Genomic DNA, 144,179 nt, shown 5'->3' with positions numbered 1-144,179 from the left:
CTATGCTCATTTTCGTCATATTCGAGTTAACATTCAAAACCTGGTGCATAAAATCTTGGTAGATGTTTATGCGATCTTGCGTATGCATCTTAGTGATCTTCCACTCCCTCCTGCTGATGCTACCTATCCTTTGTCGCAATCTGGGCAAGCGGCTCTGGCATGAACCCATTTTATCTGTCTAATGTTTTTTTCTCTTGTGCTTTCTTTATTTGTTTTGGCTTTTGTTCTTGTTCAGTTCATGGGTTCAACATTTTGTTGATCTTCATGAGTGGTAATGTTGAATTACTTTCGGCTCTCTCTCTCTCTCTCTTTCTCTCTCTCCTATGCCTTAACCAATGCATCTTGCTATTCTGTTAGCCGTGCAATCTAAAAAATGGGCTACTAAGCACCACAATACTCCAAAACATCCTCTATTCAGTAATTGCTCATTTTACGGTGCTAAGGTTTAGCCGCTTAAGCAACTAATTGCGTCCATCTAAGCCCTCGGAGTTTTACGCTGACATGGATAGAGACCGTAAGTATGGCAGGCTGAGCCAGGGCGGTTAAATCTTTGCACCTGAAGCAGTTTCTCCGAGTAAAAAAAAATCACATTGTGGTGGTTATTTTTGCTTATTTTTCTTAGATTATGATGTAGTCAAAGTGGGTTTAATTTAGGCTCCATGATTGAGGAGTTGAATCTAACCGATCAATTATTGTAGCATCTCGAATCTCACTATCAAAATTCTAGGTCTCCTATTTATTAACATGCAATCTATTAATCAACCAACTTGCTAATAAGAATTAATGGCATGGACCCCAAATAATCTAAAACTCGAATCTCAAACCCAACCCAAGATTGGAAAAAAAAAATTCTTGTAACCAATAAACTGGTTTAACCTAGCTAACCTGCTCTAGTGCTCAGCTGCGTCATAATATTGTTTAGCTCAAGAGACCTCATGCACTTCTAATGAAGCTAATTCGAGTTGGGTGGATGCTCCGCTTACTTGCAGCTTTTGACCCAGACAAGCTTGGTCTCGACTCTTGGGTTTATGACTAGTACCAAAAACTCAGCAGGGTCTAAGTCTGAGAAACGAGACGAGACGCTTGTGGTTCAGCTATAGTGCATGCTCAGCTTGTAAAGAGCTCATTCAAACTCGTAAACTAGCCTCGACATGTTGAACACAAACAATGTGATCAGTTAGGTCAGCTCGTACAGGTGTGTTAAACAGGTTTAGAATTCAAATCCTATTATTTTTCAGCTTTGAAGCAATGCATTTCCTCTTCTAAACGAGTCAGTTTAAGCTTTGCTCAATAGATCCAGAGTTCAAATCCTATTACTACTGCTTTTGAGGCAATGCATTTTGCTTCATATACGAGCCATGTCGAGCTTTTTGCTCATCCAACTTGGCACGATCGAGAACGAGCCCAGCCAGCTTGAGCTTCACTCAATAGATCCAGAGTTCAATTCCTATTAGTTAAAGCTTTGATCAAACAATGCATTTGTTAGCTTGAGCTCCGCTCGCACGACTCGAAACAAGAAGGAGATTACCAAGAAATTTCCTAGAAAGCCACCACTGGAGATTATTGTCCAGGATCCCATGGCTGTTTTTACTATTTCAAAACGTTCTTATTGGCTAGCACAAGCAAACGCTCTCCACATTTGGAGCCTCACCAAATTTAGGACATTGGCCAACCTAGCACAAGCTAGCACTTGGAAAGTTGTTGGGGGGGAGACCCAGGATAGGGTTTGGACACTTGACTATTTTGGGATTTCCATTATGGCTTGGAACCTAGCTAGCCAGTCAATCAAGAACTTGCCCAATTCACAAACAATGTTCATGTAAACTCTGTGAGGATCCACGCCAGTTTCCAGTGTGAAACATGACCAGTTTTGTGAACTTCGACCCCTTTACCTATGGTAGTTACTTCTAAGAAGGTGATTTAGTATCCCAGCTTTAGCTTTAAAGGTTAGACATATATGGTTTTAGTATTGGACGCTTAGCAACTAAGTGTTTTGGGTTTTGAACTCCTGACTAGAAGGCCGGCTCGTGTGTCTCGAGTTGAAGAGACGACACAAGTTTGACATCTACGGGGTATGACCATTGCCACAAGGCCGAAGCTAAGAGCTTGATGCAGGAGGAGAGCTTCTAGCAATCTGTGCCCGAGAGATTCATTTGGATCTAGTTTTTAGTTTAAGTTTTATTTAGATTTGGATCCTAATTACCTAATGGATCTATTTCAAAGCTAATTTAAGATTAGAGTCTTATGTTACCTATAAATGCTGATTATAGGGATTTTGTAGGAGAGATTTGATGTGATTCTTTCATAAAATCCTTCTCTTTCCCTTTTTGCTATTTTCACATTATTTTTGTTACTGTTATTTTCTTTTAGTTAATTGAATTTCCAATTTCATAGCACAATCTCAGTAAATCTGGTGATGGATTTGCATCGGAGCTCCGACCGATGAGCAAGGCGCTAGGGTTTTATGCTTTTCGTTGTTGAGAAATAAGGCTCGGTAAATCATACCCTCTTCCTACTTTAAAAAAAATGAATTTTATATCAAAGCACATTTTTTATAATGAATCATGGTAGTCAAGTCTTAACAAACTACGTGGGTCGGGTTTAGCAGTCTATATTCTCCCCTCACTAATTGAATGACAGATCTTGAGGGGGGGGCATGTCAAAGAACTTTTATGGTGGGGCCTGATTAGACCCGATTTTACCAGGTATGATACCGGTCTGGTTCATTCGGGTATGGTTTATCTTATGGTGGGCCCGATAAGACTCATCATCTCAAATCAATTGTGGGTCTGGTTTCACCTGAATTCTAACCAAACCCGATCGGATGACACCCCAACCAACAAGGCGACAAAGAGGTGTTGCATTAGTCAAAAGCTTATGTGAGCGTAGCCCCTCTTATCAATTGAGCCATTTTATAATGACCAAGAAAAGCTTTGTCAAGTTGTCATTTCAAGTGAACCGTGGTCCCGTCCAAATTCTTGAAACTCAGCCACTCATGTTAGGTTGGCCCAGCGCGTAAGAAGACCAACTTTGATGTGCACACCACTAGGTCTTCTTCCCAACCTTACCTCTTCTACCATCGATTTCCAAGATCAACAGCAGAGAGGAAGAAAGACTTTTGGTGAGATAGGAGTGGTTACCGACATGGGCTGCAACCAAACAGGCCGGGTTTTTAAGACAAGCTCATCTTTTCAATGGGTCCAATAAGTGCATGTGGGGGACCCTCATTTGAATGAGGTGAGTAGGTCTGTAGCCGGTTTGCATCTCCTATGGTTGGAAGTATTATAAAATGAGACGGCTCAAAGAGATGCTGCATTTGGCCAAGACCAACCAAAACCGAATTACTCTTGTCTCATTTGTAGGAGGCATGGGCCACACATGGAGAGAGAGAGAGAGAGAGAGAGAGAGAGAGAGAGAGAGAGAGAGTCCTAGTCTATGGTGGAAAGAAAATAAAAATACCAAATGTTTTAAATAGTTCAAATGTAACCGAAATGCCTTTCAAATACTTAACTGAGAGAATTAAATTGCCCTATGAAACAGTTGTAGATTCCTCTCTCTACAAAAAACTCATTCAAGCGTGCAAGTATCAATACCAACCGCCCCACCAAAAATCCTCTCTCTCATCTTTTTCTTTTAATGAATTCTTTTATTTGAAGCTCATAGGTTCTTTTATCTTCCACATGCTAGGGCCTACAGTGAGAGTAAAGAAGCAGGTTGATTGAACCTAACTCCCTTACTGACCTCAATTTTATTGATTTCATACTAAAAGATTTAGGACTACATTCTTATTTACCAGCACACAGTATCACTTCTTCTTGGGCTTTCCTTTTTGTAGAGACCCATTACCACTTTGTAAACACGCAAACGATGTCTACATTCCTAGTGATAATGAACTGTTTGGCACTGCCAATCCCAGCTAAAAAAAGAACAGAAGTTGTAGAAGAAACCTAGTCTGCTGAACAACCACAATTCATGTGGAAAGCTAGAAAGAACACAAACTTAGTGATTAGTATATATATATATATATATTTGGGAATTTAAAAGAATGGAGTGAAAGTGGTTAGAAAGTCAAATAATTAGTAAAGAGGATGTTGCTTTCAAGGGTCACAAGAAGCAGTCAGCACAGTTAAAGCTCCCCTTCTTCTATGCTTAAATTAAATTCATTTAGTATTAGTCAGTACAACCAAATCAAACACAGGAAGCTCACCAAACATTAGAAAAACAAGGAATCACACAGATAAATAAGCCAAAAAAAAGTTGAGAGAACAAACTTATTAAATTATCAACAGTAGTTTGCAATAAAACAAATCCAAAACAGCTAACTGATCCTTGGCTACTTTTTCAACAGACCTTTTGATTGTTATCTTGGGTTTGGGTCACAGTGATGCAGTATTTTACTGAAAAGTTCTGCATTTCGCTCCTTGTAAAAACTTAATTAATTAAATAGAATTCTGCAAAAATCAGGACTTCTCTCGATTTTTTTTTGGGGGGGTGGCTCCGATTGAAAGAAATGGGATGAGAAGCTTATAAATGCAATGCAGAACATGACAAATAAGTGAATCAGTCAACAAGGAAAAGTAGCACTTCAAAAGAAGAGTAAAAACCCGAAAACTAACATTGGTAGGCCCATGAAATTCAATACAGAATACTTAACAGTATTTACCAATAAAGCCTGCAAGTCCTGGGAATAAGAACTAACAACTGTACAGTAAAAAAAAGGCGTTTACAGTGACTTTCAGGATCAGAAAACAAATTGTTATCCTTCATACCTATGCTTTGCTGCAGCAGAGAAAACGAAAAGAACTAAACATTAAAAGAAAAGAAAAAAGAAGAAAAAAAAAAACAGTGAGGGAAACACCAACATTTCCTCTGTTTTCTCCTGCTTCAAGCTCAAGCCATCTCCAGGCACCCCAAAATTGCTTTACTCTGTTAGAAGAAAGAAACCAGACACCAAAATCCGAGCTCCCCAGGTCTGGACCGATTCATATTCAGTAGATTTGTGCACCGGAAACACTGTAAAAACTCAAGCAGATGTATCATGAATCAGAAACGCGGCATTGTCAGTCGCAGCATCGACTCCCAGCAGCTTTGCAGCTGCAGGAACCACATCGATCATACTGTATAGAGCATCAAGATCAGCTTCTTCCAGTGGTGCCACCTCATTGAGGTCAAAACCCGGCAAGATCGGAATTCTCTTCTGTTCAGTACTGATGGTGGCCATGGACGAGCAGTCGGCAGCCTCCAACATGATGGCTGAGGCAGCCCTGTCCTCGTTCCAATGGCACCTCTTGTGCCCACCGAGCGCCTGTCCAGATGAGAAGGACTTGTGACAGATCTTACACTGGTGGGCCGGCAGCTGGTCGGCGTCGAATTCCGGCGAGGGGAGCTGATAGAGAGGTTCAGCGACCTCCTTCTCCGCAGCTTCTGCATTGAGGAGCTCTTCTTTGGTCTTCCTGTGGCTGGTTCTGTGGCCCCCAAGAGCTTGGTGGGAAGAGAACACCTTGTGGCAAGTATTGCATCGGTACTTCTCGGATCGATCCATGAGAGCCCTGATCTTCTTCTTCTTCCTCATCTTCTTTGAAGGCCTGGAATCCGGCACGTTTTCTTCCTGGAGCTCTGCTGCTCGGCTTCGCCTAGCCGGAAAATCCATGGCCGCCGGATTCTTGGCGTTCTTGAGCATCATCAGGTCATAAGCGGCATCGAAAATGGGATCGTCGGCTCCGATACCATCGTTCTCAGGTCGCAGCAGCCCCGCCTCCGCCATGCTCCTCTTTCGCCGCCTCGGCCACGAGGCGATCCCAGCTTTGGTTTTCTCCAATGCAGGGGAGTTCGGCTCGGAGTCGGAGACAGTGGAAGAAGGGGAGCTCTGGAGCTTCTCTGGTGGCTGAATTCCCCTCCAGTCCCGATCGGGGTGGCACCTCATGTGACCAAACAGTGATTTCATGGATGGGAACTGCTTCTTGCAGAGAACACAGGCGGTGGTGGGCTTCCTCTTGAGCTCTGAATCAGCTTCAGCTGAATCATCGGTGGCCGTGTTGTCCTCGTCGATGGGGTGGGGTTGATGATTCTGCAGCTGGTGGTGGTGTTCAGGGGAACCACTGGTGGCGAACCACTCAGCGGCGGTGCCACCATGAACTCTCATGTGGCCTCCGAGGCCTCTTCCCGAGCTGAACGACTTGTTGCAGACCTTGCAGACATGCTCAATCGATCCGTCGTCGCCGGTGCTGTAGCCGGAGACAGTCGCCGATTCCGGCGGGGAGCCGGCCTCACCTTCGGTGGGTTCCCTGCTCCTCATCTTTATCTTCAGCTTGATTCCGGTCTCTGTGGGCTTCTCCGGCCCGGTAACGGAGCCTTGAGCTTCCATGCAAGCTGATTCAGTGAGGGGTTCAGCTCTCTGTCTCTCTCTCTCTCTCTTTCTATCTAGAGATTCTAGGTAGATGGTTTGCTTCAATACCACTTACTCCATGAGATCTCAAGAAAACAAAAAAGAAGAGGAGAAGGAAGAAAAATACTTTATACCTACTTCAAGTCTCTCTTTCTATTCACCTTCCCTCTCTCTCTCTTGACTATCACGTTTCCTTTTTTTCTCTAATCTCCTCTTTATTTTTCTTTGTTGGGTTTTTCTTTCCTCTCTCTCTCTCTCTCTTCTTTTGGGTGATTGCTCTCATTACAAAATACCTCACGTCGCCAACCACTTCGAAATAAAATAAAAAATTTCCTTTTAAAGGATTTTGGATGCGTACTCCCTTCTCCCCTTTCCCTTCACCCTCTCCCTCTCTCCCTGTGAGAAAGGCAAGGCTTGTAGTTTCCAAGAATTTAACCGATATCTTGGTGCCAAATCTTTGATTCTGTGCAGGGAGAGTCAATCCGAATTCAATGAGGGGAGGATAAATTTTAGAAGGAAATCAAAGGCCTTCAATCCCCCGTAATCCGTTTTTTAACTTTAAAGCTTCCCCACCCCCCCATTCAAAATCCTTGGTATCTATCCGTTTCCTTTTACACCTCATTCCCCGCCGGCATACAGCTTTTATCGCCGGGAAACCTCTTATGCTGCTGCCTTCCTCAGTCGGTAAACCATTGACCCAACCCAACGTGGAATTTGATACCTATTTGATTACAAAGACCACATGGTTCGTGACCTCCTCCTCCTCCTCTTTCCCTTTTCCACTGTTTGTTTTTTAATAAACGAGGCGTCAGCTGGCCACGATGCAGCTGATTTTGTGGCAATCGGATGTACCCTTTTGGAGTTTGGACTCTTCACGGGCGGTTCTTCTTCTTCTCAGGTGGGCGGCGGAGATAAGGGGAAGTGGGGATTACGTGGTTTCTGCACATTTGGTGGCCTGGTGGAACACTTGGGACGGGTCTTTCTTTGTGAAATTACTATGATATCCCTGGCTTGTGGAGAGAGTCGAAGGAAATGATGACACCAGCGATATTCTTGGCACAATCGTTGCGCTTGGAATTTTAACCGACTAATACAAGCAGTACCCACAATAAAGGCCTAGTAACAGTAAATTAGTTGGATATATATATATATATATATATATATATATATATATATATATATATATATATATATATATAGTTGAAATTTCATTTTGGAACCTAGAGCTGTGCTAGAGGGATAGTGAAGCTCAACTATGGTGTTGGTTACTGAACCTGATTTTTTTTTTTTTGAGACTGTTGCTGATATGTCCCACCAACCAACAGTAGGGAAAGCCCCATTATCTCAAGGATGGAGGGTGCTCATTCTGCAATTCCTTTGATGATTCACCATTTCACCATCCATCTTGAAGATGGATGGTTGTGGGGCTCTATTTGGTTTAGCACACACTCTTTGTACATGGTCATGTGACCTCCTTGTGACAATGCCATATACAATAAACAACATTTAGTGTCATGGTCCAAATGACCTTGTTTCTAAGATGTGATGTATTTTTTCTTATAGAAGATCCATCATTCATGCCATCAAAAACCTATCAAGCACCATCATCATCATCATCAAAGCATAAATATTGATTGTGGTCAACGTGGGAGGGTGTCTTGTAGTACTGGGTGGGCTGTACACACATGACACAAACACAATCATCCTTCTTTTGGAGCACCTTCTATGCTATTTCTAAAATATGCTTGATCCCTTTTGCCTAAATGCACACAATGACCCATCATTGATATCAATTTCAGTTTCGATTTTCTTTTTGAAGCAGTGGCCTAAGCTTGTAGTTTCATCTCTTGACCTCAACCATCCTTTGTGCGACTGTGAGAGCTCAGTTGTTACAAGTACAATCAAGGAGGTGGGTCCATGAAAGTAGCAACCCAAGTTAGGTAACAATTTTTTTTTTCTTTTTTTGCCAAAAGGACCATGACCAACATGAGCTGGTGGTGCATTTATGCCAACCTGCCAATGCATATAATCATTTTTAATTGGGCATGGTACAAGGTCACACCTTGTATATGAAGTGAGCTATTTGCTCTCTGATGAAACTACCCAACCCTAGCTCAGTCAGTAATGTAACAGGCGCAGTAACCATGGGACAGTGACGGTATGAAAGGTTTGGGAGGGGGGGGGATACTGATGTCATTAGTTTGGGGAATGGAGGGCATTTGTGGTCCTAGGACGATCAAAGAATCATGCGGATCGTGGGAGGGGATCTGAGACCCCCTTCTCGCGTGCACCGTGAAAATCTCAAAGGAAATCATGAGCCCGTGTGGGGCCATCTTCGAAACGGCTTTCCAACCGTCCCGTGGGTCCCACTCACCCCCCTCTCCCTTTTCACACACGGCCTCAAAAAGTCGGATGGGGCCCGCCCAAACTCTTTCTTGGCCACTCCCAGGGGTGTCAACGGGTCGGGTTTGGTTCTGACCCATGTGGAACCAGAGCCAAACCTAATTTGAGATGATGATACCGGGTCTGGACCTAGGTCTCATCGGACTCACCATAAGAGAAATCATACCAGGATTCTATAAGAATTACATGAATCAGACCGGGACCATACCCAGTAAAATAGTATTTTTTTCATTTTTACATTGTAAAATTGTGTCTTAATAGAAACCTGGGTTGGGCCCGGGTCTGGTATGAAATTTCACAAATCATACCAGGCTCAATATATTAATTGGACCCTTCGACTCTGACCCGGATTCTAATCAGGTCTTCTTACGTTTGGTACGGGTCGAGTCCCGGTCAAACCCAACCCATTGACACCCTTACTCCCAGCGAATTCCTAACGTGGGATTTTTTTTTAGGGCTTAACTCATGATTAAGCACTCCCTAATCGTAGTTAAATTCGCATTAATGATCATGGACACCCATTAATGTTATAATTCCAAGCTTGATTTACTTTTATAGAAGTATCTCATCGGAATCTAATGGAATGGGTCCCTTTTTTATTCCGATTCGCACTCCTTATAAAATCGGCCCATTCAGCCAATCGAGCTGATTCAACTTGAATCAGCATGTATGTATGTCTTTTTTTTTAACTGTATTAAATTCGATTTCATTTTTTTTTGGGGGGTGGGGGGACAATAGATTCGGTTCAAAACCTGATTCTAACAACATTGGTTCACAGCACCAATGGGTTGGGTCCCAATCGAGCTGGGTTCAGACATACTCATCCAAGAGCGAGGTTTGGCTTTCTTTATGTAGTTTTGTTTGGTAATTGGCTCAGCTTATTTGTGATGCTCTCTCTCTCTCTCTCTCTCTGGGATGGACCACTTTATGCATGGGTCCGAATCTTAACTCATTCCACCTCGATATCATATGTATGAGCCCGAACATGCGAGTTATGCAGGGGGTTTAGCACTTAAAAAAAAAACATGCTGGTCCTGGTTCACATCTGCAGACCTAGCTGATACCTGGATACTCAATTATTTGGAACTATAGGGATGCAAACAGTTCAGATCCAAAACAGCTAAATACATAGAGATTGTGATTGGATTCGATTGGGAGCAGCCAAAAATTGCAAAACTTTCATCTTGGATCCGACCCATTTGCATCCCTATTTAGAGCCAACAAGAAGTGCTAAATTCCTAACGATATCACGGTCCGCATCCTATTCAATTCCAGGTCAGGACGGGTATCCAGAACCTAATCAACGTCGAACATACCTTAAACGTAATCAACCCTTTCCTTCTCTCTCACTCATGGTTAAACCTAGCATGGCACAACCATGCAAAGCATAAAACTGATTCTTCGTTTTTTATCTACAATTGGCCAGAAGCTAAAAAAGCAAGTTATATAGACAAGAACATTTAAAGTGGGGTGACAGCCCTTGATAAGTATCAGTAATGATAGGGTTCTCCCGGAGCACCTACTGTCACCTAATGGAAGCTTCACATTTTTTAAATTTGAGTATTTTTTTTTGGTTGATCAGATCTTATAGATATTATCTAAAACAAGTTTTTTGATCATGTGATTATGGCATACATGTAGGTCAAAAATCAACCGCTCACTAATGTACCAAAATTTTGATTTGAAAAACTTATTTTGATCTCTAAAAAACATGATTTCTATCAAATAAACTGTGTTAAGTACCTCTATAAGGTCTGGTTGAGAAGATGCAACCTAAAACTATGATTTCTAGTAGCTAAAGAGGAGCACCACTTCAACAGTTTCCCCCCTCTTCCCAAGTTAATAAATAATCTCGAAATCATAAAACTTGGTAGGCCTCAAATCTCATGGAAGGTTGAATGTGCACTAGAGAAGAGAGAAGAGAGCATTGCAGTGCCCACAGAGAAAGGCAGCATCTAGAAAACACCCAACTTAAAAAAAAAAAAAAAATTGGCACTAGAGGTGTGGTGTGGTGACATAAAGCCTGCAAAATAATAGGTAAAAAACACAAGAGGACGGTGGAGGTGCATCACTTGAAGCATGCACTTCCAATTGAGCATGCATCAGCTCGCATGCATAAAACCATATCGTCACCCTTTACATGCAAGAAAGCAACACCCACACTGTCTCAGACTTAAATGCCTTTGTCTGCATATATGACCAAAAAGCAAACACCAGATTTTGCACGGGCACACACACACACACAAAAGCACCTCCTCACGCATCAAAAGATGGCAATGCCCTTGACTCTCTAACTTGCTTGATCACCAGAGTGACGAAAAGCTGTTTTGGCTGGGATAATGTTTTCATATATTTTAAAAAGCTGGGGATGTATTAACAATAAAATATACTATAAGTAATAAAAAAAATTATGGATAATATATTAAATTTTTAACACATTAAAACCATATAATGTATTAGTAGCTTTGATTACAATAAACAAGTAGATGCATACAACAAATATGTTAAGATAGTATCCTCATAATAACATGATAAATTCGATTTAATAATGACAACGTGACAAAATCCAATTTATTGAGATTTGATGTAATCAATTAAGCTTTGGTGATGAAAATTTGAAGCTAGAGACAGTTATTGCTGCCCTAAAGGGTTCGAGCGTAGTGGGATGGGGCATAGGCAGGTAGCCAGGCAGTCTAGGTTCAAATCCACATGGTGTCACTCCTTGCGCAAGCCTAAGCATGGTGACTGCCTTGGGGCAAAGGGTAGGCTCACTGAGTTTTAATTATGCTGCTAGGACAGTGATCTTTAAGGCAGGCAGATAGAGCCATCACAAATAAGTCTCTGATCCTAGGGGCCATGTAAATATAAACAAAACAAAAAAACAGTTATTGCTCTTGGTACACATGCATGCTTCTACTTCCAACTTTTGGGTTTTTGTTTTTTATCCTAACCACCGGTGCTTCTAAGCCCTACCGGAGAATACACAACCCCTAGCATGAACATGTACCGTACGTACGCCTCAGCTTCAACATATATCATCTAGGACAAATAAATCATCCCAACCGTAGGGCTGGGAAACAAGCTGAGCTACTTGTGGCTTGGCTCATGTTAGGCTCTTAAAGAGCTCATTTGAACTCATAAAATAGATATAATTAAAAGGTACTCAGCTTGGCTCGACTCGACTTATATAAGCTCGTCAGGTATTAGAAAATATATTTTAGATATTACATATATTTTTTTCAACTCTAAACAAATGTATTTTTTCTATAAACAAGCTAGCTTGAACCCGGCTTAATTGTTTAACTCGGGCTCATTATGAGCTCAAACTCGGCTTGGCTTGCCAAGCTTGAACACGTCAAGCTGGGCTCATTTATCAGCCCTTGGTAATTAGTGCAGGTATATAACGGATACAGCTCTAATGCAAAATACAAAGTAAAGATAAATAGAAAATTTTGAATGTGATAGAAGCGCTTTTGGCAGCTAATTAAGTATTCAGTTTCTTTCTTTGTGCTTTTAAGAAGGAAAGAAACCTTGGGCATATGGGATTAATGAAACGCAAAGAATCGTAATTAAAACAGGGCACCTCCATTAAGCACTATATATATATAGAGGGGTTGCAAATAAATCTTGGATGATAAGCCAAAACCACGAAGCTTACCCCTAGTAAGTTTTACGCTGTAAGTATGGCAGCGTGGCTACGTCTCTGATCCTCAGGCTGGTTTCTTCATGTAAATGTAAAAAAAAAATTGAAGTCGACCCCGGCCGCTTAGATTCCAAATTCCACTCTCCCTCCAAATGCATATCATTATCATCACACTCACCATTTTTCCTTGTATGACATCAGGAGTTTTATCTAAGAGCAGTTGCTCATTCCAATGAGTAGGAGCAGGTATGGTCAAACCAACGATTTGGAGGGATCCAAATCCGATCCCAATTCACATTCAGCCCATATTCTACCTATCCGGTGTGGGCAATGGAACAGGTTGGCCGCCAAGTGCAGCCCATGCCCGAAAACAATTGGCATGAGCTGGCTAAATTCATAAATGAGCCAGGCCTTTAAGCTCAGCTGCACCAGTCGGGCCTGGCCGATCCACCTAGAACAAGCACTGATAAGAATCAGGCCCGGCCCGAACTCAACAGTATTTGGGCCGGGCTTCGGATTGCCTGAATCTGGGTCATGCCAGCCGGGCCTTAGTGGGCCAACCTTAGGCCCACCGTCCATGGAAAAGGGAAAAGTGAAACGTCCTGTTCTGAGTACAACTTGTGATAAGGCATGATTTAAATTTACAATTAAAAAAGCAAAAAAGGTTTCCTTATAAGCATAGTCGTGGTGGGATCTGATGATGGCAAAGTACATACATCCTTTAGAAGCTAGGACGTGCCCCGCCCCCCCACTCCCACTCCCACCTGAATGGTGCTCAATTCATGTTTCATCCACTACAAAACTATGTCACATGGATACGGCCAAAATGACACGTGACACACCACTCTTGTGCAGTTTTCCATTTTTAAAAGGGCTTAAAATGATTCTATTTTTCAATGACACGTCATCTGATGGTTTAAAAAAAAACCGTGTAAACTTCATTTTTAAGTGAATGTATGCGGTTCCCAAAGAATAGAGTCATATACCGTACAAACTTCATCAGTTCTATGCCAGAGAAAGGTAAAAGAGACATTTCAATGCTTACGATTTTGAATACGAAGAAAATGTAACAAATTACAAGGTTTTTAAAAAAATACCTCAAATTACCAATACATTATGGCGTTAAAACAAACAGCTCACAATAACCTTGTTCACTGTTTTGATGGGTGTCAACATCCAAGGCACCTCTTACGCAATGTGTGTCTCTGACGTAACACTTCTCTTCACCTAAATCAACCCTCAACCCCTCTATAGAAGCAGTATGAACTCATTTTGATTAGAAAGCTGATTTTTTTTGCATTTATTTATTACGTGGATCTTACCACACATCTCACATATTTCTCATGGCCATGTTTGTCTCTCATCCCTTTTTAGGAAATAAAACCTATTTCGTATGAAAGAGAAACCTCTATAGTGGAAAGGCCCCCCTAAAAGACACAGCATTCACGATGCATGATGACAGAAGGCTAGATGAGGTATGCACCCATCAGGACTGACCATGATTATAATTTATAACCCCAAGACTTAATGATAGCATACATGTCACACTCGATGGCAAGTCACGATACAAAATAAACCCAGAAAAGGTCTCGACTTAAAACATGTAAGGATGTTCGTGATTGTTTTCGTTTAACCTTCCAAGTTACAAAAACACCGAACGAAAAAGGTTTTTCAGACTCTGCTCAGTTCATGGCGTACTTCTGAGTCCATGCCCTCGCAGTTTCCTCATAACGTGTTCTCTGGTTCTTGTACATGTGAGCGATCTCAGGGACGAGGGGGTCATCAGGATTGGGATCTGTGAGGAGAGAACAAATGGAGAGGAGCACCTTCGAAATGGTCAGAGCAGGGCTCCACTGTTCCTTTAGAATATCAAGGCAGATGCTGCCGTTTGAGTTGATGTTTGGGTGGTAAACCTGTTGGAAATCCAAGGCCCCGAAACAAGCTCAATCACCAAATTTACAGTCAAGAATGCATCATAAACATGTTCCAAGCAGTAAAAAAAGATATAAGTCTAGTTTTTTCCACCAAAATGGTTGTCAATTTGAAGATTTCCCAAGAGGGGCAGAAGAGTTGCTAGGACCTGTAAGACACACCGACCAACATGTTTCATTTTCACGTCTTGGCTCGCCTGTTTCAAGCCCAAGTTCAAGCTGAATGTCCGTACAGCAATCTCATGGACTCCTACAAGCACAGGTAGCCTGGACAGATACGATTCATCGATGGTGCTCATGTGGTACAACTTGGTAAAAAGGAATCCGGAGTCACTATGTCAGGGTCATGTCTAGCGCTGGAACCGAACATTGGTGTATAAGGGTAACGAGCATAAAAAGAAACACACATGCAGAGAGAGAGAGAGAGAGATGTTATTTGGAATAAGGACAAACATGTTCCTTTTCATTGGATGCGACAAACATGATTGGTGCCGGTTGCCGCAGACGACTCCCTCAACTCTCACAACTCACAAGACTTGGGCAGGTCAAGACTCCAACTGTCCAACCACACCTGATAATTACTTTTAAGTTGGTACCTACTGGCACTGGATCGAACAAGCAAAAGGAACACTGCTCAAGGGCGTACCCTGAAAGCTTCCAGTGACACAAAAGAAGCAAGAAAGCAAGACACTCCGGCACGAAACCAGTGGCAATAAAAAAAAATATTATAAGTCTGACAAGGATGTAGTAGAAACCAAATAGAAATAATACGAGCAAGAAGTAGCACAAGAAACAAAGGGGCAACTTATAAAAGGGGCAATAAAAAAAAGCTCATAAAACTTTTGGTACACCATCTCACATCACAACACTGCAGCTATATTCCTGCATTTTTCCTTCGCAAAGAGACGCATTTCAGTGTTCTTGACAAATTCTCATCGGAAGCACCATTCAAAAATTTTAAAATGTGATTTACGCTTTGGGAATTTAAACTTTTCAGAAAAATAAGGCAACAATCAAAACCCACATACCAGCAACTCAACATAAAAGGAAAACGAAAACAAGGTCGCTGCGTAGAAACTTTGCTGTACTTCCAATCTTGGTTTTAACTTGGCTTAGTTTCTCCCCCCAAAAAAGGTGCTTGCGTAAAGCACTGTTTGAACCCACTATTCAAGTTCCGAAAGCTCAAAACAAGGAGATCAATCTTGATAAGTAAATGAGCTAATCAAGCAACACGAGTTCCACTCATCTCGCAATGAGTGCAAGATTGAAAAATCAAACCAAAAGCAGGGTTAGCCAGGCTCAAGATGGCCTCAAGCTTTGTCAATTGAATAGCAAAACCTAAAAGACCGTTCCCTTCAGCCCTCCACTTGGGCAAAACTGGGCATGAACCAACCAAAATCAAGTCAAACAGGGCCTGTGGTCCCAAACCAAACACAACCCATCTACCAAAAGGCCCTAAAAATTAAGCCCGCCCTGCACCAAAATCAATCACAAGCTATATAGGCCCGACCATCAGGCTGTTACCTCAATTTGAACCATAGTTAAAGCGGAGGTTCAATATATTATAGAAATATGGGATTTGTGATATCCCAAATCGATGTAAAGTAATCAACACTAGTTGCTTACAATTAAAAGCAACCCAATGTAAAATTGTACAAGGTCAAATATGTGAAGCCTATAAAGTAAAGTGCATTACAAATTACAATGTGCTCTTATGGCTGCAAATCGAAACAGAGATACACATGTATGTAGGACTGTCGGTTCAGTCAGGTTTGGACTCGCCTCCCTTGTTTACATAAACGAGCCAAGAGCAAGCCTAACCTTAGGCTCATTTGCTTAAACAAGCCGAGCCCAAGCTGTGAACTTGGGCCCATTGAAACTCATTTTCTTTAGCATAACATTTTAATTTTATGTTGTATAATTCATTGATGGACATAATGCATCAGAAGTAGTGGTGCAATGCCGCAATGGCTAGGTCATTCCATTTTTACTGGGAGGTGACAAGCTGAAATAACATTCCCTCCACCTCTTGCTCCCTCTCAGCTCAAGGGAACCTCAAGCTCTGTCTGAGATTGAGGACAGTTCACCTAAACCAAGCAGAGCTCGAACACCCAGGGTTGGCTGGAGCTCAGCTTATGTGCAGCCCTGTGTGTGTGTGTGTGTGTAACTGTAAACAGATGTGTCAGTATTTAAACGCCACATCCTGTTGGTAAGTACATGATTATACATAAAAGTTAAGCAATTTAAAAACCAAGAATCTACTATTTATGTTATACATAAAATTTAACTAATAAATTTTTTTATTCTTCACTCATAAGATTAATATCCACAAAAATCAAAGCAAAGCAAGAACACAAATAAAGATGTTAAGAAAAAGAAAAACAGAGTGTACGATTTTTTTCCTAAAAGAGGCAATTAATACAACAGGGAAACAAAAAATGTGTACCCCAACAAAAACAAATTGAAGCTAACTAGGAAAAGGCGACACTAGCAAAATGCAACAAGAATCACCTTGGTAATGTTGGTAGCAAAAAAACTATTGAAGATAATGCAATAAAGGCGAAAAAACCAACCAGAATGGAAACCTCCAATCATAAAGCAGGCAGAAAAAGCTAATCCCATAGCTTTCTTGATCTTGACAAGGCAATCTGAGAGTAACTTATTGACAACAGTTAAGCAAATTTCACCTAACTTTAATTCCATCGCGTAGTCCCAAAAACTATGCCACCAGGAATGAGCTACTACTTTACTGATGGTCTACCCAACCAATGGAATGCAGTCTAGCTCATTCAAACAATTATTACCATGTCCACTAAATCCATAGGTTATGTGTCACAGGCACACAGACACATGCACGCCACGTATTTTGTGTAAAATCGATGTACTACTTAAAAATCAAAAGAGAATTTCTAGACCCTATAGAAACGTTCAACTAAATTATCTTCCATGGAGCAATAAAAGATACTATAGCAGAACTGCAATAGCTGCAATTGGTTCTTTACCTTTGTCTGGAAATTGACCTTGGGAGGCTTGAAAGGATAATCTGGAGGGAAATGGATCATCACAAAGAAAACCCCACCAGCATACGGACTGTCCGAGGGCCCCATGATTGTTGCCTGCCAATGGAAAAGGTCCTCTCCGACAGGTCCAGCACTGCAGGACACCGGAGGATCTCTCTGCAGATCCTGAAGTTCCTTCTGAATTCTCTTGCTAGCCATGCCTTAGAAAACAAAGAAGTACCAATAACAAAAACTTAGCGACAGCAATAGATACCAATTTCAGCCAAAAGGAGAAAAAAATAGAAAAAGAAATCCATATTTGTAAAATTATCAATGAATCCTGCAAATCAACATCGCAAGTGAATCCCAAACATAAACACGTACTGAGATGAACTTAGATTTAGATTTTTTCCCTGAATTATATGGCAAAGATAACTATTGTTGGATGCAAACAGATCCTTCCCAAGCTGTTGCCCGTCCAATTGAGCAGAGTAAAATGGACGGCTAACACTTTTTGTCCACCATAACCCAATTCCTAATGATTAGCACAAAAACTGTGACGAATTTAAAGTGAAGTAAAATAAAAGCCATGCTATTGTTCAAGAAAGTAATGATTGAGAAAATTATTAACAATTGAAGGACTCTGGATAACCACCACCACCACCATTACAAGGATAAAACAGATGGGAAATATAAATTCCTGTTTGATAATTCGAATATTTCAAAAGGAAAATAAAAACAGCAGAAACTACAAGAGGCCCAGTAGCAAAACCCCAAACTCCAACCCCAGCCCGAAGAAAGAAAAACCCATAAAAAAAAATCCAATATTTTCCTACCGATATACGAAACTTCAAACTTCTCGATATGTTAAAACATACAAAACAAGTAAAAACCCTATTCTTTTGGTCGTATCAGGTTTCCAACAAACAGAAAAGTAAAAGCTAAACTTTTCTGCGTATGTATCGCAAACCTAGAAGTCTTCAGACTACAATCGCGGAAGATCAAACATCAAATTACATCCACCACTAACACAGATGAGATCTTAGATTCTTATCCAAGAAGGAAAAGCGAAAGAGAGAAAAGGAAACACTTTCGGGAAAGGAAAAAACCTAACGAGGAAGACGCACGCAGCATCAAAAGATTACGTCAAAAAAATGGGGAAACCCCGAATTCCTCATAGAGAGAGAAAGAGATGAAACTCACTGGGGCAAAGGGGGAGAGACACAAGCGTAAAATCCGGAGTCGGCGATGGCTTTTGGGGGAAGACGACCTTCCGCGGGAAGTAGACAACGACGATGAAGGACTGAGGAGGGGTTTTTATCGGAGAATTAATTTACTAAAAAGCCCTTCTCCTTTTACAGAATGACCAGCGTGCCGCTTTTAAGTTCTTTTGCATCTCCAACCCTCGAGGGTTGAACCGACCCAGACGGTTAGGTTTCGGGCAACAATGGAGACTTATCTAATTGGAGCGGGCATCAGGATCTGGAATCAGGTTGGAATGAATAACCCCAAATGGTCCAGTTCTAGAATGTCCTAATCCAACTTAAACTATAAATGCAAGTCACATGCCAGATCCAGACCGCTCCAAGACGAGAACTAGTAATTGGACCCAATTAAATCACCAGGTACTTGATCCAATCACTGGATGCTAAGCATCAATTCATAGGCAATGGAAGGGGGTATCAATGAATGGATGTGTTCTGTTCACTAGGTCCCATTGCAAGGCTCCCAAACATAATATCTTAAAGCTATATGATTGTTAGTGAACTTTGGCTTTGAACATTTAAGAAAATGGCAAAAGAAGCATAATCCTTCTTATGGGTGCCCATGTATAACTTTGCTGATTATTGATCTTATTATTAATAAAGATTCATCAACTTTGAATCTCAAAGCTAGTCCGAGTCTTCGAGGGTATATTTGGAAAAGTGATTTTTTTTTTAAATTTTGTGATATTTCAAATTTTATAAGACCATGAGAAAAGTGAATCTTATTACGTTCTAAATCTTACTTTTGGGATTTGTGCCTACTTATTTTTATAAGCTTTCTTTTAAGGTTGTGAGTCAAAAAAAAATTTATTTTTATTGTTTTTGAGGTAACGTTAAAATGGTATTCACTTTTTAAATCACATGAGAGATGCAACCAAACGTACCCCCAACATACTAATACAAAATCCAAGAGATTGGAGGGTGGCCCACATTTTGTTCTTAAAGCGATTGCTGTTTGGATGAGGATGAGGAAGAGGAAATCTATCTCACTTGATCTTTTTACGCTTTCTAATGGAAGTTCAGCTCATCCGCTGGTTACATAGCGTTATCCGGTTGAGGGAAGTTGGCCCACAAGCACATATCCTTAGATTAAACATGTTGAGGTCATCTTTGTGAATCCCCCGTTCCATGCAAACACAGGACACGCAGATGCTGATTTGATGCATCCCGCTAACGTTTATTTGACGACCGACACTGTTTCTTGTCCTCCATGAAACAGTGGCGGACAGTCACCGACCCCAAAAAAATAATGATGCTTGGGTAGGATAGGATAGGATAGGATAGGACAGGACAACACATCTTGGAACATCTACTAACGTGACCAGATAACGCGCTGTCCCGTTCTCCACTGTCTACGATTCAAACGCACCCATAAAGTGGTTCAATTAGAGGACGCCATGAACACAGCCATGACTGAATGTTGATGGCACGTATTTTATAATGAGAACCCACGTTTCTAGTTGGATTTCATGTGGGTCCCACGATTTAGATTCCACACAGCCCATACGATGGGCGGCTTATCCGAGTTTGGATTAAACTAGCAAGGCTGCCCTCGATAGAAAATTTGTCCAAGTATTTATTAGTGTCAGGCTCAGGGTCGGGGATGTCCAAAGCTATTTTAAATATATATATAACGTAGGGCAGGGCAGGGCAGGGATTCAATGGAACAAAGTTTTGGCCCCCATCATCAGATCTCACACACGTTCATGTCTCAAGTTCTCAACAGCCCAAATAGTATTGTCAATTTTAAAATAAAAAAACATCAATAGCAGACAAGAATTTTAATTAGATGGATGGTGTCAATGATGAGAAATTTCTAACGTTCTTCATTCCATGGTGGTCATACTAAATGTGTTACTAGAGCAGATCCTGGTTGTTGGTTTCCGGTTTCCAAGGTTGATATGATAGGCTTTCTCACATGCATCTTTCTATATGAAAGGGACTAGAGGAAATTGAGTGATGATGGCTATATCTACAAAGAAAGAGAGAGATGAGAAGCAATAGGCCATGTAAATTAATTATGAATACATGCACCTCTTTGATCCAATAATGTTAGACACCGATTTCATATTTACATCGAGTTTAAACAAGTATGTAATGAAATATTTTTTAACAAACATAAAATTTTCTTGTTTTTTTCTCATGAACAACAAAACCTCAGTAGCGCTGCAATTGTAATTATACACAAGGTGAGTCTTAAGTTAGTAAAAAATATTTATAAGCAATAAATGATTTTAACTTTCAAGTGTAGTGAGCTCTAAAGTCCTAGTCTAAGTTTAGTTTTCGACACACAAGATTTTTATATTTTGAATTTCTTCCTTAACTCTCTCAATCAAAAACTCACTCACAACATACTATAACATTGATCTACTATATCGTCTATGGGTGTATCAACCTGCGTAGAATATCATAATTCTATATTGTTAGTCAGATTAAGAACCATACACTCTCAATAATCTTCGGATAACCAAGCACTGTAGTGAAACAACAAGGAGAACCTCACTGATAGCTAATCGGAAAGTCAGACTCAAACTTTGTATGATTCATGAGACATCCTAACCATAATGACTTTCAACCATCCATGGTTGTCTAGAGTCTCAGATATTGTGTGAATATAACCCTAAGTTATATTTTAAGTTCATTATATTGATCATTGCTCTTAACCGAGATGTCAGACCTTAATTTTTATACCCTTGATTTAACTAAAACCATTGAACAAAAAGATTCTTCTATACGATACGAGTCTAGTGCACCAAACTTCACTCAATTCTAAGTTTAAAGTGCAAAGTTATACTCATTTTACTTAATCGAATATTGGGTACACCCAAAGGTAATTTGGTCATTTCAACTCTTATGATTAAACCTAATTCCTAAGTCAAAAACATGTTTGGTCTAAGTTTAGAGTACTAGGTTTACTAAACCTACTCTTGAACCAACTGAGTTTGGTTTAAAAACTCAATTAGATTTTCAAAATTTATAATAAATCATCAACTGGATCCAGATCCAATTTTTATATGGATTCAGAATTGTAAGATTGGACCTAGACCCAGATCTGATCTAGATCCAAAACTAATTCATTCAACTATGGATTGGATCCAAATTCAACTACTTATTAGATCCAACACTTATCCGAATAATTTTAAATTGGATTCAGATACAGTTCTGATCTGAATCTAGATTTGTCAAACAGGATCCAAACCAAAAAAAATATTTTGGATCCAAAAATGGCCTATCTATTCTATACCAGATCCAGACCCAATTTTTATTGTTTGGATCCGGTTCAACTTGGATTGATCCAAATCGATTGGATCGAACTGAACCTAGATCAGGTCTAATCCAGATCCAAAGAAGGATCTGAGACATTGTCAGACCCGATTTGATCAGAACTAGTTCGGTCAACTGAATCAAGTTCGAAACAAATGATCAGACTTAGTCTAAACTGAATCAGACCGAGTAGGTCTTGGTTAGACTTGACTTGGTATTGGTTAGACCTAACCTGGTCTGGATTCACACCCAGACTGATTTGGTCCAATTTTGCCGGTTCAAATCAGTATGATTGAGTTAGACCGATTCAGTCTCGAACTGATTCAGTCATTTTTTTTTACTTGGTTTGATCTGAGTTGCACCCAAACTAACTGCAAGCTAAGTATAAGGCAGAAGGAGCACAACCCCTTCCTGACCTTTGTCCCTCTTTGCTATAAAGGTTGTCGGTCTCTCTCTCAGCAACAAGGCCAACAGTCATGACTGTTGGTTTTGTTGTCTCTTTTTTTTTACAACATGCAGGCAACCATGATTGTCGGCCTTCTAAACGAAAAAGGGCAAGATGAGAAGGATGAACAAGGCATACCTACGAATAGCTCCTCTCGGTGGTGTGCTCTGATAACCCTCTCCCACTCCGTCAACAACTCTTTTTCTCTTTTCTTAGAATGTATCTCTTTCATTTTTTTTTTTCTTTTCATACTCTCTCTGTATATAGAGGGGGTGGGGGAGGTAGGAGGGCACACACGGTGGGTGAGGATAACCCTCACCCTCCGCACGGCGATTGTTCGTGGGGGTGAGGTTTATCCTCTCCCCCTTCCACGGCGATTGAGAGAGACAGTTTGGGAACCGTCTTCCTCTTTCGTCGATACTTTTTTTTTCCCACCCAACAAATTAGTTGGGTGGTTTTACAAGGAGACAAGTCGCTCATGGCTCAGCTTTGTAAAAAAAGAGCTACTTTCAACTCGTGAAATAAAGTAAGGGGATGTTCAACTCATCTCAGTTTGAGTAAGCTCATTAGCCGGCAATCGATATATTTTATGTCAAAGTCTTGATGGTTGAAGCATTTGCTGGCAAGAAATAAGTTTTAACTTCAAAATCTTGTTGCTTACGTATTTGAAACAACCAGATCAAACCCCACTGGTGCACGGTAGCTTTAAGAGGTGGGCTACATAAGGCAGGGTGGTCGTAGCCCCACCTGGTGTTTTTCTCACTTCAGGGAGGATTCCTCGTCATAAAAAACAAAAAAAAAAAAAACAATTTGAAAACAATGTCCTTATTTTGTAATGAGCCAGTTTTAACTTGGCAAATTCTGTTATTTTCAGTTTTGAAAATTGTACCTTTTTTTTTAAAACGAGCCAGCTCGAGCTCGGCTCCTTTAACTCGGGCTTGTCATGAGCTTGTAACTCAACCCAGCTCACCACAAGAATGAGCCAAGCTTAAACACCACTTGTTCACTTCATTCAGCTGCCCTAAATGGAGGTTCGCAGGAATCCCCACCATATATATCTCTAATATTCTCCAAAAAGCTATTTCAAATTGAGCCGTAACACCATCTAAATGAGCCGTAACACCATCAAGCAATTGTCCCAACTCTACATGTTTTCACCAATGGCTTGATAGAAGAAGCATAAGTGAGTAGGAGGAAGGTAGAACGGACCATGGAAGTTGAGACTGATAGAGACCCCGGTGAGCAATAGAGATACGATAACGGATGGCTTCCCTTTATCCAGGCAGGACTTGCACAACCTGATCGACCCTCCTCGACTGTTGCTGCACCACCAGAGAATCGGGGAGAAATTGTTGTTGCTGCTGCTGCCCCCACCTCCTTCAAGTGGGCTACGGTTGTCAGTGAAGGAAGGAATAAGGCATTTAAAGCATGCTCTGAAAACCAGAAACCCAAAATACACATCCCTAGCAAGTGTTATGAGCAGTTGTTAGAGCCTATGAAATGAACCGTTATCGCTGGCTTCTCCAGTGAATTGGATGACAAATGGAATACAAATTTATGATGGAATCTCTCACCGCTCAATGGCCATCGAAGCCCGACCTCTCCTTCTTAACCCTCAGAGATGGGTTGTTTCTGATTTCAATCAACAACGAGGAGCATTTCAGAATGATAACCCGCACAGGAAAGTGGAGAGTCACGAAAAAGGCGCTCGTGACCAAACACTGGAAACCCGGAGCCCCCAATCGATTGCAAGTCTCGTCCACCACCCCCATATGGATTAGACTTCTGAACCTCTCCTTGGAACTGTAGTTAGAAGACGTTTTTGTGAGCATTGTTGACTCCATTGGAGGTGAATTTGTAGGGGTCGATGTTGGGTCGGTTTTCGGCAACGCCTCACCTGTGACAGAGAAAAACCAAAAACATTGTTATTAATCGCATAGGAGAGCCGCCATTGCTGAGCTGCGGTGGTCACCGAAAAATGGAGGTCACCGGAGATTCTCTGTTCAGTCGGGCTGCAGCCACCACAAGTGCAGGCTTCCTCAGGCAACCGGTGAGTAGACTTGTATTCCTCTTCCGCACACCAGGATCGCTCATGATACCCTATCTATATAAAGCATACGGTGGGTACGGTTTGCGTAACTGTTCCCCCTTATCGTATGCTCATTTATCAGATGGATCATCCCTGATGTGGGGATGTATCCACATCATGGATAACCACCACGTCAATCGTGGTGGTTAATCCAACATTCTTCCACTTGATCCAACGATAAATCTTTTAACCAGAAAACCTTATGGGAATAACTTGATGAATAGAATGGCATTTATAATCTATTCTATAGAGCCTTAGTTAAATCTTTAATCCTTATGAGATTAACAACAACCATAATGAGAATCAAGAACTGAAAGTGATCACTTTATTTATATGCATATGTCAAAAAGAGTTTAACAATCACATCCTCATTACATGTTCGGAATATAATCCTGGTGCTAGCCCTTTAGTAAGAGGATCAACGATCATCTCTTTGGTACCGATATTGACAATATACACTAAATGATTCTCCGTCCTTTCTTTAACAACAAAAAACTTCAATTCCATATGCTTACATGACGTAGTACTTTTGTTGTTGTTCGAAAAGGACACCGCAACTTCATTATCACAGTAGACCTTCAGTGACTTCCCAATGGAATCAACCGCCTTTAACTGTGAAATGAAGTTCTTTAACCATATAGCCTGCGAAGTAGTCTCGTACAATGCTATGAATTTTTCTTCCATGGTGTGGGCAACAGTGATCGTCTGCTTCACACTCCTCCAAGAGATTGCGCCCTAAGCAAGTAAGAAGACGTACCCAGTAGTAGACTTTCTACTATCAAGGCATCCTCCTAAATCCGCATCTGAGTAGCCAATGACCTCGAGGTGATCAACTTTAAGATACGTTAATATATAGTCTTTTGTCCCTTACAAGTACCGCAAGACTTTCTTGACAGCCTTCCAATGGGGTAAACCTGAATTAGACTGAAATCTGCCAAGTACCCCTACTGCAAAAGAAATATCCGGTCGAGAACATGTCTGCACGTACTGCAAGCTGCTAACAACTGATGCATATGGATAAACACTCATCTGTGCTTTGTCAATATCATTCTGTGGACAATCCTTTAGGCTCAACTTGTCGCCCTTTGATATAGGTGTAGAACTAGGAGAACAATTCTTCATCCCATATCGCTTTAACACCTTCTCTATATAGGATCTCTGAGAGAGACCTAGAATATCTTTTGCTCTATCTTGACAAATCTCAATGCCAAGAACATAAGCAGCCTCACCCATATCTTTCATATCAAAATGTGATGCAAGAAACTGTTTTGTCTCTCAAATCAACTTTATATCCTTGGTTGCAAGTAAGATGTCATCCACATACAACATCAATATAATGAACTTACTCCCACTTTCCTTAAGGTATATATACAGATCAATAATATTTTCTGTAAACCCGAAAGTCACAATGACTTGGGAAAATTTAATATACCACTGTCGGAAGGCCTGTTTAAGTCCATATATTGATTTGTTAAGCTTGCAAACCAAACAATCATTTTCAGATAAACCAAGAGGTTGTTCCATGTATACCTCTTCATTCAGATCCCCGTTGAGGAACATTGTTTTCACATCCATCTAATGTAGCTCTAAGTCATAATAAGCTACGAGGGCCAAAATTATCCTCATTAACTCCTTAGTTGAGACAGGAGAAAATGTCTCATTATAGTCAATGCCCTTCATCTGGGTGAATCCTTTAACAATCAATCTTGCTTTATGTCTCTCTATGTTACCTTTGGAGTCTTTCTTGGTCTTAAAGACTCATTTACACCCTATAGGCTTTACTCATTTAGGTAACGCGACAAGATCCCACACTTGATTTTTAGTCATAGAGTCTAATTCTTCTTTCATGGTTTCTATCCAGTGCGAAGATTGTTTGCTTTCAACAACTTCCATAAAAGTCAACGAGTCATCATCCATATCTATGAAATCACCAGGCTCCTGAAGGTACACCACATAATCATGATGTATGGCAGATCTCCTAATCCTTGTGGATCTCCAAATAGGTCGTTCCTCAGGCTCAGATTGAACCTGATCATCCTGTTTGTGCTCTTCCGCATTGTCCACAATAGGTTCACTTTGGATTTGTGCATTAACAATTGAATGATCAACCACACCATCATTAGGAATAACAATGCGGTATCTTTCGATGTTTTCCTTAACAGGTGACGAAACTGGACCTTGTACTTCCTTAAAATTAAGGCTTTGAAGTGCACTCAATCCTACTGAACCATCTTCTAGGAATTTTGCCTTATCTGTTTCAACAATCTGTGGTGAGTGAGATGGGCAATAAAACTTGTACCCTTTTGATCTTTCTAGACAACCAATGAAATATCCACTGGATGTTCTTGGATCAAAGGCTTTAATGTGGGGGTTATACAGTTTAGCCTCTGCAGGACATCCTCATATGTGCATATAAGACAGTGATGGTTTCCTACCTGTCCACAGCTCGTAAGGAGTTTTAAGCATAGATTCCGTAGGAACCTTATTCAAAATATGCACAGCAGTCCTTAAGGCTTCACCCCACAACTTTATGGAAAGTGTTGAATAATTCAACATAGCTCTGACCATTTCCTTAAGCGTACGATTTATTCTTTCAGCTACATCATTCTGATAGGCACTACCAAGCATGGTATATTGAGACACAATGTCTTTCTCTTTGAGAAATCGCGCTAATGGTCCTTCCCTTTGCCCCATCTTAGTAAATCTATCATAATATTCGCCACCTCTATCAGACCTAACTATCTTAATAACCTTATCAGTTTGTTTCTTTATTTCTTTTTTAAATTCCTTAAACATCTGAAAAACATCAAATTTTTCAAAGATCAAGTAGAGATACATATATCGAGAATAGTCATTAATAAATGTGACAAAATATTTTTTGCCTGTGTAACAAGGGGGAAAACGGTCCACATATATCCGTATGGACTATCTTCAATATCTCACTACTGCGTTTGACACCCTCTTTATATGTGTTTGTATGCTTAGCCTTTATGCAATCAACACATAGGTCATTGTCGGTAAAATCTAGAGATTTTAAGATTCCTTCATTTACGAGTCTCTTTGTTCTTTTTTCAGAGATATGACCCAACCTTCGATGTCAAAGCATGTAAGGTTTATCATTTATCAAAGTACGTTTATTTTCAACTAATGCGTATTCAGAAGTCAGAGACTCCGGAGTTTGGATGTTCACATTCAATCTATATAAACCATCATAAATTGATGCAGAACCAATTTCAATTGAATTTCTGAATATGAACAATTTAGAATTTTCAAACTTAAAACAATATCCAAATTTATCCAACTTTGAAATTGAAATTAAGTTTCTACTATACGATGGAATATAAAAGACATCATAAAGATCTAAAACTACGCTTGTATCCAGAGTAATCCTGCAGGTTCTAACACCCTTCACATGTGAACACATCTTGTTTCCCGAATAGATGTTTTTCTCATGCATTGTTGGTTCTCTTCTGCTCAGGAACAACTGTAGATAGTTGGAAATATGAACAGTAGCACCAGAATCAATCCACCAGCTATTTTCAGGAATTTGTAATAAATTACATTCATGAGAAACAAATGACAAATTACCTCTTTTTTCTAACCACTTTTTATACTTTATGCAATCTGCCTTTATGTGTCCTTTCTTCTTGCAAAAGAAGCACTTTATGGGAGCAGAGTTGGATTACTTGTCTTGGGATGACTTATCCCCAGTTGGCTTCTTCCTAGTATTTCTCTTAAATGCATTCTTCCTTGAACCTACCTTGGATGTATGAGAAGTCATATGTGCACTTTGCACCTTCTCCCCTTTCAATCTCTCTTCTTCTTCAACACACTTGGACATAAGTTCATTGAATGTCCATTCATCATTATGTGTGTTGTAAGAGATTTTGAAATGTCTGTATTCCAAAGGTAAGGACGTTAGAACTAAATGCACTAGGAAAGAATCAGAGATGGTGAGCTTCATGTCATTTAGCTGAGATGTTATATTCCTCATCTCCAAAATGTGTTGGTGAATGTTTTTCCCTCCAGCATATTTCACAGATATGAGTTTTGACATCAGGGTACTGGCTCTAGCCTTGTTTGAACTCACAAATTGTGCCTCAATGGCATTCAAAAATTCTCTCACTATTCTGCATTATGGGATAGCACTACGAATATTCTTAGCTACTTTAGATTGTAAAAGCAATAAGCTAAGCCTATTCGAGCGCTCCCACTTCTCAAAAGCAATCTTTTGATCAACAGTGCTCTGATCAGTGAGGGCAACAAGTTCATCTATCCTTAGGGTCAGATCTAAATCCATATACCCTAATATAAAAAGAACAGTTTCTTTCCAATCATTAAAATTAGATCCATCAAGAAAAGGTATAGAGATTGAGCCATCTAAAATCACAGAACTAGAAACTGCATGACAAAAGACACGTATCAAGAAGCATTCGTACGAGACTAAAAATTTAATGGGAAAAACAAAAGAATAAAGGTCCTTGATATGCTTATTTTCAGGCGAGTGAAGGGGGTCATCGGAGTCCTACTTTGGTAAGAGCTCCGACACGCGAAACCACTTCGCCTACCGACCATATTCGGTAAAACTAAGGTTCTTATGAAGCTAGACCAACACAAGGTACCTTTGGATACACATGTGTGATGTATCTCAACACATTTACCTTATTTTACCCTACTTAAATTCCAAACATGATAAAACTACATTTGGGTCGTTTATCGTTTCATGAATATAAGTACAATAGTAATATTGGCTAAAACCATATGATAGTACAACATTTTGACAACATACGTGTATTCAGTCACTTTGGTGACATGAATATAGTAAGTTATCTAACTATCCTTGATGCCAATATTATATACACATTTATACATGCATAATTACAAATAAATACATGAGCAATAACCCCAGCCAAACTTAAATGGGTAAAACATTGGGTCCTCAAGCAGGAACTGGTTTGAAAGCACTCTGAACCGGTCTGAAACAGCCCTGAACCGGTCATCCAAGGCTCCGAACCGGTTCTGAACCTTATGAACCGGGTCAAGTATGAACAAAAGTTCATAAAAACCTTATAACCGTATGCCAAAATCCATGTATTTTCTTATATTTGAGAAAACAGAGTCTTAGCATCTCGGAACCAGTGAGAAACTGGAAGGAACCGGTCAAAAACGGCTCTGAACCTGTCCCGAAAGGGAGCCGAATCAGTCCCTGATCCGGTTCAGGCCAAATAGTGTCTGGACCCTACTGGATCCGGGTCAGACCCGACTGGAACCGAATCCGGGTCGAACCCGATTGGAACCGAATCTGGGTCGGACCCGGTAATATCTGGATCCAGGTCAGACCTGGCTTAGACTGGATCCAGGTCGAACCCAGGGTTTAACTGGATCTGGGTCGGACCCGGTTTGTAACCAGATCCGGGTCAGACACGGTTTCAACCGAATCCGGGTCGGACCCGGTATTATCTGCATCTGGGTCGGACCCGGTATTATCTGCATCTGGGTCGGACCTGGTACTTACCGGATCCGAGTTAGACCAGAGCGGGTCCCCACCCGAATCCCGGATCTGATCTGAATCAACTTTATGGATTGGATTCGGGTGGGCAGGTTCGGTTCAAAAAATGAACCCGACCCGAAACGGTTTAAAAAAGAAACTTTATACGCGAAATAGGGTTTTTCAAACCCTATTTGCATTTTTCTTCTCCAGTCGCAGAGGGGAAAGGTTGTCGCCGGCCCCGGCGGTCCGGCAATCCCACGATTGTCGGTGATCCATAAGGTAACCGGTGGAGTTCCTCCACCATCAGTGACCCGACGGTCACTTTCTTTCGACGATGGGGAAAAAACCAACTAGTGATGTCGGTTGCTGAGCTCCGACGACTCGATAGTCGCCGACGGAAGTGAAATCGGCTTTGCAACACCCAGATGGAGAAGAAGGAGGCCACGAGCAGCCAGCGCACCCAACCCAATTGAAAACCCCCAAAATTTGAGGTAAGCCTCCTTTTTTTCTTTTCTTTTTGTTCTGTCACCCAACGACGACAGTCACCGGCTGCCAGCGACATTATGTCGCCCCACGACGACCTGCTATCGAAAGCCTGCAAGGTCGCCCCACGGCGATGCCTCTCTTCCGGAAAACCTCTGTCGCCTCATGGTGACAATCACCGGAAAACATTGTCGCCCAATGGCGACAGTTGCCAGAAAAAACCCAAAAACACCATCGAACCCTCGTAGCTGAGGGGTGGTGTGGGCCCATAACCCATTGTTGGGTCGGTTTCCAGCAACGCCTCCCCAGTGATAGGGAAAAACCAAAAACATTGTTATTTAAAACAGTTTAATCACACAAGAGAGGGTTGCGTACCTGATGCCGCCATTGCTGAGATGCGGTGGTCACCAGAAAAGGGAGGTCATCGGAGATTCTCTACTCAGTCGGGCTGCAGCCACCACAAGCGCAGGCTTCCTCAGGCAGCCGGTGAGTAGACCTTGTATTCCTCTTCCGCACACCAAGGTCGCTCATGATACCCTGTCTATATAAAGCATACAGTGGGTACGGTTTGCGTAACCGTTCTCCCTTATCGTATGCTCATTTATCGGATGGATCATCTCCATGTCGTGGATAACCACCACTTCAATTGCGGTGGTTAATCCAACAGTCGATGGTTACAACAAGTCCAGAGAACGATGGCAGTTTGTGAGAGTCAAGATAGAAGTTCCTCTCGACTTTTGACCCTCCCCCGAAATTAAAATATCAGTGGAGTCCACCATGCAGGAAATCATTTATGAAAATACCATCTGGTATTGGGCTGAATGCGGTTCCATCTCCCACACAAGAAACCCAAGGGTGAACATTGGTGAAAGTCTCCTGCCACACTTGTAGCAGGCCCCAGCAACCCAAGCCCTCTTCCTCCCATAATCGGTTTGGGGGGCTCCCGATGGAAGCGGAATCTGGTGACCCTGTGGCTCACACTGTTCGGCCGATCCAGGGATCTTACTGCTTGGACTCCCCCTCAGAAAATTGGCATCCCAGTAAGGGCCCACCTCCTACGCCTCAGCCAGCTCAACAAAAGGGACCTCACACCCGGCACTCTTCGATCTCCTCTAGCACGGCCGACCATGGCGTCCCTGCACCTCCACTCATCGTCGGTCCCTCCCTGGCCGAGCAACAATAGCTACCATCCAGTGAAGGGTCACATCGAGCCCCTCTCTTGAGTGAGAGACCCTGCCCTCTCCTTGCCCAGCAGATTCTGACATTCGGCACCCGGCTATGGCAACCAAAGAAGGAACCTGCAGCCACGTCTCCCAAAAAGTAACCCTTTCTCGTTTTCATGCCTTGGAGGTGGGGGGCTCTCGTTGGGAATAAACCCAAGGAGCCCCCAAGGTTTGCCATGCCTAACAGGATGCCCCCGTTTATGTTGTCTATAGGTCTGGTTTTGGATTCATGTCTGAATGGAACAGATCTCCCTGTCCCACCCAAGAAGAATTTAAAGGCCTCGCTAAAGGGAGCCCCGGAACGGAAAACCATGGTGTGGCTAAAGCCTTTACACGGCTCCTTCAAGAGGAAAGACATCCCTAAGCGTCGTATTCCACTCAAAGGTGGAAAGAATCCTCCAAGTCTTGATGGATTGCGATAAACTGAATACCACAGAGGTCTCCCCTGCCTCTCTATGGAGAACCAATTCTCAGAACATCCCTTCACTGACATTAACATTGAATCTCTAGAAGTCCCCTCCTCTCCTTCTCAATGATCCCATGAAGCTGATCACATGGAATGATAGAGGGGTCCTGTGTGTGTTAGAAAATTCGACGAATGAAGTTGCAACCAGGTGGAGGTGACTGTCCGTTTTGCTCCCTCCCAGTCCTGGGTGGCTCCTCGTCAACATTAGTAGCATTTTTCCAAGGATTCCGACACTTTGGATTCTCCATTAGAAACCATACAGGTACCTTTGAAGAAGCAGGCTTCTTCTCTCTTGCTGGGCTACTAAATGATGGTGAATGGAATGGGTGGGTCCAAGTACTCTCCCGGGTGGCTCCCAACTCAAAAGTTATCATCGAAAATGGTAGAGTGGGCCTGGTCTCTAAAGCTCGATGAGCTCTTGAAGGTAGAGGTTCAACATTGGACGTACCGCAGGATCTGAGATCAATTTTGTATACTTTTGAGCATTGTTTTGTACAAAAGTTGAGAGGAAACTCGAATTAGATTACCAAATAACTAACTTAGCCAGAGGGGGGAACTCACAAATCATGGAAAGATCGCCCCCCTGATTGGTTTCCTTGATGGGATGATACTTAATACACTGCAATTTTCTTTATTAATGAAATCTGGTAGGGGTTTGCCTAACCCCAACTTGCCTTTCAAAAAACAAAAAATGGCTTTTAGCATCGCACATGAAAGAAAAAGAATAGTTCAGTTTTGGACCTCTTCCCCCTCCCCTTTTTCCTGCGACAAATGAGCTTGCAAAAAATCCATGCTCACTAAGAGTCAACAGTTTGAGCCCAAGTGCCAGTCACCATCAAATAAATTGTCAGTTCAAGAAAATTTTAAGAAATTGTTGCTCACCTCTGTCCCATAAAAAAACCCTACGTATAACGGCTCCATGCAAATTTCCATCACATCTGTTTCAGTCAAACCATCATTCTCTACAAACAGATTCCAAAGTAAACAAAAAAGTTAAAACCATGAGATGCACCAAGGTCCAGGACCACCACTTGCATTGCAGTCTTTATGGAATGGTATACTACTGATTTGGCTGAGAATTTATGCTCTCCACCTTTGGGTCGCCAGATGTTCTTCTATATTCGACCATTTCACTCTTGTATCTTTCCTTGTCTAGCAATCCTTTTTCTTGATAAACCTGCATATCACAAACAATAGGTATCTTTTCTCATTCGTTGCTCAAAAATCAAGTAAACATTTATAGATCTCTCTCATAGATGCCTTTCCATTTTTTGGGACTTTTAAATAGGCAATCAAGTAAAAAAGTCATGAGATCTCTTGTATCTATAACTAATGGAAAAATCTCCAGATCTCACTTATAAAATGTCTTCTTTTTGTTGCTTCAAAACCTAAACAGGAAAAAAAATCAGACAGGATAAGATCACCAAGTATGCATCTCAAACTTCTAAATTTAAATGCACGTCTCTTTGGCCCAGTGTTTAACCTTTGAATAAACATTACATGGCCAAGCAACTTGGGGATAGGCTTGATTTTCAAATAATTACGTTGAAAATCATTGCACCAATCAGATTAGATATCCGTCAAGTAAAAGTAACTCGAACAATGCCCCTCGTGTCTTGCCCTTTTTTTTCATCAGATATGAAATCTCTATGGATTTTCTAGTTTCGTCAGAGTTTAAGCTACCACAACAACTGTTAGACTGTTATCTTTGTCAACAAAATCATGAATGTCTGCTCAAATTACAAAAATACCAGTTCAAAACAGTCTTAATATTTTATTCTGCAATTGATCTAAAGTAGAATAAGGTTTGGAACATGAGTTAAAACTAAAATCATGGTTTAAGTTGCCTCTAATGGGCTCATGCATAGCAACTATAACCAGCTTGGCCTGATTAGAGTTCCCCAACTCAAATGGCAAATGGCAAATGCATATATATATATATATATATATATATATATATATATATATATATATATATATATATATATATATATATATATATATATATAGGGTAAATATTGGCTACTAATGAAGGTATGGAACTAATGAGTAGAAATCACTTTTTTCTTCAAAAATTTCTGATTTTTTGTAGATCATATGTTACGGATGTGATCTACATGGTTTGTTTAGTAGGAAACTTGTTTTGAATCATGTGATTATGACAAGTAATTAGGTTTTTAAAGGAGTCCAAAATCAACAGCCCACAATGTGTAAAAATTTCATAACTCAAAAGATCACATTTTTACATCAGAAAAGCACAATACAAGACTATCCTTAGCAAACAAACCATGCTGAACACATATGTGTGGTTAGATTGAGTTGATACAACTTGCACCTATGATTTCTAGCTCATTACTTCCGTACCTTCATTAGTAGCCAATATTTACCCATATATATATATATATAACAAACCCATCTTTCTAAGCTAAGCTAGTGGGATACCCAATTCATTGGAATGAAGCAGAAGATGCAGAATTCCTAAGGACATGTTTTGTTTATTGAACACTGCCTATATAACAGAGGAAAGAATAAACAAAATAAAAGTGATGGATATGAAGAAATAAGAAAATGAAAAATGAAACATCTCATGAGGAAATGAAGTGAAAGATACAGCATTTCTAAAACATGTGGTGGTTGATAAGTGCTTAGAAGTAGAACAACAAAGGAAACCTCCAAGAATAAATCAAGCATCAAGATGAAAGAAATGAATGTGAAAAAAGACTGGCATATAAAAGAAGAAAAAGGGAAAAAAATGATTCACCCTAGGAAAGCATAAAAGAATTGGTGCCTTTGCTGTTCAGACATCTCAACAATCAGTCTCGAGCTTAAGTAGGAAGTTGATGTTGAAACAGTATAAGGTCATTAAAGTTCTCAAATGTCAGGTTTCTTTGAATCAATGTTACAAGTAAAGAATATTTATATTCTAAAAGCGCCATTAAATATACCGCTTTTTCATCTTCTGTAAGCTTGCTCCACAAAAGACCAATCTTTTTGCTGATAGCCCTATCTTTTAGAGAATATGAGGGCTTTAGTCTGGCATACTGCTCGGCAAAGAAGAAATTGTAACCACTCCTGTTAAGTTTTGGGCGTGAGGGATCTCTTGGCATCAACCTGTTTCTCTTCCTTCTATGATGACGGTCAATATGTGAAGTTGAAGCACCATTAGATTGCAATGCCTGAGCTGCCTGGGGATCAAGTGGTGTATGATATAGGATGCCCTTTAGCCTCTCTGACCCAATACTCACAGTAACTAAATACCCATATTCAAACTTCCCATCAATAATTCCCTTTACAGTACGATTTGCAGGCAATGGAGAACCTGCTGCAAAATCATTTGCATCATTTCAGTTATTGTTTATACCTCAATCACATTCATATCATACATACATACACACATACCCATGCATATATACCTACATAATACATCCACAAATGCATTAAGCTGCACATCACTACCACAGGGTAATTAGACAAAGTAGACAAGTTCTGGATTGGTGAACACTTCAGTTTTCTTTTTTTTCTAAATCCCAACTAGATCATATACATTTACCAGTTCTGTACTTTTTAGGTGATGTGCCTTGAACTTGTGATGCCCCAAGCAAAGCTGCTGGATTTTGTGCTGGAAAAGAAGCTAAAAAGTAAGACATGATTGTGACAGTTTATCACAAGCAAGAAATAAAAAGTCAGCAGCTTCTTGCAGAGTAAAAAGAATCAAGGTTGTTAAATGCGATGAGGCGAAGCGCAGGCTCAACGCCTCTGAGGCGTACGCCTCAGGTACTGAGGCGTACGCCTCTCACGACTGGACTGGAAGTGAAGCGGTGGGAGGGGAGGCAGTAGGAGAAGGACCACGCGCCCAGCTGGTACGGAAGCGAGGGGGGGCCGCGTCCGGTGGTCGGAGAAGACTGAGCAGCCAACGGCGAAGTTCGCCACCGGGGAATTTGTAACCGGGGAACTGTGATGAGGGGCAATTTGCGCATCACAGCAACGCCTCAGTACCTTGAGTGTGCGCCTCGCCTCTGAGGCGTACACTTCAGGTACTGAGGCGTACGCCTCTCACAACACTGAAAAGAATATTTAAGAGTGGGAAGAACCTGCACTTGCAACTGGACAGCCTTGGGCCCGAAAGAGGTAAACCTGCTCATAGTGGTGAAGCAGGGAAATGTAATATCTTCGCAAGACAAAAGATGCATTGGTAATAGTGCTAGGAAAATTGAATACAGCGATCACATCCCTCCACTTCCTATCCTTTATAACCTGGAAGTAAAATAAACTAAAAAACGTGAGTTGGAACTGCATACGGAAAACATAGTCATCATGATTGTCAACTTCTTGATGAGATTAGATTTTAGGAATAAAAGAAAAAGGACAAACGGAACACTCTTTTGGTAAATTTTGAATAATAAAACACAGAATAATTAAAAAAAAACTTCCATGATATTTCATATGACAGTATCACAATATATAGAATAATAATGTTTCTTTAGCATCATGATAGAATGCCATAATTTAATTTTTTATCAAAATCTTGTCGTAAATATTGCAACATTTTTGAAATATCAAAGATATTATGAGTATGGAGAACCGACCATTTTTCAGTACCAGTCAGCATTGATGGTAAAGAAAATATACTTCACTTATTATAAGTTATCCAATACCCTCCACGCGTATCCATGCTTATGACTTTAAATTTCACAAGTTCTGGAAAACAAAAATACAGAGGCAATAAAAATTAAGGACACTCCACATCTCAAAATAGTTACAATGCAAAAAATAATTCCAGATTCAATCCACTGCACAGTGAGAGAAAAAAGCAGAAATGACTTTATAGGTGGGCTTCAGATTTTAAAACATCAGAAATGGAGCTTTACAACCTAACTAACCTGCTCTTTTCTAGGAGGTGAAGGGATCACTAGGAGAATTCAAGAAAAATTAGTAAAAAATAGGCTCCTAGTATAGTCTCTTGCAAGAAATATCACTACATGTCAATGATGATGCGCATTTAAATCAAAGTTGATGTGATTTATCCATGGCAGCCCTCATCAATCATAAAGTAATAACAGAATTCCAAGTGAATCTTATAGTTATACATTAGAAAGAAAAGAAAGGATGCCTCCTCCAACATACAGTTCCAAGTCGAGTTTTGCACCATTTCATAGACTACCAGTCTCCCTGAAACATCTTGGCCTTCACCATGAATAGCAAGGTTCCCTTTGAAAAAACTGTGATGTTTCCATGCAGGTCAAACTTTTGACATCGATAACAAGATGTGCTAGGCATAAGACCTATTCTTTGTATGCACCATGCTACTTACCCCACCTGACCCACTTCAAGGTACAGATCAAACGACAAAAAGATGATGCATGCAGGAACCAAAAGTTTGTGAAGAAAAGTCTAAATGATCTCAAGAAGTCATTTGTGTTTTTAGGCACATCATATGCTTGAATAAACCATTCAATATTTTAACAAACAAGTGTTTTTGTGACATCTACAGACTAAATTCTTCATAGGAACATAATGGCGAGTTGAAAAACAGCAAGCAGAAGTAAGTTTCTCATGAAATCCTCAAAAGTTTTATGTCTTTTTTAATGGCATAATTTCAGGCAAAATAAATAAACTGAAACATAATGGAATATAAATTCAATAATTCAAAATACAGAAAAAAAATTTACTCAAGTGGCATTCACAAATAGCAAAACCCAGTAAAAGGTGCCATTACGTACACTTCAACAATTGGTTTAAAGGCAATGGAAAAGAGAGAGCAGGCTCAAGTACCTTTTTTATTTTTTTGCATAACTAGGGGAAACCACCTCACACACTCCCAAGCTCATTGATTAAAAAAACCCAGCTCTACCTTACCCCACAAGGGAGTGACGTTTTTTTTTATAACCAGTAATTACTGGACAGAGAGAGAGAGAGAGAGAGAGAGAGAGCAGGAATAGTGAAATATGCATGACTATAATCAAGGCCTGCAGGTTTTAAAGGACACTTGCTATATCAACACATGAGCAGTGGTTTCCACGTATACCGGATCAACAGCCTCTTAATTTTTCATCCTTGAGATAAAAATGTATTGTGACAACAGTGTGCTATTTATGTGTTCACAATATTTTATCAGTACTTCTGAGATTTGTGCCTTTCTTTTGGCAATTTCTTCTTTTTTGGCTTTGCAAGGAAAGTTTTGATTTGGAATGCTCAATTCCCACACTCTTGCAACCCACTTATGTTTGGTAATATTACAAATAAAAAATCATAAGTCGCGCTGCTTGGGAAATTCAGCTACAAATCCAGAAGTTTTATGCAACTTTCTTGCACCATTAATTTTGGAGGGCTCAGTAGCTCTTTCACTTGTAGCCGTAGGTGCCAGAATCCAGTTTCAACTGCAGTGGCAAACAGGGAGCCATGCCTTCACTGGACCCACCCAATCCGAAGCAGCAGCCACCCTGCAGGGTGCTTTTCATCTTCAAAACTTCAACAAAAGCATAGAATACTTCAAAAGTAATCAAATCACATGAGATTGTGAGGTAGTAAACTCATAACACACACACACACACCATGAGTTTGTGAACCACTAGTCTTGTATATGAAGACATGCATACAAAAGTCATGCTAAGTGCATAATAAATCTTCGACAAATAAAGCATGCACATCGCTCAATTTCTTTTGGATCTTCTATTTTAAGAACAAGATTGCAAAATGCTGACCTACCTCCATTTCCAGAGAGCAGAAAACAGGAAACAATGGCAATGCCACTAAGAAATTCCACATTTTGAAGAAAACATCAATTATGAGACTGCACTGGAATGAAAGACAACTCAATATCATTGACATAGGTGCGCAAACATATAAATCATCAAGTGACAAATACCTTCTCAAGGCCACCTCGGGATGTCACTTCCACAAAAAGTCGATGCAGATCTAAGGACTTTCCTCCCATAATAGGCACCCTAAGAGTGAAAAGTGTTTGTCAATCATACGATCACAATGTATGGGAACACAAAAAAGAAATAACAAGAAATTTCTGGAATACATTTGGAATCAAAATATCGTAGATTGTAACTGCAAGCAGCTATATTGGCCATAAGCTGTCATACTCGTTTGAGTGTTCGTGAAGAAACAAGACACGACATGGTCACAGAAAGAGAGAAGCAAAGAGGAAATGAGGACATAAGATTGGAAAAGAGGAAAAAATGGATACCAACATAAATTCCTGAAAGATAGAAAAGGTCGACTTAGTTGAATATGGCTCGAAATTTTTGGCAGAGCTAATTTTCATCAATTGCATATAAACAGCCTCTCTGTACAACATTCACTTTGCAAAGCAACATAAAAGTAGTTCAAAGTCGCATATCTCGCTGCTGTCTAAAAATGAAGAAGAAAAAAATCGATTTTCTGTCAATAAATCTCAAATCATAGAACAACCAAGACAATACAAATGCAGGACATGAATCCCAAGCCTATTTCCAGATGCAAGAGATAAAAAACTAGAGTTTTACAAAACCCGAGTCCAAAAAAGTGCATAATAAAGCACAAAGCAACAAGTTAAGAAAACTTTCACTCCGGAATAGGAAAATAAACCAAAAAATTAAATCAGATTTCCTACGAGAGAGAAAAAATGGCATTATATAAAAAAATAGAAAGAAAACAGAACGAGACGAAAAGGTCAAATTTCTAGAATGAAAACAATCAATTAGCAAAGCAGAGTAAAACCACAAAACCAAATCTCAACACATAAAAATGACAGTAGATAATAGATTGGCACCCAACTCCCCAAATAGGAGAGAGAGAGAGAGAGAGTAATCTACCACGAAGTCCTGCAAGAAATCCTCAATACAACCATTAAACAACATTCTTACACGAAAAAAAGGAAACCCACAAAATATTTTTAGCTAAACCTTCAATCCACACATATAACCGCACTACTACAGGGAAAACCTCAAGAAAAGCACAAGGAGAAACCAACAAAACAAACAGAAGATACAGAAAACCCAAGCAGAGTGATCCCCCAAAGAGAAGAAATGGAACCAAGAAGCTGGAAGCGAAGAAAAAACAGTGACCCCACTTACATGAACTTTGTTCCCATTTTGTTGTGGAGCTTCTCAAGTGTCTCCATGAAGAGGGCTCCATTTGCTGCAACTTCTGAATAGGTTACAGATGGTAGGGGGTAGAGTTTGACATGAGCAGTGGCTGAGGCTGTGTCGGTTGTAGCAGCCGGTGAAGCTAATGGGTTGCCTTGGTCAGGCATTATATATCTCCAAACGGTCTGGGCAAAAGAAAATTAACCCAATGTTGTTCAACTAACAGAAACAGAAACTAAGGTGGGGGAAGGAGATGATGCAATAAAACCGATGAGAACATCAGTTAAAGAAGATAAAGGAGGGTTACGAGTATGAGTAAAAGGGATTATCTTGTAATGATAAACATATTGTGATGGACATCATGGATTATGCATATAAAATACTTACCACATGGTTATATAAGATAAAAAGCTGAAGCGTCTTCAGGCTTAAGAAAATGAGATGAAATATTCACTTGCAAGTGGAATGATTTAGGGCGTTGGTTCCAAGACAAGAAGGTTTTACCAACTTGGTATTTACTCTATGGTCATAGGGACTAGGAAAGAAATTCCTTTTTTTTTAAGTTGTTTATGTTTTTCCTTCCTTTTAGTCTGAAAAGCTGATGTCCCTTGAGAACTGGAATATGCCAAATGGCCCATGTGGCATGAATTTGAGCCTTGTATGGTTTAGGTTCTTGTGAATAATTGGACAGTATTTATTTGTTAAACTAGTAAACCGGATTGAGATGCTTTTAAAAGTCCATACAATTCCTTATGCTTCTCCTATTTCATTTAACTTGTTGGCAATTTAAATAGGCCCACATGAAGCGGATAATCTTATGGATTTTGGTAAGGTGTAGTTTCAATCTCAGACACAATAGAGGTCCATGTTCATGATAGAATTTTGTTCAATTCACGGTATCCTTTTTATGGGATTTGGAATACTGGGACACCAATCTAGTTGCTTTTGTGCAGTAAACCTTGAAGTTGGAAAACAAGCAGGATAGGCTTTAGAAAAGAGGTATCCCATAAAGTATTGATTACTACATCGAGCTGTGGGCTAATGACATAATTGTAGTGGGGGTCATCCTGCATTCAAAACTAAAAATAGGCGATAACCAACTTGGTCTTTGGCTGATGTAATAAGAAGACGTGGGCATCCCAAGGGTCTACAGCTAAGGGTGATTTTTCTTTAAGTCGGTTAGGCGGCTGCATCACTTCGATGTTGAAATTCTTCTTCCATACAAGGATCATTGAATAAAGTTGGCTCCTTATCTGCGTTCCACCTCAAGTATTTCCCTTATAAACTGCTGCTGAAGTTGAGTGACGGGATAGTTCATATATGGCGTTCGTGAGCTAAGAGTATCTTATTACACTACTCAACCAAGAAATTGTTTTCACAACAAACGCTGGACAACTAATAGGACTTTTTCAATTTATTATATGGAGAAACCACGCCCTCAAGATCGGAGACCTAGTCGCCCTGGCTCAGCCTGCCGTACTTACAGTAGCATAAGTAAAAATCAGTGGGCTCACCCCTCACCCCCACTTGTTTAATATGTTCTAGCTATACCTTATTTTGTTATCTTTGAACCATTTGGTCTTCAAAATAGGCAACCTTGCGCAAACAATAGTACATCATGAATCTCACTGGATTCCTTTTATCCAACTATTTGGTTCAACAAAATATTTTCTGTACGAGTCCTCATGGAATTTTACTCGGTGGACACCAATACAGGACCACGGTTAATGTAGCACCTCTTGGCCCGTGTTGGGAAATCTAAACTGTGATATGTTGGTTTCTCATTCGTTATAAAAAAAATAAAAAATCCTGGTTTGTATCAGCACTATTATAAAAGAAATAACAGGCAAGTTGATGGTTTATCTATTTTGCTGCACAGACACAATCCTTAAAAAATGAGCATGTTCCCAATACCGATGGTAAGATGAATAACCAAACCAAACGCCATAGTTCTTAAAAAGGGCCATCCTTTCAAAAACAATTGATTCTTAGTGATGACCTTCATGACTTTATTATTAGTCATGTGGATACAGTGTGTTTTGAAACCGAGCCAGTGGTTTGTTTGTTTTTTTTTCATTTCTTAGTCTCTTAGCTCAATTATTCTCATATTTAATCCCCATTAGATGACGTCTTTGAGACATGAAAGGCACATTTCCATGTAAACACCCTATTTTAGCTTTTTATTTTACTTTGCATTATGGGTAACATGAAATGTGAGGGAGTAACTAATTCTCAGATTAGTTTAATCACAAGTTGTCAAAGGCTTCAAGTTGTAATGAATTCGCCTGGTATTTGCAGAATCAAGCATATAGCAGATATGTGGACGCATATGCAAGGTAAAGGATGATCAAAGAAAAAAAAAAAAAAAGAGGAAACAATTCATCAAGAGAAGATTTCTTCCATAATTTCAGGATCATCTTACCAACCATTGATACAGCTTCATGGGCCATGGCTTTAGAAAAAAAATAAAACCCTCAATTAAACGCCACTTTTGATCACTTTGATAAAATAACGTATGCAACAGCAGCAACAAAAACAAGAAAACCAACTTAACATAAAAGACTTTGCCCAACTGTACATAAATCTTGAAAAATCATGGCCGTCGATCCTATTCCACCCCCATCAACCACTCAGAAGAACTTTGGATCATAGCCGTTGCTTGAGGTTGCAAGGATGTAGTAGGCCACTATGTGGCCGATGGAACCCCAAGCCAACACATCCACGATGTTGAACCCAGCTGGGTCGTTAGATTTCAGGAGACTAACATACTCCTTGGCCCTGGTGTCACCTGCCTCAAAGTGGGTCACTCCATTTTGCTCAGGCAGGCCTTGCTTTGCAACATTCTCCCTCTGAAAATTCAAGAAAACAAACCTCCCCAAGAATAACGAGAGGCCGGTGCTTAGGCTGATTACAAGGGAAGGGTTCAGCTCAGCCTTCACCCCAACATACTTGGTGGGCCTGCTAAACTTGACATGGGCTCTGGTTGGGGTCTTGACGATGGGGTAGGAGTCTGTGGGCTTGAGTGGGCGCAGCCCCTGGAAAGAATGGCTTGTAGGTGAGTCCCTCTGTAGTGGGGTTGTGAGATTGAAGAAGGTGGTAGCCATGACTTGATCTGATGCAGTTGGGCTCGAGGGTTCAGCAAATTTGACAAGTGTGTAGGGATAGAAAAAGAAGAAGGATGGTGTGTGTGTGTGTGGTGGTGATGTGGAAGGATGCATGTGATTGGTGGGTTTTGGATAAGAGATCCTGTCCTCGAATTTTATGCTGGGTAATAGGGATATTTTCTCTCTTTCATATATTTTTTTTCATGATCAAAATTGTGGTGACCACCAGTTCATTCTTAGATTTGGAATGCGTTGTGTGTGGATGAAATTGGCTTCACCACAGAGATCTCTGGCGGACTGTGATACCAAGAGCGGATCATGTCTAGTGCATGTCAGGTCATATTGCATATAACCAACCATCAGTAATATTCAATCTCCACCCAAGAACGGATCATGTCTGATGCATCAGGTCATATTGTATATAACCAATCATCAGTAATATTCAATGTCCACCCAAGAAACGATCATGTCTGATGCATATCAGGTCAGATTGTATATAACCGACCAGCAGTAATATTTAATCTCCACTCAAGAGCAGATCATGTTTAGTGCATATCAGGTCATATTGTCAATAACCAAACAGCCGTAATATTTAATCTCTACCCAAGAGGGGATCTCGTTTAGTGCATATCAGGCCTATTATATGTGGTATATATTAGGGGTGGCAATCGGGTCGGGTCGGGTCGGGTCGGGTCGGAAGGTTGGTGGGTCAGAATACCTCAACACGAACATGACCCATTTATTAAACGGGTCGGATGTGGCAAACACGACCCATTTATTAAATGGGTAACCCAACACGACACGGTTAACCCATTTAATAAACAGGGCGGGTCGACACGACACGGTGACCCGTTTATTAAACGGGGCGACCCGATAACATAGACACGATAACCGCACAGGCGCACACCACCACTGGAGAGGAGAGGTCTCGGGCTCTTGGCTGCTGCTGGGTAGGAAGGAGTTAGGTGGATGACTAAAGTGTAAAGTTAGGAGTTAGGGTTAGATAAGTTTATATATATATATATATAGGTTGCGGGTTGACGGGTTCGTGTAAACGGGTTGGCGGGTTGGCATACCCCTAACACGAACACGGCCCGTTTAATAAACGGGTTAGGCGGGTCGACCCGTTTACAACACAAACCCGTTTAAGCCAAATCCTAACCCGGCTAAGAAGCGGGTTGGCAGGTCGGGTCAAATTTTGCCACCCCTAGTATATATGTAAGTGCAATCGATTAATCTATTTGGAATGTCACCATCCAAGTTGTTTTGACTCAATCTACCCTTATAGATGTGTTCAACATGGTTGATATAGCGAGAATAAACCCTTGGATCATGTTTTTTTTATGAAAAAACATGTTTTTTTAATTAAAAAATAAAAATCAATGCTTTTATAACCATTGATTTTTGCATCACCCAAAAACCTGCGCATAGGTTGAATTTGAGCCATTCAAGAGCCGGTTGTCAATAAGAAGAGGATGCAGATCACATTTCTAAGGTCAGTTACAAAAAAAAAGTAAAAAATAAAAGCTAAGTCTTTTGTATTGTAGCAAACCTTCACCCATTATATGTACAACCAATCTTTGGTAATATTCAATCTCCACCCAACATTTTACTTGAGAACTGCAAGAGCACGGCCAAAGTGCATATCCATCAAGTGAGTTGGTGGAGATTGAATATAACCAAAGAATTAATTAAATAAAATATGACCCAATCTGCTCAAAATCAAGTCAGGGGCACCCTAAGACTTCTAAAGCCCGTATTTGAGTTATCTATATTTTACCCTTAAAATGTCATCCATCTAGAATATGTACAGCAGTCTTGGTTTCATATTGTTTGATTCTGAATTAAGAAAATCATATTTCTTGATTCTTAAATTTGTTCATGCTAAATCATTGAAAAGATAAAAAATAAACAAATAAAACATAAAGCAAAAGCTTACTCGAATCCATTGTTGCAATGGAAGATCTTGATAGGTTAGATCTTTCAAAATCTCTATTGGTGGTATTTTCTTCTTCGCTAAACCTAATGAGAGAGGAACAATTTTCTTTCTTGATGAGGAGGAAAAAGAGAACAACCATTATATATAGTTTTGAGAATCATAACCTAATTGTAACCACCCTATTGTCTTCTTTTCAATTTAGCCCATCATAAAATAAGAAATTGACATACGAGGGTATATGAGGTATTTGCACATTATTATAACCATACTCTATAAGATGACATATAGCCCAAATATATCAGATCATTTTATATGGGTCTTTCCTTAGACAATTTATAACGTGTGATCAATTACATATGTAGGCACATACAAAATTGCTAACAATCTCTCCCTTGGGCCACATATGTTACCATATAATTATGCATTATACAATATCCTTATGAGCTCAAAAATACTATCTTTCTAGATGACATCTCTAACAATCTGGTATATCGATCATATCAACATAAAATCAAAGTGATCTTCATTACAATCATCGTAATTAGACTCATCAATGATCACGCATATTTACATAACCAACAACATAGATCAAGTATGAATGTGAAGCATGAAAATTACATGTAATGTGATCCAAACATGCCTATTTTCAATTGGTCCTGTCTTATTCTTTAGTAAAATCACCATAAATGAGTATAGAATGAAACTGAAATCTAAGCTTTATACTGAAGTAACAAACTGAAACTTTATTTTATCTCTAAACATCTGAATAGAAACTCTCACTAAACCAGCATATCATTAAATGATACAACACCCATTCGAGAGTATGCTCATAAAAGACCATAGGTGGTAAACCTTTCATAAGTGGATCCACAATCATGGAGTTTGTGCCAATATGTTCAATAGATATCTGACTATTATGTACTATTTCTTTAACAACAAGAAACTTAATGTCTATATGTTTCGACTTCAACGAGATATTGTTGCTGTTGAAATATAGTATTGCTGAATTATTGTCACAAAACAATTTTAACGGTCTTTCAACATTATCTAAAATTCACAGCTCATTGACAAAATTGCGTAACCATATTCCATGATTAGATGCCTGATAACAGGCTTCAAATTCTTCTGCCATAGTGAAAGATGCAATGAATGTCTACTTAACACTCCTCCAAGAGATAGCTCTCCTGGCCAACAGATAAATATAACCTAACGTGCATCTGCGACTATCTTGGCATCCAGTAAAGTCAGAATCAGAATACCCAATGATCTCTAACTAATTCGACTTCCTATATATAAGCATGTAATCCTTTGTTCTTTGTAAGTACTGTATAACCTGTTTGGCTGCTTTCCAATGATCCATACCTGGGTTATTGAGATATCTGCCTAACATCCCAATAATGTATGTTATATTCGAATGTGTACACACTTGAGCATACATAAGACTCTATACATCACATGCATAGAGAATCTTTTCTATATTCTTAAATTCAAACTGGTGTTTGAGACACTGAGCGAGACTAAACGTGTCTCCCATAGCAGCAGGGGTGTCACCTAGTTTACAATCCTTCATGCAAAATCTATCAAAAATCCTTTTGATATAGCTCTTTTGTGATAATTCAAGAATACCTTGAGAATGATCTCGATGTATCTAAATCTCTAATAGAAAAGAGATGTCACCAAGATCTTTCATTTCAAATTTCTTTGTCAGAAATTTCTTGGTTTCATGCAATAAGCCTATATCATTACTGACAAGTAGTATGTCATTAACATATAAAACCAGAAAAATGAATTTACCCCCACTGAATTTATGGTATATGCATTCATCAACCACATTCATCTCAACACCAAATGAGAGGACAACTTTATGAAATTTATGATACCATTGACGGGAAGCCTGCTTAACTTCATAGATGAATTTCTTTAAATTGTAAACCATTTTCTTTGCATCGCCTGAGACAAAATATTTTGATTACACCATATATATTGTCTCATTAATGTCACCATTAATGAATATAGTGTTTACATCCATCTAATGTAGCTCCAAATTAAAATAAGCCACAAGTGGCATCATAATTTTGAAAGAGTCTTTCGTAGAAACTTGATAGAAAGTCTTTGTATAATCAATGTCTACCCATTGAGTAAACCATTTTGCAATAAGACGTGTCTTATATATTTTCACATGATCCTTTGAATTCCTCTTGGTTTTAAATATCCATTTGCAACCAATAGGTTTCACACCTTTAGGTAATGGGACAAGATTTCATACATCATTGTCTTTCATGGATTTAAAATTTTCATGCATGACATCTATCCACTTTTGAGAAATAGAACTATATATAGCTTGCTAGAAGTTGATTGAATCATCTTCCTTTAAGCCAGTATCACCCTCATGTTCATTAAGAAAAATAATATAATCATTTGAAATTGCCCTTCTCCTATCTCTAGTGGATTTCCTTAATGACACTTGTTCTTGAGTTACTTAAGGTGTTTCTTGAGGTTGTTGATTTTGTACTTCAAAAGGAAAAACTTGATTTTAGATAAAGAGATCTTAAACATTGCCTTGTTATGAATTTGTTTGAACAATGTTAGAAATTGTAATCTGATTATTGTCAACAACAATTGTAAGAAGAGAAACATATTCTTCTTTAAAAGCAACGTCTTTTACCTTATCACCTCCCCCAAACTTGGTATCCTCAAAGAAACAAGTGTTTTCCATATCAAAAAATGACTTATTCATAGGGTCATAAAATTTATAACCCCTAGATCTTTCAAAATATCCAACAAAATAGTAGCTAACCGTTTTTTAGTCCAGTTTCTTTTCATGTGGCATATATGGCCTTGCCTCAGTTGGACATCTCCAAATAAGAAAATGCTTCATACTAAGCTTTTTGTTTGTCCACATTTTATATGGGGTTTGGTTACTGCTTTAATTGGTACTTTGTTCAGTATATAAGCTACAGTCTTTAGTGCTTCTCTCTAGAGGGATTTTGTTTAAGTAGAATGACAAATCATACTTCTTACCATATCTTTTAAGGTCATGTTTCGTCTCTCAGCAACACCATTCATACTAGAAGTGCCTGGCATGGTGTACTGGGGGACGATACCACATTCCTCTAAGAATTTAGCAAATGACCCTGGGCGTTGTTCACTTGATCCATCATATATACCATAGTACTCACCACCATGGTCAGATCTGACGACTTTAATCATTTTGCAAAGTTGGGTTTCAATTTCAGCCTTAAATGTTTCGAACATATCCAGTTATTGAGTTTTTTCATGAATCAAATATAGGTACCCATAACGTAAATAATCATCTATGAACGTAATAAAATATTGTTGATCATTCTAAAAAGCAGTAGGGAATGACACATAAATATCTGTATGAATAAGTTCTAAGATGTATGTTCTTTTGTCGGCACCTATCTTCCTTATGTTTGTTTGTTTCTTTTTTATACACTCAACACAAGCCTGAAAGTTAGTGAAATCAAGGAAATCAAGAATTTCACTTATTACAAGCATTTCAATTATTTGTTTAGAAATGTGACCTAAGCGTTTGTGCCAAAATATAACAGAATTCTCATTGGCTAATTTTCGTTTTATACCTCATGAACTTGCATGCAAGGTTTCATGATATGAGGCAACAGTATCAAGTAAATGTATGTTATCGACCACAGACAAAGAACCAGTTCCAATAAGATTTATATTGAGAAATAACTTAAATTGACTATTTCCAAATAAACAAGAATAACCAAATTTGTCTAAACCAAAAATATAAACAATTTTTTTCTAAATGATGGTACAATATATGTTTCTTTCAAATCTAAATAACAATCAGTTTTTAATAATAACCTAAAAGTCCCTATTGCCTCAACTTGAAATAATTTGTCATCGCTCACATGGATGAATCTTTAAGCATCAATTAGCATTCGACAACTTAGGCAACCCTGCATAGATACACTTATGAGTGGTAGCACCAGAATCCATCCACCAAGTGTACTTGGGTACAGAAGTTAAATTAACTTCAGAACAAACTGAATTAAGGAGGGTACCTTTTTTTCACGCCAAGCATAATATTTGGTACAATCCTTCTTCATGTAACCTTCGCTCTTGCAAAAGAAACAACAAAACTTTGCATCTTGATATTTTTTCTATTTCTTCTGTGATGGAGGGTTCACTGCAGTTTTTTTTATCTTTTTTTCTTTTCTTATATTTGTCTTTAGAGGTAACTACCAAGTAAGCACTTTTTGTTTTTTCTTGTTTAATTCTTTCTTCTTCTTGCACAAATTGTGAAATGAGCTTATTTAAAGTTTATTTTTCATTTTGACAGTTATAGCTGACCTTAAATTGACTGTATTGTGCAGGAAGAGGTATCAAAACTAAATGCACGAGTAGGTCCTCAAACAACTCTAACTTTAGTGCCTTTAGTTTTGAAGCAGGATGAGATATTTTCATAATGTACTTCCTTATGTTTTCTTTACCTTTATACCTCATTGAAACAAGAATTGAAAGGAGAGTGTCTGTCTCAACCTTTTCATTTTTAGCAAAATATTTTTTAATCTTCTTAAGAAACTTTTTGGCATTAACCTCTTCAGACATAGCGCTCAGAAGGTTTTCGGAATTGCATGTTTCATATACGACTCATGCGATTGGATCGATCCCACTTCTCATAGTTTCTTTTATCCTCAATGAAACTTCTATATGTGAGAGCAGTGTGCTGATCCTCTCAAAATGCAAGGTCCAAATCTATATACCCAAAAATAATCATAACATTCACTTTCCAGTTTTTAAAGTTTGAGTCATTCAAAATAGAGATTGAATTGATAGTTGCAGATATTGTAGAAGCAGAAGAATTAACTGAATCAAGAACAAAATAAATCATAACATGCTCACAATTGATATATATATATTCAGATGCATTAACATTAATTGACATATTTAAATTGTGATAAACTCTATCACAAGATATCCAACACAACATTGATATTTAGTCTTTGGACAAAAATTTCAATTTGTAAGTGATACAATTATTAGAATATTCAAACATGGACAATTAATTGTGCCAAACAACAAGCCTTTCATTGGACCGACTCATTGTTTATATGAAAAACTTGATAATCATCACATATTTATTACTAAAAGTATATTTGGCCTCGGCTAAATAGTAATATTTATTTGGGCCAATTGTTATTCGCATGAACCTCAAATATACAAACATCTTAATATTCCAAACAAGTCAATCTTCACAAGAGAAGTTACTTTGGTAATATGTTGTTTCAATTAACTCATATTAGAATATTAGACCCTTATTCTGAAAAGAATATCATAGTTCAAATTTAATATGTGATTACATGTATATGAACAAAAAGAAAACAAAGTCATAATCCAAATAGGGTAAAAAATATATCTTAAATCAACCCTCTAAAGGGACCTAAAATGCATACTTAATGGCCTAGACCCCTTTTTTTATTTATGTCCATAGCCATGCATTGAGGTATGGTCCATCGGGTCAGACCCGACTTGCAGGTCAGACCACAGTCGACCTGGGTCAGTCCCCGCAAACTGGATGGGGATCGAGCCCAGTCGGTCGTGCGTCGCACCCCGATCACCTGGTGGTCGCTGGGGCAAATCGAAAGCCCTAGCCACCGGTCACCAGGCGCCGGTCCCTGGTCACCTGGAGGTGGCTGGGGAAAACCGAAGGCCCAGCCCACCGTCGTCGGGCACCAGTTGACGTCTAGCGAGGGTGACCAGTTGAGGGGCTTGCTAGCATCCCCCCCCCCCCCCCCCCCCGGGTCTCCTGAAAATAATAGAACTGTTGATCGGCCCTTCCTCCAACCGAAACTGAAAAGGGGAGGGGCCAATTGGCCCCTCCTTCGACCGAATCCTGAGTGGGAGGGTCGGATCGACCCTCCCTCCATCCATCCAAGCGCAGTTGAATGACGTGAGGAGGGTAGTTTGGCCCTCCTCCGTATGCGCTCTGATGCCAAACGAAAAACAGGATGGGGTTCGGCCCTCATCGAACTAGCGAGAGATCGGGGAGGACCATTCAATCCTCCCCTCTTCCTCGTTAGTTGTGTAGGCACTCGACAGTGCCTGTGCCAAAGGTCGGACAACGTCTGACAAGTCGTTGGAAGCCATCCGGTGGCAGCCATTGAAGAAGGGGCGTGCCACCCTACGGCTGGTCGCACATCCCGAAAACCTCCAACTTACAACATCGGCTGCGGTGAAAAAAAATATTTATTTATTTTATTAACAACCTTTAATGCTGGCAGGCAAAAAGAAAAAATCGAATCTAATGGGACTCCAGCGACCTAACAAAGAAACAATGGCAAAATCATATATTTTAACGATTTAACAAGAACAAGAGGCTATGATACTAATTGTTTGATTTTGAATTAGGGAATTCATATTTCTTGATCCCTAAATGTGTTCATGTTAAATCATTGAAAGGATCAGAAATAAATAAATAAAATATAAAGTGTACGTGTATCTGAATCCATCATTGCACCGGTAGATCTTGATGAATTAGATCTTTCAAAACCTCTATTGATGTCATTTTTTTCTTTTCTAAACCTAATGAGAGAAAGACAATTTTCTTTTTTGATGAGAAAGTAAAAGAGAACAATCACTATATATGATTTTGATGACCATAACCTAATTGTAATTACTTTATTATCTTCTTTTCAATTTAACCCATCATAGAATAATAAATTGACACATAAGAGTGTATTTCACATTATTATAACCATACCCTATAAGATGTCATGTAGCCTAACCATACAAGATTACTTTATATGGGCCTTTTCTTAAACATTTTATAACGTATGATCAATTACATATGTAGGATCGTACAAAATTGCTAACACGTGAGTGATGATTTGTCCTGCTAACCTTTCATTCTGTTGCCCACCAAATCAACCTATTGGTTAGTCAGATCCAAGAAGTTGCCTAACTTTATGGTTTAAGCTCTAATATTATTTTCTCCTTTTGCAACAATTTGCCCTGTTTCTTTTCAACTTCTCCAAACAAAAACTCAATTGAACCACCGTGGTGGTTACCCATGAGATCAGCAGGGTCCTTTGTCAAGCTGAAGGCCCAGGAACGAACCTCGCTGATACATGGGGACTGCCACTGCTCTATCACAGTTGGGGTTACTGGGTGGTTGTGTCCTCGACACAGAGTTTTACCATGCAGGAATGAAAACCCATTAAGCAACCCGGTTCTCCGTGAGGGTTTTACTTCAGCATTAAAAAAAAATCGACTAAAACAAGTTGGAAGCACGTGATGAATAATTTAAAAAATGTAAGAAAATAGAAGCACACATAACAATTGTCCAATGTCAATTGGTTCCATCAATTGATACAGTTTACCCTGCCCTTAAAGAAAGGATTCATGGCCTTTGAGCACATTTTTCCTTTATCCTTTAACATATGATAATGAAGTCGATACTCGATTTGGTGGGAGTTGGAATTCTATCAAGCCATCAAAATAGCAGGCTGTGGGGTGCATTTTTTCGCTTATTCTTTAGAAATTTGCAATTATTTTTTATATTTAAAAATTCCAAAGTTTTCCATTGTAATTATAATCATCTCCTTCACTAAAAAAAACAATCTTTCTAACTCAAGAAAAAAAATGATTGCATGTAGGTATGTAAATGGTTCGGATTAGCATGGCATGTGGCCAATACCATATTCGATTGGCTAAACAGATTCAGAATTGGATGGTGTAAAGCTCATACCAGATCAGCTTTTTTTTACATGTAAACAGATTCAGATATCCATTAAATTTGGATATTTTGTCAGATTAGGTAGCAAAAAATTAAAACCATATATGCATCTAATTATAATGGGACATGGTTTCGGGTTACCAAATGCAATGCCACACTACGGAATCGAGGGTAACCGATAAAATCCCATTCATTTGACATCCCTAATTGCTTGTAACAAGACAATGAACAAAGTACAAGAGCTGGCCAGGCAGGACCATAGACAACTCCAACACCAAATGCAAGTAATTTTTTTTTTATGTATAGAAATGCAAGTAAAATGTTGTGTGCTTGGCACATCAGGACCCAAGATCCTAAACAATTTTAGAATTTGGGAAGCTGAGATTTTCAGGGGCGTTAAGCACGTGAATATACCTGCCCAATTGCTTTATGTTTCTTAAAGCTTTTAAAAACCAATTTGATGGGCGGTTGAATATTAGAGATATGGAGTTTACATTCAAAGTTTTGTTTTTTGAAAACAACAAGCTCAACTCGCTCCTGCTGAGCTTTGAGCTCATGGAAAGCTTAAATTAAACAAGCTGAGCTTGAGCTGATTCATTTAAAAAGTGCATTTTTTAAAATTAAAAATGATAGGATAGGACCTGGGCTTGATCCAAACCTACTCAGACGCACTTAAACTGGCTCATTTACAAAAAAAAAAAATACATTGTTTCAAAGCTGTAAGCAATAGGATTTGAACTCTCAACTTGTTGCTTGCAAGTCATCAAACACTTAACTGTCTACACTCTATGATATAGAGTATATTTATTGCTAGTTAACCATCTCAAATGAGCTGAGAAAGTTGAGCGCGCTCATTGTTCGTGTTCAACTTGTCGAGCCTATTCTAGAAGTTTGAACGAGCTCTATACAAGCCAAATAAGAGCTGAGCCATGAGTGTCTCATCTTGTTTCCCAGCTCTACTCAAGCAGGTATTTACCCTTGTACAATGTCTTGCCGTAAATGCCATGGAATTCCAGTTTGCCTCAGCGAAAGATGGAGACGAAGCATCTCTTGCCTCGGATTAGAGCTTTTCGTCGCATTTCTTCAAAACAATACTGCTTGGAATTAGCTTTGAGGAAGACGTTAGCTTCACCCCTTGACTAAAATGAGCAGCAGGAATTTAAACGTAGCCAAATTAGGTTTGCACTTAACTGAAGCTCAAAACGACCCTTTAACTGAGACCAAACAATGTAGATGTATATATATCCAAATTAAACGTGCACTTAATTGAAGCTTAAAACCGTAGCAAGCCAAAAATCACTCTGCACCACCCTCCAACCTAGATTTGAAAACCAAAACGCCGATCCAACAAAAAGCAACAAACAAATGCATTGTTTAGTCCGTGGATCGATTGGTTCTTTATTAAAACTCCAACAGATTACTTCCCACGTAATTCAGCTTTTAAGAACAAACAAGTTCCCATCTACAAACCTTCAATTTTTTTTCATTTCTCCTTGGAAGATAACCGTGGAACCAGAAATTTCTACATAAACATTCGAGGGATTCATGGCATCAATGAAGGGATAATATTTCTCAAATGCCACCATATTCATTTAGGCCCTGTTTGGAAACTAGGCATCGGAGGTAGCCGGAATGAGAAGTGGGGAATACCCAATGTCAAAGTTGTTTGGGATGAATGCAGTTTTAGTAAATGATGGAACTTGTTTGGTATTTGACACCTCCAGTTCCATATTTCACCTCCCACCTAGATGAGGTGGTAGTTACCAAATACTACACACACACACCGATGAACCGACGACCTTCACAATGCTCTTCCAGTTTTAATTTCAGCTTTTCAGCTGCACAATTGAAAGTGATAAATCCTAAGCTGAACCGTTCAACTCATCCCAAAACCATGTGGATTTGTTAAAACCACAAATTTTAGGGATTCCATAACTGCATCCTTAGCTGCCACCGACTGGAAGTTTCCAAACAGGGCCTTAGAGTAGCTACCACAACTTTGGGATCTTGTGCATTTTAAGAGAGGAAGGCTATGAAGCAGAAAAAAGATATGTAAACTATTCTTTTCATATGAGATTTGTTTCTCACTACCAAACATGGCCTTAAAAGTAGCTCCCTGTGCATTGGAGACAATATTCTCCAAAGCTTAACCAGTCTCACAATACAAGAAAGAAAACAGAGTAGAAGCAAAACAATGCCATCAAATCCGGTCATTAAAACAAGTTTTGGGTGGTCCGGAACCATGAGGACCTTTAAAATGATTCCACTACGGATGCTTTCCTACCCTCTGTACAATCCGTCCCATGCACACTGGTTACACGAAATGCTCTCTTGAAAGAACCAGGATCTAGCAGATGATTACTCTAGTAGAATGAGTCAAGGTAGCATCTATTCCGGATCCGGTTATACTGTAGAAGGCTGCCGTAAGTCCTATCCCAGACTCCAATGAAAAGCGATTCAGTGTCTGGACTGAAAGAGACACCAGAGATCTCACCAAAGAAATCAATCTCCTGCTCTTTGTCATAGTTGTTTTTCGTATCAAACACATGCACGAAATCAGCTGGCTCAGCCATTGTCATGAACTGCCCATCAGAAGTGAATCGGATGGACCTGATTGCACCTAAGTTGCCCCTGAGAACAGCCACAGATTTGGAGAGATTCCTGAGGTCCCAAATGCGGCATGTTTTGTCTTGGTTTCCCGTTGCAAAAGTGAGACCATTCGGGTGCCATGCAGATGCAAAGGAAAAATCCACGTGACCCACCAGAGGCATAACCGTCTGCACCAAAGAGAGATCGAGCTTAGAACTTAATCAGGAAAAGTAATGTTAAAAGGATTCTGAGTTCTGCAAATCCTGTTAATGATATCCTGTTTTCATTACCAAAAGCTCCCAAAAGCCAGCAAAATTCAGCAACATAAATGCACAAAATATTGATCTCAGTGACGACCATCTTACTAAAGTCAAATAGAAAACCAACAGAAAATACAAAAAGCACATCTTGTCAAAACAAAAAGTTTTGACCATAATTCAGATTTTCAGTGACCACCAGTCTCCTACCATTACAAAAACAACTACTCCTTCATCCCAAAACAATTGGGGTCAGCGATATGAACCAAAAAAGAAATTCATTTTGGGTCTTCCACATGAATCCTTTTCCTCCAATCATTAAGAAAAAAAATTAAATGAAAAAAATGTCTAACTGTGAAAATATAATAAAGAAAAGGTTTTGAAAGAAAATAAAAATGAGGAGATTTTTTATTGCCTTTCTTGAATATTCTTTCTTTTCCCTCTTCACTTTTTCATCTTTTATTCCTCTCTTCTTTTATTTACTTTTCTTCCTTGATAAAACTCTGGGCTGGATGGCTGCTTTCTAATGTCCTATATACGATGGATTGGGGGGCTTAAGTGGTTTTAGAATCCCCTCTCATGACATGAGGTAACTAGCAACTAAGGTAGTTGGATGCATCAGTTGGGCATGAAGCATGAACAAAAATTATTTGGGCGGGTCTAGTATGAAACTTTCTAAATTTGTGGTTGGTTATTGCTGACTTGACAGAAAGTCCAATAAGTCAATGGACTCGGTCAGCCATGGTGAAGTATTTTGAGGAATTGCAAAGAAAATCTCGCCATATCCTGCACTATCTTGACAAGTAAAAGATCAATGATAAAAATCAGATCATGGCAAAACCAGGTATTTGAAACATTTGGAAACTCTGATAATAATGTGCAATGTCCATACTGTCTTGCAGGAAACCACATCTGATGCTCTAGACATGTAAAATAATCTCCAATGGAACAAAGTTCTACGTATCTTTTAGAAAAAATATGTACTGTCATCTTCCAGAAAATAACCTCCACTTAGTTTTACCTCCATATTTAGGAAAGAAAGGCTCTCGGTTTTAAATTCAGATTCCATTTGGTGGCAAAAGTCACCATTTAAACCCGTCCACAAGAATCGCGATATCACACTATTTATATACTCAAGTTTGCCTCTCAAAATTCAGTGTGTAGACTGTTTGTAAAGCAACATACCTTGCCAGACTGAGAATCAACCAGCATTCCATCCGGGTGGTCACCCACAACAACCATAAGCTTACCATCAGGGCTTAGTGAAGTATGCTGCAAGATGAAATTATCACCTTAAGGAATTAGAAGCCTTTATTGAACCAAAAAGACAGCAGGTTATATAACCTGACAACTCAATCTAGAATGAGACACTTGAAACTTAAAGTCTGAATTGGGATTTGAGAGTTTCAGAGAACTCAACTGACCAGGTTGCTCCCTTTTGAGGTCCTTGCGGAGAAGCTGAGGAGTCAGGTTAGAGTCTTGCTGAGAAGATCTTTTTTTGGGGTCGTCGGAAGACAGACTCGAAGGAGACAGAGATTAGTGAGCGGAGGTGCCCAAGAAAAGAGGAGAGGCGGAAGGCATACTTGAGATCAGTGACTATGGACAAGGACCCAAGTAAACCATGCGATAGGTAACATAGGAGCCAAACACACATTGGCACTTTTAATGTCCAACTTCAGGTGCATTTAGCGGTGTCAATTGGTCGGGTTTGACCCAGACCGGACCCATACCAAACCCCATAGGGTCAGGGTTTGGTGATAAGAAAGGAGGTTCAATTAGAATCTGGATCAGACCCAAAGGGTCCGATTAGTATATGGAGCCAGGTATGGTTTGTGAAATTTCATACCGAACACGGTTCTGATGCTGAGTTCCATTTAAGACCCATGACTTTTCAATGTCAAAAAATAAAAAATATTATTTTACCAGGTATGGACAGATCTGGTTTATGTAACCCTTATAGAACCTGGGTATGGTTTTTTGTATGGCAAACTCGATTGGACCAGGGTCCAAACCCGGTACCAGCACCTCAAAGTTAGATCCAGGTAAGGACTCACCTGGGTCTGAACCAGCTCCAACCCATTGACACTCCTAGGTGCATTCACACACATGAACATACAAATAATTACAAAAATACAAAAAGGAATCAACTGAGTTCTTACATTCACTGGCCATGGAAATCTAAAATGCTTTGTAAGCTGAAACCTCTCCATGTCAAATTCTCTTAATCCACAATCATTATTTGAAGCCACGAAATTGAGAGCACCACTATACCAAAGCAATGACATTTGAGCTATAACATCTCACAGTTGCATAAATTACCAACTCATCTCTCGAAAAAATTAAATACCTAGGACTGTTGTATATCTCAACGGCATTTGTTATGGCATTATCATCATATGTTGTTCTGGTACAGAAGGAAACCCCTGGCCTATCTAAATACTGATAGCACAAGAAACATGTCAGTGAAGATAAATTATAGCCTCCTCAACTGGAACAATGGAATAACAGGATGCTAAAATGCAAATGCTTTCCTGAACAGTCATTGTCTTATACTTCACAAGAAAAAGCAACCTGCAAGTCTCGTAGCACAAATATGGAGATAAATTATTTTGAATCAACAATTATGCGCTACCATTACAAAGTCCATTGTGAATTTAGGACTGTATCCTTAAGATACTCTTCAGCCTGTATCATCTAGAAGTAATCTGCTAATAATATGTGTGTGGCGGAAAGGGTCATTTTTGTCCTTTTTGAGAGTTTACTGCACAAAGTGGGGTTGAACCGGCAGGTTGTGTGCATGTTGGACAACATAACATCAAACATATTATTATGAAAACAGAAAACCTATGTCACAGGGGCACACCAGTTTGGTGGGGCATCCCTGGTGATACGAGCAGATATACTCGGACACTGACACGTATGGACAATATTTTAATATTATTTTTTATTGTTTAAAGTTTTATTTCCATAAAAACACATTTTTAATATTAAAACATGAAAAATTAATTTTGTATTTATTTTAAAAAAATGTGTCCTCATCGTGAGGCATCCTCGTGACCGTGTCTTTGTGACATAGATGAAAACTATTGGAAAGGGTCAAGAAAACATGACATCTTTCTCTATCAAGACCTCTCTTTTCCTTCTCCATTTTAATTTCTTCATTTCCTTCCATCAGCAGGTATCCATTGAAGGACCCAAGGAGCTGCCAAACATAATCTACACAGAAGTTGGATGGTTCATTCAAAGTAACAAAATTTGACAAGGTAAGCATGATATATAGCTATTACAATTCACATTAGATTCTCACTTGATGCTTCAGTCATGCTTTTCACTATTTGTGCTGATGAAAACAAATTCTGTTTGTGCATTCCAGCCTTTGAATTTACATTTTCTTGCTTGGTTACCGCCATGTGCTTAATCATCATTTTCTGTTTCTAGGTCATTTTTATTGTTTTTATAGGAATAGACATACTCTGTGGGTGTTATCACGGTTTCAGTTAAAACACTTTTTTCTTCTCTTTTTCTTTTTTCTGCATCCAATATGATGATGTTTTCTTCCATTTTCAAATACTTTTTGTATTTTCATGTAATATCTAGGTTTTAAACAATCATGAGGTTCTGTATTTTTTTTTCTTCACTAAAATTAATGTTTCTCTGGTATCACTCATAGAAGAATGATGAATGATCCTCGGACTGAAATTTTTTGTTCCATAGGAAGAAAGCAGTTAAGGACTCAATTTCCCAGTCAATCTCTGCAGATTGAGATCTACAATTTATTGTAAGTAAATAATAGCCAAAAAGATTAAATCAGAGCATTAACAAGGCAGCTGCAAACTCCATTCCCAAAAAAGAAAAAATGACAGTTACACATGGTTTAATGGATAACAATTAGAGATGAAGAGAAAAAGAATGCTAATATAAAATATTCTTTCCACCACAGCCATGTCCCTCCAAGTCTCCCTTTCAAGATCAAATATTTCCCTATAGATCAAAATACTCCTTTTTTCTCCTTCCATCCATGCTCACCTATTCTTTCATTAAGATCAAGCAAACCAGATAAAGAATCCTAGTGTGAAAACTGAAAAGCAAAATCTCCACAATTTCCTATTTCATAAGAAAATAAATGTTAATTCTGTATTTTAAAATGCCTTTAGTTTCCACGATGCTTAAATGAGTTAAACTTCTATGCTTTAGTCATTCCAAAAAATGGCCACATACATCATGAATAAATTGATAAATGCATGAAAGTCTGAATAAAAAAAAGAGAATAAACTCTGACCTATTGGGGGTGGCTGCTCTCAATTCCTCATTTTTAGTATTTCGGACAATACATTAATGTCTAGACATTTTCTCTTTCTTAGAGTGAAAAAGCAACTCACTGCAGCTTTGGGTTGTTTTGAACTGTTGATTTGCTGGGAATCAACCACATAAAGGATTAAAACAGGGAACACCGCCCAATGTGTAAAATATTGTGTCCAAAATCTCCCCCCAAGCAAAAAACCTCAGAATTGTAGATTATCTTCTGTAAGTGCCTTACAAGGTGAGAAATGCAAATGAACTTTCCCTAGGAGGTGAGACAGTTTTCACATCACATACTTAGGGCGAGGATCCACCTAAGTGGCATGAGGAATGAATAGAATTCAAAGAAGAAAACTTCCTCACCCTTTTACACAGTGTGTCCCCTCTGTGTCATGGTTGCAGTATGCAACTACTGAGCCTTTCTCACGAACCCAATCTTCAAATTAACTAAAGGAAACTCCTACCTCTTTATTCTTTCAACTGTACATTTGTGTGTGTGTGTGTGTGAGAGAGAGAGGTGTTCAGGTGGGGCAGAATAATATATAACAGCTCACCTTACAAATAAGTTCTCCCTGAAAACCACCAGCCACTAGCAACTTTTCCTTTACAGCCAATGTGCTGACTTGAGTTTGGCTAAATCCTTCCAATAAACTCCCAGGGTGTTTCTGTATGAACACAAAAACCATGTCAGCTTCTGTTTCAAGAATCAGGAAAAAAGAACACAGATATCCAACCAAATATTTTTTCCAAACTATATTTTGCAAGAACAAGAACCTCGCATGGTGCCACATGCCCAGAAACATTCAGAACTTCTGATACAGTGGAAGATAATGAAGACCAGTGCATGACAGCAAAGCCAGACATTAAGTAGACATCATGCTTTGACGTAGCCCAGACCAAATTTCTCAACTGCAAAAAACACATGAAGCCAATCAGTCGATGACCAAAAATGCAGGTTCCAATAAAAAAAAAATGAGACCAGCATTTATGCCATCCAAGTGCATCTAATAGACAGTCTTGCAGTACTACAAAAATATCAACAACACAGAAAGGGACTTGTGGAGGCATCAGGAACCCCCTCAGTTCGCAGGCACAGAGAAAATTCATCCCTTTACATACAATCCAGCCGTCTTAACAAATCCACAGGATGATAAAAGAAAAGGCTCCCATCCATTTGCAAAAACTAGATTTAGTTCTCACAAAAAATCATGAATTCAATCTGATGATGTTTACACATCACATCACATCTACATGATTTTGGATGTCTTCTGTGTAACTTACAAAAAAACTTCAATCCCATCAAGTTGTTATTTCAATATGCATTCCCAGAAACATCAGGCGATTAAGATTGTACTGCCAGAGAAGACAATCATGTTACACAATTATAAACGTACATTGAAACACCATCTACATAACACAATGAAACCTAAAGCAGAAATGAAAACCAATGAAGGAACAATGCCTTATACATGGACAACAGTTAGGAGAATATAAACAATAACCACTAAAGTTGAATCACAGCTTTTGCCTAACAATTTACTAAACTATCACAAACTAAGGTGAGGTAAGTGTTAGATTTAGGGTTTCTGAATTCCTTGGAGAGAGAAAAGAAGACAATAGGGTTTTGGGCTGAACACACATGATTCCCAATACGAGAAAATCATGTTTCTCTTGTCACTATATATTAACTTTACAATTAAGATACATCATGACTAAAATACCATTATTTACATAAAATACAAAAGATATTAATGAGGGGCATTTAAGGAAACACAACAATCACATTAGACGTGAACACAAGATGTATGTTCGGTGATCTGGATCTGACGTGATTTGGATCTGGACCCCTCATGCATGAATCTGGACCTCACGCTAATAGTTTCTCTCGAATTGTACATGATTATAGACCATGGACAACTTGTTTATTAAATACCAAAATCTATTCTTCGTGAGGCCTTTAGTGAATAAATCAGCAACTTGTTCTTCACTCCGGACATATCTGGTCTCTATCTCTTGATCCTCCATTTTCTGACGAATAAAATGTTGATCAATTTCAAAATGCTTAGTCTTGCCATGATGGATGGGATTTACTGAAGAAATCTTGATAGCACCTTGATTATCACATAACATTATTGATTTAGGAATAACTTCTCCCAAATCATACAGCATGTCTGATCCAAGTCATCTCAACAGTGACAGTACCTATGGAACGATATTTTGCCTCTATACCGGACCTTGCAACCGCTTTTTGTTTTTTACTACTCCATGAGACCAGATTTTTTCCAAGGAAAACACAATATCCAGAAACAAACCTTCTCTCGTCAGGATCACCTGCCCAATCAGCATCTGAATAAGTTGTGATCATCATCATTGTTAAAATATATGTAAGTACATATATATATATATATATATGTATTGTCTTGTCTAGAATACCCGATAGGGGTATTTTAGTCTTTTTACATAGTTGTTCTAGAAACAACTAGTTTATTAGGTTAGCCTTTTTTGTTTTTTTTATTTTCTTTTTTTCTTTTTTAATACACATTTGGGGTCCCACCATAGAGTCGTTGGGGGCTCCCAACGACTCCATGTGGGAGCCCCCAACGATCTCTCACTCCTCCTCTCTTGTGTATAAATAGGGGACCTCTCCCCTTGTATTTGTATTGCGATTCTAGCTCTCTAAAAATAAAGTTCTTCTATTCTTTACTTGTTGTATTGCCTTTTTAAGGCTTGGCTATTGTCCCATCGTGGACTTTGTGTTTGTATTTTCCTTGTGCCATCGTGCATGTCCATTATTGGACTTGGTTAATGATTGTTGCATTCTTAGATTATATTTTTGCATACTTCATTACATGATATTAGACCTAGTTTGAGCTCTTGATTTTTGTTAGATCTATCTCTTGATAGTTTGTGATTCAGAAATCTCCTCCATTCTTTTTTGCTCATCCTCTCTCTAAGTTACTACGGAGAATGAGCATAAGATTGATCTTTTCTTCAAGTTAAAAGGCACCAACTATATGATGTGGGCCTCCGCCATGGATAACAACTTCAAGGGCAAAAAGCTTTAGGGATACGTGATGGGTTCCATTCCGGAACCACGACTCAAGCTTACAAAAATGAAGGATGGACAAGAAAAGACTCTTGATAGAAGTACTCGCACTAAAGGCATTGAAAATCACCAATCCAAGATAGAGGATTGGGAAAGTAAACATGCAAAAATCCTTGCATGGTTCATGAACAACGTGTAGCTCAAGATATGCGCCAACATAGCCAAATTCCGCAAAGTAAATGAGGCATGGTTTTTTTATGAAAGGTATGTATACTAAAAAAATTAGGCCTGCTTTACTATATGGTACAAAATGTTGGGCTGCCAAGAGACATCATATTCAAAAAATGAGTGTAGCTGACATGTGTATGCTTAGATGGATGTGTGAAAATACAATAAAAGATAAGATTCGAAACGAGGAGATACGTAAGAAGGTAGGCGTTGCATCCATTGAAAACAAGATGAGAGAGAATCGTTTACGGTGGTTTGGACATATTCGACGAAGGCCTAATGATGCTCCAGTTAGAAGGATGGAGAAATGGGAAAATATATTAGTTAAAAGAGGTCGGGGTAGGCCTAAGAAGACTTGGATGAAGATGATAGGAAAGGATATGAATGCTTTGAACCTCACCGAGGACATGGCATTGGATACAAATGATTGGAGGAGAAGGATTCATGTGGAAGACCCAGAATGATTTTCTTTTTTGGTTCATATCACCGACCCCAATTGTTTTGGGATGAAGGCGTAGTTGTTGTTGTTGTTGTATGTATACTCAAAAAGACCTTGCAAGACAATTTTTTCTTCAAGAAAAAAATTGTACTATTATGCAAGGGGACATGAGCGTCCGTGATTATTTTAGCAACCTTAGTCCCTTATGGGATGAATTATCTCTTCTAGAACCCAAATGGGTGGCTAGTGAAGATGTTGAACTTAGAAGAGAACAAATAGAAAAAGAACACTTTTTTTAATTTTTACACGGGCTTAAGCCCGAATATGAACAAGTTAGATCTTCCCTCCTCCATGGATCTAAGCTTCTTCCCTTAGAGGATGTCATTGCCGAAATATACCAAGAGGAAACTCGTATTGGCATGATAAAGGGAGGAGATGAAGTTTTGGCCGTGTCTAAGCCCGATAATCATGTTAAAACTTATAAACCTCCACACTTTGGAACAACAATGAAATTGAATATATGTTTTTATTTGACCTTTTACCACAAGAAGAGTTGAACTCTTGTGATAATTCCATGAATGACGAAGGGGATAACCTTCTAAATGTGAATGAAAATGATAATAAAATATAGAAGAAGAAACACATATAAATCATGATATTATTCTCAGACCTATGCAAACTTATACCCGACGTGATCAAAGAAATCCTCTAAATGCTTTAGAAAAATATTCCCAAAATTCAAACTTGAGGAAACCTCTCTTAGGCGATCCAATCGGATTTTCAGTCCACCAAATAGATTTATATCCTACGACACATTAACACCAAAATATAGGTCATGTTTAATTGCATTACGTGTTTTTCATGAACCATCTCATTATAATGAGGCAAAAAATCTTCCGCAATGGGTTGAAGCTATGAATTTAGAACTTAGTGCTTTTAAAAAAGCTAAAACTTGAGAAATAATTGCATTACTCATAGAAAAGAAATCTATAAGAAGTATATGGGTTTTCAAAGTTAAAACAAAGAGTGATGAGTCCTTAGAACGTTACAAAGATAGCCTTGTAGCTAAGGGATACTCTCAAGAGTATGGTATTGACTACGAAGAAACATTTATCCCGGTTGCAAGAATGACTAGTGTTAGGACCCTCATAGCCGTTGCATCTATTAAACAATGACTCAACTCATTTATAGACTAGATGTGAAAAATGCTTTTTAAATGGTGAATTAAGTGAAGAAGTTTACATGGATCCTTCGTCGAGGGTTTTCATTGAAAAAGGAAAATTTCTTAAACTTAAAAAAGCCTTATATGGTCTAAAACAAGCTCCAAAAGCTTGGCATGATAAAATTTTCATTTGTGTTATACTGACACTGCTCTTTTCGTGAAAAGTACAGGTTCTATGGTGGTTATTCTTCTACTTTATGTAGATGATATGATTATCACCGGAAGTGATAAGCAAGGGATCAATGACATTAAGAATATTTTAAAAAAAAATTGACATGTCTGATTTAGTATTCTTACAATACTTCTTAGGTATTGAAGTTGCATACTCTCTCAGAAAGTACATTCTTTCTCAAATGAAACTTGTTGCTGACATTTGTACTACGTCTGGTATTTCAGACGATAAAAAGATAGAAACCCCTTAAGTCATTAATGCCAAATTGAGGCTGGAAGATAGGACTTTACTCGAAGATCCTACTCCTTACCGTCAACTTGTTGGATCACTTACATACTTTTCCATCACTCGGCCAGACATAGCTCAATCAGTTCATTCAGTCAGTCAGTTTAAACATGCTCCTACCACTGTGTACATGAGTGTTGTCTTAAGCATCATCAGATATATCAAGAATACTATAACAATGGGGTTTTTTCTTTCTTTATCCTCTTCATTTGATTTATATGCTTATACTGATGCTGATTGGGGAGAAAATCTCAATGATAGAGTCTCAACTACAGGTTTATCATGGAGATGCAAGAAGTCGCACAAAGTATCTATATCTTCAACTGAAGTCGAATATCGTGTAATGGCCACTACGACCATGGAGCTTGTGTGGCTTCGAAGTCATCTCAGTGATATGGGCATAGTCATTTTCACACCTTCGAAGATGTGCTGTGACAATAAAAGTGCAATCTACATCGCAAGACATCACACTTTCCATGAGCGTACTAAGCATATTGAGATGCACTGTCACTATGTACGTGACGAATATCATAGAGGAACTATTTCATTGTCATATGTCACATCAAAGTACCAATTGGCAGATTTCTTCACCAAAGCTCTTCCTGCTCCTCGTTTTATTTTTCTCCTCAAGAAACTTTCAGTTATCTCCCCATAAAGTTTGAGGGGCATGTTAAAATATATGTATTGTCTTGTCTAGAATACCCGATAGGGGTATTTTAGTCTTTTCACATAGTTGTTCTAGAAACAACTAGTTTATTAGGTTAGCCTTTTTTGTATTTTTTAATTTTTTATTTTCTTTTTCCTTTTTTAATACATATTGGGGGTCCCACCATAGAGTCGTTGGGGGCTCCCAACGACTCCACGTGGGAGCCCCCAATGGTCTTTCACTCCTCCTCTCTTGTGTATAAATAGGCAACCTCTCCCCTTACATTTGCATAGATTTTCTAGCTCTCTAAAATAAAGTTTTTCTATTGTTTACTTGTTATATTGCCTTTTTAAGGCTTGGCTGTTGTCCCATCGTGGACTTTGTGTTTGTATTTTCCTTGTGCCATCGTGCATGTCCATTATTGGACTTGGTTAATGCTTGTTGCATTCTTAGATTATATTTTCGCATACTTCATTACAATCATATCTTCATGTGTTGCTCTTTTCCGGTAAAGAAAACCACCTCCAACAATCCCCTTTAAATATCTTAGAATTCTCTTCACACCCTCCATATGTGGCAATCTAGGCTGATGCATGAATTGTGAAACCTGGTTCACGAAAAAAACAATATTTGGACGAGTAAACGTAAGATATTGTAGCATTTCAACTATGCTTCTAAATTGTATGAGGTCATGGTATAGTTCTTCTTCATTTGCTCCCAATCTCTGATGAATATGAACTGGAGTTGCAGCCGGTTTACAATCTTGAATGCTCGTTTCACTTAAGAGATCCATTGTGTATTTGTGTTGAGTTAGAATAAGAGAGTCATCATGTCGATCTACCTCTATTCCAAGAAAATATCCCAACAGACCAAGATCTTTCATCTTGAACTTTTTATTTAAGAATCTCTTCATTTCTTCAACATATTCATCACAACTACTGGTAACAATTATATTATCAACATAAATGAATAACACAGTAATAAGTTTGTTACCTTTGTAAATAAAGAGTGAATGATCTAATGGGGACAGAGTTAAACCATAACCTTGAATTGCAACAGAGAAACTCTCAAACCAAGATCTTGAAGCTTGCTTTAACCTATAAATGACTCTCTTTAACATGCAAACATAAGCCTTTGGATCATCCTCACTATATCCCGGGCTACTCCATATAAACCTCTTCCTTAAGATGTTCATGTAAAAATGCATTTTTCACATCCAATTGACTTAGTTTCCACCCATGATCAACTGCTAGAGAAAGAATGATTTAAATGGTGTCTATCGTAACAACAGGGCTGAAAGTTTCATCATAATCATGCTCGTCCTCCTGGGTGAACCCTTTCGCTACTAGTCGAGCTATGTATCTCTCAATGGTGCCATCGGGTTTGTATTTTATTTTGTACACCCATTTTGATCCAACTACATTTTTATTAGGTGGTCTTTTCACTATCTCCCAAGTTTGACACTCATGTAAGGCCTGCATTTCTTTATTCATGGCTTCTATTCACCTATTTGACTGCACTGCATGCTGAAATGTTTTGGGTTCATGCTGCTTCCCAATCTGAGTGAGGAAACACTAAAAATCAATTATGAAATTTTTATAATTTACTCATCTTTCAATTGGATGTCTTACCCTACTTGATCTTCTTATTGGTTCGAGTTGACTCCCTTGATCTAACGATTGTTGTTGATATTGTAGGACCGGCTGCTGATGGTTTTGATTGCGTCTTGTGTAAATGCATCCTTTTTTTAATCTACTTGATACTATCTATGCATTATCCGAACTAGCTTCTATGTCAGAATCCAATTCAGCTAGAGGATCTTTTAAAACGTCATGAACTTGATCAAAATTATGATTTGGCTGCTGCACGTTGTTGTTTATCGGTGTAAATAGGTTGTCTTCTAGCCAAGGTTGATATACTTCGACATTGCTCCTATTCTGCAAAACATGTTGGTTGCACTGATCATTAGAAAAATTGCACTCATCAAATACAACATTCCTAGATATTTTAATTTTTTCTGACTTGGGATCATAGCACCTGTAGCCTGCCTTTGTAATCATCAGCATATCCAATAAAACGACAAACATGGGCTTTATCTTGGAATTTGTTTCTCAATTGGTTGTCCACATGAACATAACATACACAACCAAAAGTCCTCAACTCATCGTAATTTGGATGCTTCCCAAATAGCATAACATAGGGAGAATTATTCTGTAAAAGTTTCATGGGCAATCTGTTTATAATATAACATGTGAGTATGTTTCAGCCTTCTTTGTATTTGACATCCCCTTTAATGACATCTCATAGCTAAGAAGTTTGGCCTTCAGATCATCAAAATTAGAAACGGTCCAGGCATATTGCAGAGTAATGGACAACACGTGAAACTCAGGTCCCAAACCAACTAAATCTTGCTGAATTTTGTCTTTCTCAGATATTTGGCATCCAATTAATGCTAACCGATCTATGATGGACTTGATTTTATTAAAATACTCCAATAATAGAACGGATGCTTCTTTTTTCAACATCTGGAACTCACTTTTCATATACATAATCTTAGCCTCTGAAAATTGGGAGTAAGTTTGCTGCAATGTATTCCACAACTCCATGACAATGCAATCATCTGGTATTCCCACCAATACCTCCTACGAGAAAGTGAAAGTAATATAAGCAACTAAAGCTTGATCCTTCTTCATCCAGTTGATGAAATCTGGATTACGAACGATCCTCGTTGCGGTGACAACCCCTTTGTCATCTTTATCTTCCTGCATAAGAAACTCAGGTGAAGCAACTACTGATCCATCTAGGTGACCAACAAGATCTTGGCTCCTAACAAAAGGAACAATCTGTCTTTTGAGGTAAGATATTTGGAATTATTTAATTTTTCAAAAATCAATTGACTGAGAAAACTGACAAAGATAGATCCTGAAGAAGAACTTGAATCCATGAGGGATGAGCTGAAGATTAAATCAGGACAGCCAATAAGCAATAAGAGGCAATATCACTCGACAAAATGGATTGCAGAAAATCGGCAACAATAGGAGGCAATAATCTGGCACATTTTTTTTTTGCAGAATAAAACGTTAGATTAACAATCAAAGATATTTGCCACGAATAAAATTTTAGCAACCCAATATATCGAGAGATTTTAAGTTGAGTAAGAGTAAGACTGAATATATGGAATGTCGGTTTAGTAAGCAACGAAGTAGTGATGGGAGTGTAGTGAAGCTTGGTGAGCAAGATATACCGGTGAATGATTATTTCAAATATTTGGGATCCATCATTCAAAAGTATGGAGAAATTGATGGAGATGTAAATCATAGGATAAAGGTTGGGTGGATGAAATGGAAAAGTGCTACTGGAGTGTTGTGCGATCGTAGAATGCCATTGCGGTTGAAGGGAAAGTTTTATAGGACGACTATTAGACCTGCTTTACTATATGGTACAGAATGTTGGGCTGCCAAGAGACATCATATTCAAAAAATGAGTGTAGCTGAGATGCGGATGCTTAGATGGATGTGTGGAAATACAATAAAAGATAAGATTCGGAACGAAGAGATACGTAAGAAGGTAGGTGTTGCACCCATTGAAAATAAGATGCGAGAGAATCGTTTACGGTGGTTTGGACATATTCGGCGAAGGCCTAATGATGCTCCAGTTAGAAGGTTGGAGAAATGGGAAAATATATTAGTTAAAAGAGGTCGGGGTAGGCCTAGGAAGACTTGGATGGAGATGATAGGAAAGGATATGAATGCTTTGAACCTCACCGAGGACATGGCGTTGGATAGAAATGATTGGAGGAAAAGGATTCATGTGGAAGACCCAAAATGAATTTCTTTTTTGGTTCATATCGCTGACCCCAATTGTTTTGGGATGAAGGCGTAGTTGTTGTTGTTGTTGTTTGTTGTTGTAATATATCGAGAGATCAACTTTGAACTTGATTTTTCCTTATTATCACAAACCAAAAATGTGAGATCTAGGGTGACATCAATCTGATTCTCAGGATTGATGAATCAGATCTGACAAAGAAGGAATAAAATAGAAAGAAAGATCAAAATCGTGACCCAAGCATGCTTCAACGAAGAAAAACAAGTACCCCTATCGGGTACTTGTGAAATGACTAAAATACCCCTATTGGGTATTACATATATATATATATATATATATAAATATATATATATATATGAATTACATGTATTTTAACACCTCATGCATGAATCTGGACCTCATGCTAATAGTAAGTTGTAGATTTATTAACAAACACGACTGATCTGCAATTTTAAACTCAAGAATATCTTCTACTTTGTTTTTTTTTTCTTTTAACCTCCATTTCTCTCCTATAATCTAACCAAAATTTCTCCCAGAAATCTAGCCCTGGAATTCCTTTAAAGATGCTCAAAATATAAAATATAGAAATTATAATAAGCATATGTCAATCTACCGAAACGGGGACCAATGTGATACTCAGGTTAAAAACCACAACAAAAGAACAACTGAATCAATGCACGAATCACACTACAGTTCAAATGGAACTCTAGATAAAGGAGACAGCCAGTTTTATCTGAAACAGATTTATGTATCAAGAGAATCCAAGGATAGATGATCCTATTGTTGCTTTCACAAATAGAATAGAGTCCAGAAATTCTGGCAACTCATAGCACTCAATAGACAGAACCTGAACAGAAATTTTACTCCATCTCAACGTCAAGCACACAACTACCATAACAAAAAGGGAATAGTTTGGACTGGAGAACACTCAAACTGCCACACCTGCCAAAAGAATTAACAGAGCTTGCTTCTCATAACAAAAATGACACAAAGAGATGACCACCCAAGCAGCACAATGTTGAAATAATACTTTTGTCATTAATATTCACATATCAACAACAACAACAAAATGCTCCTATTTTGGTAAAAAAAATAACTTACATCTCAAAAGAATTACTCTACATTTTGAATGCAAAAAAAAGGGGAGCAAAAGTTATCTTGTGATATACATAAATTTTCTTATCAGCAGATACATAAGAACACTTTTTAGAAGAACTCCAACTACAGATACCTCATCAGTAAAAAGTGAAGAAATAGACATTAAAACTACTTACAGAGCAAATACAACGCCAAGAAACTCAATTAACACACCAGTAGTAACTTAAAAAGGACTTGCAAAAATTCTTGATGCCCATGCCAAAATCAATTAATACACCAATAGTAACTTAAAAAGGACTTGCAAAAATGCTTGATGTCCATTCCATGCCTACCTGCCTCCCATCTTAGCAAGCTAAAGCTTGGTCTGTTGTCAATCCCACAGGATGCAGAGAGCATGTAGAAATAACTCCAAAATCAAAAGAATAACCAACACCACGCACCTGTGTGCATGTGCACACACACAGAGGCATGTGCACGAGCACACACAAAGATTAATGTATGTATGTATGTTTTTTGCGTAAGTGTTTATGCATTTGTCTGGACTGAAAAACAACATTACTTGTTCCTTTTATCCCTCCCCATAATTTTTTCCTTTCTTCCCTCTAATTTCTTCATCCTTTTCCTTTCTCAACATTGAAAAATAAAGTCATATTATTGAATGAAGCAGATATATAACCAGCAGTAGACAAGCCTAGAAAGAGAAATGTTGAACAGAATCAAAGTAACTGTTGCACTTCTAAATAAGACAGTGAGCAGATATTCTAGAATCACTAAAGCAAAGTAAGCATTCAAATCATAACCATCATGCAGGTTATGATACAATGATGGTTATCTTCTTTCAGAACAATATCAAGAAATATAAGCTAAACAACAGGAAAGAAAAGTCAATATTATACCATATCGATGGTCAAGCACCAAGGGAAACTTACTTGGAAATGGAGGATAGTGGATCTCACTGATCTTGCATTATGCCAAAACTCATAATATTTTCCATTTTTCTCTGTTTGCTTGCTTTCCTACACACATGTACAACAATACTGAGATCACTGAATAATGATCTCCATAACACCATGTCTTATAACATGGGGATTTTTATTTGATAAAAGTGCACCTTCTCTGTTCCCTCCCCGGATTGCAGAATGTTCTCGTAATTTTTGTACTGCTCCAGCCTAGTCTGCCGATATTTTTCTCTAGTTATGTTTAGCCTCTCCCATGGGATCCCCTGAATATCTTTTCCTCTCCTGGCTTGCGCTGAGGAAGTATCCGTTAATCTAACATCCTAAACACGCATAGACATACACTTTTAATTATGAGGTTAAACATCAAACCTAACATTGAATTCAATCACATAACCTGAAAAAGAAGTATCAGAAATGAACAGAAAAAAAAAAAAACTAACCCTTTCATATTCATCCTCCGACTCGGAGTCACCTGTTCCTCTACTGCAAAACACTTCGTCGATGTCATCATCAAGGTCCGCCATATCATAATCATCTTCCATGTAATCGAATCTTTCCACTTGATGAAGAGCCATTTCGCTGTGAAAATGTTGTCCAGAAAACAAAACCCTATCAAGATAAGATCATGGCCGTCTTTGTTATAAGTCTTGCAAGGAAAGACTCATACGCAAGGAATCTAATTGAAGGAATAACAAAAAGGACGTTTTTTAATTAAGAAATACTAATAAATACCAGCAGATGAAGCAGCTGCGACTAGCTGAAGTTAATTAAACAGAATAAATTATATTTTTTCGGAGACGAAGCAAATCAAATGAAGGACAGTGGAACAGCGCCATATCCGAAAGAAGAAAAAGAAAAAAAAAAAAAAACGCCAAACAAAATTATGCAATACAATTCATTAATAATAAACTCGTGAATCACATATTTCATACAAAAAACGCAAAGGTTCATAAAAGACCAGTGAAAGGTAATAAAACACAAAGATTATTCTCTACAAAAAAAAAGGATAAATTCGTAATAAAATCAGAATTCAAGCAAAAAATTGTAAGAAAGATGTAAAAGATCAAATTTTCATAAAAACACATTTTTTCTTCATATTTCGACAGATAACCTATCATATTCCACACGCACAAACGCACACGCAGATCTTTTCTGATGTCATAATGCAAATAAATACTAGAAGGTGAACAGAATCGCTAAAAAATCAGATTTTTCATCAAATCGATAAAAGAAATCAAGAGAACGGGAAGAGAGCGACGGTTTTAATTCATCTAACCTTGTGAACGAGAGCAGTTCCTCCTATCGGCCTCTTCCGACAGTCAGATCTCGCAGACAGGCCGTCCGTTCATCGTGAGGGAACAGAGATCAGAGATTCCGGCGAGATCGTCCTTCTTCCGACGGGTGATCGGCCAAAAGAGCTCCGCTGGAGAACGGGGGGAAGAGGCAGAAGAACAGGAAAAGCTGCTCTCCGGCACCGACCGAGAAGATTGCTATCCTCCCGATGCATGGATTAAAACCAGCGCGTGTTCCTCAAAAAGCGCCTATTTCTTCAAGTAATTACTTGGTCTACCCCTTCACTTATCCAGCCGGATCATATATATATATATATATATATATATATATATATATATACCGATTAAATGACCAAAACACCATTAAAAGCAAAAAAAAACTACAAAGTTATTTCTAAGGACCAAACACACTTTATTTTGGAGGTAAAATATTTTTAAAAATGGCGGTATAGAATTCAATAATCTAAATTTGAAATGTAAAAATAGTTTTTTCTTAAAAGGTGATTATGCTTTTTCCAGGCATAACATTAGTTTTTTAAGAATGTTTTGATCGTCTTAATTAGTTCAATAACGATTATGTTAAAAAAATCCTTAAAAAATATAAACATATAAATAATAAATATAAAAAAATTAATTGTTAAAATTCTAAAAAATAATAACATATAATATACGTTAAATATCATCGATATTCGTGATTATGATACCCTGTTGTCTTCCATTGATGACGACACAAAAATACTTGCCAATCATGGGCGCCCTTGTTGATTGTTCAGGTGGGACCGGCCATAGTTCAGACACGGAGGTTGTTAGGTCACGTTTTTGACAAACATGCTGATGGTGGGCAGTTCATCATGGTTAAAGATTAAAAGCGGTAATTAGTGATACTAGGCTTTTTTTGTGTCAGGTATCACGAACTTGGCCTTCGCTGTCGCTAGTGGATGGGTAGCAGAATCTGAGTTAATGCATAACTAGGTTCACTTTTTTTCATTTGATCGAATGAAATCTATTTTATTTTAGTTTGAATATTTTATTATTTTTGGATCATTATATATGAATACTGAATCCTTATGCTTGCTTGATTAAGATTTATCTTTTTAGAAGTTTATCAAATTAGTTAATATGCAAAATGGTCACTTGAGAGTTGATATGAGAATCTCAGTTATTTTGTTAATTTTCTGTTTGTTTTTTTTTTTTGTTTTTTACTAGATCTACATTAGAGGTAATTGTAGTTGGTAGTTTTCTCATAAATCCGACCCTCTCCAAGTTCATGAACCTCATGTTAGTAGGTCTGATTAACACGTCTTTTGACCACAAGTCCTGATTGACATAGTCCACCATTGAAAAATTCAAAAAAAAAATGGTATATGCCGGAAATCAAAGGGAACCCAAACTCATTACCATGAGTTTGGTGGGTTTAACCATTGTCATGTAGAGTATGTTCACTCAAGCTTCACAGATATTGATTTAGCATCAATCTATGCCAAACTTTTGCCCTTCTTCTGAAGTAGTATTAGCATATATTGATTTAGCATCAATCTATGCCAAACTTTTGCCCTTCTTCTGAAGTAGTATTAGCATATATTGATTTAGCATCAATCTATGCCAAACTGAAGGGGTTCCGAATTATTAATGTATAAAGTCACATCAAGTGCAGCTCCAAGGGAGGTTGGCGTAGTGGGGTCCGGGTTTTGACGTCTATGTTTGATTTTTATGGGCGTCACCCTTCTGCGCGTAGCATAGACCTCGAGGGCTCGAAGTTTTACGCTGCCGACACGATGACCGTGGTAGGTATGGCCGGCTGAGCCAGTCCGCTGCGGTTTATTGGGGTTATAAATTCAAAAAAAAATCACACCAAGTGCTGCAAATGTATCAGCTAAACTACAAACTCTCTCTCCCTCCCGGAATTGGTTGGCTACTTTGGGCATCATCTCAATACCCAAAGGCAACCTACCAATCTTTATATATATATATATATATATATATATTACTTAGCGCAATCCAGTGACAAGGTGAAACAATAAGTCAACACAAGAAGCTAGGCCATAGTTTATTCTTATTATTATTATTGGTATGAAAGAAATTTCTTATGAAGGCCCATTTTTTATCAAAATATTTCTAAATCACTCATGTTTCTTGGAAAGACATTTCAGGTAGGGGTGGGCATCGGGCTGGCCTGGCCTGGCCCAATTACTAACGGGCTGGGTTTTGACCCAGTTCTTAATGGACTCGGGTTTAAAAGAGAAGCCCATGGCCCGGCCCATTGGCCCAGCAGGCTAATGTGAAGTGGGCCGGGCCCGATCCAAACCCATTTATTTCTTTTTATTTTCATGATAAGACACAAAAACCTAATTCTTAATTAGTGCAACTAATTTGGTAAATAATAATAATTAACAAATAGCAACTTTTCATGCAACTAATTAGGTAAATAGTAATAGTTATCCAAGTTACTATGTGATAGTTATTTTTTAAAAAATTCATATTATTAAAAAAATTAATAAATAACTCAGGCCCATTGAGCCGGCCCGGTAGCCCGTGGGCTGGCCCAAGCCCAGCCCATGTATGTAATGGACCGGGTTTCGGCTCGATACCTAATGAGCCTGAAACTAAAATCATGACCCAAACCCGTCCCATGATGGGCTGGGCCGGCTCTTGGTCCCTCGAGCCACCCATCTGGTGCCCACCCCTAATTTAAGGACCCAAAAATTCAACGAAGATTCTGAGTCTTAAAGCTAACTTCATGGCTAAAGTTCATATAAAACGTCATTTTTTAAACTTGGTTTTTAAAGGTGTGTTTTTGCCAATATTATTATGCAGTAGCAGTAGTCTAGAAATTTTGTTAAATGTGCTCATAGTGTCTGTTGTGTTGCACCAACTGAGGTCTCAACTTGACAGTTTCAGCATGGTCACAAGTTAATATATCGGCAACTTATAGTTTGCTACCTACATAGCATATTGGCTATATATAGTTTATATATCGCTAATTTATCAGCAATTTAATTATTATTAAAATATACATAAAAACAGTAAATTTGAATCACTAAATTAACTTCATTAGCTGCCACCATCATTTAATCTTAAAAAAAAACAAATGTAAACAAAGAATGTGTATAGACAAACTAAGTAACAAGCTCATGTGAACTTAGATGAAGACAAAAAAAAGAGTAAGCTGTTTAGAAGGCAATTTTCACTGCAGTAAATTAATGTTCAAGTGAAACATAAATGAAAAATAAAATCTACCAAAATATTGAAACACAAAAGAAAACTCCATTATACCATGAATTAAAGAAATTTAGATTTAAACTGACAGGAATGTCGAGAAAAAAAAAATAAGAAGGTAAATAGAGTGCAACCTACAAAGATTTGCACATAATTATGAAGATTAGGTTTCTGACCTTGGCAAACCTACAAAGAATAAAAAATATATATAAATTAATTATCTTCTATAAAAATGGGTGACAAAATGTTAATAAATTGAGGAACCATGAACTCTCTCAAATGAATACCTTTAAAATCGGCTTCTTCCTAAACCCACATCATTTTGAAAGACAAAATATGAAAACAAAACAAAAAAGAAAGGAAAATGTCATGGTTTTTTTATTCAAAACTTATTGTGGTATAGCGTGATACTTTTTTTTTTTTTGAGAAATTTATAGGTTTGAAGCAAATAGTAATATAACGCTATATATAAGCTATATATAGCCTATATTGTTACCATGAGTTTCAACTAAAAATTGGCTTTCAAATGTCCTTTGTCTTTATAATATCAACTAAAGGTAGGCCTATAAAATGAAATATTCTCCTAAAAACAAAAAAACAAAACAAAAAAAAATTAAGTAATCCTTCTTGAGTGGCGATGTTGACAAGAGGGGTGAGTGGTGGGCAAGCGCAAGAGATGATGAGAAATTCCCCACAATGCATGTCTTGTGGAGCCCCACCCGCAGCCGCATTGACTGCTTGTGGACTCATCCTACTAAAAAGAAGGCTTTTTGTTGTCTTTTTCTGTGAGCTTTTTCTACCACGTGGGACTTGGTTCTTATTATTATTTTATGCACTTGAGAGATATCACCGTGTTGAAAAATAGATATCGTTTCCAGGACAACAGCATGGAATGGAGCCGCCTGCATGTGGGGTCGGGGGAGTATGAGAGCAGCCGCCTATTTTCAATTATTGCGTATGCAATGACCGAGTAATTGAGTATATATATATATATATATATATATATATATATATATATATATATATATATATATATATGAGTAACTGAAATATGTAAATCAATCAAATATGTAAACTATTATATATGTAATCAGATTTTCATAGGTTTTTTTAATTTTTTTTTCTAAAGTTCCATCGTATGCAATCTAAATATTTGGTTTTATAGAAATCCAGATGTATAAGGATCTTTTAAGGCTTGAAAATCAACAGCTTAAAATTTTTTTAAATATTCAAGCATACAAAATCATATTTCTAGATCCCATTATGATGATTCAATAGTCAATTCCAAGCAAATGGATTACACCTAATGCATCTGCAGGGTTAGATTTGCAAAAAAAAAAAGTTATATATATGTGTGTATATATTTTGTATGCTGAAGTTCTTAGGTAAACTCCAAATGGGGTGACCGATGAGCGACACTTTTTCATTGGGGTCACTATTTTCATATGTACTAGGGCCCCTGGAAACATCGATCGATTATTGGTTTTGTTAGAAAACATTGATTGTCTTTTTTGTGTTAACTATATATCACAAGAATGTTTTAGTGGTGCTATTGGTGCATGACATATTGTTGCTGGACAAATCAGCTTTCCCACGGAAGCTACTAGCAAATCGCATGAATTTGAGAATGACTTGGTATAGAAGAAAAGATAACCAGCCAAAGCTAGCGTAGGAAGAATTCACTCCACATAAAAACACCAGCAAATTTGACATGATGAGTCAAAACAATTTGCAAGCAAGTTCTTTAGAAAGCTGATCTACTGTTTAGAAAAAAACATTTTGCAGTGGCGATTTATGAACCTCACCAAGTTTGCGAAACGTCTTCAGTTCGAAACCCACCGGTCCATAAAGCTGAAGTGGGATGTACTCCTTAGTGGTGTAAGGAGGATCTGAGGTTTTACACCAACGAGCCAGATGGTTTTTCTCGATAATTAAAAAAAGTCATGTGAAAATGTAATATTTAAAATATATATATATATATATATATATATATATATATATATATATATATATATATATATATATATATATATATATATATATATATATATATATATATATATATATATATATATATATATATATATATCTTTAGCAGCTTGCAGCTGAACAGGAAGACGTGTCCACATAGATAACACAAACAAACCAAATTAGTAAATTAGGTAGGGTAGGAGGCCTCATTTTCATACGAATTTCTTTATTGATTGCCATGTTTCCTGCTTGAAATTGAAGGAGACGGCCACCAAACTCCCACCCAACTATACTCCATCTTCATGTTTAATAAATATCACAACTAACTGCTGATCGTAAAGGAATCACACACATATCAAGACCACTTCTTGCCTCATGAACCAAAAATCGCACTCCACATTTAAAGGTCTCAAGGCTCAATTTGGGAGCTGGAGATGCGATGAGATTTTTAACCAAGTTAGACACCCAACCACAGTACTGGCACAGAAGAACGAGTGTCCATAAACGAGCCAAACGAACCGAATAGAGGGTGTTCAAGCTTGGCTAGTTTATTTTGTCGTATACATATATATATATATATATATATATATATATATATATATATATATATATATATATATATATATATATATATATATATATATATATATATATATATATATATATATATATTTATTTATTTAAAGTTGAAAATTATAGAATCTGGACCTTGCTAATTGGTTCATTTACAAAATAATAATTGTTTCAAACGCCTAAGCAATAGGATTTGAACTATAAAATTATTGTCTTTAGGCCAAAAATTTAAACCATCTTCACTTTTTAATATAAAATATGTGTAAGATATATTATTATTAATAAATGATCCTACATGCGTGGTGTCCAGATGAATAATGGTTGTTCGGGCTCGTGCTTGTCGAACCTATTTCACGAACTCTTTATGAGCCAAAAAATGAGCTGAGCCACAAACAACTAATCTAGCTTCCCAACCCTATGATCAGGGTGATATGTCAAAACACAGATTTTTTGTGTTTTGATATTACCACTGCACATAGCCTTCATCTTTGTGTAACGATGATATCAACATATTTTGGTGGGCCCCACTATGTGCACAATGGATGGTTGATGCAAGAGCAAGAGTGAAACACTATCGGGTCTATAGGGTCCATATTTATTATTTGTGTGCTTTTTTATAATTATTTAGTTAGATCTTAGTTTAGGATGATATTTTAGATCTTCTTCATATATTAATTGAGTTTCGGATCTATCTTCGATCCATAGTATGACTAGGATTTTTTTATTGTTTGCTATATATTCTCATTGTAGAGAAGAGGGAAGGAGCTAGACGAATGAATTATGAGTGATTTTAGTTATTTTCATGCATTTTTTATTTCATAGTTGCACTAGGGTACCAATTCTTGTGGGGGTTCAAGAGTGATCCTTCTGTTCACTGCATCAAATTGGTAGCATTTAATTGATTCTTGTTTTTGTAGATGCAATAGATAATTAGAGTTTTAGCTAAGGTATCAATTTTGCGGTGTTCATGATTGATCTTTTTGTCCACTTCATCAATGGTAGGGATGAAGGCTAAAAAAGCAAATCTAGGGTTTAAGTTTGTAAAAAAAAATACAGTCAATGTCGACGATAAATATCATCGGGGTTTTAAAAAGATATAGTCAACGCCAATGATAAATATCGTCATTGATAATAAATATAGTCGATGATAATTATCGTCGGCTATATGATTTTTCAATATATACGATGATAATCATCATCAACTTTAATATATAACTGACGATATCAGCTTAAAATAATATAAGCGATGATATTTATCGTTGGTTTTAACTAACATAGCCGATGATATTTGTATGTAATTTTTCAATATTAATACTACAATAATTAGCGTTGACTTTTGATATATAACCTACTATAATTATCTTTAATTACTATTACCGATGATATTTTAGAGCTGACCATTTTATGCCAATTATATCAAATCGTCGAATTTATTTTTATAAAAATAATGATATATAAATATCATCGAAAATAGTAAGATAAACTATCCTAAAAGGCCAACGCTTATGGCGACAATATTTATCATCATTTATGTTATTGGTCACCATAAATCATATATTGCTGACCATAAATATGGTCGACAATGATCTGTTTTCATTTTGTAACAGTAGTGTTTTAAAATACAAAAAAATAATTGTGTTTTGATGTATCACCTCAGACATGCAGGAGAGTTGCATGCCTTGCATCAAAACCTTGCAACTAATGTTAGTGTGGTCAAATAATCAACCGAGAGAGAGCAATTGCTGATAATTGGCTACGCTCTCTATAGCCTTTGTAATGCACGGTGGTAGTAAAATCATGGTCTGCCTAAGGACTTAAACCGGTTGGACTCGAGAGAGTGAATCAGGTCCAAGGAGCCTTGGATGGAAAAACGTCCTGGCTGCCATCCATCATGAAGATGAATGGCACTCAAAACCCATCTAAAAGGTTGGTTTTTACCTAGATGACCCCCACAAAAAAAAATCTGATGCCATTCGTTTTTTGGATGGACGGCATCAATGACAGATAAATGAAAAAACTGGATGGTTGTTCTGTCAAAGGCTCCTTGAACTTGATCTGCTCTTGTGGGACTCTGGTTCAGAGTTAAGGATTACTGAACCCAAACCTAGTTAGATCCCAGCAGGGTATCATGCATCTGGTCCAGCTTACCAAAATAATGAGCATCATTGTCTGCATCTCTCTTTTTTTTTAAATCACCTGCAAACCAGTTATTTTCATAAGTCAGACTCAACAGCTTTTCCTTTTCACAAAAGTTAATTAGCATAAAAACCTTAGGTCCCCATTGCCCGTTAAAAAAACACTCAGCTGCAACCTTGCAGCAATGGGCTTGCACCTGAAAATATTCTTTCAACTTGGTGACGTTCATGAATCGCCTCAATCAATTGAGCCCTCAATCAATTGAGCCCTTTAAGGCCAACAAGCTCAAATACTTAGTACCTGTTTAGGACGTTGGAATATCCTAGCTTGCTAAAGCAAAAGGAAATTAGAAGAAGGGAAAAGAAGTTGAAGGCTTCTAGATTTCCTAGATGGAAGGTTTAGGCAATGGGCTCATCTAGAATAATTGGTCTTACAAAGCACACCAACTTATTATATTATGAATAAGACAAATCGTAAATCAATAATATCTCTAGTTTCCTTTTTGTGTATTTAATTCCTTTAAAGAGATTCAGGCTAAAAAAGTGAACTCTTGATGGAAGGACGTGCTAAATCATTGAAAGCAAGACTGAATGCAAATCTTAATGCTAAAATACAGTTGAATTCATTAGTCCTCTGACAGATCTTTGATACGCACAATCTTTCAGAACCTATATAAGTGAGCCTTACCTTTTTCTAAACCTTACGAGAGATAGATTGATTTCTCTCGTTGACATGGAAAGCTTGAAGAAAAGTCTAGTATATAAGGTTTGGAGACCATAACTTAATTATAATTACATTAAAATTTATTTTCAATTCAACTAATCATAAAATTTTGAAAATTGACAAAAGAGCATAAAATGTCTCTTTAGGTAATAACACCACAACATACCAGATATCACATCACCCAACCCAATTGGATCACATAAAGAAGGCTTAAACCATAACAGCATATAATGTATGACTTATCATATGTACGACACATTTTTTCTAACAGAAGCTGCCAACTCTGCCCACTTACCCATTGGTATTTCTCTTTAGCTCATTCAATGTGGAAAAGGACTGAGCTTTTCCACCTACCCAGTCCCACCTTGTAAGAACCAAACAAACGGGCCTTTAAAAATTTCAGAATGCCTAAAAACAAACCATTTTAGCAAAGAGAAGATTCAAAATTCCCAAAAACCCCCATGAAAAAACCTTAATATAGAGCCTGTCACCTGTATCCTCCTCCTCCTCTTCCTCAAAGAGAGAGAGTACCAGTTGGTCAATGCGGTCACCTCACTTGCCCTTCCTCACCGCACGCCCAGCCAAACATAGTATTGCTAGAGAGAGAGCAGACTCGCTGTCACCGGACATCACTGCCTGCCAGAAAGAGCAACTCGCCAGCGCCGGTGATGGCTTCTCTGCTAGAGATGAACCCGCTCACAGAAGAGGGTAGTGTGGGTAAGGGTGGAGAGGCAGTCATCTACCTTCACTTTTCTCTTAGGTGGAGAATATTTCTCAACCCTCTTAGGTGGAGAAATATATCTTATCAAAATTGTACTTTTTAGAGAAAAAGAATCTTTCTCATTTGGAACGATCCAAAAATCTATACATTTTTTCTTCCTACCTTCACTTTTCCAACATTTTTTTCATTTCCAAACATGCCGTAAGTGAAACAAACACAAAAAGTGCGGGAGGAAAAACTCCATCATGACAGTTGTGGAACCCAATTTGAGAAAGTTTTTGTTTAAAACTTCCTTTTATACCTCTCCTTTTGGGGAAGTTTTTTTTGAACGGCGTACCCTTTCCCTTTCATGGGAAATGAAACAAACGGGGCTTAAGAGACACAAAATCTTGGTACAAACTGAAAAAACGGTATGATGAACTAGAATTCAAAGAGTAATGTCTATCGAAAGTATTAACCACTTTAACACAAAAATGAATAATAAAATCATTGACCATTAACCCCTTTGTTTCAAGTTTCAGGTTGCATCCTTTGAAAAGGCACTGGCATGCATAGACTTGTCACTCGGCTTGTTCTTGATAGGCTCGTAACTCAGCCGGGGTCATGTGAACTTTATATTTTATATAAAATATGTAAATATATGTATATATTATATATATTTTATAGTATGTTACCAAAATACTATATATAATATATATAGTATTTTTATAATATATTTAATGTATAATTTTATTAATAAATGTATAATCATATAATATATAATATTTATATTATATTTCATATAATATATAATTATATATAAAATATGATATATATGTTTGACTTGGTCGAGTCATGCTAAAACTTGGCTGACTCAGCCAAGTTTTGTTCATTTCTGGGTCATTCACTGGGAGTCAAACCGTGCCCTTTCCCAAAGAAAGCCTTTTCATACGAAAAGCCTTCTCCCAGCAGGAAAGCATAAGGCATGCTGATGAGCGAAGTGGGGCAACCTTTTCCCATGGGAACATTTGTTTCACGCCCCATGAGGAAAGACCCAGTTGCCTATGAAAAACTGCGTTTCCCATGGGGATATCTGTTGCGGGCTTTCAGTACCCTTTCACGCGGTAGCGGCCTCTTTCACATAAAAGTGATGCAGTTTTCCACAGAGCATAGAAGTATAGAACAAACACCTGGCAGGCCAATGGGGTCCATCATGTTTCGCAATAAACAACAGGTTTCGTAAGAAATCCGCGCACCTCCCTATTCCCTTGGAAAGCAACAAACAAGTCCAACAAGAAATACTACCATCGAACCAGACTCTTGTTATAGAAAAGATGCATGGGAGGAAATTTGCTTCACTTTTCCATGGCCATTTTCTGAAACAAATAAGTTCCAAAATCATGTGATGCACTCTTACACGTTTGGAAAATCACACGAAAATTAAACCTCACAGAACAAATGTGTACGGCCGCATCAACGGAACCATTAATGGTAGGGATATCGATGGATTGGATTTTACTCGACCCCGAAAGGAACTCGGTTTAGTAGGATTTGGTAAGCCAAAACAATATCTTAATATAATGGATGGGATATAGCCTTGATTTTTTTACTGCAAATATCCAGATTTGATGGTTATCTGAATTCGATTATATATAAAAAAAAAACAGATATGGTATAAGCTTTTCACCATATGAATCCGTCTAGACAACATCTCGAATCTGAAATTGGCCACATCCCATCCGAATCTGAACAGTTTACATCCATAATTAATGGCAAATTGGCAATGCGTTGTAGTATATTTTCTCTTCTCCGTTGTCAAATCTTCTTGCCAACCAAAATTCCGAGAAAATATTGATTCTAGGTTGGCATCCAAACACCATAGATGAGCATGATGTTTCAGGATAACGTCTCATAGACACCGTTTTTTTTTTTTGAGAAGGATGAACGACTCTTTCATTTTTTTATGTTTTTTGAGAAGGATGAACGACTCTTTCATTTTTTTTTTTTGAGAACGATGAACGACTCTTTCATGGGCTTCAGGTTTTGATTAGACTACTTTGATTACTTTCTAGTAGCGTCTTTTGATGGTTATTGTTTCTGCACTCGGTTAATTCTTTTTGTTATGGTGGAAATGTTGTACCAACCTGGTGAAAATTGGATTTCTGAAAAGAGATTTCAAGCCTAGAGGCACGTTCTTAAGATCGCTATCTTTAGAACTTCAATCGCCCCACTTCGAAAATTTCGAAGATGCGAAAAAGGGTTTTGTTACGACTGAGTTCCCATGATACAACTAGGCTTGAACCTCAAGAGAGTCACTGCTTCACAAGAACAGATGACCTCTTCCACACATGAACTCTGCAAGTCAAACCGAGAAGAAAGAAAGGAGAAAACTGGAGAGTCAGAGATTCTGATGATCTTCAAAAAGACGAAAATAGAAGAATTTATAGACTTTTAGAGAGGCCAAAACGTTTTGCGATAAATGAGATTAATGGCCATAAATCTGACGGTTTGAAAATAGGACAAAAAGGTACCTGAACGGTCACCCACCTTTGACTGTTAATCAAAGGCCTCCAAAACCGTCCAACAGTCACAAAGCGCCTTAAACTCAATATAAATGATATTAAAACTTTTCAAACGGCCAGATATCTCAAAACCGAAAAATCAAAACGGATATTTGTGCCTCATATGCACCTCGCACCGCTGCGAGCGTGCGAAGTGCAAAGTGCGCCATCAAAATGCCACATTGCGCCTCTTGCGCCCTTGCGCACGCACGCGCACGCGCGTGCGCGCGAACGGCACGTCCGTTGCTGCACGATGAGCAGCAACGTCCGCAAGCCACCCATGGATACAAGGCTTACCAAAGTAAAGAATATAGAACAAAGTTTGTATTTAAACCACTAGAAAAACTGATTTCTCTTAGATATGGGACTAAACTTTTTAAAACACTTTTGGTGGAAAGAAATCATCAATTTTAAAACTTTCCTAACAATCCCCCACTAGTTTTAAAATATATTTGGCTTGCATAGAAACTTATGCAGCAGTGAGAGTGTCTGCATGACTTGAACCCCCACTATTTAAAAGAAAACCTAAATTAACCAAGGTGCTAAGTGGACTTACCTTGAACTTAGCTCCTTATATTGTTAACGGAGTTTTCAATCATACATAGTTTTCCAAAAGTTCGATTGTGTGGATTTCATGTTGGCACATTTAGAGCATTGTTTTTTCCTGGATTCATGAGTGCTCTAGAGAATTGCCAATTCTCATAAGAAACGGCTCACATTTCTACACTCATATAGGTGAGTTTGTCTAGGTGTACTGTAACACACACCTTAGCCTTAAGGCCTACAAACTCATTAAGAGCTATTAGCTCAACCCTCATATTAGTTACAGCTCATGATCACACATCAGTAATGGGCTTACATAAATATGCTCAATATCTGTCATTCACCAATTCGTTTCCCATTGAACCTATGCATGTGGGATCTCCAGCGCTCTAGGTTGGGTATCCTTAGGTGATGACGTAATTGGATTAATTCTCATTCCCCTCGATATTTTATTGATGACATCTCTCGAAAGGCCTTTCGTAAATGGGTCTGCCAAATTTTGACATGACTTCACATATTTCAATGAAATAATATTGTCATCAATCATTTGTCTTATAAAACTATATCTTAGACTAATATGTCTAGACTTTCCATTGTATTTCATATTACCTGCTTTACATATAGCTGATTGGCTATCACAAAACATTGAAATAGCAGGTATAGGCTTCTCACCTAGTGGAATATCCACTAGCATATTCTTAAGCCATTCAACTTCTCTACAAGCAGATGCCAAAGCAATAAACTCAGATTCCATTGTAGAATGAGTTATACAGGTCTGTTTCTTAGACCCCCATGCAACTGCTCATCCTCCAAGGGTAAAAACCCAACCACTCGTAGACTTGGAATCTTCAAAGTCAGTATTCCAAATTGCATCACTATACCCTTCAATAACAGCAGAAAACTCTAATAGTAGATATTCTAGTTACAGGAGCAAAAGTATCAAAATAATCAATACCTTCTTTTTGTTTAAAGCCTTTTGCAACCAAACGTGCTTTAAATTAATCGATTGTACCATCAGCTTTTAATTTCTTTTTGAAAATCTATTTGCAGCCAATAGTTTTGCAACCAACAGGTAAATCCACTATTTTCCAAACATTATTAGACATAATTGATTTTATTTCATCATTAATAGCTTCTTTCCAAAAGGCAGCATCTTGAGAAGACATAGCCTCTTGAAAAGACACAGGATCATTCTCAATTAGAAATGTATAAAAGTCAGAACCAAAATTAGTTGGTTTTCTAATGTGTTTACTGAGTCTAACTTCAGTTTCTGGTTCATCAACATATTTATTAGAATATTCAATCATGTCATTTACAGGAAGTTCATCTACTATAATCCGGTTGCCATCAAGAAGAAAATCAAATGCATTTTTATGTTCTATGAAAAATGCATCTCTAGATTCTACAATAACATCATTAACAATGTCCCAAAATCTATATGCTTTACTATGTTCAGCATACCCAACAAATGCACATTTAAATGATCTAGGTCCAACCTTCTTCCTTTTATTTTCTGGAATTTTAACATATGCTAAACAACCCCAAACACGAAAATAACTAAGATTAGGTTTCTTACCAAAACAAAATTCATAAGGTGATTTATCAGATTTGGAATAAGGAACTCGATTAAGAATATAACAAGTAGAAAGTATAACCTCTCCCCATAAGTTGGAATGCAAACCCGTATTAAGAAGCATAACATTCATCATTTCTACAAGTATTCTATTTTTTCTTTCTGCTACTCCATTTTGTTCAGGAGTTCTAAGTGTTGAAGTTTGATGGATAATGCCATTATCTCCACAGAATTTATCAAATTCTTCTCCTAAGTATTCACCTCCTCTATCTGTTCTTAAATGTACAATATTTTTTTTAAACCTATTTTGTACTTCAACAAGATAAAGAAGAAATTTGGAAAATACTTCAGATTTATGTTTCATCAAATAAACATAACAAAATTTCGAGTAATCATCAATAAAGGTAATGAAGTACCTATTGCCACCACGACTTAAAACATTATCCATCGTACACACATCAGAATGCACTAATTCAAGCAATTTATAATTCTTTTCTACACTAGGAAACGGGAGTCTAGTTAACTTAGTTTGAATGCATGTCTCACACTTATGTTTATGTTCTATTCTAACATGACAAGGAAGAAGACCAAAGTTATTCATATTATGAATGTAACGAAAATTTATATGTCCTAATTTTGAATGCCAAAGAAAATAGGAGTCAACCATATAAGCAGAAGTAATAGCTTCATTTATGCTCATCTTGAACATACCACCAGTGGCAAACCCTTTTCCTACAAAGATTTTTCCTTTGGTCACAGTTACAATCCCAGACTCAATAACAATCTTAAAGCCATTTCGTGACAGTAGATCTGCAGAGATTAATTTTTTTCGAACTTCTGGAGCATAGTGGACATTTTCAAGTGTTAGGACTTTCCCGGAGGTGAACTTAATTTCTACACTCCCTTTTCTCAGCACTTTAGTTAAGGAAGAGTTTCCCATAAAGAGATTTCATCCCTCCCCCACTACTTCATACGACTTGAACAAGTTCCTGTCGTTTGCCACATGAACAGTGCTTCCAGTATCCAGGTATCAGTCCTTATTTGCAGCCACCATAAAGGTTTCAGAGATTACAACAACAAGACTTTCTTCTGACTCATTTGGCTTAGGACCAGTCCTCTTCCGTTCTCTGCATTCTTTAGCAAAATGGCCAAACTTGCCACAAACATAGCAACTAATTTTCTTTTTATCAGTTGGCTTTTTCCCTTTCACAAAATTCTTTTTGATTTTCTGGGTTTTCATGATTTTGCCACCCTTATTACTAACAAAATTCACTTTAGGATAACCTTCTTTAGGACTCGAATTCTTTTTGTCACGAAGACGAGTCTCTTCCTCAATTCGGATGTCCTTAAGAAGGCCATCTAAAGTGATTTTCTCATTTTTATATTTTAGGTGATTCCTATATTCTTTCCAGGAATCAGGCAGCTTCCCAATGGTGACAGCAACTTGAAAGTCATCATCAAGATACATACCTTCTTCTTTGATCTTATAGGCCAGTATTTGCATCTCATGAATTTGAGCAAGTATAGGCTTATCATCAACAATAGAAAAATTAACATACTGATCTACGATAAACCTTTTGTTACCAGCATCTTCTGCATTGTACTTGATCTCGAGAGCATTCCACAACTCTCCAGTCGACTCCAATGGTGAATACAGGTCAAAGAGTGAATCGACTAAAGTGTTCAGAATATGCCCTTTGCATCTGTAGTTGTCAGTATGCCACTTCTCTCGCTCTTTCTTCTGTTCTTCTATCTCAACTTCTCCAGCAACGACAGTGGGACAGGGCTTTTTGAGGACATAGTCGATATGCAGCTCGGACAACAAGAAAGATACATTTGATTGCCACCGCTTGAAGTTTGACCCATCAAATCGATCGAGTTTTTCAAGGTCACGGCTAAGCAGATTGATGGAGTTGGATGTCGAACCAGAGGCCATATATGAAGTTCTAAAATTGTTGTACCAATCTGGTGAAAATTGGATTTCTGAAAAGAGATTTCAAGCCTAGAGGCACGTTCTTAAGATCGCTATCTTTAGAACTTCAATCGCCCCACTCCGAAAATTCCGAAGATGCGAAAAAGGTTTTGTTATGGCTGAGTTCCCAAGATACAACTAGGCTTGAACCTCAAGAGAGTCACTGCTTCGCAAGAACAGATGACCTCTCCCATACATGAACTCTGCAAGCCAAACCGAGAAGAAAGAAAGGAGAAAACTGGAGAGTCAGAGATTCTGATGATCTTCAAAAAGACGAAAATAGAAGAATTTATAAACTTTTAGAGAGGCCAAAACATTTTGCGATAAATGAGATTAATGGCCATAAATCTGACGGTTTGAAAATAGTACGAAAAGGTACCTGAACGGTCACCCACCTTTGACTGTTAATCAAAGGCCTCCAAAACCGTCCAACAGTCACAAAGCGCCTTAAACTCAATATAAATGATATTAAAACTTTTCAAACGGCCAGATATCTCAAAACTGAAAAATCAAAACGGATATTTGTGCCTCATATGCACCTCGCACCGGTGCGAGCGTGCGAAGTGTGCCATCAAAATGCCACATTGCGCCTCAAGCGCCCTTGCGCACGCACGCGCGCGCGAACGACGCGTCCGTTGTTGCACGATGCGCAACAACGTCCGCAAGCCACCCATGGACACAAGGCTTACCAAAGTAAAGAATAGAGAACAAAGTCTGTATTTAAACCACTAGAAAAACTGATTTCTCTTAGATATGGGACTAAACTTTTTAAAACACTTTTGGTGGAAAGAAATCATCAATTTTAAAACTTTCCTAACATGAAATGGGTATCACAAAATTTGCAGATCAAGTGCTAGTTTAGCTCATGAGTTGCCTCTTATGCAAATATACGGGCAGCGGGCAGAGCCATCTGGAGCTATCATTATCGACTGTAAGGACTGAACCCATTCTCTTCAAGGCTTTCCCTTCAAACTTTGCGGATATGGATACTATACAGAAGCTTATTCTCAGTTTTTATCCATATTAATTATCCACATGGTTACTTTTTGGTTTTGATCTCGTGATAATATTGTGATATTATCAATTATTGTTACTGTTTTTATTTATTTTTCATATCTTAAATGTGTTTTTCTTCTTTATTTTGCATTTATACTTATTTTTTTTATTATATATGTATTTCATTATCTAAACATGATATTTTCTCACTTATTTTTGTTATTTTTATTTTTTAAGCCCCAAGACTTTTTCATGATTTATCACCAAACCTATAATATAGCAAGAAATAGCCTCACTGAGATATAGTTGATACTGATATTTGTGACTATGCTTTGTCCACCTCTTTATTAATCCTTGCCTTCAGGTCCTTCCTGCCCCCCCCCCCCCTCACCAATTTGAGAACTCACAAGCCCACCTTAGCTTAGAAAACCAGAAACCACCATAAGACATCCCATGAGTGAATAAGCAAGGAACCAATAGAAACAGAGAAATGCACCTTAAAAATTTGCATACAAGCATAAATATTTACCTCAATGAGGTGTATACAGTAGAACCACCCAATAGAACAAGCTCAAGAAAGTGACTCATTTGAACCCCCTAAAAAGCCAAAAAATAGACGAGGACACTTTAAAAGGTACTGTAAAAAAACCATCAGTTTTCACATCTCTATTGTAGACTCTAATTTTACTTTTCACTAGGATAGCAGTCGACTGGAGAAATGGGGCCCCGCCCCCCCTCGCCCCGTTTGGACCGGGGATGGAGGACACGAAACAGAGAATGGAACGGGGATGGAGGTTAAATTAAAACTCTTGCAAGGATGGAGGCATAGATGGACTTACTCTTGCCCCTGCCTCGTCCCCGCTTTTTGTTAAGAAAATTACTATTATACCCTTATACATATTATAAAATCATATATATATATATATATATATATATATATATATATTCTTAACCCTAACGTAAAACCCTTTCTCGATCTCTCCTCTCTCATTCTTCTCCTTCCTCTAACGAGTCGCGCGAGCTCCCATTTCTCTTCTCTCCTTCCATTAACGGCGAAAGGTGATAGCGACAGAAGGATTAGGAAAATGAGTCCCGCCCTGCCTCGCCCCGTTTGGACCAAAAATGGAGTACATGAAACGGAGAATGGAGGTTAAAATCAAATCCTGTGCAAGGATGAAAGCGGGGATGGAGGGAAAAAATTTGAGACGGGGAGGGGGTGGAGACCTTGTCCCCCGCCTCGCCTGGTCCACTGCAATCCCTACTTTTCACCTGGTGACGGGTACCTAAAGTCCCTTGGATGAACAACACCAGGTCAATGTACCCGACGTCCCTTGGATGCCATTCATCCAAGAGATGAATGCCATCCAACTGCCATGGACAGATTGCTTTGTTCCTAGATCCATTCCAAGCGCTCTAATTGTTGTTCAGTGTTCATCTAGAGACTTTAACTTCTGGATATAACTAGTAATAAATTCCCTCAAACTTCTAATTGGGAAACTTGTTATCATATTGATGCATGTGAGACCATATGATGTTCTCTTTTTTTGCTTTTGGTTATGTTCAAGTTATGGGGGGTTTTACTCACATTAGTTTTATATTTCAATCATGCAAGAAATATCATGTAAACAATTAACTATTCATCATGCTACTTTAGCAAGTTCCTGCTGGTGTTACAGATGTGCAATGGGATTGCATCAGGCAGTAGCACTGCACTCTGTGTGGAGCACTGTGTTGCTGTTCAGGCATCATCAAATGATGGATGGTTCAAGAACATTCTTCTAGCAAGTGGCACCTCGTGTTTGCCTGATCTTGTAGGTAGGGGTGGCAATCGTGTCGGGTTGGCGGGTCAGCATACCTCAACCCAAACCCGACCCGTTTATTAAACGGGTCGGCTGTGGCAAACACGAACCCGACCCGTTTAATAAATGGGTAACCCGACACGACCCGCCAACCCATTTAATAAATGGGTTGGGTAGGGTAAACGGGTTCTCAGGTTCGCAGGTCGGGTTGGCGGGTTGACAGGTTGGTGGGTCGTGTCAGGTTTTGCCACCCCTACTTGTAGGTAAGCTGTTTTGATGAATCTCTTTCTTTGTATGTACATATTTACCCAACCTTGTCTTTTTTCTTAATGGCTTCGTATTCCTGAACATAAAAGTTATATTTTCTTCATGGTGATTGATCGTGCATAATTTTTGTATTTTATTCATACTATTTTATGCATGATTCAGTGAAAAATTGCATTAAAAACTCATTCTTATCAGTGTTTTTGAGAAACTGCTTTAAATTGAAAATAAGGGGAAAATCATATATTTCAAGATCTTCCCTACGTTTTTTAGTATTTAGATTAGTTTAAGACGTTTAAATTTGTAGTTTAATTAGATTAGGATTTGAAATAATTATTTTAATTAGTTTAGAAGTGTCCCCTGTTTGAAAACACGTTTTTCTAGTGGTAGTCTTTTAGAAATTTTGAAAATTAATCGAACCTCTTCTGAAAAATCATGTGACCTAATGTCTCATTATAAATTCTATTTTTCCAGTGATGAGAGGTATTTTCTCTTTTGGAAAACACGTCCTCTGCCTCTCTCCCCCTTTTCTCTTTTTTCCCCCTCCCTCGTTTCACTCTTGGCTGGTTTTTCACCCGTTTCTTTTTTTCCTCTTGTTTCGTCTTGCTTTTAATCCCTGATATCGTTTGCTTCTTCTTGTCCCCATCATCAGAGGTACATGCGGTCCGGAGGAAAGACCATGTTCTTCTTCTCAACCCCTCCATTGAAAGCGGCTGCAAGGTTTGCTTCTTCTTCCCCACCTCCTTAATCGATTTGTAGATAGTTTTAGTTTTAATCTTAGCTCATTGCATATATATGTATATATATATATATATATATATATATATGTTTTAACATCGCATATGATGTAGTTATTTTTAGCAACATAGTAGCATCAAGGTTAGTTGTTTTTCTTCTATTTGCGTCTTATACATAGTGGATTAGACTATATTACGTCGTAGAATAATTTTCCTTATAGTTATTATTTTCTCCTCAAAAAAAAATGCAGCATGCTTTTCTTTTCGAAGATCATAAACTGATCCATGCATATGGGTCTAGTGGAACAACAAACGGCTGCCGTAAGGCATTGGAATCACGCAGGTCTTGATTACGTTATTTGGTTTTTTTTGTTGCTTGAGTAGGTCACACACTTGGTTGAGCCATCCTCATCCACGTGATCTGACCATGCTGTTCACAGTTGATCAGCGTTAGCACGAGTTCTGGAGGTTCAATATTGATATAATTTAACCTGATTGACTATAGCATGATCGTTGGATAAGTTTCAAACTGAACACGGCAAAGCATTGATCTCAACCCAACTGTGTAATTTGGTTAAAGTTATTATTTTTTATCCAGCTGTGCGTGAACCATATGTTGGCAGTGTTAATCACAACCCAACGTGACTAATATGGATGATCACGGCTTCAATAAACTAGATACTTGCTGGGTTTTGTAGTTAGCCACAATCATAAATTTTTTTGGGTCGTTTGATTTATTGTTTAGTTGTTCGGTTTAGATTTTCTTTATCTTATGTCATGCTTTGTTAATCATAGCTGAATTCACGTTACTGTATATTTATTAGTCATTCAATAAATTAGTTTAGTTATACCATAGTGATCTTGTCCAATTAGTATTTAGATTCTTGTTTCAAATTTTTTATTGATTAGTCATAAACCAACTCATGTCTCTTGTTTGTAATAGTTATTTTTTTTCTAGCATAGTTTAGTTTAATTAAGACGTTTTGAATCATTGCTTTTGGTTACATAGATTGTTTCTGAACTTTGTAAGTGTCGTTAGCTAGTCATAACTTAGTTTGTGTTCTCCTCTAATTATTTATCAATTAGTCATCTAATTCACTATTAAAAAATCAGCCGTTTTTCTTTCTTTAGTTAATAGGTTAGGTTAGAGCCATTTAGTTCATAAATTTAATTAGTAGTTTTGTTAATTTAGATAATCTGGATTCACGATAATTTTTTTAGAAGTTGTAGTTTATTAGATGTCACATGGTTTGCTAGCTGGTTTCAACCTAGTTAATTCGGTTTGTAGTAGTTCATAGCCTGTTACATAATTGGTTATTTATTTAGTTGATTTGTTTTAATTTGTTATTTTTTGTCATTTAGTGAGTAGCTTTAGTTAATTTTTTTTTATCATACAGTTAGCATATTTTGTCATTTAGTATATTAGTTAGCTTGTTAGTTTTTATTTAGTTACTCGTTCTTAGATAGTTCAAATCTTGATTTTCGGCTAGCTTATTTTCTTATTTTTCTAGTTAGATTATTAGTTTGTTATAAATTAATTTCTGGATTGTTAGTTAGTTTTGCTATTTTGTTATTTAGTACTTTAGTTTGTTACATGTTACTTCACATTTGTTACATGATAGTTAGTTTGTTATAGTTTTTTTATTTTTCTTGATTGAATTATTAGACGTTGGTATTGTTTCTTTTCGTTGTTCTGCTCAGGTTTTGTTGCTGTTTTGCAGAAAAGCGTTTAGACGTGCGGTGAGCCCTCTGAGGTTCTCAAAAGATCCTCTCAAAAGGTCTTTCAAGCCCTTAGATGGGCCTTCTAAATAAAATATTAGTACCTCTTATAAGTCTGCAAGCAAAAGAGGGAAGCAGTAAAGATCAAGAAGGGACTAGAAGCTCGAGCACCGGAGGCCCTTTTCTTTTATTCTTAGCTTAGGATTTATTTATTTTATTTAATTCATTGGGTTTGTAATAAGGTCACTTAATTATTTTTATTTATTTAAGCCCTTTGGAGAGGGCCACACTATCATTTATTCAATTAATTGTTTTTATTTTTAAGACAATAAAGAATAGCTTAGTTTTCTATGAAATACAAAGTGTTTCTCCTATTCCCTGAGATCAACCCGAACTCTACCACTCGTGCGAGAGGGTTTTTATTATTTGATGTCTGGCTTTCACAATATTTTTATTAAAAATATTGTTTTAAAAATCTATTTTATAAAACTTACACACTCTCTCTCTCTCTCTCTCTATATATATATATATATATATATATATATATATTAGAGATTTTAGCACAATTGTTCAGTGAAAACTATTTTATATAACTTTTTGCATCATTGGATTAGCAAAGTTTTAAACTGAACTTGATCTGGCCATCAATTTTTCTGTTGTTGTAACAAGATGCTACAAGCCGTTTTCTTTGTTCTTATTTTTTCATTCCCTAAAATATTCCTATTTTATGTACTGTAGCTGCACTATTATAACTAAGGCTTCTCAGGTTCGAATGGGAATAGGGCCATCTCCCTACTTGCTTGTCAGGAAAATTCCAATACACATGGCAACTATTGCCATTTACACTAAAGTTGTTTATGTAGTTGACTTTTTCAATCCCCTTTAGTACGTCACCTTTATCAAACATGGATCAATTGCATTTTATATAAGGGCTACGATGACACTTGCAGTCCTTATACCAAAACCTCATTCCATAACATGTTTGGTACAAAATGCTGAATACTACCCTTCATAAACCAATCAGGCGGGTAATCCTTTTAATCTTTTGCCTTTTACCTGTGGAATCAAGCTGTGGTGCTCATTTGGGAACAGTTACATCTGATAAATCAATCATGAAAGACAAGATTTTTACGTTTGCATTAGAGATTATTCATTTTGAGCATGACTCAAGTGAAAATGTAAAGAATGAAACATAATGCCACTAAACAAAAATTTCATCAAACAAGGAAATGTGCTAGTTTGTGTAAAAAAAAAATCCTTGATGAGCAAAATGTAAAAAACACTTCTCTTGATTGCCATGGTAAAACTTATTTATAAATTTAGTATATTTATTAGATATAATGTCATTTATGATTTTATCATTACATGTCAATAGGTGTTTCAGTTTGAAATCAAATATCTAAAGAAGCAATAAGCATGCATGGGCAGAGGATCTAAGGTAGATATTCTTTTTTGGTTGCTTTTTGTATATATACATTTCCCCTTTTTTCCCTGATATAATGTGGAATTGCTATCAAATCTTGTGTGGGCCATAGAAACTAAATTGTGAACAGCAGGAGTAAAGCCAAAAGATGAAATTTCTACCACTTGATCAAATCTTTTTTTTTTTGCTTTTTCTTTTTTTATTTTACCTGTCATTAGTTTGTTTCATAGAGACTTTTGCTATGAACTGAAGCATCCACATTCCATAATAGATGAGAAAGCATTAACATTCTCTGAACACACTTTGTTGCTACATTTGGTTCTTTAATATACAGAGGGCTCACTGGTGATGGCCTAATGTAGACTTAAGCAGGAATTTGGGATTTTCATTCATGTCTTTGTCATGGCTTTCAGAGAGGTTGGAGAAGGAGCTCTTCAAGCTTCTACCACAATCTGTTTCAGAAGGACTAAGGGTCTTACCCCCCCCTTCATTTGGTGCTGAATCTGCATGGTTTGGAGCCAAGTTTGTTAGCAATGTAATCTTCTATGCAACTTTTTCAAGTCAATGTACACAAACTCATTTGCACCACACTTATAACAAGCATGAGCGCTTTTGCTCCAACTGCTTGCATCATCTAATTAAGCATCAACACTTGTGCTACGAGCCTACAACATGCTAGCAGAGAATGATCACATCATCTGCAGAAAATCCTGTTTTTCATCAAAATGTGGATTTTAGTTGTTTCTTCTGGATGTTTGTTGCACATGATCATGACATTGAAAAATCATGACGCGTTTTCGTCAAGGCGTAATTAACCACCACTGCATGTTTTTTTTTCGTGCACATCTTCTTATCTTGAACTCACATTCATTTTTCATAAATCACATGAAACCAGGTGAGCACATTCCATGAAGCATGGTGCTTATAGAAAAAGCATTTTCGACAACAAAATCGCAGTCATTGCTTGTGATTCTAGGCAATTTCATGCAGCCAATTGATTTTTTAACCTGGTAGTTGAAGCATAGCTCCAAAGGGACAAGTTTGGCAGATCCTATCTATAAGCTTCGAGGTCTTGGATAAAGATGGGATTCTTTTCCTGACCAAGTGAAAAGCATATATGCAGTTACAGGAGAGTTCACATATGTGCTACAGCTGATGTTATGTAATTATAGAAGGCTTTGATATTCAAGAATAAGAGGAGTGAAATGAGGGATAGTTGTATTTTAATTTCTTTGTATAATAAATAAAATCGTTTCTTTGTATCAAAAGTGGATATAAAATATCCTTGTTACACCAAATTGTATTAGTTTGGGACTTGAGTTGGGGAAATCAATACTTGAAAATAGGATTTATTTGTGACTGTTTTCATATGGTCACAGTCTATACCTGGTATTTTTTTTTTTACATTAAAAGACCACTGATCTTAATTAAAACCCAGGTCTGACAAAATTTCACAAACCACAGCTGGCTCCGTATACTAATCAGATTATTTGGATCCAATTTGGGTTCCAATCAGGCCTCTTTCTTCATCACCAAACCGTGACCCTATAGGGTTCGGTACGGGTCAGACCCTACTCATTGACACCTCTTTAAATCCAACTAGACGGACCCTAGGCGAACTGTATTATTTGTTTCGTATAGAGAAAACTTTCAGATTTTATACATTTGTATTGATTCAGTGGGGATTTGCAAGAGAAGAGACTCCAACATCCTGCTGCCTTTTTTTTTTTGGGGTTTAAGTTGTTGTGGGGTTTTAGATAGGAGGAAGCACTAGTTAAGGTCTGACAAACGGTCTCCACCATGAGTGTATTGCATTTCACCAGTCCTGTATCCGACCCGTTCACTAAACAATTGGGGATTTAGGACAAGAGAGTCCAACATCCTGCTGCCTTTTTAGGGTTTCTCTGGTTGTGGGGTTTTAGAGAGGTAGTCTACCTCTCCATATAACCAGGTCTCTCTCTCTCTCTCTCTCTCTCTGGGTGATTCATCAACGCCTCCATGGTCATGACTGTTGTCGCAAAAGCACCACCATCGTCGTCGAGGGTGAGCGAGGAGACGGTGGGGAAGGCGGTGGACGCTCTCATCAAATGGGTCACATCGAGGCCAAAGTACCAGAAAGCCCAACTCTTCGACCACGACGAGTTCCTGTACATCATCCTCACTCTCAAGAAGATACCACCCACCCCCAGGACCAACGCCTTCAAGATCACCCTCCCCCACCCCCTGTTCCCCTTTGACGGATCCCTGGAAACCTGCCTCATCATCGATGACCGCCCCAAATCCCTCAATTCCAAGGCCGCGAAGCAGAAGATCGAAGAAGAGCGGATACCCATCTCCAAAGTACTCAAACTCTCCAAGCTCAAGACCGATTACCGCCCCTTCGAGGCTCGCCGGAAGCTCTGCGGATCCTACGACCTCTTCTTCGCCGACAAACGGGTGATCCCACTCTTGCCGCGCCTCCTCGGCAAGTCCTTCTTCAAGAAGAAGAAGATCCCGGTACCCGTCGACCTCACCCACAAGAACTGGAAGGAGCAGATTCAGAACGCCTGCAACTCGACGTTTCTGTTCCTGAGAACGGGTACTTGTAGCCTTGTTAAGGTCGGGAAGGTGTCTCAGAAGAGAGAGGAGATCATCAGCAACGTGTTGGCAGCAGTTGAAGGGATTGTCGGGGTCGTCCCGAAGAAATGGGATAACGTTCGCTCTTTCCACTTGAAGTCGTTGGAGTCGTTGGCGTTGCCGATTTATCAGGTGCTGCCCGAGAGCGGTCTTAAGATCGATACTGGTGTGTTAAAGGCAGAAACTCAATCCGGTGAGAAGGAATCGGTTAAAGAGGTCGCAGACATTGGGAAGAAACCGGAGAAGAAACAGTCCAAGAGGGGAAGGATTCACGAAGTTCAATATGTGGATTTAATCCAAGATGAGTCTGATGCTGGTTCATCAGATTCTGATGTTGGTGTTGGTGATCATGGAGATAGTAATGTTGGAAAGTTGGGTGAGAAGAGGAAGAAGAAGAAGAAAAAGGTGACTAGCGGTATGGCCGATAGAGTATCATCTGGAACGTTAAAAGCACTGAATGGTCAGAAACAGGGAAAGATGAAGGTTGCCAAGAAGCAAAAAGGAACTGTTAAAGCATGAGGAAATTGGGTGATCTGGAAACGCAATTATTGGAGATCAGTAGTTTATGGTTCTCCTAATTCTTCTTTGACTAAGAGAAAACAAAGCTACGGTGAAATTGGCAGTCTTCTAGTGTCTAAAAGAAGGTGGGAGAGAAAGGGATCGAGATAAAGGAATACTGTGGAGTAGCCCATGTTTTGTTAGAAATATGGTACCATAACACATTTTTGAAAAAGGATGCTTGTAGCTTTGGGGTTTAATTTCATTCTGAGAAACTGAGTTTCATTGTTTCTAATTGTTTAAGGTACTCTTTTTGCAACTTCTGTTTCTGTTAGATGAATATTGAGATGTTTGTTCTATGATTTGGAATCCAAACATGATCAAGATAACTTAGCGTATCAAGCTGACTTTATGAATGTCGTCTATCACTTTAGTTTAATGATGATTTTTATGGCATTATTTAACTTGTTTGCTTCTTCATGCTTAATTTCTATAGTATCCTTGGCATTGGCATTGCTTATGCTAAAAGAGGTTCTTAGCTTTTCAAAAGAGGAATGTCATATAATATTGATGAAGATCAAAGTAAGTGATTTTGTTTTCCTTTGTTTTTTCTGAAAACTGCAAATCTGTAAATGTAGCAGAACACAATTTCTAAAGGCACAATCTATGTAGAGGAACTGAATGTGAAACACAGAGATGTTCTCTCTGCTTGTTTATTCCATCTCCTACTGAACTGCACGAAATTGATGGCTATCTTCATTCATGCCATCTTAAGGTTAAAATGATTAATTCCATTGTACTTTGCTGTAAAATTCTGAACTTGGGTGCTCCAGTTTAGTCCCATAACATGTTGCCTTATATACTATTATTAATAGGAAATTTTGCAAGAATAGTGCATCTTTTGTTCTTTTAGTGGTGTCCGTGTAACATAGCTTGGGGGTTATGGCCATTTATCTTGATCTACAGGTGAGTTACAGCAGTAATCAGCATGTCCTCACTTCTAGAACATGACTTGAAAATTGTCAAAGACATTAAGGCTCTGTTTGGAAAATGACTATGAAATTGTCTACGAAGAGACAATACGCATACAAGCATAAATACTTAAAAAAGAAGTGCACGAAGGCACTCTCACAACACTTGAACACAATACGCAAAAGGCGTATAAATAATAAACATGCAATAATGCATGTATTTCATAAAAAGGAAGCAAGTGCTTGAGTCTCTCAAGCTTGTTTTACAACAAGGGGGAACACCCCTATTTATACAAGAAAGAAGAGGTGCAAGAGGGGGCTCCCCAAAGGAGTCGTTGGGGAGCTCCCAACGGTCACAATTGTGACCGTTGGGGGCTCCCCAACGACTCTATTGGGGAGGCCCCCAATGCACCTTTTTGTGTATGCAAAAAGGAAAAAATAAAATAAAAAGAATTACAAAAATTAAAGGAAAAAAATACAGCATATTCCAAATGGAATATGCGCAAAATGTAAAAAGACTGAAATACCCTTTTCGGGTAAAAAGAGAAAAATGTATAAATATATATACTTATATATAGAGATACGTATACATATAACATATGTATACGTATCTCTATGTATATAAGTATATATATTTATACTTACAATAATGTTTTTGAGTATACATTTTAACACCCCCCCTCAAACTTACGGTGTGATAACCGCAAGTTTGTCAAGAAGGAAATGAAATCTAGGCGAACAAAGAGCTTTTGTGAAGAAGTCCGCAAGTTGATACTCAGACGTCACATATGGTAGATCAATGACCTTCTTCAAGTATTCTTCCCTGACATAATGGCAGACCATCTCTATATGCTTTGTTCGCTCGTGAAAGGTGTGGTTTTTGGCAATATAGATTGCACTTTTATTGTCACAACACAACTTTGTTGGTTCTCTGATAGACACTCCCATATCTTCCAAAAGGCGTCGAATCCATACAATTTCCATGGTAGTGGATGCCATGGCTCTGTATTCGGCTTCAATGGATGACAAAGAGACCTTCTGTTGCTTTTTACATCGCCATGAAATCAAAGATTCACCTAAGAAAACACAAAAACCAGTGGTGGAGTGACGGTTACTAGGGTCACCTCCCCAATCTGAGTCAGTATAAGCAAGTAATTTTAAATCAGAAGAAGAAGATAGAAATACTCCCTTATTTACTGTGCCCTTCAAGTATCTGATGATGCGAAGAACAACACTCATATGAACGGTTGTGGGAGCGTGCTGAAACTGACTGGCGATGTGTATAGCATGTGACAAGTCAGGTCGAGTAATACTAAGATACATTAACGAACCTACCAACTGCCTGTAAGGGGTAGGATCGGTTAAGGGAACACCATCGTCAATTTTCATTTTTGCTCCCACAACTTCAGGAGTTTCGCATACTTTGTCATCAGAAATCCCGGATCTGTCAATAATCTCACAAGAAAGTTTAGACTGAGATAGAAAATAACCATGTTGCGAATAGGCAACCTCAATTCCAAGAAAATATGTCAGAAAACCCAAGTCTGACATCTCAAATTTTGAAGTCAAGACAGACTTAATACCCTTGAACATCATCAACATCATCACCTGTAATTAACATATCATCAACATAGAGCAATAATATGACAATCCCTGCCTTAGATTTTTTAGTAAATAGAGCAGTGTCAGTATAACATGAGGAGAAACCATTTTCCAACATTACACTGGTAAATCTGTCATACCAGACTTTGGGAGCCTGTTTCAAACCATAGAGAGCCTTTCGAAGACGAAGAACTTTATCTTTAGGAATCTTCATGCCTGGTGGGGCATCCATATACACTTCTTCGTTAAGATCACCATTTAAAAAAACATTTTTCACATCCATTTGAAAAATGTTCCAATTTTTAATAGATGCAATAGTAATGAGACATCTAACTATAACCATTCGGGCTACAGGAGCAAACTCTTGCCCATACCCTTTTGCAACTAAGCGAGCTTTATACCTTTCCAGGGATCCGTCGCTTTTAGTTTTAACTTTAAAAACCCATCGACAACCTATAGTTTTCTTTCCTATGGGTAAAGTTTGGAAATCCCAAGTTTTAGCCATTTTGAGAGCACTAAGTTCATTTTGCATGGCTTCTTGCCATTCTATACATTTTTTAGCTTCTTCAAAATTCCTTGGCTCAAAATAAGAGTGAATGACACTAAGACAAGCCCTATATCGGGGTGAAAAAGAATCAAAAGAGACAAAATGAGTTGACGGTCTCCTATTCCTCTCAGATCTTCGGTGATCGAGAGTAGGTACAAGCTCACTATATTGGTCAATGGCACTTCTAAAGGTGTCTTGGTTTCTACGGGAGTAGGTTATCGAATCACTTGAAATCCTATTTTCTTGATCATTGAGGGGGTTATGTTCTTCAACATCACCATCATTTTCCTCATCGTGATTTGATGATACATCATCATCACTAGATATATCATCATTACTAGCCAATAAATAAAAAAGGAATGAGTAATCAAAATTTTCTTGTTGAGAAACATTTTTTTCAAATCCACTCTCATTTTCTAAAAACGTTACATTTCTAGAAACATATAACTTATCATCTCGAAGATCATAGCAATGAAACCCTTTTTGAGTTTCGGAATACCCAAGAAAGGCGCAGGGGATAGCTTGTCATTTTTATCCGTAAGTATAAAACATTTACACCAAAAAACACGTAACCTATTATAATCAGGTTCAAGTTTATATAAGATCTCAAAAGGGGATATTTTTCCTAATATCCTAGATGGTAAGCGGTTTATCAGATAAACAAAAGCGAGGGCTGCTTCAGCCCAAAAGTTCTTAGTAATGTTTTGAGAAATAAGCAGGGTCCTAGTGGTCTCAATGATGTGCCTATGTTTTCTTTCGGCCAATCCATTCTGTTGAGGGGTTTTAGGACAAGACCTTTGGTGAATAATTCTGTGATCCTCAAGATATGTTTTAAATTGGTTGGAGAGATATTCTCCTCCAGAATCACTTCTAAAAATCTTTATATTACTGTTGAATTGATTCTTGATCATTGAGTGGAAGGTTTTAAAACATGTAAAAACTTCATGTTTGTACTTTAGGAAATAGATCCATGAATACCTGGAGAAATCATCCACAAAAATAACATAGTAAGAAAAGTCTCATTTTGAAACAACAGGTGCGGGTCCCCAAACATCGGAATGAACAATTTCGAAGGTTTTAGATGAGAACATAGTTCTTTGCTCAAAAGGTAAACTTTGCATTTTTCCGAGAATACAATCATTACAGGAAAATGAACTTTTACATAGATCCTTTGCAAAATGTAAATAAGATAACTTGGTGACATTAGGATGACCAAGTCTTTTGTGTCATATGTTGATATCTTTGTTCCGGGCAACATTACAAAATGATTTTGGAACTTGGAGAGATTCCATATAGTATAAGTCTCCTTTTCTAAAGCCTTCCCCAATCAATTTCCCGGACCGACGATCCTGTATTAAACATTTGTCACATGAAAATTTAATATCGCATCCATGGTCCGAGAGTTGAGAAACAAAGAGAATGTTCAAGTTAAGTTTAGGTATAAATCTAATTTTTGGAATGGAAAAATCTTGAGTTTCAAAATTACCTATTCCTTTAATTTCAAGAGAGGTTCCATCCGCAGTGGAAACAAAGGATGGAGAAACATTTTTTGAAAAATCGAAAAGTGAAAACATGTTTGGGGACATATGAAAAGATGCACCTGAGTCCAAAAGCCAAGAGACTTTACCTGGAATGGAAGAGGTAGACACGGCGGCACCGGATGTAGCTCCCTTGAGAAGAGGTTGAAGGGCTTCCACTATTTGATTCAACGAGAGTGACCCACTTGATGATGCCTCTTCCTTTTGTGGTACACCAGTGGTGGCCATAGCGAGAAGCCTCTTCCATTTGGGACATACGGGCTTGATATGCCCCGGTTCCTTACAAAAGTGACAAATAGTCTTGCTATAGTCCCTCTTTCCTCTTTGTCCACCATCTCCTCCTTGATTTTGGAATTTGAAATGAGGAGGACGATAGGTCTTTACATTATTTCCGGGTCTTGATACGACATTGACCTCATTGTTTTCTTCATGATTACAAGGAACCACAAGAACATTTGATCCTTGTTTACATAAACTCATACGAGTCTCCTCACCACTTAGTTTGGTGAGAACATCTTCAAGAGATGGAGGAGTAAATGAGGATAGAAGTGATGACCTTATTTGCTCAAATTTCGGTCTTAACCCATTCAAAAAGTTGAAGAACCGATCTTCTTCAAGTTGCTTGTGGCGGAGTTCAATTGCCTCTCCACTCCATTTTGGTTCAAGCATGGAAAGCTCATCCCAAATGGAGGAGAGGTCGGCATAATATTCCCTAATGGACATTTCACCTTGAGTAAGGGAGAGGGCCTTCTTTTGAAGGTAATACTTATGGGATAGATCTCTTGATGTATACATTTTCTCGAGATAATGCCAAGCTTCCGATGCTTTCTTGAACTTGATAATGTTGGCATTAATCTTTGTTTCGACGGATGCAAAGAACCAAGAAAGAATCTTGAAGTTCTTCATTTTCCATTCGTCGTGCTTCTTGGAGTATTCTTCAAGAGCTTTGATCCTTTCCTCTCCCTCAAGAATCTTGATTTCATTTCCGTCCATCACGGTTATTTTGGGTTCCGGTTCCGGAATTGTGCCTTGCACATAACCCTATAATCCTTTACCTTTTATGTGAGTCTCCATGTTCCCGGCCCAAATATGGTAGTTGGACCCATTCAACTTGAAGCCAAGAGCGAAGTGTGACTCTTTTTCACCCATTAAGGAGTAAAGAAAAAGAAAAGGAGGCGTACCAACACAATGCTTCAACTTCTAGCTTGCACAAGATCCTTCTAAAATATTTGAGAAGCAAGATCCACCACTTCAACTTTTAAGAATCCGAAGGCACGGTTTTCGAGGCACTCGAAAAAAGAAGAATCCCACGATCCTTAATCACCAACTGAGCTCTGATACCATGTGAAATTGTCTACGAAGAGACAATACACATACAAGCATAAATACTTAAAAAAGAAGTGCACGAAGGCACTCTCACAACACTTGAACACAATACGCAAAAAGCGTATAAATAATAAACATGCAATAATGCATGTATTTCATAAAAAGGAAGCAAGTGCTTGAGACTCTCAAGCTTGTTTTACAACAAGGGGGAACACCCCTATTTATACAAGAAAGAAGAGGTGCAAGAGGGGACTCCCCAAAGGAGTTGTTGGGGAGCTCCCAACGGTCACAATTGTGACCGTTGGGGGCTCCCCAACGACTCTATTGGGGAGGCCCCCATTGCACCTTTTTGAATATACAAAAAGGAAAAAATAAAATAAAAAGAATTACAAAAATAAAAGGAAAAGAGAAAAATGTATATACTTATATATAGAGAGACGTATACATATAACATATGTATACGTATCTCTATGTATATAAGTATATATATTTATACTTAAGTATACATTTTAACACATCGGAGGTCACCGGAGTGGTAATTATCCCCACTTCCAAAACTGTTTGGAAGCCATGAAAAAGGGGAAAAGCAGGAACTGGCATGACCTTTGCCAGTTCCAATTCCTCATTTCAGCTACCACCAGGGTGAGGTGGTAATTACAAAATGCTACATCAGTGACGCTTCCGATGCTCACACCAATGACCTTCTGGTGACTTAGTTTATTTATGAGGGTGAAAACTGCATCCCAAACATCATGACCATGGAAGTGGGGAATCCTTAATGGAATTTAAAGAGTACTCCCAAACGACCCAAAGATTTTGCTAAATCCATGACCATTATGGAATCTACTTTTACATCCCTACAAGGCAGTTTCCAAACAGAGCCTAAAGGACGAGATGCTGCAGAGTTCATATCCAGGTGGGATCGTTATCAAGCATAATGTGCACCCATATTCAAAGCTACATGTTTAACCAGTCTAACTACACCAGAGAAGAAAGAGAACTATCAAGTAGTATATACTGTTTACCCTTTTGGTCCAAATTCAATACCATGTCATCTCCTAATATTGGTCCCTGTCATTACCATTCTTCTCCAGCCTCTCTGATCCAATGTTTGTCATTTGTGGAAGAAGTCATGGAAAATAGATTTACTTACATACGAAGTATACAACCTGAAAATTACAACTCTTGTTTGAAGTATATTTCTATGGAAATTACATATTAGAAACGGCGAGGCACAAAAGATAGAACTGTAGATATGATGCCATTCACCAAACCAAAGGCTAGGGAAAGGTGCTGCATCTTGGTTGAGAGATGTACTGGCTGTATCATCAATATGATGTCAAATCCATCTTGGCTGCACACACACTGGTACCGTTTGGATGACACCAAAATCCAGTTTTAAACTGGGATTTTGGGTGTAAACTGGGTTCTGTAGTTTAGCTTTTGTAATTTTCTCGACTCAGGAAATAGTTACTAAGTTCAGTTTTAGCAGTTATTGGCATACTTTCCTTGTAAGAGAATTGGATGGATAGGCCACCTCACTAGCAGCCTTCAATAGAGGATATGTAGATCTGTATATTACGTACATAATTTTTTGAGAAGTACACTGGTAGGAGTCTGCCTGATTTGGGGAAAAAAGAAAAAGCTATTGACATTTGTTAGACTTATGTTTTATGTTTAGACCTGCTGCTTTTTTTCCCACTCCCTTTGGCTGATGTGACGAGAAGGATTTAGTTCTGGTATTGTTCTTGGGAATTTTGAGCCTTGTTATCTTCTATTTTTCTCAGACCATCTTTTCAAATAATCGGTAAATGTGTTGTATTCCATGCTGCTTGTTCTTGTTTTTTGTTCTGTATGGCTGGGGGAACTTGTTCTGTAGCCGTTGATCCTTTTTATCATTCTGAAATTTCCCCTTTAAAATTTGTATGGTTCTGTTTGTGAAACTTTATTTGATCGGTTTTGAAGATTATCTATAGTTTGAGGTTCGTTTGTTTCAATATTTGTGGACCTTAATCTGAATGCTCCAGCCCAAATGTGAGTGGGTTTGGATGATTTGGGGTCGTTAGCCCCATGCCAAATGCCAGCACTTGCCTTTTCGGAACTGGAAGGAGCTCACTGTGTGGCTAAAGAGTTCTTTGTTGTTGCATAGCCCGCTCTATACAATCTCTATCTACAAAAGAGTAGTCAAAGTTTTTTGTCCTTTTTAAACTATTCTGGTTCATCTCTCTCTCTCTCTCTCTCTCACACACACACACACACACACACACACACAACTTCAACAAAAGTGTGGGAATGCTTGTAATGTTTCATTTTTGGGTTATTTGGAAAAAGATAGGCAGTTTTTTTTCCATAATTCAAATTCACACTCGATATTATAATTTAAAAGCATGCCTAGTTTTCCCTTGAGCTATTTGCTCACACCTTTACTTTAATCACGTTTAATGATTAATTAATGTAATCTCTCTCTCTCTCCAGCAAAATAAAATTACAGCCACAGATTGCAAGCAGCATTCATGGTTGATGGGTATGGATCAAGTTTCGTGAGCTCGTACAAGTCTGAATCCAAAACATCCTCACTCCAACGAGAAGCCATCATTCAAAAAATGATAGGATGAAAAAAATGGATCCAGCTAGATTTTTCACTTGTTCAACCCTAGCAATTAAAGATTGATATTTTTGCCGATAAATTTTAGCTAATAACCCCAATCGAGTTAGGGATATCTTGTTTAGGATCCAACCAATTAGAGTCCCCATATGCACGCTCCCATGGCCACACTTTATGGGTGACTTTCCGAACTCTTTTAGGTTCATTCTGGAACTAATCCATTTTCAATGTGTTTACGTAGGGCCAGAAAACCTAATAAAACTATACCATGATCCACATAGTTAGTGCAATAAAACTTACAGTTTCAGGTGGGTAAGATTTTAGTGCCACTTAAATAGCAGCCCCATTTAAATATTTCAAATAGAATGATATGATATCCAGCCAATAGAGAGATAGAGAGAAAGTTTTGAATTATAACAAATTTTGTGTGAATTTGAATAGTGGCAAAACCCTGAGTATGCTATTGTAAATGGTCCAATTTAACTCCAAAGATTCCCTCCCACGGAAAAAAAAAAGTTGAAAGTGGCTTTAATCATAGTACTGAAAAAGAGAAAAGCCATTAGATTCGTTCGAAAGAGAAATAACGAAAAAACTGTTGTTCTTTATTGTGCTTATTCTCCAGGGGAGATTAGAAAAAAGAAAAAACTCTTGTCATGTCATGAGATTAATGAATAAGTTTAATCGTAGAAAATTCAACATACGCTACTTTTTGTAGCAAGACGTTACATTTTATTTGGGGCACCCAAGTGGACATGGTACTACTGCAAGTAAACAAATCGGTTTGCAGTGTCATGTTAGCTATGATAAGGATAAACATAGACTGCAGCAACTAACGGCTGAAGGTTCTCAACAGATTGCTCATCATATCGACACAGGGCTGCAAATAGAGATCATTCTGAGTTGGCAAAACAGAAAAACACTGAGCTGGTGAAACCGAAAGATATTTGTAAATCTTTAGTTCCTATGAATGGAGATAATGAACCTCAAAATATCTGTACAAAATTATTTATATGAATAAAACCTCTCATCTTAGGCACAAAACTAAGAAAGAGAGAAAATGTCCTTTCGGTCATGGACGTAGACTCACAAAGTCGAACCACGTTACATTTGGTGTATTCTATTGTATTTTTTTCCTTTGCATGGTATCAGAGCCATCATCTTATCTCTGCTCTTCTCTACTCCGTCACGAATGGCTGAAGGCAGAAACACCACTGATATCAACAACATGGTACCCAATTCAAGCAAAAATTCCGTTACAGGTCTGAGTTCATATTTTCTTGTTCTACCAGCCCCTACAAGCTTACAATACTTCTTATCGATAAAGGTATCTGCTGATAATTTTCTGTTATGAGAGTCTCAACTTATCCCATTACTTAAAAGCTATAACATGATGAGGTACATTGACAGGTTGAATCCTTATCCCAATGAGTTCCTCCCAGCTGAACCAAGAAAGGAAGCTACAAGAAATCTTGCCTTCATCGAATGACAGAGGATGGATCAACATATGCTAAGTTGGATCATGTCCTCCTCAACAGACACCGTCTATAGCCAAGTAGTTTGCTTAAATACATCTTACAACATTTAAAAAGCCCTTAAGAGAATGTATTCTCGAGTTAGAATTCAACAATTGAAATCTTAGCTCCAAAATCTGAGAAAAGTGAGTAACACCATAACAACCTACTTTTATAGAGCGAGAGGCATAGCACATCAGCTATCTATATTCTCAAAACCAGTCAATGAAGAAGATTTAGTCATGTACATCCTAACTGGGTTGCCAATGAATGAGTACAGGGCTTTCAAGTTCTTGAACACTCGAGTAGATCCTGTTAAGTTTGAAGACCTCACAAGTATGCTCTTCATACATGAAGCCGAGATAGACAATGCTGCCATAACAGAAGAACCATTAGTGAATATAGTTCAAAACCTACCCAGTTTTCAGGATATGGAAATCAGAGTAATAAAGGAAGTCAGTCTAGGCCATCAAACCAATGAAGTAAAAACTTTAACCGCTCTAACAATAGAAGTGGATCACAGCGATCCATCACATGTCATGCTTGTGGCAATCAAGGCCATATTGCTGCTCAATGTCGAATCACTTGTCAGGCTTGTCGAAAGCAAGGCCATGGAGCCTTACAATGCAAAGCATATCGATTTCAGAGAGACTCATCTTCACACAAAGCGTATCACATTGAATCATCCCCACAACTTGAAGATGGAAGGTGGTCTTCAGATTCTGGGGCCACTCACCACGTAATGGCAGACTTCAACAACCTGTCCATGCAGTCAGAATACAGATCAAGTTTGGATTGAAAATAGAGCCAGCCTTTAAATTAAGAATATCGATAACTCTATTTTTCAAGGTTTGTATTCTACATTTATTATGAAGAACATACTGCACATTCTCTCTATTTCTCGCAATCTGTTATGTGCAAAAATTCTCTCAAGATAATAATGTCTTTTTTAAATTCCATGCTAATCGTTGTTATGTTAAGGACTGCCAAACGGGGAGAGTTCTTCGAGTGAGCAAAAATAGAGGAGGACTCTATCACATAGATATCAACATCAATAATACAGAAACCTTTGGAGATCTTCATAAGGTTGCCGCTTTCATGGAAGAGAAAGTGACAATTGAAACATGGAAAAAGCACATAGGACATCCATCTTTTAAAGTAGTAATACATGTGCTTAATAAATTTAATTTACCTTTTTCTCATAGAAATCATACAAATGTGTGTGAGGCATGTTAACTAGGAAAAAACCATGCATTGCCATTTGAACCCTCATTTCACAAAGTGTTCAGACCTCTTGATTTATTTTTCTCTGATGTGTGGGGATCGGCTGTTGGTCCATCTACTTCAGGACATTTATATTATGTGAATTTCGTAGATGCATTCTCTTATTTTTTATGGATCTACATCATTTGACACAAGTTTGAGGTGCCTTCAGTTTTTTAAACTTTTCAAAGGCAAGTGGAAAAACATTTTGAAAGAAAAATAAAAGTTCTTCAAAGTGATTGGGAGGAGAATATAGATCTGTTTAAAATTTTTTAAAATTGAATGTCATTGATTATCAAGTTACCTACCCGCACACACATGAAAAAAATGGATGTGTTGAACGAAAACATCGACACATCGTTGAAACCGGACTCACTCGCCTTGCTCAAACCGATTTACCATATCAATATTGAGATTTTGCCTTTCTTGTTGTCGTGTATTTAATAAATCATATGCCATCTAGCATGCTCAATATGAAGTCTTCATTTCAAGTGTTATTCAAAAGCAGTCCTGACTACACAATTTTGAAGGTATTCGGATGTGCTTGTTTATGGGAGTTTAACACACAAAAACTATAATTTTGAAGCAAACAATGTGTGTTTCTTGGATATAGAGGGCATCACAAAGGGTATTTTTGTCTTGATATGGAACAAAAAAAATCATCATTAGCCACCATGTTGTTTTTTATGAGGACAAGTTTTCCTTCAAAATATCTAAACCCGAGAAACCTATAACCTAACATCATATTGCTATCCCTATACCATATCCAGTCAATGTGCCCTCTAGTGTAACCCCCACGGGTCCCTCTCTAACTCATGATCACATGCCGTTGCCATCTACCACCCCTCCTGTTGAGCCCATTAGTCCCTCTTCTCTTGAAACTCCACCACCTAATTCCCCAACTATAGAGGCACCTAATTCCCCAGCTATAAAGGCATCTGCCCCCCCACCCAAACCCACTTGTGTTCATCCTATGATCACGAGATCACAAACCGGTTCTCTTAAACCAAATTTTTTTCTCACTTATAGATTCTCCATTCCCACCGCCTATCTCATGGAGTCTACCCTTGAATCCGAACCCACCAGCTTTTCTCAAGCCAATATGCATACACATTGGCAGGCTGCTATGCAAGATGAGTTTCATGCCCTTCTCAAGAATAACACTTGGTCTTTAGTTCCTTCAACATCCTCTACAAATATGGTCGGCTGTAAATGGGTTTTTAAAATCAAAAGAATGTCCAATGGCACAATTGAGAGATATAAAGCATGGTTAGTTGTGAAGGGGTACACACAAGAGGTTGGCATTGATTACTTTGAGACATTCAGTCTCATCGTCAAACCTCCAACTGTTTGCACTATTCTTACTTTAGTAGTGGCTCATGAATGGCACATTCGACAACTCGATGTCCATAATGTGTTTCTCCACGGACTTCTACATGAAGAAGTATATATGGCCCAACCCTCGGATTTTGTTGATCAACGATTCCCTAATCATGTATGTAAGCTTCATAAGGCAATTTATGGCCTTAAACAATCTCCTCGGGTGTGGTTTCATCGGTTAAGCAATTTTATTTTACATATTGGCTTCTCTGTATCTCGAGTAGATACATCCTTATTCATGTGTTTTGCAAATCACTCTATTCTTTATCTACTCATTTATGTGGATAATATAGTGATAACAGAAAGTGATCCAATTCAAGTACCTTTTGTTATTCAGCAGCTTAATCAATAATTCTCCATTAAGAACCTTAGCACTTTTCATTATTTTCTTGGCATCGCGGCATCTTTTGGCTCTCAAGGCTTATTTCTATCACAACCAAAATATATGTTGGAGCTACTACGATGCACTAATATGCTTGAGGCCAAAATTGTCGCAACTCCGATGGCTGCCTCTACACATTTGTCTATCTAGGATGGCAAACCCCTTACAAATCTCACACAATATTGTCAAGTGGTTGGCGTCCTACAATATCTTACGATCACACGTCCTGATCTCGCCCTTGCTGTCAACAAAGTATGCCAATATATGCATCATCCAACGACTTCTCATTGGGTTGCTGCGAAGCACATCTTGAGATACATCAAGCAAACCATCTCATATGGAATTTTCATTCGAGGTACTAGCAAGCTTCAAATTGATGCCTACTTCGATGCCGATTGGGCCATAAACATTGATGATCGGAAGTCAACAAGGGGTTATGCTATTTTCTTTGGCCATTCTCTTATCTCATGGTCTACCAGAAAACAACACACAGTCGTGAGGTCTAGTACGAAAGCTGAGTACCGTGCACTATCAAATACTACTACTGAAGTTTTATGGCTCACTTACTTACTCAAAGAACTTAAGTGCCCCTTGAAAGCACTCCTCGCATTTGGTGTGATAACATTGGGGCAACATATCTCTCTGCCGCTAAACGTCACCTTGAGGTTTGATATGTGTCAACGCATGATCAACTTGCTAGTCTGCTCACCAAGCCTCTTCCAACCTCTCGATTCACTTTACTTAGAGACAAGCTCAACATTCTCTCCCGTGAGTTCAGCTTGAGGGGGGGCTGATAAGGATAAACATGGACGGCAATAACTAACTGCTGAAGGGTTTCAACAGACTGCATCTCATCATATAAACAGGGCTGCAACTGGAGATCATTCTGAGTTGGCAAAACAAAAAAATGCTGAGCTGGTAAAACCTAAAGATATTTGTAAATCTTTGGTTCCTATGAATGTGGCAGGAGATAAGGAACCTCAAAACAGCTGTACAGAATTATCCATATGAATAAAAGCTCTCGTCTTAGGCGCAGAACTAAAAAAGATAAAAAACTTCTATTCTGTCATGGACTTGGACTCACAGTGGCGAACCACGTTACATTTGGTGTCTTCTTCTATGTTCTTTTCCTTTGCAAGCTCCATCTTGAGGTGGAGGGTTCATTACCAGGGAGGATCAGGTGTAATTAATGTGATTGAACACTTCCATCATCCACCATATTTAGAATACATTCTGTCAGCTGTAGGCCCGTAAAAATAGAAGGTGGGTGATCAGGGGAATCAGCATACTTAAAGCGTGCAATTACATTTCACCCAATCTCAGTTTTGTTCATCATATGGCCAACTTTCGTCCTTCCAAATAGCTGCACTGCGTTACAAATGGTCTCTTAAAGTAACTAAACCATGATGCCTGATGGAGGTTGAGTCTCGTGTTTGTAACAACCACGAACCAAGTGTGCAAAAACAACACATTACTGTAACCAATTTTCGGTTGATTCCGACTCAAAAGTGTGGTTGAACATTAATTTGAACTTGATCCAGTCATGCTGGTCCTATTTGACCGAACAAGTCTTGCAACATGAGATGGAGTTCTTCTTAGACTACCCCACCAGCCAACTTGTGTTTTTTCCTTTTTTGATTGGCAAGCTTGGGGTAAGGCAGACCCCCCACCAGTTACAAGAAGGGAGTTTAAAATAACACAAATCCAAAACGGAAGGAAACCATTCAGGCGGTTTAGTATAATCATAATAATCCTTCTTCACAGGTAAGTGTTGCCACCCTTATTTACTAGCAGGGATTCTGGGAAATAAGCCAAGCGGCTCGTGGCTCGGCTTGTAAAGAGCTCATAAAATAGTTTCGACAAGCTGAATTGAATATGAATAATAGGTACTCATACAGAAGCTTGTTAGATAATAAGAAATGCTTTATAGATATATTTTACACATATTTTTTTTGTAATCCTTTTTCTCCCGACTCTAAAACAATGCAGTTTTTTTGTGCTGGTTTTACCAGTCGTATTTACTAGAGCCACAGACGCCCGAGGAAAAGATCCCTTCCACAAGCAAGGATATCGCCCAATAGTGAGGCACCACGTGGTTGGCAAGATTCAAGCATTCGACTGGAACCACGGATCCTCTATCCATTACGGGTGTCCAGTTGGTAGCATGGGTTTGGCCAAGACAAGATGCTAGACCAATCAGCAGGGTGACACATCAGATTAACCAGATTTCCAAGGCCCCACCAACTCATCATATTTACCCGACTTAATTTTGGGTCCTCATATCCCATGTGCTCTGCTCTCACACACAAAAAAAAGAAAGAAAGAAAGAAAGATCAAAGAAAGGCGTTAAGGGAGGGAGGTTGAGGAAGAGAAGAGAAGATCAGAGAGAATGGCAATGGCTTCTGCTCACGCTTTGGTGTCTGTTGCTTCCAGCAGTTCGTGTGTGGAGGCAGGGAGGCAGGTCTTCACAGGACGACCCCTCCCACCTTTTCCATCCTTCCTTCAAGTTCAACCCACCAATAAGTCATCTTCTTTTGTCGTAAGGGCAGCTTCCACCCCACCGGTCAAGGTATATCCCTTCCCTTCCCTTCCCTTCCTGTGAGTCACCTTAGCTACTGTGAATCCGTAGCCTATACGGGTTTGTCCGACCATGATTTATTACCTGACATGGGTGAAGGCTTGCCAATGCGTCGTTGGTGATGACATTTTTTTTTCCTTCTCTTGGTCCAAAAAGAAAAAGGGGATAATCAAACTCTACGTGCTTGTGGCCCACAACACCGCTCATCGATCGATCTAGTAGGGGCAACTTGTGAATGTCACCAAGTTGATGGGACATCACATGTTCGAAACCCACGGGTGTCGTTCCCTTGCCGCAAGGTCGAAGCTGGGTGTACTTCGGGACCTCAAGAGTTGTACTATAACCAGTCAGTTTATAGCTACTAACGCATGCATACACGATTAATTCAAGCAAACACAACACCTCTCATTGTTTGGCACTTTTAAGTCTATTTATTTTTTCTCAGCAAGGAGCGGACAGACAGCTGTGGTTTGCCTCTAAGCAGAGCCTTTCTTACTTGGATGGCAGGTAATCTATAAGTTTAATCTTTATCGTTGTTTTTTTTTTTTTTTTCTTTCTATGTAGACAGTTGAGTCTCATTGTTTGGCACTAGTTATATAAGCCTACCCTACTTATGGTCGCTTTTCCGATGGTGTAAACTCGTGATGAACCTCTTGGCCCCAGGGAGTTTCGAGCAGGAGGCATAATGCTAAGGGACAGACGTCCATGACAATAGAACCACCCACCTAGCAGCTAAGGCCCCCCCTCCCACAATGCCAAACCCCTTGGGGCTTTGTTCCTTCCAAGTTATAAAAAAACTGCCATACTACAAGCTTCCTATTTCTGAAACTCGTACTTTACCTTCAAATGACTCAACTGTGTCATGTATAACGAACTTATTTATTTTTCTCTTTTATAATTTGGAAAAAAAATAAACAGTCTACCAGGAGACTTTGGGTTTGATCCCCTTGGTCTCTCGGACCCAGAAGGTACGGGTGGGTTCATTGAGCCAAGCTGGTTGGCATATGGTGAGATCATCAACGGTCGGTTCGCCATGCTAGGAGCTGCAGGTGCGATAGCCCCGGAGATCTTTGGCAAGCTGGGTCTGATCCCATCTGAAACCGCTCTCCCTTGGTTCAAGACCGGGGTCATCCCTCCGGCCGGGACCTACAACTACTGGGCTGACTCCTACACGCTGTTTGTCTTCGAGTTGGCCCTCATGGGGTTCGCCGAGCACAGGAGGTTCCAGGACTGGGCTAAGCCAGGTTCGATGGGGAAGCAGTACTTCTTGGGGCTTGAGAAGTTCCTGGGTGGGTCAGGGGATCCTGCTTACCCGGGTGGACCCCTCTTCAACCCGTTGGGGTTCGGCAAGGATGAGAAGTCGCTCAAGGTGTTGAAGCTCAAGGAGGTGAAGAACGGGCGCTTGGCCATGTTGGCCATACTGGGCTACTTCGTCCAAGGGTTGGTCACCGGTGTGGGCCCATTCCAAAACCTGCTGGATCACTTGGCTGACCCTGTTAACAACAACATCTTGACCAGCCTCAAGTTCCACTGAGCCACTCACCAACTCCAACGGGCTTGTTTGCTCAACATCGCCACCATCGATCACCACCGCCACCTCCTCCTCTGTACCACCATCATCATCATCATCTTTGTAAACATCGTGCCCACAATCAATCCGATGCAATTTCTACTTTTTGCACATTTCATGGAAATCAAATCTCTCTCTCTCTCTCTCTGCCAAGGGTATGTAAATGGTTCAGATTTGAATCTGATGCAGCCAATACAATATCCGACTAATCGGACCTTAGCTAAATGGAATCGAATTTGGATTCAGATTCTGTGTTGAAAAACTCATGTAGGATTTGATTTTTTACATGTCCATAAAATTCGGATATTTGTTGAATTCAGTAGCAAAAACTCAAAACCATATCCGCATCCAATTATAATTGAATATGGTTTTCACTTACCAAATGCAACTAAACAGAATCAAACTCGATCATGGGATAAAATCTAATTCATTGGCATCCGCATTCACAATGTGCTAACAGAACTAAGTTGGAACTGCAGAATCTTCAAGTGATGTCAAATTAATTTCTTTGGCTTAGTAAAGCTAATATAGAAGCCACTATTTTTACAAATTCTCCAAAGCATCTATTTGTTTCACAACCTTCATATTCAAACAGGGTTTAGATATGGTTATTTTGATGCAAATCCAAGATCGGATTTACAAGAAAGCTACCTAAAGGCAAGAATTAGCTTGGAAAATAGAAAATTAAAGGAAATGCAGGAAAATTAAATGAAAATTAAGCAATAACAAGAAATAACAGAAAACTAAAAATTCTGGATGTCAACTCAACTATATATAAACCCTAGATCAATCTTAGTAGATCTAACCTACTTAGTTTAGATAAACATTAATCAAGATAAATACTAACCCTAAAGAACTATTAAATTGAGACATGGATAAATTTGGATCCGTTATCCATTACAAAAAGGTTTAAATAAAAGAAAAAATCTAAAATTATAAAAATAGATCCAATCGGATTTCATGGACCAGGACAAATGTTTCAAAAAAGAAAGAAGACAAGATTCCTTAAAAAATTTCAATTCGGATTAGAGCATCGAGGATGTGTATGTGTATACGTGGTGATAGATGACAACCTCAAAAAGAGGGCACACACAATGAATGGCTACCAAATTTCCCACATTTGAACGTTGGTCCTCCTTTATTTTAAAAGCCCATTTGGTATTATTATATTCCCTTGTATGGATTATAAGATTCATAGTTAAAAAGCAGGAAGTTTGATGGCCAGTTGAATCGGCCTCTCTCTATGCCAAAAGGGTAACAAACCATATATGTAATATATATATATATATATATATATATATATATATATATATATATATATATATATATATATATATATATATATATATATATATATATTTGTGTGGAAAGGATGTTTATACGTCAAATCACTAGGTATCATGGGTTAATTCTGAAGTCCCATCACGTTATGCATGCATGAAGCCATATAGTTATCGTTTGAGTTTGAAAGAAGGGGCGGCTATTATGCCCCAACTAGCCTCCAAGGTTGGGGAGGGTTGTGTATGTTCGCCCCCGATGATTCACTGAATCCCACGTCCGTGTTCGGGGGATCGAATGAGCGCCACGTATTCATGCACATGGGGCTCGTATTCCCGTGTATGTTGACATAACTTTGCATCGAACTCTGGTGCTGTTGCAAAGACTTAATCACCCTTACTTGCTTTTCTTGCCCTGAAATGACGGTTCGAGGAAATGACAAAAATATCCTCCATTCAAAAGTTGTGAAACGACGGGTGGGGAAAAGGACAAAAAAATCCTCCTTCCAGAAAGTTTGATGTTAACCATTTAAAGTGGAGACGTTCGCCTGCGCCATCTGCTGTAACAGTGCTCCCATTATCAATGCAAACTTTGCCTTCGTCTCCAGTCGAGCTTTTCGCCTTGTTTTTTATCCTGTTGTACAACACACTGTCGCTTTCTCGTGCCTGCCTTGTGTTACAAAACATTCCAGTGTCTTCTCTTCATTTCTGCTGTCGTTAGGCATCATGGAAGAAAGCAATGATTCACAAACATTCCAACCAGTGCCATTAAGGCACCGTGAGTAGCTTTTCATCTCATCATGCTATCGATGAAGAAGGCATGTCGTCTTGTGTGCCATTAAGGCATTGTTTGGTTATTGCAGGTAGATCTTGTTATTACGAAGGTTGGAAACTTATCGATATTTGTAAGACGCTGGGACCTGTTGACAAGAACGCTTGTTTGCAGATGCTAGGAAGGGCCTCTACCCCACCAGGTATCCTACAGTCACTCATCATATGCATTGTATCTCAAACCGCTGTATTAGTAACAGACTCTCGTTTTTGTGAGATACATTTTTGTTAGTTAATATTGATTTGTTTGCTATTATGTTCAAGTTCTTCCTTATCGATTTGTAATTTATTGTGCGATATATTTATCGACCTTTTAGATAGTATGTTTTTGTATCGTCGAGTTATAAGTTATAAATACTGAACTGCCGTATCGATTTTCAATATCTGACAAATCGCTATACATATCATTTTGTAAGATATTATATGTTTTGTAATATGTATTTGTAAGATATTTGTACACAGACTTTGAAAACGTTTGGGTGCAGAAACACATCTTGACACGCATGGCGGGGCGATTTTCGCATGCATATCGTTGCTCTCTCAGCGACTTCTATTGAACTCGCTTTAGAGCCTCGTGGATATTATGAGAGCGTTATCGTCAACACACATGTACGACATGTTTATTTTATTGGCATGGTAAGCGACACGTCGATGTTCAGCATAAGCAAACATCAAACCACACTTGCTTTGATACTTTCATTCATTAAATCATTGCTTTGACTTGCGTAACCCTAGTGGTATCCGTTCTTATATGCATCCTGATTAAATCGTAGTAAACCTATGCCGCTTGCTAACAGAAATTGATATATTGCTTACAAAACATTCCACTGTCTTCTTTTATTTGTCGTTGTTGTTAGGCATTAAGGAAGAAAGCAATGATGCACAAACATTCCAACCAGTTCCATCAAGGTGGCGTGAGTAGCTTCCCAGCATCATGCTATCGATGAAGAAGGCATGTTGTCTTGTGTGCCATTAAGGCTTTGTTTGGTTATTGCAGGTAGATCTTGTTCTTACGAAGGTTGGAAACTTATCGATATTTGTAAGACGCTGGGACCTGTTGACAGGAATGCTTGTTTGCAGATGCTAGGAAGAGCCTCTACCCCATCAGGTATCCTACATTCACTCATCATATGCATTGTATCTCAAACCGCTGTATTAGTAACAGACTCTCATTTTTGTGAGATAATATCGACTTGTTTGCCATGTTACTGCAAACACAAATTGATATATTGCTTAAAACATAATTGAGCTTATCATCAGGTTGTAATAAAGACGATATAGCTCAATCAATAGAAAGATCTGGAGAATTGAATATCTATACTTATGACCCAACTGAAGAATTGAACATCTACACTGACGATGCACATGAAAAGAAGGGTGCAGGCATTAGACCCACTATTGACTTGAATGTTCCAGTGGAAGAAATGCAATTCAATGATGAGGTAGACTACCATGACAGCGCACATAATAAAAGTGTATGCACCGGGAATGTACACGGAAGTACACCTGACTTCAATGTTCCAGGAGAAGAAATGCAATTCAAAAATGATCCTGATTTTGATGTCAGTACACTTAATAAAACCGTAGGAACTGGGAATGTAAATGAAATTGCACTTGACTATGTTCCTGTAGAAGGAATGCATTTTAATAACGAAGAAGATGCATATAAATTTTACAATGATTATGCCTTAAAAGTTGGCTTCAGTGTGAGAAGGTTTTCTTGGTCAAAAAATGCACAGGGTGTCTTGGTTAGAAAGACATATGTCTGTTTCAAGCAAGGTTGGAAGCAATCAATGGGAAATCCAACTAGGAGCACGCCAGAATCAAGATGTGGATGTCAGGCGAGATTGGTTTTGAGAAGACATCCGAATGAGAAATTTGTCGTGCGTACTTTAATCAGTGATCATAATCATGATTTATCTGCATCATTTATGACTCCTATGCTAAGGTCACATCGTAAAGTAACTGTAGCTCATGCTGCAATGGCTGAAATAGCCGATAGCGCCGGCATTGCACCAAGGAAGACATACAATTTGTTTACCCGCATTGATGGTGGTCGCGAAAATATGCCATTCACACCTTTGGATCTTAGAAACCACTTGAGCAGGAAAAGGACAAATAACATGAAGAACGGAGAAATATGTTGTTTGGTTCGTTACTTACAGAATAAATCAAGTAATGAACATGGTTTCTTTAGTGCAATGCAAGTGGACGCAGATGGATATGCCGTGAATATGTTTTGGTCAGATTCAAGGTCTAGATTAGATTATGAATGCTTCAATGATGTGCTTGTGTTTGATACTACAGTAAAGATTAACACTGAACAGTGGCCATTTGCGCAGTTTGTGGGAGTGAACCATCACGCACAGAGTTGTATATTAGGCGGTGCTTTTGTGTATGACCAGACCAAGGAAACCTTTGAGTGGTTGTTCAAAGTATTTACACAGGCAATGAACGGGAAGCATTCTGAAACTGTACTTACAGATGGTGATCACACAATTGCGGCTGCAGTGCTTCATGTGTGGCCAGATGCACATCATCGCCTGTGTTTGTGGCATATCTTTCAAAATGCAGCAAAGAACATAGGACACATATTTAATCAGAATACAGGGTTTGACAAACATTTTACAAGGTGTGTACTTCATAGCGTAGACGAGGTCACCTTTAAGTCAGATTGAGAAAAAATGATTAAGACATACGACCTTGTTGACTGTTTGTGGTTACAAAATTTATATGCAGAAAAAGAGAAGTGGGCATTGGCATATGGAAGACAATACTTTTGTGCAGGTATGATAAGCACACAAAGAGCCGAATCTATGCATGCCACACTCAAGAAAACCCTGTATTCATGTTTAACAATGTTTCGTTTCATGGAACAATATGAATTATTTGTAGACGGTCTAAGACAGAATGAACTTGAACAAGACGTGAAATGCTTCAATACACGACCTCTAACTTTTGACATGAAAATATTGATGCGACCTGCAGCTCTGTATACACTAACTATATTTGAATGGATCAAGAAAGAGGTGTTGCATGTCATGAATTGCAAAATAGAAGAACTAGTGCAAACCGAGAATATGCACAAATACCATATTTTTTGTCAGGGCGAAAAGCATCAGGAAAGGCAAGAAGCGCATGTCACGTACAATGTCGACAACGGAAGGATGGAATGTTCGTGCAAAATGTATGAATTCAAAGGTATCCTATGTTGTCATGCATTAAAGGCACTCAATCAAGAGAAGATACAAGAAATACCTGAGTCTTACGTAATGCGAAGATGGACGAGACGCGCGAAGATTGAAATGCTCGTTATGGACAATGCGAGTAAATCTGGTGTTGACGAGAAGTGCCACATAGCCTCCCGTTACCAACAACTGTGTAGGTCATTCATGCATGTTGCTGATTTGGCATCGAGAAGCGAAGAAGGCTATGCATGTGTGAGAAAAGCTGCAACAGAGTTACTTGAAAACGTGGAGTTAATTCACATTAAGTCTGTTGCAGCGAATGAATACCAGCCGAAGATAATGGGATCGAACAACGTAGGTCAAAATCATGTCTCGCTTGACACTCCCGAGAAGTTGCGCCGAAGCGTAAACATTATCTTCAACAAGTCAGTAGTGAATGTTGTTGATTATGATGGACATATTCATGAAGCGCAGGGTATCAAAAGAAAACCTGCCTCTGTTCGCAGTCGTCGGAGGGCAAAGGGTGCACTAGAATTGGTTGGTAAGAAAAGGACTAAGAAACAACCAACCTGTAATAAAAAACAACAAAGCCCTTCGAATGAACATGTATGTAAAACATTATATTGCTTCCCATTGCGTGAAGCTTGTCAAATAGCTAACTCGTGTAATGTCCATCATGCAACAATACCCTGCAGAAGTACCGGCAAACGTTCAAACCTACATTCCTCCCGACCAGATTTCCGGCAATGATCGCTACAGTTTTACAAGGCTTTTGGTATGTAATCGATGTTGCGAGGAGGTATGCATTTCTTGTGAAACTTAATTCAGTGTCTAATATTTTCTTTTTCATGACAGGCTATGATGCAGTCGACAGATAGGTTTGGGACACAGGAATCTCGTGTGGGCTATTAACTTAGTTGTCATGCCTCTTTGCATGACCCGATCTCCACAATGCCGGATTTTTTGAGAGTTTATAGTCGTTTGTCATTGACGACTTGCGGTTCGTGGTTGAATTTGTTCAAATCGATAGATAGCGGGTTTTTGCTTCTGCAGGAAGGCGAATGATGACATCACTGTATGGCGATTTGTGGTTATCGTTGAATAGCGATATGTGGCATCGCAGCGTAGAACGTTGTTGATTATTGATGGACTGTCAATCTTAGCGTGATGCGAAGGATTGTTCAAGTGTGCTGCGATGTGTGGCATCGCAGCATAGGACTGTCAATCACTGTGCTGCGATGCCACAGATCGCTATTCAACGATAACCACAAATCGCCATACACCTCCAGTCAACTTCTTCTCCAGCAAATCTTTCGCGTTCCCGACACCTCCACTTGCCTTTTGAAATCATTATTGTTATCTTGTGAAAAGTTGTATCTATATATTATAAATAAAAGGCTACTCAATGTGTATTTTCCAACGGATACCCATAAATGTTTGAGTTGTCGTACAGTATTCATTGATAATGTTGGTTGAGCAGTACATCTTTTAGGTCATAAATAGTCGCACAAGCACGGGAAGGTGTGTTTGTCTTCTACTTCGTGAATCAGCAACAACCAAACCGACGGTTCCTTCATAAACCTGGAGATCCGCCCTCGAACATAGAAAATTATAGTCGGTGAGGCAGACGAAGACAGCTACACGACCAACAATGGCGAATCATGAGTATATTGTCTACACATAGTCTACATGTTCAGCAAAATCCGTCTCTTTCATGCGTTTTTTGCGATTTATTTTTGTGTACTATATAATGTAATTTAAATATCAGTCGTTGCAATGTCCGCATTCATTTCAGTCGAACATCCACCGACGAAGTTGGGCGAAAACTTAGTCAATCACTCCTGGAGGACATCAACCGAATGCGCAGTGAATTCGCACAATGCAACATGATCAGTAATTTTGTTAGTATGAAACTAGTAGTAGTTGTCTATAAACGTAAGCCATGTGTACGTATGATCAATACAACACCATATTTGCTGCAAACAGACTATATCCGATTTCGTAAATTATATTAAAAGCAACGCACCAAGCCAGACTGTGAGCGTCGTCAGCCCATATTTCATGGTATATCGGTTGTATTTTATGTTGCTTTTCATTATTGATTTAGTCCAATTGATTCGTATGTTAACGTTGGTGTTAGCAATGTTTCTTTCGGTTTGCAGACTATATTACGCCGTTTGCCATACTCCAGTGGATTTCAAGACGGAAAACCTTATTGGGTTAACGGTAATCACTGCAGAGACCTTATGACAAGTGAAAAGGTAAGCAAACAAACCTACAGTGCAATATTACAGCGTGACAGTGGTAACAACATTTTTTTGATCTATTTGCAGATACTGATTCCTACACTCTGGCAGTCTGAAAAGCATTGGGTCTTATACGTGATGGATTTACGCGAAAAACAACTATGGTGTTACAATTCGTTGGAAGTTGACAGTGGTTTACGGCTAGACATTTCCCATCTTGTAAGATTCCATCTATATGAGTATCGTGTAGTGTACTGGGGTCATGAATTTACTTTCGGTCGCATTATTCTCAGATCGGTTTCCTCATAGCCATTTTGGGAGTCGATGTCAGCGAGTGGATCTATCGCACGGCATACCATGCTCCTTTACAAGATAATGACGTTGATTGCGGCGTATTTGTAATGAAGTACATTGAAGCGATATACAATGGTGCAGAACCCTGTTTCGACGCTGTATACCATTCCTTGGCCTCTGTTATTGGGAATTAAGGGCATGTCTATTGCTTCTAGTTTACAATCTGTTTTTGCAGGTTGATATACCCGGATTCCGCGAAGAACTCTGCAAAAAGTTGACGTCCTTTCTAATTTTGAAGGAGAAACTGACGGAGGCGAGGATCTAAAAGGCTTGTAATTGATAAAAGATGTGCGCTCAACCCGCGTGATTGACAGTCGCAGGGTGAGACTGCGATGTGTGCAATGAACAAAGACTTCTAATGTTTGAAATGATAATATTCAACATCGCTATGAAATGTTGTATGCTTAAACATCGCTTTAATGTCGCGTTCGTATTTTACGAATAGTACAAAGCGATACGCTTGGTGGTCTAACGTCAAACTACACTGCTACGACCATGAAAACCTGTGCCAGCATTTGAAAATTGCTTGAATTTTAAACGACGGTTTCTTCAATTATGATCTTACAGACCTATGAAAAAGGTATAGACGGATACGACAACTGCGTCGAAGCCGCCTATGCACTCGATTCAAGAATAAGTCGTGTATGCAGGAATTATCGATTATGTCGGTTCCTTATTCGCGAAGCAAAGTGGAACTGTGTGTTGTGTCATTCAAATATTAATGAAACGTCCTATCACCCTCCGTCAGTTTTCAAGTATATACGTCAGTTTCATTAAACCAAAAGCAAATCTTAAATAAAAAAGCACTCCGCATTAATGAAAACAATGTCATGCGAGAGGGCTATTCTGAATGGTAGTCAATGCGATTGGACCGAATCTTTGGGTCTCAAATAAATCCACAAGTACATCTAAAGAAATCGCCTTAGGTGTACATTACTGTCGGTTCATCAATACAGGGATTTCTAAGAACAAACCTTTCTTATTGATAAGTTCACGTAATGCGATATTTAGAAATATCTTTCGCCATACAGTATTCTTTATTGCTTAAGAACAACTTTACCAGCATTGGTTATGCGTATACAACACAAAACTATTTCTGAATACAATTTACTTTTCATAGAACACCCGTCAACGGAACGAGATGAACACCCATCACCGGAACGACAAATCCAGTTAGACCTCGCTAGGGAGAGGAAGAGGACTTGGCGGAGCTCCTGCTGGCCACCCTCAGCGCGACTGCACCGACTGGGTTGCTGTCGAGGAGGACGGCGAGAACGGTGATGGAGGGCCTCGTTAGGTTGTACAGACAGAGCAATCGATAGGTTTCACTTTATACTATTCTGTCTGCCGTTCATTTTAAACTCAATCAATTTTCTGCATATTTTGTCGCGTATTACCGGCATATGTTCCTACAACAAAACAGGTAATGTGAAACCAATATATAACAGGAATACCCAATAACATCGGATACTAAGCTCATACAACGTGGAAACAAGGTTCTTCTCCATTGTATATTGCTTCAATATGCTTCATTATGAATATGCCATAATCGACCCCATTACTTAATTTGTAACGGAGCATCGTCAGCACAGAGCAACATCCACTCACCAATGTCGACACCCATTTGCCCGTTAAGGATTCCCGCCTGTGAAAAAGGAATAATATATTATAGTCCGGTCCACCTCGAATAACTACTTCACCTTTGGGTACAAGCTTACCAAATGCATAGCATCGCATTCTACGCCACTGTAACAGTCCAATGAGTTGTAGCACCATAGTTGTTTTAGCTGAAAATTCATCTCGTATAGGACCCAATGGTCTGGATGTTGCCAGAGTGTAGAGAGTAAAATCTGCGAATCGATAAAATCATTTTTCATTCCAGAGACTTATCGTGATGGGGATGTTACGAATAAACCTTGGATAAGAGGTTTGTTCACTTACCTTTCCAAATTTCAAAATGTCTATGCACTCATCATCGCTGTTCCAACAAGGTAGTGCATCTTCGAATCCTATGCCGTATGGCTTTCGCTGGACGTACATCTGTTGCACGAAATAGCAAGGTTTAACCACCAAGAAACGTGAGTACGTCATGAAAGCAAACAGAATAACAGCGGCACAGACATACCATGAAATACGGGCTGATGATGCATACTGTATTGCTCGTTGAGTTGCTCTGAATGTAATTGACAAAATCATACATTGTCTGGTTGCACAAAGTTACGAACTTCAGAACATGCAAACCGATGACCTAGAAATTGATAGTGGACAAATACTTACAAAATTACTGATAGTGTTCCCATCTGCAAATTCATCTTGCATCTGCTCGATGTCATCTACGAACTCGTCAGGGCGTTGCCGCCCACCCGAGACTGTGGATGTTGCACTGAGTGCACCATGAGCGTGGTATTCAGGATTGGACATTAAAATTATTGTCTACAGTAAACAACACTAGTCCAAATACGACATGAAAAGCCAAATGTTCACTAAACCGCTCAGGCGTTTCAAAAAATATACCTCTTAAGCGCTAGTCCTGGTACTGTGGATGTGGTTGTCTTCTTGTTCAGAGCCGTGCGTGGCCGTTTTGCTCCCATCGTCCACTCCATTGGCAACGTGCCTGGTCGTTTAGCTCCCATCCTCCTATCCGTTTGCTCCGTGCCTGGTCATTTTTCTCCCCTCATCCACTCCTCTGGCGTCGTGCCTGGTCGTTTTGCTACCATCGTCCTCTCCGTTGCCGCCGTGCCCGGTCGTAGTGCTCCCATCGTCTTTGGCATCGTGCCGGGTCGTATTGCTCCCATTGTCTTTTTCTTGTCCGCCATGGCTGGTCGTACTGCTCCGATTGTCTCCTTCTTCGGCGCCATGCCTGGACGGAGATATCGATGGCACCTTTGCAACGGAGATACTGAAACGCCGTCCTCACCTATAAAGGTAAAGTCCTTTAACGTGCAGCCATTTTTTGAAAACAGCCCGCTAATTAATTGATTGCGTTTATTTGCCTTCGCCTCAAACTGAGGAATATTCTGTTCCTTCTCTTCCTCCTTCTTATTCATTTGCCTTCGCCTCTCCTCCGCCTCCTTCAGTAGCCTTGCCTTGTGTCGCATTGCTCTACTCTCCAAGTTTCTCCTATGAGCCTCCGCCATCATATTGCTAACATCCCTTTCCCACTCCTCCGCCTTCTTCTTCCTCTTTTCTATCTGCTGTGCGTTAATCCTCCGCCTTCTATTTATATTCTCATCAATATTTCTGGCCTTTGCCTTCTCTTCGTCATCCTTGTTCTGCATCTTTCGTTCTTTAGAGTTCTTCCTTTGGTTCGCAGCCTCGATATCTGATGGATAATCCTCCGCAAAATACGATTCCAAGGCTTTTTCCCTGTCTTCATCGTTCTCAATCTTAAGTATATTTTGGTATCTTTCAAAAACTTTAGATAGATGGGACTGGTGGATCACTTCTCTAATAGACAACCCATAGAACGACGGGGTATCTCTAATCTGATGAGGCGCAGACATTGCTAACCTGCACAACACAATACACGATCATCATCATTAGAAATCGTCGGAATATTTGGGTTCATAATACAAATCCTTGTATAAGAACCAATCTTCAGATTGAAGAAAGAAAACTTACACGAAACTCACCGAAACGATGGGAATTTGGATATTCCAACTGTAGAGTAAGCAACAGTAACAACTAATACGCAACAGAGGTGGCAACGATGCTGCGACTGCGCGTAAGACGGAAACAGATGCTCTGGTAAAAAGGAAAGGATGCTCCAGCAACTCGAGATGAAAGCAAATAATCTCCGGTAGAGTGCTTAGAGCGAGAAAGGATTTTTTTGAACTATTTGTATCATACAACAAACTCCGCCTGTGTAGTTATACACTGCCGGTCCCAAGCCCGGATAAAGGAGGAGGGTTGCGGTAGGCCTGTGACAGCCAGCATAAAAACTTTGTCATATCCTATGAAAATGAACCAATATGAGAATTTCGTTGGGGCGTTCCCTACTGAGCGACGCGCTGTACTCTCTAGGCCCGAAGGCAGTGATAAATGTGCAAGGGTTGCTAGGTCGTCGCCCAGAAGCGACGCGTCACACCGGCGCCCGGGTGTGGTGTCAAATAGGCAAGGGTTCCCTCACTTTGTTGGACGGGTGGGGGTAAAGAAGTTAGTCCAAGACCATAAAATTAGGTTAGCCACTTGGAACATAGGGTCTTTAACTGGTAAGTTGGTAGAGTTAGTAGATGTTATGTGTAGGAGAAAGATTGATATTTTATGTCTTCAAGAGACCAAATGGGTAGGTGAGAAAGCTAAAGTGATAGAACCTTGGGGATATAAGATTTGGTATACAGGAATAAATAGGAATAGGAATGGAGTAGGGATTGTTATGAGTCGTCAGTTTATAGATAATGTAGTTGAGGTCCGTAGGAAGGGTGATAGAATTTTACTTATTAAATTAGTATTAGGTACGGATATTATTAATATTATTAGTGTTTATGCACCTCAAGTAGGTTTAGATGATTCCATTAAGCATCAATTTTGGGAAGATTTAGATGGAGTAGTACAAGAGACATCTTATGGAGAAAAGTTTTTCATCGGCGGTGACCTTAATGGACATGTAGGCATTAGTAGGGATGGATTTGAGAATATCCATGGAGGCTATGGTATAGGAGAAAGAAATGAAAGTGGAGAAAGGATTTTAGATTTTTGTTTGTCCTATGATATGATCTTAGCAAACACTTGGTTTAGGAAGAGGGAGTCTCACCTAGTAACATTTAAAAGTGGGGTTAATACGAGTCAGATAGATTTTTTCCTACTTAGAAAGAGAGATAGGGGTTGTTGCATCGATTGTAAGGTTATACCAGGAGAAAGTGTAGCTACACAACATAGAGTCTTAATTTTAGATCTTAGAATTAGACAATGCCGCAAAAGGGATAGACATAGGATAGATCCTAGAATTAAGTGGTGGGCACTGAAAGGAGCTAAACAAGGAATGTTTGTAGAGCAGGTAGTTAAGGAAGTTGATTGGTGTCTCGAGGAGGATTCAGAATCAATGTGGAATAAGATAGCGGGTGGTATGAGAAAAGTAGCTAAGGAGGTATTGGGTGAGTCTAAAGGCGGTGCACCACTAGGTAAGGATACATCATGGTGGAACGACGATGTCAAATTAGCTATTAAGGTTAAAAGAGAGTGTTATAGAAATCTAAGTAAGAGTCGTGATAATGAGAATTTGGAGAAGTATATGATAGCAAAGAAGGAAGCTAAAAAAGTTGTTCGAAACGCGAGGGCTAAGGTATATAAGGAGGTTTATGACAAGTTGGATACCAAAGAAGACGAGAAGGATATTTATAGGCTTGCAAAGATGAGAGATAGGAAATCGAAGGATTTGGGTATGGTTAGATGTATCAAAGATGAAACGCAAAGGGTTTTAGTCAAAGATGAGGAGATTAAGGAGAGATGGAAAGATTATTTTGATAAGCTATTTAATGATAGTCATGCTCAAGATCTTGGAGACTTCTCCATTCCTTTTCATGAGATAAATCGTGACTTCATGCGCAAGATTCAAAAGAAAGAAATTGCAGAGGCTTTGAAGAAAATGAAATCAAGAAGGACAGTTGGCCCAGATGGTATACCTATCGAGGCTTGGAAATGCTTGGGAGAGAAAGGTTTAGAATGGTTGACAAATCTTTTTAACTTGATTTGGCGAACAAATAAGATGCCTAATGAGTGGAGGAAGAGTACTTTGGTGCCTTTATATAAGAATAAGGGTGATATACAAGATTGCACAAACTATCGTGGTATAAAACTCATGAGTCATACTATGAAACGTTGGGAGAGGGTGATTGAGTCTAGGTTGAGGAAGGTTGTCATGATATCGGAGAATCAATTTGGTTTTATGCCTGGAAGATCAACCATGGAAGCTATACATCTTCTTAGACAACTTATTGAAAGATATAGAGAGAGGAACAAAGATTTACATATGGTTTTTATTGATTTAGAGAAGGCATACGATAGAGTACCTAGGGACGTTCTCTGGTGGACAATGATGAAGAAAGGTGTTTCTCTCAAGTACATTAGTATAATTAAAGATATGTATGAAGGAGTAGTAACCAATGTTCGCACTTGTGGAGGGGTGACAACCAATTTTCCGATAACGGTTGGGTTACATCAAGGATCTGCTTTAAGCCCTTTCTTATTTGCGATAGTGATGGATGAGCTTACGAGATCAATTCAAGAAAATGTACCGTGGTGTATGTTGTTTGCTGATGATATTGTTTTGATTGATGAGTCTAGAGCTGGGGTTAATGCTAAGTTAGAATTATGGAGACAGACATTGGAAGCTAGAGGTTTTAAGTTGAGTGAGAGTAAGACTGAATATATGGAATGTCGGTTTAGTAAGCAACGAAGTAGTGATGGGAGTGTAGTGAAGCTTGGTGAGCAAGATATACCGGTGAATGATTATTTCAAATATTTGGGATCCATCATTCAAAAGTATGGAGAAATTGATGGAGATGTAAATCATAGGATAAAGGTTGGGTGGATGAAATGGAAAAGTGCTACTGGAGTGCTGTGCGATCGTAGAATGCCATTGCGGTTGAAGGGAAAGTTTTATAGGACGACTATTAGACCCGCTTTACTATATGGTACGGAATGTTGGGCTGCCAAGAGACATCATATTCAAAAAATGAGTGTAGCTGAGATGCGGATGCTTAGATGGATGTGTGGAAATACAATAAAAGATAAGATTCGGAACGAAGAGATACGTAAGAAGGTAGGTGTTGCACACATTGAAAATAAGATGCGAGAGAATCGTTTAGGGTGGTTTGGACATATTCGGCGAAGGCCTAATGATGCTCCAGTTAGAAGGTTGGAGAAATGGGAAAATATATTAGTTAAAAGAGGTCGGGGTAGGCCTAGGAAGACTTGGATGGAGATGATAGGAAAGGATATGAATGCTTTGAACCTCACCGAGGACATGGCGTTGGATAGAAATGATTGGAGGAAAAGGATTCATGTGGAAGACCCAAAATGAATTTCTTTTTTGGTTCATATCGCTGACCCCAATTGTTTTGGGATGAAGGCGTAGTTGTTGTTGTTGTTGTATTTGTATCATACAACATAACGCTTGCTACATACGCAAACTCTGCGGAACGTTTTCCCGCGATATCGATGGATGACAGTTTTGTCATTTTCACGAACCGATGATTCAGTTTTCTAGAAGGAGGGCATTTATGTCCGTCCGAGGAAGAGGAACCGACGATTCAGTTTTCTAGAAGGAGGGCATTTATTTCTGTAAATTTTCAGCGATTTCTATTGTCATTTCATTCCCCATTTTAACTTCAACGATACATTACAACCACCTGCGGAACGTTTTCCCGCGATATCGATGGAGGACAATTTTGTCATTTTCACGAACCGACGATTCAGTTTTCTAGAAGGAGGGCATTTATGTCCGTCCGAGGAAGAGGAACCGACGATTCAGTTTTCTAGAAGGAGGGATTTATTTCTGTAAATTTTCAGCGATTTCTATTGTCATTTCATTCTCCATTTTAACTTCAACGATACATTACAACCACCTGCGGAATGTTTTCCCGCGATATCGATGGAGGGCACTTTTGTCATTTTCACGAACCGACAATTTAGTTTTCTAGAAGGAGGGCATTTATGTCCGTCCGAGGAAGAGGAACCGACGATTCATTTTTCTAGGAGGGCATTTATTTCTGTAAATTTTCAGCGATTTTTATTGTCATTTCATTCCCCATTTTAACTTCAACGATACATTACAACCACAATCATCAAAAGAAAGATTGCCCAAGCTAAGAGTCTTGAGAGAGTAGAGGAGGGCCTCACCACCCACCGAATAACAAAAAATACAATGACTCAACTTCAAGTGCAATAAAGACCCAGAGTCGAATAAATTTAGAGGCAGCTCATCAGTAAGGACCCACAACAGTCAATGTGCAGGTCAGTCGGTGCTTGATGGAGAAATATAGGATCTTGTGATGGATGTGCACAGAAGCAGAAATAGAAGGGAGAGAGAGCGAGAGATGGTTGATGAGCCCGAACGGGTAGCATCCTGTAAGGGCAAAAGGCCATGAACACGCTGGGAGGAGCCCTCAGACCCCCCTTCTGTAAGTGTAAAAGCTCTGAATCAGACTCCATAACTCTTCAAGTTGAATGATGCTACCCACACTGAGAGGAGCCCCCAGACCCTCCTCCTGTAAGGGTAAAAACTCTGAATCAGGCTCAACAACAATAAATGTGCAGGTCAGTCGGTGCTTGATGGAGCAATGTAAGATCTTCTGTTGGATGTGCATAGAAGCAGAAATAGAAGGGAGAGAGAGTGTGAAAGGGTTGATGTCCAGGGGAGATATCTTTCTCGGATAATCCTGTAGTGCAGAGACTGGGTCTTAAATAATCATCTTCGGGGCACTTAAGTCTTTATAACCACTCCTTTTCAAGAACCGTCATTTTTTTTGCACCAATGGAGGAGAGGGTACTTAAGTCTTTGCAATCGCATCAAACTCCAACGCTAATTAATGCTGACAAACATGGTGATACGAGACGCACATGCTTACATACGTGGTGCTCTTTGGGACCCCCGATCATGAGATGTAGCTAACTGCCCTGTTCGGGGGGGGGGGGGAACATATAACGTGCTTCGCCAAGGTTGCAATGCTGCTTCCTCAAAACGTCATCCAAGAAACCTATGATTAATTCACTACTGAGAAAAGGTCGCACCCTCATATGTATGCCAGTGCCACCCAATATGATTCTAACTCCCACTCAATCTCGCGCATATCAAACACTATATATATATATATACACACACATGATAATTTTATATCGAATCAAGAGGTATATATTTAACCAAATCCATAAAGGCATCCTCCAATTTGCTCGCCCAACACACTGTACTGCAGAATAACACATCAACCTTTGTTCTGCACTGCCCCACCAATGCTGATATCGTTGCCCATCCCATGCCATTTCATCAATAGTTCAACGCATACCGCCTCCGATGCATTGTTCACTCAATGGTAATTAATCATGTTGCCCTCAACACACGCAATACCGAAAAGTACACATATATTTTCTGCCAAACACACTCGTCGTCTACCTGAATATCGAGTACCCTCTGTCAGCTGTACAATTGATTGTGCCAATGATGCTGCCTTGCAACATGACCTACAACATATGATAACATTTGTCCACACCGAAACTATACATGCACATCGACCCCAAACGGGAGGGTGGCGCATGTTCGCCCCCGATGATTCACTGAATCCCACGTCTGTGTTTGGGAGGTCGAATGAGCGCCACGTATTCATGCACATGGGTGTCGTATTCCCGTGTAAGTTGACATAACTTTGCATCAGACTCTGGTGCTGTTGCAAAGACCTAATCACCCTTAATTGCTTTTCATGCCCTGAAACGACGGTTTCAGGAAATGACAAAAATATCCTCCATTCAAAAGTTGTGAAACGACGGTTCGAGAAGCGAAAAAAAAGTCCTCCATCCAGAAAGTTTGATGTTAACTATTTAAAGTTGAGACGTTCCCTATTCATTAAACTCCTGCGCCATCTGCTGTAACAGTAGCTCCCATTATCAACCCAAACTTTGCCTTCGTCTCCAGTCGAGTTTTCCGCCTTGTTTTTTACCCTGTTTTACAACACATTGTTTCCTTTTCGTGCCTGCCTTGTGTTACAAAACATTCCCGTGTCTTCTCTTCATTTTTGCTGTCGTTAGGCATCATGGAAGAGAACAATGATGCACAAACATTCCAACCAGTGCCATTAAGGCAGCTTGAGTAGCTTTTCATCTCATCATGCTATTGATGAAGAAGGCATGTCGTCTTGTGTGCCATTAAGGCATTATTTGGTTATTGCAGGTAGATCTTGTTCTTATGATGGTTGAAAAGTTTGATGTTAACTATTTAAAGTGGAGACGTTTCCTATCCATTAAACTCCTACGCCATCTGCTGTAACAGTAGCTCCCATTATCAACCCAAACTTTTTCTTCTTCTCCAGTCGAGTTTTCTGCCTTGCTTTTTACCCTATTTTACAACACATTGTTGCCTTCTCGTGCCTGCCTTGTGTTACAAAACATTCTCATGTCTTCTCTTCATTTTTGTTGTCATTAGGCATCATAGAAGAAAGCAATGATGCACAAACATTCCAACCAGTGCCATTAAGGCAGCGTGAGTAGCTTTTCATCTCATCATGCTATCGATAAAGAAGGCATGTCGTGTTGTGTGCTATTAAGGCATTGTTTGTTTATTGCAGGTAGATCTTCTCCTTACGATGGTCGGAAACTTATCGATATTTGTAAGACGCTGGGACCTGTTGACAAGAATGCTTGTTTACAAATGCTAGGAAGGGCCTCTACCCCATCAGGTATCCTACATTGTATGTCAAACCCCTGTATTAGTAACATACTCCCGTTTTTGTGAGACACATTTTTGTTAGTTAATATCGATTTGTTTGCTATTATGCTCAATTTCTTCCTTATCAATTTGTAATTTATTGTGCGATATATTTATCCACCTTTTAGACAGTATGGTTTTGTATTGTCGAGTTGTAAGTTATTATGCTGAACTGCCGTATCGATTTTCAATATCTTACAAATCGATTAGTATATCGATTTATTCGATATTATATGTTTTGTAATATGTATTTGTAAGATATTTGTACACAGACTTTGAAAATGTGTGCGTGCAGAAATACATCGTTACACGCATTGGGGGTGATTTTCGCATACATATCGCTGCTCTCTCAGCGACTTCTATTGAACTCGCGTTATAGCCTCGTGGATACAATGAGAGCGTTATCGTCAACACACATGTACGACATGAGTATTCTATTGGCATGGTAAGCGACAACTCGATGCTCATTATAAGCAAACATCAAATCGCATACTGTCATTCATTAAATCGTTGCTTTGACTTGCTTAACCTTATCGGTATCCGTTGTTACATGCATCCTGATTAAATCATAGTAAACATATGTGCTTGCTAACGAAAATTGATATATTGGTTACAAAACATTTCACTATCTTCTCTTCTTTTTCGTTGTTGTTAGGCATTATGGAAGAAAGCAATGATGCACAAACATTCCAACCAGTGCCATTAAGGCGGCGTGAGTAGCTTTCCATCTCATCATGCTATCGAGGAAGAAGGCATGTCGTGTTGTGTGCCATTAAGGCATTGTTTGGTTATTGCAGGTAGATCTTGTTATTACGAAGGTTGGAAACTTATCGATATTTGTAAGACGCTGGGACCTGTTGACAAGAACGCTTGTTTGCAGATGCTAGGAAGGGCCTCTACCCCATCAGATATCCTACATTCACTCATTATATGCATTGTATGTCAAACCCTTGTATTAGTAACAGACTCCCATTTTTGTGAGACACATTTTTGCTAGTTAATATCGATTTGTTTGCTATTTTACTGCAAACACAAATTGATATATTGCTTAAAATATTGTTGAGCTTATCATCAGGTTGTAATGAAGATGATGTAGCTCAATCAATGGAAAGATCTGGAGAATTGAATATCTATACTAATGACGCAACTGAAGAATTGAACATCTGCACTAACGATGCATATGAAAAGAATGGTGCAGACATTAGACCCACTATTGACTTGAATGTTCCAGTAGAAGAAATGCAATTCAATAGTGAGGTAGACTACGATTATTTCAGTTTAGGCACCGGTAATGTACATGGAAGTACACTTGACTTGAATGTTCCAGCAGAAGAAATGCAAGTCAATAATGAGGTAGATTTTGATGTCAGTACACACAATAAAAGCGTATGAATTGGGAATTTACATGGAATTACACTTGACTCTGTTCCCGTAGAAGGAATGCAGTTTAATAATAAGGAAGTTGCATATAAATTTTACAATGATTATGCCTTAAAAGTTGGCTTCAGAGTTAGAAGGTTTTCTTGGTCAAAAAATGCAAAGGGTGTCTTGGTTAGAAAGACATATGTTTGTTCCAAGCAAGGTTGAAAGAAATCAATGAGAAATCCAACAAGGAGCATGCCAGAATCAAGATGTGGATGTCAAGCGAGAATGGTTTTGCGAAGACATCTGAATGGGAATTTTGTCGTGCGCACTTTAATCAGTGATCATAATCATGATTTATCTGCATCATTTATGACTCCTATGCTAAGGTCACATCGCAAAGTAACTGTAGCGCATGCTGCAATGGCTGAAATAGCTGATAGCGCTGGGCATTGCACCAAGACATACAATTTGTTTACCCACATAGATGGTGGTCACGAAAATGTGTCATTCACACCTTTGGATCTAAGAAACCACTTGAGAAGAAAGAGTACAGATAACATGAAGAACGAAGAAATATGTTCTTTGGTTCATTACTTACAGAATAAATCAAGCAATGGACATGGTTTCTTTAGTGCAATGCAAGTGAATGAAGATGGATATGCTGTGAATATGTTTTGGGCAGATTCAAAGTCAAGAGTAGATTATGAATGCTTCAATGATGTGCTTGTGTTTGATACCACAGCAAAGATTAATACTGAACAGTGGCCATTTGCGCAGTTTGTCAGAGTGAACCATCACGCACAGAGTTGTATATTAGGCGGTGCATTTTTGAATGACCAGACCAAACAAAGCTTTGAGTGGTTGTTCAGAGTATTTACACAGGCAATGAATGAGAAGCATCCTGAAACTGTACTTACAGATGGTGATCACGCAATTGCGGCTGCAGTGCTTCAGGTGTGGTCAGATGCACATCATCGCCTATGTTTGTGGCATATCTTTCAAAATGCAGCAAAGAACATAAGACACATATTTAATCGGAATACAGGGTTTGACAAAAAGTTTACAAGGTGTGTACTTCATAGCGTAGACGAGGTCACCTTTAAGTCAGATTTGGAGCAAATGATTAAGACATACGACCTTATTGACTGTTTGTGGTTACAAAATTTATATGCACAAAAGAGAAGTGGGCATTGACATATGGAAGACAATACTTTTGTGCATGTATGATAAGCACACAAAGAGCTGAATCTATGCATGCCACGTTGAAGAAAACTCTGTATTCATGTTTAACAATGTTTCGTTTCATGAAACAATATGAATTATTTGTAGACGGTCTAAGACAGATTGAGCTTGAACAAGACGTGAAATGCTTCAATACACGACCTCTAACTTTTGGCATGAAGATATTGAGGCGACCTGCAGCTCTGTATACACTAACTGTATTTGAATGGATCCAGAAAGATGTGTTGCATGTCATGAATTGCAAAATAGAAGGACTCGTGCAAACCGATAATATGCACAAATACCATATTTTATGGCAGAGCGAAAAGCATTACAAAAGGCAAAAAGCACATGTCACGTATAATGTTGACAACGGAAGAGTTGCATGTTCGTGCAAAATGTATGAATTCAAAGGTATTTTATGTTGTCATGCATTAAAGGCACTCAATCAAGAGAAGATACAAGAAATACCTGAGTCTTACGTAATGCGAAGATGGAAGAGACACACACAGATTGAAATGCTCGTTATGGACAATGCGAGCAAATATGGTGTTGACAAGAAGTGCCGCATAGCCTCTCGTTACCAACAACTGTGTAGGTCATTCATGCATGTTGCAGATTTGCCATCGAGAAGTGAAGAAGGCTATGTATGTGTGAGAAAAGCTGCAATGCAGTTACTTGAAAACGTGGAGTTAATTCACCTTAAGTCTGTTGCAATGAATGAATACCAGCCAAAGATAATGGGAACAAACAACGTAGGTGAAGATCATGTTTCGCTTGACACTCTCGAGAAGTTGCGCCGAAGCGTAAACATTATCTTCAACAAGTCAGTAGTGAACGTTGTTGATTATGATGGACATATTCATGAAGCGAAGGGCATCAAAAGAAAACTTGCCTCTGATCGCAGTCGTCGGAGGGCAAAGGGTGCACTAGAATTGGTTGATAAGAAAAGGACTAAGAAACAACCAACCTGTAATAAAAAACAACAAAGCCCTTCAAATGAACAGGTATGTAAGACATTATATTGCTTCTCATTACGTGAAGCTTGTCAATATCTAACTCGTGTAATGTCCAACATGCAGCAATACCCTACAGAAGTACCAGCAAACGTTGAAACCTCCATTCCTCCCGACCAGATTTCCTGCAACGATCGCTTGAGTTTTACAAGTCTTTTGGTATGTAGTCAATGTTGTGAGGAGGTATGCTTTTATTGTGAAACTTAATACAGTATCTTATATTTTCTCTTTCATGACAGGCTCTGATGCATTCGACAGATAGGTATGGGACGCAGGAATCCCGTGTGGGCTATTAATGTAGTTGTCATGCGTCTTTGCATGACCTGAAGTCTACAATGTTGGATTTGTTAAGAGTTTATAGCGATTTGTCATTGACGACTTGTGGTCCGTTGTTGGGTTTGCTTAAATCGAGAGATAGCCATTTGTGGCTTCCGCTGGAAGTCGATTTCTGACATCACTGAACGACGATTAGTGGTTATCGTTGAATAGCGATTTGTGGCAGCGCAGCATAGTGATTTGAGGGTATTGTTCGAATGTCAAGCTAAGCGGGCTGAGAAAGGTTATTCAAGTAAGTTTTTTGTGGCATTAATAAATGTTGCGATTCATTTTATGATCTGAGTAAGCTATCACCGCGTAGGTGATAGCCTACTTAGATCATAAAATGAAGCGCAACCTTGATCAATTCCCCAGAAAACCTTACTTGAACAATATTTCTCATCCCGCTTAGATTGACAGTCGAACAATACCCTCAAATCACTATGCTGCGATGCCACAAATCGCTATTCAACGATAACCACAAATCGCCTTTCAGTGATGTCAGGAATCGACTTCCACAATTGGCTATGCAACGAATACGAAGTCTACTTACACAACTCCAAGCGATAAGCACTAATCGAAGCTTACACTTCTTTGGCGCCATGCCTGGACGAAGAGAGTTCAACCATGGAACAAAGAAGGAATTCTGGTCAATTTACCGACGTTAGTTGGTAAAGATATGACGTAGCGTCGATTCAACTTCTTCTCCAGCACCTCCGATTGCCTTTTGAAATCATTATTGTTATCTTGTGAAAACATGTAGCCATATATTATAAATAAAAGGCTAATCAATGTCTCTTTTTTCTTCCTCACTTCATTTCTTAAGCGGTAAGTAAACCTCTTGATCTGTTGCAAGGAGAGCTTTGTTCGCTTTAACAGTGGAAGTGCAAGTATGAGTGGTACTCCACAATTTCTAACAATCGCGTTTTATACTACTATCGTTTGACAGCGCGATTCAGTGTTGACTAACACCGTTTACAAAGGCCGAGTATTACAGCACAAATCGCTTTCCCGCGATACCCACAACTCGCTATGCACCGAATATGTAGTCGAATTACGAAGTTCCAACGGATAACCATAAATTTTTTAGTTGTCGTACATTATTCATTGATCATGTTGGTTGAGCAGTAGATCTTTTGGGTTATAAATAGTCGCACATGTACTGGACGGTGTGATTATTTTATACTTCGTGAACCAGCAACAATCAAACTGACGGTTCCGTCATAAACCTGGAGTTCCTCGCTCTCACATAGAAAATTATGGACGGTGAGTCAGACGAAGACAACTACACGACCAAAAATGACGAATCATGCGTATATTGTCTACACATCGTCTCTTTCATGCCATTTTTTGCGATTTGTGTTGTGTACTATATAATTTAATTTCAATCCCGTAATTTTAATGCCCTTATTCATTTCAATAGAACATCCACCGACGAAGTTGGGCGCAAACTTAGTGAATCACTCCTAGAGGACCTGAAACGAATGCGCAATGAATTCTCACAATGCAACATGATCAGTAATTTTGTTCGTATGAAACCAGTAGGAGTTTTCTATATTCGTAAGCCATGTGTAGGTGCGTTAACAACACCAAATTTGCTGCAAACAGACTATAGCCGATTTCGTCAGTTATATTAAAAGCAATGCACCAAGCCAGACTATAAGCGTCGTCAACCCGTATTTCATGGTATCTCGGTTGTATTTTATGTTGCTTTTGGTTATTGATTTAGTCCAATTGATTCGTATGTTAACGTTAATGTTAGCAATGTTTCGGTATGCAGACAATCTTACGGCGTTTGCCATACTCCAGTGGATTCAAAGACGGCCTACCTTATTGGGTTAACGATAATAATTGCAGAGACCTTTTGTCATGTGAAAAGGTAAGCAAACAAACCTAGCTTGTAAGGTTACAGCATAACAGTGCTAACAACATTCTTTCGATCTATTTGCAGATATTGATTCCTACACTCTGGCAATCTGAAAAGCATTGAGTCTTATACGTGATGGATTTACACGAAAAACAACTATGGTTTTACAATTCGTTGGAAGTTGACAGTGGTTTACGGTTAGACATTTCCCATCTCGTAAGATTCTATCTATATGAGTATCGTGTCGTGTACTAGGGTCATGAATTTACAATCGGTCTCATTATTCTCAGATCAGTTTCCTCAAAGCCATTTTGGGAGTCGATGTTAGCGAGTGGATCCATCGCACGGCATACCATGCTCCTTTACAAGATAATGACGTTGATTGCGGCGTATTTGTAATGAAGTACATTGAAGCAATATACAATGGTGCAGAACCCTGTTTCGATGCTGTATGTCATTTCTTGGCCTCTGTTATTGGGGATTAAGTGCATGTCTATTGGTTCTACTTTACAATCTCTCCTTGCAGGTTGATATACTCGGATTTCGCGAAGAACTCTGCAAAAAATTGACGTCCTTTCTAATTGCGGAAGAGAAAGTGACGGAGGCGTCGCGAGGATCTAAAAGGCTTGTAATTGATAAAAGATGTGCGCTCAACCCGCGTGATTGACAGTCGCAGAATAAGACTGCGATGTATGCAATGAACAAAGACTTTTAATGTTCGAAATGATAATATTCAACATCGCTATGAAATGTTTGATGCTTAAACATCGCTTTATTGCTGGCATATGAAAAAAATGGTGAATAAGAGTCATTAATGTTGCTTTCGTAATTACGAATAGGACAAAGCGATACGACATGCTTGATGTTTAGAATTGGTGGTCTAACGTCAACTACACTGCTACCACCATGAAAACTTGTGTAAGAATTTGAAAATTTCTTGAATTTTAAACGACGTTTCCTTTAATTATGATCTTGTTGACATATGAAAAAAAGTATAGACGGATACGACGACTGCGTCAAAGCCGCCTATATACTCGATTCAAGAACAAGTCGTTTATGCAGGAATTATCGATTTGTCGGTTCCTTATTCACGAAGCAAAGTGAAACTGTGTGTTATGTCATTCAAATATTAATGAAACGTCCTATCACCCTCCGTCAGTTTTCAAGTATATACGTCAGTTTCATTAAGCCAAAAACAAATCTTAAATAAAAATACACTCCGCATTAATGAAATTGAACAATGTCATGCCAGAGGGCTATTCTCAATAGTAATCAATGCGATTGGACCGAATTTTTGGGTCTTAAATAAATCCACAAGTACGTCTATACGCATCCCAAGAAATCGCCTTAGGTGTATATTATCGTAGGTTCAGTAATACAGCGATTTCTGAGAACAAACCTTTCTTATTAATAAGTTCACAGAATGCGATTTTTAGAAAGATTTCGGAACAACACCAAAATATCTTTCGCCGTAGGAACCGCACCAAAATATCTTTCACCGTACAGTATTTTTCATTACTGAAGAACAACTTTACTAGCATTGGTTATGCATATACAACAAAAAACTATTTCTAAATACGATTTAATTTTCGTAGAGGAAGCAGTACAACGATTTGCAAGCGTGTTTTGTAATCTTCGAATTATATTTCAACAGAGACAGATTTACAAAATTTGTAGTCTTAAAAAATTGGCCTATCGAACTTCCGCCTACATATCTCCATTCTCTCTCTCTCTCTCTCTCTCTCTCTCTCTCTCTCTCTCTCTCTCTATCTCTGTCTCTCCGATTGTGTTGATACCAGAAAACCAGACGAATCATACTGCGGCGAGATGAACCCCCGTCACCCGAACGACAGCTCCTCTGTGACCTCCTCGCTAGGGAGAGGAAGAGGACGTGGTGGAGCTCCTGCTGGCCACCCTCAGCGCAACTGCACCGACTGGGTTGCTGTCGAGGAGGAGGGCGAGAACGGTGATGGCGGAGCTCGTTAGGTTGTACAGACAGAGCAATCGATAGGTTTCACTTTACATATTTTGTCTGCCGTTCTTTTTAAACTCAATCAATTTTCCAAATATTTCGTAGCGTATTTCCGGCATATGTTCCTGCAACAAAACATGTAATGTGAAACCAATATATAACAGGAATACCCAATAACATCGGATACAAAGCTCATACAGCGTGGAAACAAGGTTCTTCTCCATTGTATATTGCTTCAATATGCTTCATTATGAATATGCCACAATCGACCCCATTACTTTGTAAAGGAGCATCGTCAGCACAAAGCAACATCCACTCGGCAATGTCGACACCCATAAGCCCGTTAAGGAATCCCGCCTGTGATAAAAGGATAATATATTACAGTTCGGTCCACCTCGAATAGCTACGATTCACCTATGGACAGAAGCTTACCAAATGCATAGCGTCGCGTTGTACGCCACTGTGGCAGTCCAATGAGTTGCATCACCATAGTTGTTTTCCAGAAAATTCATCTTGTATAAGACCCAATGGTCAGGATTTTGCCAGAGTGTAGGAAGTAAAATCTGCGAATCAATAAAATAATTTTTCATTCCGGAGACATATCGTGATGGGGATGTTACGACTAAACCTTGGAGAAAAGGTTTGTTCACTTACCTTTCTAAATTTCAAAATGTCTAGGCACTCATCATCGTTGTTCCAACAAGGTAGTGCATCTGTGAATCCAATGCCGTATGACTTTCACCAGACGTATATCTGTTGCACAAAATAGTAAGGTTTAACCACCAAGAAACGTGAGTACGCCATAAAAGCAAACAAAACAATAACGGATCAGACATACCATGAAATAAGGGCTGATGATGCATACTGTATTGCTCATTGGGTTGCTCTGAATGTAATTGACAAAATCACACATTGTCTGGTTACACAAATTTATGAACTTCAAAACATACAAACCGATGACCTAGAAATTGATAGTGGTTAAATACTTACAAAATTACTGATAGTGTTCCCGTTTGCAAATTCATCTTGCATCTGCTCGATGTCATCTACGAACTCGTCAGGGCGTTGCCGCCCACCCTTGCCTATGGATGTTGCACTAAGTACACCATGAGCGTGGTATTCAGGATTCGACATTGAAATTATTGTCTACAGTAAACAACACAAGTCCAAATATGACATGAAAAGGCAAATGTTGACTAAACTGCTCAGGCGTTTCAAAAAATATACATCTTAAGCGCTAGTGCTGGTACTGTGGATGTGGTTGTCTTCTTCTTTGGCACCGTGCCTGGCCGTTTTGCTCCCATCGTCCTCTCTATTGGCGTCGTGCCTGTTCGTTTTGCTCTCATCGTCATCTCTGTTTGCTCCGTGCCTAGTCGTTTTTCTCCCATCGTCCACTCCTTTGGCGTCGTGCCTGGTCGTTTTGCTCCCATCATCCTCTCCGTTGCCGCCATATTCGATCGTAGTGCTCCCATCGTCTTTGGCACCGTGCCGGGTCGTATTGCTCCCATTGTCTTTTTCTTGGCCGCCATGGTTGG

General features: G+C 38.7%; 6 protein-coding genes and 1 pseudogene across 13 annotated transcripts; 2 read left to right on the top strand and 5 right to left on the bottom strand.

Annotated features, from left to right (window-relative positions):
* Positions 1-5,023: 5,023 nt before the first annotated feature.
* On the bottom strand, positions 5,024-6,364 carry LOC149812593 (uncharacterized). The gene has a single exon (XM_089992245.1). The coding sequence runs from the start codon at positions 6,362-6,364 to the stop codon at positions 5,024-5,026; it is 1,341 nt and encodes a 446-aa protein (XP_089848371.1).
* Positions 6,365-13,909: 7,545 nt separating this feature from the next.
* LOC149812592 (ubiquitin-conjugating enzyme E2 5A-like) lies at positions 13,910-18,653 on the bottom strand. The gene is made up of 3 exons (XM_089991331.1): positions 18,565-18,653; positions 17,365-17,582; positions 13,910-14,344 (listed from the first exon to the last, which is right to left on the bottom strand). The coding sequence occupies exons 2-3, from the start codon at positions 17,578-17,580 to the stop codon at positions 14,114-14,116; spliced, it is 447 nt and encodes a 148-aa protein (XP_089847457.1). The 5' UTR covers positions 17,581-17,582; positions 18,565-18,653; the 3' UTR covers positions 13,910-14,113.
* A 14,339-nt stretch (positions 18,654-32,992) lies between these two features.
* Positions 32,993-40,381, bottom strand: LOC149812591 (high mobility group B protein 15-like). 6 transcript variants are annotated; one of them, XM_089990947.1, is made up of 7 exons: positions 40,151-40,381; positions 38,953-39,031; positions 36,179-36,341; positions 35,638-35,718; positions 35,033-35,409; positions 33,181-33,264; positions 32,993-33,049 (listed from the first exon to the last, which is right to left on the bottom strand). In XM_089990947.1, the coding sequence occupies exons 1-7, from the start codon at positions 40,327-40,329 to the stop codon at positions 33,035-33,037; spliced, it is 978 nt and encodes a 325-aa protein (XP_089847073.1). In that variant the 5' UTR covers positions 40,330-40,381; the 3' UTR covers positions 32,993-33,034. The 6 variants fall into 6 exon arrangements, with proteins under 6 accessions (XP_089847073.1, XP_089847069.1, XP_089847070.1 ...); XM_089990943.1 differs by having other exon boundaries at positions 32,993-33,264; XM_089990944.1 differs by having other exon boundaries at positions 32,993-33,264; positions 35,033-35,406.
* Positions 40,382-42,540: 2,159 nt separating this feature from the next.
* LOC149812590 (photosystem I reaction center subunit V, chloroplastic pseudogene) lies at positions 42,541-43,322 on the bottom strand (annotated as a pseudogene). Its single transcript, XR_016428326.1, has one exon. The product of XR_016428326.1 is annotated as a photosystem I reaction center subunit V, chloroplastic pseudogene (transcript).
* An 11,657-nt stretch (positions 43,323-54,979) lies between these two features.
* Positions 54,980-73,500, bottom strand: LOC149812589 (putative WD repeat-containing protein C2A9.03). 2 transcript variants are annotated; one of them, XM_089991988.1, is made up of 10 exons: positions 73,270-73,500; positions 72,434-72,602; positions 72,146-72,313; positions 71,964-72,050; positions 60,848-60,982; positions 60,628-60,738; positions 58,122-58,213; positions 57,934-58,039; positions 56,960-57,046; positions 54,980-55,705 (listed from the first exon to the last, which is right to left on the bottom strand). In XM_089991988.1, exons 2-10 carry the CDS (start codon positions 72,566-72,568, stop codon positions 55,292-55,294), a joined length of 1,335 nt encoding a protein of 444 aa, XP_089848114.1. In that variant the 5' UTR covers positions 72,569-72,602; positions 73,270-73,500; the 3' UTR covers positions 54,980-55,291. The 2 variants fall into 2 exon arrangements, with proteins under 2 accessions (XP_089848114.1, XP_089848115.1); XM_089991989.1 differs by having other exon boundaries at positions 72,434-72,572; positions 73,270-73,480.
* Positions 73,501-97,850: 24,350 nt separating this feature from the next.
* On the top strand, positions 97,851-99,717 carry LOC149812588 (uncharacterized). The gene has a single exon (XM_089991987.1). It carries the CDS (start codon positions 98,190-98,192, stop codon positions 99,324-99,326), a length of 1,137 nt encoding a protein of 378 aa, XP_089848113.1. The 5' UTR covers positions 97,851-98,189; the 3' UTR covers positions 99,327-99,717.
* A 14,915-nt stretch (positions 99,718-114,632) lies between these two features.
* LOC149812587 (chlorophyll a-b binding protein 8, chloroplastic-like) lies at positions 114,633-116,690 on the top strand. Its single transcript, XM_089991986.1, has 3 exons — positions 114,633-114,999; positions 115,454-115,515; positions 115,927-116,690. The coding sequence occupies exons 1-3, from the start codon at positions 114,820-114,822 to the stop codon at positions 116,540-116,542; spliced, it is 858 nt and encodes a 285-aa protein (XP_089848112.1). The 5' UTR covers positions 114,633-114,819; the 3' UTR covers positions 116,543-116,690.
* The last annotated feature ends 27,489 nt before the right edge of the window (positions 116,691-144,179 follow it).

This window comes from Nuphar pumila, chromosome 16 (genome assembly GCF_984573655.1).
Source record: "Nuphar pumila chromosome 16, dmNupPumi1.hap1.1, whole genome shotgun sequence".
Lineage (NCBI taxonomy): Eukaryota > Viridiplantae > Streptophyta > Magnoliopsida > Nymphaeales > Nymphaeaceae > Nuphar > Nuphar pumila.
Note: the sequence above shows the minus strand (reverse complement) of the source record. Positions and strands in the feature narration are given on the sequence as shown.

Bases quoted from the DNA above. Each gene is read 5' to 3' on its own strand.
- LOC149812593 (XM_089992245.1), bottom strand. From the start codon at position 6,364: ATGGAAGCTCAAGGCTCCGTTACCGGGCCGGAGAAGCCCACAGAGACC.
- LOC149812592 (XM_089991331.1), bottom strand. From the start codon at position 17,580: ATGGCTAGCAAGAGAATTCAGAAGGAACTTCAGGATCTGCAGAGAGAT. The intron at 14,345-17,364 runs GTAAAGAACCAA...GATTTCCAACAG, and splicing joins AGGTCAATTTCCAGACAAAG to GTTTACCACCCAAACATCAA.
- LOC149812591 (XM_089990943.1), bottom strand. From the start codon at position 40,329: ATGCCTGACCAAGGCAACCCATTAGCTTCACCGGCTGCTACAACCGAC. The intron at 39,032-40,150 runs GTAAGTGGGGTC...TTTCACTCTTAG, and splicing joins AAAATGGGAACAAAGTTCAT to GGTGCCTATTATGGGAGGAA. The intron at 33,265-35,032 runs GTATATTTAATG...TGTGATATGCAG, and splicing joins TTACAGAAGATGAAAAAGCG to GTTTATCAAGAAAAAGGATT.
- LOC149812589 (XM_089991988.1), bottom strand. From the start codon at position 72,568: ATGGCTCTTCATCAAGTGGAAAGATTCGATTACATGGAAGATGATTAT. The intron at 72,314-72,433 runs GTTAGTTTTTTT...ATGCGTGTTTAG, and splicing joins CGGAGGATGAATATGAAAGG to GATGTTAGATTAACGGATAC. The intron at 58,040-58,121 runs GTATTTAATTTT...GCTTTGGTATAG, and splicing joins GAGATATACAACAGTCCTAG to TGGTGCTCTCAATTTCGTGG.
- LOC149812588 (XM_089991987.1), top strand. From the start codon at position 98,190: ATGGTCATGACTGTTGTCGCAAAAGCACCACCATCGTCGTCGAGGGTG.
- LOC149812587 (XM_089991986.1), top strand. From the start codon at position 114,820: ATGGCAATGGCTTCTGCTCACGCTTTGGTGTCTGTTGCTTCCAGCAGT. The intron at 115,000-115,453 runs GTATATCCCTTC...ATTTTTTCTCAG, and splicing joins CTTCCACCCCACCGGTCAAG to CAAGGAGCGGACAGACAGCT. The intron at 115,516-115,926 runs GTAATCTATAAG...AAAAATAAACAG, and splicing joins CTTTCTTACTTGGATGGCAG to TCTACCAGGAGACTTTGGGT.